General features: G+C 43.0%; 1 protein-coding gene, 1 non-coding gene and 1 pseudogene across 2 annotated transcripts; 1 reads left to right on the top strand and 2 right to left on the bottom strand.

Moving 5' to 3' along the window:
- Nucleotides 1-41,591: 41,591 nt before the first annotated feature.
- On the top strand, nucleotides 41,592-78,539 carry LOC123481196 (annotated as a pseudogene).
- On the bottom strand, nucleotides 62,739-62,813 carry trnac-gca. The gene has a single exon. It is a non-coding gene; the product is annotated as a tRNA-Cys (tRNA).
- Nucleotides 78,540-82,561: 4,022 nt separating the features above from the next.
- Nucleotides 82,562-106,279, bottom strand: LOC121547240 (angiotensin-converting enzyme). Its single transcript, XM_041858407.2, has 25 exons — nucleotides 105,886-106,279; nucleotides 101,166-101,333; nucleotides 100,854-100,941; nucleotides 99,387-99,530; nucleotides 99,011-99,202; nucleotides 98,558-98,655; nucleotides 96,614-96,783; nucleotides 96,272-96,495; nucleotides 95,853-95,997; nucleotides 95,614-95,712; nucleotides 94,817-94,939; nucleotides 94,315-94,526; nucleotides 93,236-93,372; nucleotides 92,385-92,543; nucleotides 92,106-92,193; nucleotides 91,363-91,506; nucleotides 90,971-91,162; nucleotides 90,561-90,658; nucleotides 90,277-90,449; nucleotides 89,834-90,057; nucleotides 89,388-89,532; nucleotides 89,187-89,285; nucleotides 88,740-88,862; nucleotides 88,347-88,531; nucleotides 82,562-83,107 (listed from the first exon to the last, which is right to left on the bottom strand). The coding sequence occupies exons 1-25, from the start codon at nucleotides 106,111-106,113 to the stop codon at nucleotides 82,887-82,889; spliced, it is 3,879 nt and encodes a 1,292-aa protein (XP_041714341.1). The 5' UTR covers nucleotides 106,114-106,279; the 3' UTR covers nucleotides 82,562-82,886.
- Between the last annotated feature and the right edge of the window lie 37,900 nt (nucleotides 106,280-144,179).

The following is a 144,179-nucleotide window of genomic DNA, read 5'->3' as shown; positions in this document are numbered from 1 at the left end:
CGGATAGTGCTGCGGCTGACCCCATTAAATAGCTGCCGCCACACTACTCCCACCTCATGTCCTTTTCGAGGTGCCGTAGATCACCGACAAGAGGATTGGAGTGATCCAATAGCTCACATAACATACGTAACCTTTTTTATGTAGCACTATATTGGATCACTCTGATTTGGTATCACAATACCAGATTAATCGTGAACTAGGCATGGCCAGACAAGAGCAAAATCCCGTAGGTCTGAGCTCAGTGCAGTCATAGTTGCTGTGTTCCTCCATCCCCCTCCAGGGAAGTGGAGCCAACACCCAACACGGCCGTCCCGACCTGGTTGGCGGCAGCAACATTGACTCGATAGTACCTAGCAAAAGTGCTAGACAACGCCCGAGGCAACTGGCCGAGGTGCACATTTCATCAAGGAGAACTCCTCGGAGCAGGGCCCACGATGTAGCTACTCCTCTAGTAGAATGCACCACCACAGCAGATGGCAGAGGCCGGCCGGCCAGCTGATATGCTGTAGTAATAGTGTTCACAATCCCATGTGAGAGTCTCTGTTTCGATAGGCTCTCCCCCATAATTCTCTGACCATAACACACAAACAGCTGATCTGACTGTCTTAGTCCGTGTAACGTTAGTGTCTAGTGCCCTCACCTGGCACAGCACACTTGGGGAAAAATCCAGCCCACTCGCAGCCATGGGAGGTGCGCATGCGGACAAATGTAAGGGCCGGTTCACATGTCTATCAGACAGGATCTTCGTCAAGAAAGAGGGGTTATTCCGGAGGATAACACTCCCCTTGTCTGCACCTATTCGGAAACATTCAGCGCTCACTGAAAGAGCATGAAGTTCACTAACCCTCTTAGTAGTGGTAATAGCCAACAGGAATGCCACCTTCATGGATAGGTGCTTCAATGACGCTAACCCCAGGAGCTCCAAGGGTGGCCTAGCAAGCGCTGACAGCACCACGTCAGGGTACCAGTTTGGCACCGAATGGGCCTTCGCTGGACGCAGACGTCTAACTCCCTTCATAAACTTGGAGAGCAATGAGTGGCCACCCATGGGTCACTCCGGGCCATCGTCATGGCATGCCGAAATTGTGGCCAAATACACTCTCAAAGTAGATGCTGCTCGGCCCGCATCAAGCAGTGATTGTAAAAAGTGTAAAACCGTTTGTACATCACACGACTCAGGGGCAACATTATGACCCTCACACCAAGTACAGTATATGCCCCACCAAATTTGATATGACACGTTGGTGGAGGAAGCCCTGGTGTTCTGCAATGTGTTCACCACATTGTCCTGAATGCCTAGACTTGCACATTTCCGCCTCTCACGGGCCAAGCCCAAAGCTGGAGGGGGCGTGGGTCCGGATGCCACAGCGTCTCCCAAGCCTGAGAGAGCAGGTCAGGTCTCAGCGGAAGCTGCCATGGGGTCCCAGAGAGGAGGGACAACAGGAGGCTGAACCATGGTCATCTCGGCCAGTATGGGGCTATGAGGAGCAGCCGGTGGCCCTTCAAACTGACCCTGTCTAGCGTAGCTGTGATCAGGGGAAATGGTGGGAATGCACAAAGTTTTGTTGCCGGCCAATCGTGAGCGAGGGCGTCCAAACCCAGAGGGCCTGGAGGGTCCGACATCAAGAACCAGCTGGGACAATGAGTGTTCTCCTGAGATGCAAACAGGTCCACCTGCATTCTCCCAAACCTTTCCCACAGCTGTAACACCACCTGAGGGTGTAGACTCCAGTCCCCCTCCAGTGGGCCATTTCTTGAAAGCATGTCCGCTGCCTAGTTCAAGACCCCATGGATGTGCGCTGCCCGCAGTGACGCTAAGCGGGTCAGAGCCCACAGCAAGAGCTCCTGAGCCATTCCATGGAGGTGTCGTGATCTCAGTCCCCACTGGTGATTGATATACGCCACTACCGTGGTGTTGTCTGATCTGACCAGGACATGCTTCCCCTCCAAGTAGGGCAGGAACTGTTGGACTGCCAGGTGAACCGCCCTGAGCTCCAGCACATTGATGTGCTTGCCACTCCATGGAGGGCTCCAGCGTCTGCTCGCTGTCATGCCTCTGAACACTGCCCCCCAACCCGCTAGCGAGGCATCGATGCACAATAGCTCCCTGCGTGGACTCTGTTCAGTATCACTCCTTCCAACAGCAAGGCGAGTCCTCACACATGCATTTGTCACCAATAGCTGACGATGTCTGTGTCGTCTCTGGTGTAGATGCCACTCCATGGAGCCGGAAACGGTCTAGGTAGGCCTGTATCTTCTCCAAACTCACCTGAGGAAGACGTGCTCTCATAAGAGTTGAGTCGATCAACATCCCCAGGAACACCAGCATCTGTGAGGGAGTCAGGTTGCTCTTCTCCCTGTTTAGGGTGAGGCCCAGGTCTTGAATGTGCTTCAAGATTATCCTTGTGTCTGCTGTAGCTTGCTCTCTTGATTGAGCACACACCAGCCAGTCATCCATGTAGTTCAGCACTAGAATACCCCTGGGACATGATAGGCACTATCATGGCAGCCACCATGTCATCCATCACTGGATAGAGGTCTAGCCCCAAGGACTCTGTTCCATTAGGAGAGTCCACGGCCTGGTCTGGTTGTCGCAATGGAAGCGCCCTCCCATCTTGCTCCAGTATTCGCGGAGAGCCAAGGCGAACTTGGGGCAGATGGGGATAAGGAGCTGCTCAGATGGTGCTTCTTCCAGCTTGATATCAAGGGCGGTAGCCACTCTGGCTAAAAGCTGCTGTGTTGCTTCTGTCACCACCTTGGGTGCCTCCGTAGCAGTGCTCCCAGCTACAGATGGCACTGCGGACTGGGTCGGTCCCTGACGTGCTCGGAACACTCCAACTCGTCTCCAGCATGGAGGGAGAGGGCGTCATCGCCGTCATCATCCCCCCGTAAAGCGTCCACTTCTTCCCGCAGGCTTTCCGCCTGACGTTCAAGGCGGATCAACTCCTCAGCCATACCCAATTTGGAAGTGGGTGGCCCCCAAAGTGGCCGAAGCAGTGCTGCCGCGACAACGCATCACCCCAGAGGGGGGAATACGGTCGTCAGATGGGGAGGACTGTACTGTGGCCCTCATCCCCTCCAGGCGTGCTAAGTGCAGGCGTTCTCCAAAGGCAGCGCAGGCCAAACAACTATTGGGTTCTCTAACCACTTTCCGTGTGTGATCTAACCCAAGACAGGTCATGCAGGCAGAGTGTGCATCCCCCGTAGGCAGGGGTACCCTGCATCACTCACAATGAAACACCATAATAGTTATGTAGTTTCTCTGTGAAAGTGAAGCCAACAGTGTGATATTACTACTGTATGTGTCTATAGTATACACTGCGCAATACTGTAATAGTCAGATACTACAGACCTACAGTACCAGCCTTAGTCTCATACACTAAATGAAGGAGAGGAAACGTGAATAGGGTGTGAACTGCCTGATCGTGGGTGGAGGGGCAGAGCACACAAACTCACACACGTTAGCTCAATCTTCGCTTATGCGTGTGGGTCGGCTGTAACTCACGCCACGTTATAGTTTGTTCTACTATACGTGGGGGTGTTGGGAGGATGTAACGAGTGTGCTTAGTCCTGCAGTGGTCTGCTCTCATTACGCTAGCTACTGCATAGCTCATTCACCATGGAACACACAAGAGTCTAGGCAAGATGGATGCGCCCTGTAAGAGATAAGCGTGGTGCACCTAGCGACATGTGACTCAATCTCCGGGGAGAACTGCAAGCCCGCTGGAGCAAAACATACACAGACTCCCGATCTTGCTGGATTTGGCGCGCCCCCGAGCCTGAAGGCTAACTGAAAGGGTTCCGGTGGACAGACAAGACACAGAAAACTAGGACAAACCCTCAGCGCCGCAATACTGGTCGACCAAACCGAGTATTGCCCAGGTTGGTACACTGTCACAAGTAATTAAATACAAGGACAAAACCCAAACAAGATGGCACAAAACAAACTGAGTGGGGGGACAGCAGAGCACCCAGGTGGAGAGGCTAGCTAGCTAGCTGCTCCAAGCTATTGAATAGCTGCGGGTATATTTTTATACACTCTAACGTAGAGATCTTACCAAGCGAATCCTCTCTGCAATGAGCCGAGAAAAGGAATAGGTGCGAGTAGTGCGGCGGCAGCTATTTAAGGGAGTCAGCCGCAGCACTACCCGGTACACGGGACTAATCTAAAATTCTTACTTGGAATGTATCCTGCCGAGCGGAAGGATACCGTATTGGAGTGATCCAATATAGTGCTACATAACATGGCTACCTTGCTCTGAGTCTTATCATTCAACGTCTTCCGGTCGTTAAGATGTGATGACAAATTCCGCCAAAATGTTATAGTTCAGTGGAGATAGCCAACGGAGATGAAGCCTGCATTTGTGGATAATTTCTCCATAACAACGCAAAATGTTAGAGCCAAAATTCTGTAAACAAATGAAATCATTTTCTATCAATAGATGTCGATTTAACTTGTTTGACTGCTATGATTAAGCAATAAGGTACAAGGGGGTATGGTATATGGCCAATATACCACGGCTAAGTTCTTCAGCATGACGCAACACGGAGTGCCTGGATACATTCGTTAGCCGTGGTATATTGGCCATATACCACAAACCCCCAGGGTGCCTTATTGCTATTATAAACTGGTTACCAATGTAATTAGAGCAGTAAAAATACATGTTTTGTCATACCCGTGGTATACGGTCTGATATACCACGGCTGTCAGCCAATCAGCATTCAGGGCTCAAACCATCCAGTTTATAATTGTAAATAAATGTCATTGACATTTTATTTGATTTATCTTATCCAGTGTCCTGTGTGAATTTAAGTATGCTCTCTCTAATTCTCTCGTTCTCTCTTTCTCTCTGAGAACCTGAGCCCTAGGACCATACGTCAGGACTACCGGGCATGATGACACCTTGCTGTCCCCAGTCCGCCTGGCCTTGCTGCTATTCCAGTTTCAACTGTTCTGCCTGCGACTACGAAACCCCCTACCTGTCCCAGACCTGCTGTTTTCAACTCTTTAATGATCGGCTATGAAAAGCCAACTGAGAGACCTGAGCCCTAGGACCATACGTCGGGACTACCGGCCGTGGTGACTCCTTGCTGTCCCCAGTCCGCCTGGCCTTGCTGCTATTCCAGTTTCAACTGTTCTGCCTGCGGTTATGGAACCCTACCTGTCCCAGACCTGCTGTTTTCAACTCTTAATGATCGGCTATGAAAAGCCAACTGAGATTTATTCCTGATTATTATTTGACCATGCTTGTCACTTATGAACATTTTTGAACATCTTGGCATGGTTCTGTTATAATCTCCACCCGGCACAGCCAGAAGAGGACTGGCCACCCCTCATAGCCTGGTTCCTCTCTAGGTTTCTTCCTAGGCTTTCGCCTTTCTAGGGAGTTTTTCCTAGCCACCGTGCTTCTACACCTGCATTACTAGCTGTTTGGGGTTTTAGGCTGGGTTTCTGTACAGCACTTCGAGATATTAGCTGATGTAAGAAGGGCTATATAAAATAAAATTGATTGAAATTGATTGAATGGCATATACATTAATAGGCTACTTGATGGCCAACAGAGGCAAATTTATCATTCTCCACATTTTATGTCAGTTGCATTGAGGACTTTTCCCCATAAAAAGAACCACGCTGGCAGCCCCCGAGACCCAAGAAATGAGCATGCATAAAACACTTGATGGATGTAGGATTTTCTAAGGCCTAGAATTGAGGCCTTTCTCAGTCATGAACGACGAAGCTAGGCCCATCTTGGTTCTCATTGGCAAAGACTGAACTCAAGTTAGGGGTTTTATGTCAGACTATCCTATGCCACGATTCCCAACCCCATAGGATGTAAATAAACCATTTTTAAGCTGATATAACTTGTATCATGTTTATAGGGCTGTGAACCCCATAGCCGAATGGCTTCAGACTGAGCATTTCTCACCATTTATTTACGGAGAGCACCATTTATTTCTGTTTTACAACAGGTAGTGTCCATTTATATACAGTAGTGTGCCGAATAATTACTGCTTTCTTCAGTGGAAATAGAGAATATGTATAAAAATGCCAAATATACCAAAAGCTAAATCAAGCAGAGATTTACGACTATTTAACCATGTTAATCATTACTGAAACATTCAAATTACAAACATTTAACCAGTTAAAGATAATGAATACATGACAACTAGATACAAATATTTTTTGGGCCCCGTGTAGCTCAGTTGGTAGAGCATGGCACTTGCAACGCCAGGGTTGTGGGTTCGTTTCCCACGGGGGGCCAGTATGAAAAATGTATGCACTCACTAACTGTAAGTTGCTCTGGATAAGAGCATCTGCTAAATGACTAAAATGTAAATGTAATAAAAAATAATTCATACAAAAGTCAAGAGTTGGCTATAATATGAGTACAAACAAAGTGAGTGTGTGTACATGTGTGTAAGTGTGTGTGTGCGTCTGTGTGTATTATGGTGTGTATTATAATTTCCCATCATAAAAATGTATCCTCATTCCCCAATCAAATACCTTAATCGATACGACAAAACATATGTATTTTTTCTCCAATCTGGCAACCCTCATAAAATGTTGCTTTGTATAAAATGCATTATGAAAGAAATGGTGTAATGTACATGAAAAAGTGGAGCCTTGTATTAAATGTGTTATGAAGAAAATCGTGTGTAGTCTACTGTTGCCTACATGAAAAAAGGGCCTTTCTGACTACAAGTGCACCAGTATCTATAAGTATTAACTGAAAACAAGCATAGAAAACAGCATTGGCATTAATAAAACAATTTTACTCTAGTGCGTGCAGACAGTATCATCAGTGGAGGAGGAGAGAGAGTGTGGAGTGACACACACAGTGTTTGACTTTATTTTAGCTGCCGGTGATGGGCAGGACTCGCAGAATGTATGTGTGTAAGTGAATTTGATCAAGCTATGTAGCCTATTGATTCCTTCTTAATGAATAAATACAACTAGAATGTTTTGTTGTTTCTCTGTAATATTAGCCACCTAGCAATTTTATTAAATTGACTTTAGCTAGCCAGCTACAGTATAGGTTCCCAATCTCCCAACCTCATAACTAGCTACCAAGCCATTTCAGGCTATCAAGGAAGTTAAAGTATATAGCTTGTCTAACTATCTTAGCAGGCATAGCTGCTGGCAGGTTTGCTAGACTTTAGAAAATACAAAAATTATGATACTAAATACCAGTGTGGCAGATGTACTAATCTCCTAAGAATCAATGTGCATCGTTAATTAAAATGACAATTGAGCAGGTAAAGAGGCATGCTTAAAGGCGCTGCATAGTCAATCCGGAATCTGCATTGGCCGTACAGCATTTATGGTGATACAGCCTCTGCAGAAGTCAGGGCATTCATACTTCTTGCGCTTTGCAGAGCAGAGCTGTTGAGCAGAGCTGTTGTTAAGGAAGTTGTCAAGGAACTTAGTTTGTGTTTATACAGGGCCTCCTGCACCCACCTACCGTCAACCAATCATGTCAATGTTGAGCTATACGGAGCTATATGGAGCCCTCCGCATTGTTAAAAAAATGTGGGATGCGAATGGCGCTGCGGTACAAAGCTCAATTTGGACTCTGCTAGCCTCCGGAGGCTCCGCAATTGCATCAATCCCTCTGTATGGAGCCTCTGTAATGTTCCTCCGGTACTTCATGTCCCCTTTAAAATAATGGGTGCATGACGCCCCTGCAGACACGCACGCACGCACGCACGCACGCACGCACGCACGCACGCACGCACGCACGCACGCACGCACACGCACACACACACACACACACACACACACACACACACACACACACACACACACACACACACACACACACACACACACACACACACACACACACAGGTGTAGCAGTGGTAAGGTGTTGTGACTGCTGTTGGGACTCTGTTGTTGGGACAGCTTTATGTAGGCCCTAACAGTTTGTGGGCACCGTTTGTCACCGTTATAGTGCAATCAATCGCGCCGGAGGGGATGGCTGCTGTTTTATGGACTCTAAACCAACCGTGCTATTTTGTGTGTTTTTTCGCATTGTTTGTAACTTATTTTGTATATAATGTTGCTGCTACCGTCTCTTATGACCGAAAAAGAGCTTATTGACATCAGAACAGCGATTACTCACCTTGAACTGGACTAATCATTTTTCTTTAATGAGTCGGACGAGAGGGATTTGCTCCAGACACCCGACAGGGCCCTCATCCCCGTCATTCGCATGAGAAAGGACTGAAGATATCGCGGAAGGAGATCGGGGTGCCTGGTAAGGAGCCGGCGACGAGTGGCTAATCTGCCTTTGCCATTGATACTATTGGCCAACTTACAATCGCTTGATAATAAAGTGGACGAACTACAAGCACGTATATCCTACCAACGGGACATTAAAAACTGTAATATCTTATGTTTCACAGAGTCGTGGCTGAACGAAGACATGAATAACATACAGCAGGTGGGTTATACACTGTATTGGCAGGATAGAAGAGCAGCCTCTGGTAAGACAAGGGGTGGCGTTCTATGTATATTTTTAAACAACAGCTGGTGCACGATATCTAAGGAAGTCTCTAGGTTTTGCTCGCCTGAGTATCTCATGATAAGCTGTAGACCACACTATCTACCAAGAGAGTTTTCATCTATATTCTTTGTTGCTGTCTATTTACCACCACAAACCGATGCTGGCACTAAGACCACACTCAATGAACTGTATACGGCCATAAGCAAACAGGAAAATGCTCATCCAGAGACAGCGCTCCTAGTGGCTGGGGACTTTAATGCAGGGAAACTTAAATCTGTTTTACCTAATTTCTACCAGCATGTTAAATGTGCAACCAGATGGTCCTATAGAGAGGAGGTCAATAACCTGGCAGTGTGGTGCCAGGACAACAACCTCTCCCTCAACGTCAGCAAGACAAAGTAACTGATCGTGGACTACAGGAAAGGGAGGGCCGAGCACGGCCCCATCCACATCGACGAGGCTGTAGTGGAGTGGGTCGAGAGCTTCAACTTCCTCGGTGTCCACAACACTAAGGAATTAACATGGTCCACACACACCAACACAGTTGTGAAGAAGGCATGGCAACCCCTCTTCCTGAAAATATTTGGCAAGGGCCCTCAGATCCTCAAAAAGTTATGCAGCTGCACTATTGAGAGCATCTTGACTGGCTTCATCACCGCTTGGTATGGCAACTGCTTGGCATCCGACCGCAAGGCGCTACAGAGGGTAGTGCGTACGGCCCAGTACATCACTGGGGCCGATCTTCCTGTCATCCAGGACCTCTATACCAGGCAGTGTCAGGGGAAGGCCCTAAACATTTTCAAAGACTCCAGCCACCCAAGTCACAGACTGTTCTCTCTGCTACTGCACGGCAAGCAGTACTGATGCACCAAGTCTGGAACCAACAGGACCCTGAACAGCTTCTACCCCCAAGCCATAAGACTACTAAATAGTTAACCAAATAGCTACCCTGACTATCTGCATTGACCCTCTTTGCAGTAACTCTTTTTACTCATCACATGCGCTGCTGCTACACTGTAAAATCAGTGTTTACCTAAAAGAAATTAAGCTAAGAAAGCTGAAGTGTGAAGTACTACCTTCATATGAGTAATGCAAATGCCGTTTTTTGAGTAAGGTATACTTTTCACGTAAATAAACGTAGTTATTTGGATTCTGAAGCATTCTATCTTCCTCTGTGTTGGCTTTAGCCTTGAGCTCAGAGAGAGCAGAGAGTGTTTGTGTCACGATCGTCATAATAAGCGGACCAAGGCGCAGCGTGATAAGCGTACATTCTTTTAATGAGTACACACACGAACAAAACAATAAACGATACGTGAAGTCCTAGGGTTAAACACAAACCTTACGGATCAAGATCCGCCTCGGAGGCGGATCCGGCTCCAGGCGCGACCACCACTCTCTCTCTCGCCCTCGTGGTCTGGCCCTGCTGGCCGGAGCTGGACTGAACACCGGTGGAGCGGATTGCTCTGGCTCCGGCGTGGAGCAGCTGACCGGTGCCGGACCAGGCACAGGTGGAACAGGCACGGACCGTGCCGGACTGACGACGCCGCACCACTGGCTTGGTGGGGGAGCGGGAACGGGCCGGACCGGGCTGACGACGCGCACCACTGGCTTGGTGCGGGGAGCAGGAACGGGCCGGACCGGGCTGACGACGCGCACCACTGGCTTGGTGCGGGGAGCGGGAACGGGCCTGACCGTACTGGGAACACACACCACTGGCCTTGTGCGGAAATCAGGAACGGGCCGGACCGGACTGGTAACACACCCCAGTACCTCTCGCCGTGCCTCTACACTACCCTTCTCCCTCGTGACCAGTGGCCCCCGTAACCTGGCGGCCTCCTCTGCTAACCTGCCGAACCGCTCTATCGCGGCCTCCCGCTGCCTCGCCGTCCACGGTGTGAGCCCCCCCCCTAAAAATGTATTGGGCTTGTCTCTCCCCCGTGCTCAAGGCCTCCATCCCTCTTGCCAGACTCGCACTCATCTCCTCCCAAGTCCATCCTCTCTCCTCGTCACGCTGCTTGATCCAGTCGAGGTGGGATCTTCTGTCACGATCGTCATAATAAGCGGACCAAGGCGCAGCGTGATAAGCGTACATTCTTTTAATGAGTACACACACGAACAAAACAATAAACGATACGTGAAGTCCTAGGGTTAAACACAAACCTTACGGATCAAGATCCCACAATACAAAAGTGCCAACAGGCTGCCTAAGTATGGTTCCCAATCAGAGACAACGAGAATCAGCTGCCTCTGATTGGGAACCACCCTGGCCAACATAGAAAACAACGATCTAGAACAGAAACCTAGAAAACTAAACATAGAAACTAACACCCTGGCTCAACATTAAAGAGTCCCCAGAGCCAGGGCGTGACAGTTTCAGATACGAGACACGTTTATGTAGTTGTTTGGCCCAAGACAGCAGTGCCCCCCGCCCTCTCTCCCTTCTCCCTTCCTCTCTCACTGTAAAACCCAATGTGCTGTCATTACTCAAAACTTTTGAGGAAACCTGTTGCACTAATTATACTGTATCTGAGTACAGTTACATAATGTGATTTTGTAGTCATTACCCAAACCGATATAGTCACTGTGACACTGTAGGGGTTCCAGATTTGAGTTTTATCAGCTTGACATTTTTTTATTAAAGCCCCGACTAAGCCACGCCTCCAATATAATTTCACAGTGTGCCTTGCCTTTTCGAGTTAATTGTAGAGTTACCACCCATGACTGCATTTGTTAGTGACAGACATGGTTGTTGAATTAATTCATTTTCAGTCCTGTGGCCTTAACCAAGTGAGTTCCTAGGCGAATGTTATCACTTTAATTAAACTCTTTATGACTAGGGCAGTGGCAGTCACGAAATTTCGTCAGCCAGTGATTGTCAAGCAAATAACTGTCGGTCTCGTGGTAATTGACCGTTAATTAACATAAACACATTTAGCATCTCCTGGCTTCCACACATAGCCTACAAGCCACTGATGCAGACCTTTGGAACCTACATTTTAAAAAGTTGAATAGAATAAATCCATTATTTATTTTAGACAGGTCTAAAGAAACATGAAGAAAATGTAGTCCATTTCAGAATAACAAAATAGCATACTCTGAGTTGTCCTTATGTTAGGTCCTGATCTGGCTATGCCATATGGCTGTGGGCCATATGGCTGTGTGGCATTATTTTATATTATTTTATGAAGAATACAATTGAACAAAGCTGAATAAAATAGAAAGGATATTTTCTCCAAACGATTTGAGGGAGTGCGCACGTGGCTATTCTGTGTTGAGCGGATAACAAAGAAATAGGTACTCCTATATGCTTAATTTAGAGTTATTCATGTAACTTTAGTTGTTCTACATAAGTTGGGCTATATGGTTTGATTTTTAATACATTGTGAGGCTGCATGATGCGACTCTAATGAGGATTTGAAAAAAGTCCCTTGAAAGGCATGAGCTCTGCTTTGTTTTTTGCGCAGGCTGTCCACACTTCGTCAGTCTCTCATTCACAATTTGAGAAGCACTTGAAAGGCATTGTTTCTTGCCTTAAGCTGGGCATCATTCACAAGTGATAATATATAATTCACAAGTGATAGGCTAATATTGTCACCCATCAGCCAATTCTTGATTTAATATTTTCTTTACATATACTAAATATTAGATGTGTGAAATTCGTTTTGATAAATAGCGAATGGAGGACGCTTTTCCTGTGGTTCATTTTCATGCCAGCCAGGTAGGCCATACTTCTGTTGTAAAGATAAGCAATGTGCTTAATATTTGCTTCATATTAGGAAAGTTGAGAAATAAATACAGTAGGCCTAGCCTATAGAAAGCTGATGGGATTCACCTCTTTTTAATAGAGGCCATCACTCTGTTTTGTCGCGCAATTACATAGCCTATAGAAATGTTGTGCAACCTGAGCTCATGGGCTCTCATGAAGTGTTTGATTAGATTTTTGATTACATTTGCATTGATGTCAGAGTGATTAGAGTACTGAGTACCAGGCAGTTAGCAAGTTTGGTAGGCTACTAATGACCTTCAGCAGCATCAGAGCTTGGAGATGCCTAATTACCGTGACTAAACAGTCACGTGGAATTTGACTGCCTTCATGACTCGTGACCGCCGGTGTGGCGGTAATAGGTCACCGCAACAGCCCTATTTTGACAATACATTACATCTCTCAAAAGGCCTTCTTTTTAGGCCTAGCTTTACCCTAATACAGTTAGCCTGATACCCATGGTTTCCAGGTCACATCAGGCCTGCAAGTAGGGTTGCAACATTTCTGTAACTTTCTTAAAATTCCCAGATTTTCAAAAAATCTTTGTTGAAGGATTTCCAAGAACAAGGGAAATGTACCAGAATTTTGCAAACCTACCTGCAAGTCACATAATGCTGGCTTGCAAAGTGATGTGTAATTCCTATAGTGGTATCCAGCCAGAGTTACAATATCCAACAGTTGAAATTTGTATTCATAATGACCTCCAGGGTTAGAAATAGTGGAAGCAGACTACCTAAGCCATTTAAACTGGAACAACCATTTCAGTAACGGGTACAAAATTGCATGATTAAAAGATTGGAAAATCATTAGAAAAATGTATGTTATTTATCTTTATGTAGCATAAGATTAATCAGTCAATCACTAAATGTACATGCAAAAACACAGATATAATTTTTTTCCTCCAGAAAATCTACCTGCAGTAGAGCATGCTGGGAAAAAAGTTAATTTGTTATCACAACTTTTAAAAAATAGAGTTGGTGTGACTTCTTGTTTAGTTTTGAGTCAGTACCACAATGGCATTACTCTACAAGCTTGGCACACCTGTATTTGGGGAGTTTCTCCCATTATTCTCTGCAGATCCTTAAAGCTCTTTCAGGTTGGATGGGGAGAGTCGCTGCACAGCTATTTTCAGGTCTCTCCAAGGATGTTCGATCGGGTTCAAGACCGGGCTCTGGCTAGGCCATTCAAGGACATTCAGAGACTTGTCCCGAAGCCACTCCTGCATTGTCTTGGCTGTGTGCTTAGGGTCATTGTCCTGTTGCAAGGTGAACCTTCGCCCCAGTCTGAGGTCCTGAGCGTTATGGAGCAGGTTTTTCTATCAAGGATCTCTTTGTACTTTGTTCCATTCATCTTTCCCCCGATCCTGACTAGTCTCCCAGTCCCTGCCGCTGAAAAAAATCCCCACAGCATGATGCTGCCACCATCATGCGTCACCGTAGGGATGGTGCCAGGTTTCCTCCAGACGTGACGCTTGGTATTCAGGCCAAAGAGTTCAATCTTGGTTTCATCAGACCAGAGAATCTTGTTTCTCATGGTCTGAGAGTCCTTTAGGTGCCTTTTGGCAAACTCCAAGCGGGTTGTCATGTGCCTTTTACTGAGGAGTGGCTTCCGTCTGGCCACTCTACCATAAAGGCCTGATTGGTGGAGTGCTGCAGAGATGATTGTCCTTCTGGAAGGCTCTCCCATCTCCACAGAGGAACTCTGACCAAGGCCCTTCTCCCCCGATTGCTCAGTTTGGCCGGGCGGCCAGCTCTAGGGAGAGTCTTGGTGGTACCAAACTTCTTCCATTTAAGAATGATGGAGGCCACTGTGTTCTTGGGGACCTTCAATGCTGCAGACATTTTTTGGTACCCTTCCCCAGATCTGTGCCTGGAAACAATCCTGTCTCGGAGCTCTACGGACAATTCCTTCGATCTCATGGCTTGGTTTTTGCTCTGACATGCACTGTCAACTGTGGGACCTTATATAGACAGGTGTGTGTGCCTTTCCAAATCATGTCCAATCAATTGAATTTATCACAGGTGGACTCCAATCAAGTTGTAGAAATATCTCAAGGATGATCAATGGAAAAAGGATGCACCTGAGCTCAATTTCGAGTCTCCTAGCAAGTGGTCTGAATTTCTGTTTTTTATTTAATACATTAGAAATACGTTTTTTTTTTAAACTGTTTTCGCTTTGTCATTATGTTTGTAGATTGATGAGCAAAAAAAATATTTCATCAATTTTTGAATAAGGCTGTAATGTAACAAAATATGGAAAAAGTCAAGGGGTCTGAATACTTTCCGAATGCACTGTACATACAGTGCCTTCAGGAAGTATTCACAACAGTTTACGTTTTCCACATTTTGTTGTATTACAGCCTGAATTTAAAATGTATTCAGTTGAGATGTTGTGTCACTGATCTACACATAATACCCCATAATGTCAAAGTGGAATTTTGTTCTTTGTTATGGCAAGCCTAAATAAGTTCAGGAGTAAAAATGTGCTTAGCAAATTGCACAATAAGTTGCATGGACTCATTCCATGTTCAATAATAGTGGTTAACATGATTTTTGAATAACTACCCCATCTCTATACCCCACACATACAATTATCTGTAAGGTCACTTAATCGAGTAGTGAATTTCAAGCACAGATTCAACCACAAAGACCTGGGAGGTTATGCAATGCCTCGCAAAGAGGGTAGATGGGTAAAATAAAAAAAATCTGATGCTAAATATCCCTTTCAGCATGTTGAAGATATTATTTAGGCTTTAGATGGTCTATCAATACACCCAGTCACTACAAAGATACAGGGGTCCTTCCTAAGTCAGTTGCCGGAGAGGAAGGAAACCGCTCAGGGATTTCACCCAATGGTGATTTTAAAACAGTTACAGAGTTTAATGGTTGTGATATGAGAAAACTGAGGATGGATCAACAACATTGTTGTTACTCCACAATACTAACGTAAATGACAGAGTGAAAAAAAGGAAGCCTGTAGAGAATACAAATATTCAAAAACATGCATCCTGTTTGCAATAAGGCACTAAAGTCATACTGCAAAGAATGTTGCAAAGAAATTAACTTTTTGTCCTGAATACAAAGCGTTATGTTTGGTGATAATCCAACACAACACATCACTGAGTACCACTCTTCATATTTTCAAGCATGGTGGTGGCTGCATCATATTATGGATATGCTTGTCATCAGGGAGTTTTTTTAAGGATAAAAATAAACGCAATATAGCTATAAGCACAGGCAAAATCCTAGAGGAAATCCTGGTTCAGTCTGCTTTCCAACAGACACTGGGAGATTAATTCACCTTTCAGCAGGACAATAACCTAAATAACAAGGCCAAATCTACACTGGAGTTGCTTACCAAGACGACATTGAATGATCCTGAGTGGCCTAGTTACAGTTTGGACTTAATTAAATTGGCTTGAAAATCTATGGCAAGACTTGACAATGGCTGTCTAGCAATAATCAACAATCAACTTGACAGAGCTTGAAGACTTTTAAAAAGAATAATGGGCAAATATTGTACAATCCAGCCAGGTGTGCAAAGCTCTTAGAGACTTACCCCAAAAGACTCACAGCTGTAATCATCAACAAAGGTGCTTCTACAAAGTATTGACTCAGGGGTGTAAATGCTTATGCAAATAATATATTTTTGTATTTTATGTTCAATAAATTAGCAAAAATGTTTAAACACATGTTTTAACTTTTTCATTATGGGGTATTGTGTGTAGATGGGTGCGGAAAAAACATATATTTCATCCATTTTGAATTCAGGCTCTAACACAACAAAATGTAGAATAAGTCAAGGGGTATGAATACTTTCTGAAGGCACTGTGTCTACCTCAATTATCTTGTACCCCTGCACATCAACTCGGTACTGGTACCCCGTATAATTAGCCAAGTTATCGTTACTCATTGTGTATTTATTCTCAGACTTATAATTGTTTCTATATTTTTCTCTCTGCATTGTTTGGAAGGGCCCAACAATGTAAGCATTTCACTGTTAGTCTACACCTGTAGTTTACGAAGCATGTGACAAATACAATTTAATTTGAAAGTGACAGTAGACAGGATCAGTAAACAGGTGGGGTTAGGACCTTGAGGGGCTTGGAGTGCTTGTGGCACCACTCTCACAAAACTATGATCATTGATCATGGAGCACAAGCTAGTGAGGCAAGCTAGTGAGGATAGGTCATGTTGCTTGTCTATTTTTATGTAGTTATCTCAAATTCCTTCCCCAATGTCCTTTTAAGAGATCAACTCAGGTCTCACACGGACATCTGTCTTGAAGTGAGTCAGAGAGGTAAAGCGTTGTCGCCTTTGTTTGCATTATCGCGTGGATCTGTTCAACATCACTGCTGCACGAGATGCTGTCATGATAACGCAGCATCAGGTTGTTGACACTTTATACACAGGCATGTTGTGCACTCACCTTTGGGTTAAATAGTATTTATTGGATCTTGTGAGATAACTTGAGAACAAGTAGAGAGATCACTATAAATTAAGCTATGTCTGTTTTGTTCTAAAATACATTTTAGACAGACGTCAAAGTAATGAATACATGTGACAATGTTTTAACCATGTTATAAATGACATCTTGAAGTAATAGAATGTGCCACTGTCAACCAAATGGCATGTCCATTTATGGACCTACAGCACAATATATATGAGAGATCAACAATATCAGCACATCTTAATAATAGCATATCTAACCTATCCAGTGGTGAAAGTAGAATTCATTTCTTCCCCATATGCATGTACCAAATATTTTTATGGGCCTAATCATAGAATTACATATAGAATCCCTATTAATTCAATAAGATCTCTGTGGGCCTCCTTGTAAATATTTGTCATTTAACTTTTTTAATGTATTACCTTTTATTGTGGCACAACCACAACCAGTCATGATGTTTTTTTATTTTATTGTCAAACATTCACCTCAAAGGACTCCTTTACTAGGCTACCCATGCACCTGCATCCACTCCAACATATTTCCAGCCTCCAAACAGTGATGAATGGAAAAAGACATCTGTTACACAAAACACCAAAAAGTGTAATGACATTTGGCAATTGTCATTTGGCAAAATGTCAGTGTTCTAGTAGAACCACATCGCATTTTGGAGTGTCGGCTATACCACCTGTTTTCAAGTCCATTCGCAAATGTTTCAATCCTCTGACATGCAGTAATGACACAAAGTGGTGTAATAGCCTACAGTTGTCTTTACATGTTGTTGTAATTATTGTGATAGGCTCATGTTTTATCGGTACAGCATACCCCCACTATTTATTTTGCCGGGAAGCCTTACCAGACCATACCATCTTACTTTCACCATTAACATATCTAACAACAAAAGGAAGAGACAACAAAATTATATTACCATGTAATAAATCTAGTTCAACATCTAATTACCAAATAGGATGCTACATCTTAAATAATTATCAATAGCATCTTTAAGGATATGTCCAGAGCTTGGTATGTTTGAAAGTTAACCAAATGCAACTGGGGGAGTCAAGTAGGCTATTGTGTGTCTGTGAGTGTGTTTGTGCCTGCGTGCGTGCGAGCGAAAGAGAGTCCCTGATGTGAATATACACAACTAATCGCATACAATGCATTGCCATTACCAAAGTGTTGTGTAGTAGGAACAATTTCTATCAAGCCATCAAGTCAATAATTCCATCCACTGACCACTGTATGTTTCCAACCTACCGGAAAGAACTGGTGAAAGTGTTCAGGCGAAAGGTTTAAATTCCTTATAGGCCTCTTGTTCAAATGGGTGTGGAGGAGGAGAGGAGTAGAGGTGAAGAAGGAAGGGAGGGAGAAGAGAGGCAGACATCCACACCTAGGCAGTGGCAGTTACGTCCACACGAGGAGGGGGGATAGACGTTTCTCAATGGAGTGCGTATTTTGAACCATAGCCTGTACAGTGTGGGAGAAATCTTTTTCACTCCCGCGTCGGTCTTGGAGCTACGGGAAGGCATAATTGCACGCAAGGAATAAACATGACCCTATATCTCCGCGGGGCCTTGGCTGTGTTTTATGTAATGGATTTAATATAGACATACGGTTTCCAGTTATCAAAGACGGGAAAACCATGGGCAGTTTATTTGGATTCTCTGTTGCACTGCACAAACAGACGAAAGGGTCCAATAAATACCTGTGAATACCTCCTATGTTCTATCTTCTTCAGGCGCCATAAATAGTGGTGTTCCACTTACGGCTGTTAATTCCATTTGGGTAGGTAGGCTATCGTTTGGATAGAAATGAAGTTAAATGGAAAGGAGCTACTTCCATCTGTTCTTGCTCTTTGAAACATTTATCTTCCATTCATGCGCAAGCCTTTAATGTTTCAGAAAGATTCCAAGTGATTTGAAACTTAATTCGTTTGTCATGTAAAGGTTGTTTAGGTAACTTTTTGCAGTGCCAAGAACGAACACCTGACCAAAATAAATGGGCATCGGCGCAGCGTTTAATGTTCTTCTGGCTGCAACCTCATAATTCAGTGCAACTTCAACATGTCAGACACCTGGCTGTGTGCACTCAGGAACCAGGACTCCTATACCTTCAATCAATAGATTCTTACTTTGTCAATTGCACAAAATGCTTATTTTTCATTATTGCCAATGGTCATGCTCTTAATATGTCCGAATGAAATATAAACACCACATATAACATAGGCTTCGGTGTCCATAGTCTACTAGGTTGCCCTTGCTTGCGTGTACGCAATTCATGACATATGGTGCTCCAATATCGTTACTCCTTTTTGTAAGGATAAAGTGTGGCCTACCTGTATTTAGAAAACAAAATGTGGAATTGAGCCCTATTTTGGCAAATCCCAGAGAAGAATCCTACATTTAGTGTAGGTCTACATTACTATCACTAACATTATGGAACACATTATTTTCACGTTTCCTCATCTTTCTTTCATTTTAGTTTTATTACTCTCTGTTTAGTAGATGTGAGCGAAAGAAACGGGTTGGTGCCTGTGGTTAAAAGCAGAACGTTCTGCTCTACGAATCCAACCTGCTCTCAGAGCATTTCATATTATTCATTACATAAATCCGAGACAATTCATTTAGTATGATACAGTATGTTACATTTCTTATGATATGTTACGAATTACAATTCGTATGATATGTTACAAATTTGCAAAACATACAATATGTTAAGAATTTTTCAAAAAGTATGATATGTTACAAATTTCAATTTGTTGTGACTAATGCTAATGTTAGCTAGCTTGCTAACGTTAGCTAGGCTAGGGGTTAGGGTTAGGGTTAAGGTTATTTTAAGGAGTTAAGGTTAGGGTTAGGCTTAGGAGAAGGGTTAGCTAAGAGGGTTAAGGTTAGGGTTAGGGGAAGGGTTAGCTAACATGCTAAGTAGTTGCAAAGAAGCTAAAAAGTAGAAAGTAGTTGAAAAGTACTTTGTCGAAGCACTTTAGGGAGTGATTACAGCATCGATTCTTCTTGGGTATGACACTATAAACTTGGCACACCTGTATTTGGGGAGTTTCTCCCATTCTTCTCTGCAGATCTTCTCAAGCTCTGTCAGGTTGGATGGGGAGCGTTGCTGCACAGCTATTTTCAGGTCTCTCCAGAGATGTTAGATTGGGTTCAAGTCCAGGCTCTAGCTGGGCCACTCAAGGACATTTAGAGACTTGTCCCAAAGCCACTCCTGCGTTGTCTTGGCTGTGTGCTTAGGTTCATTGTCCTGTTGGAAGGTAAACCTTCGCCCCAGTCTGACGTCCTGAGTGCTCTGGAGCAGGTTTTCATCAAGAATCTCTCTGTACTTTGCTCCGTTCATCTTTCCCTTGATCCTGACTAGTCTCCCAGTCCCTGCCGCTGAAAAACATCCCCACAGCATGATGCTGCCACCACCATGCTTCACCGTAGGGATGGGCCAGGTTTCCTCCAGACGTGACGCTTGGCATTCAGGCCAAGGAGTTCAATCTTGCTTTCATCAGACCAGAGTCCTTCAACTCCAAACGGGCTGTCATGTGCCTTTTACTGTGGAGTGGCTTCCGTCTGGCCACTACCATAAAGGCCTGATTGGTGGAGTGCTGCAGAGATGGTTGTCCTTCTGGAAGATACTCCCATCTCCACAGAGGAACTCTAGAGCTCTGTCAGAGTGACCATCTTGGTCACCTCCCTGACCAAGGCCCTTCTCCCCCGATTGCTCAGTTTGGCCGGGCGGCCAGCTCTAGTAAGTGTCTTGGTGGTTCCAAACATCTTCCATTTAAGAATGATGGAGGCCGCTGTATTCTTGGGGACCTTCAACGCTGCAGACATTTTTGGTACCCTTTCCCAGATCTGTGCCTCGACACAACCCTGTCTCTGAGCTAATCTGACAATTCCTTCAACCTCATGGCTTGGTCTTTGCTCTGACATGCACTGTCAACTGTGGGACCTTATATAGACAGGTGTGTGCCTTTCCAAATCATGTCCAATTAATTTAATTTACCACAGGTGGACTCCAATCAAGTTGTAGAAACATCTAAAGGATGATCAATGGAAACAAGATGCACCTGAGCTCAATTTCGAGTCTCCTAGCAAAGGGGCTGAATACTTATGTAAATAAGGTATTTCTGTTTTTTATTTGTAATACATTTGCAAACATTTCTAAAAACCTGTTTTCACTTTGTCATTATGGAGTATTGTGTGTAGATTGCTGAGGATTTCTTTCTTTCTTTAATCCATTTTAGAAAAAGGCTGTAATGTAACAAAATCGGGAAAAAGTCAAGGGGTCTGAATACTTTCCGAAGGCACTGTTAATAAACCTATGTCTGGATTTGATTAGAGCTTTGATAGAAAATTCAAGCCTGATACAACATGAGCCTGATTAAAGACATTTAATGAGCCCAAGCCCAAAAAAGCCCAAATGATTGTGCCGTTATCCAATACATAGGCTATATGATATATAGACTACTGCACATTATTCACAACAGAAAAACATAAAAGCACATACTCTCTTGGGTAAATAAATTAAACAAGCTTAAGTAGGCTAATCATTTTGAGTGTGAACTGTATTACTGTACTGTATTGTATTATACTGTATTAAATGGACTGGAATTACGCACCTCGTTCAAACCATGATAAAGCAGGGAGAAAACATGTGATTCTGGTGTAGCACATGAGGCCTGCAAAGTTACAAGTATAGGCTAGCGAATTTGATTTATATTTTTTCATAATATTTCCCCTAATGTTATTAGCTTATCTCCTCTTTCTCTTGCTAGTGTTGCTTCATTCCTTCCTCGCTTCAACAGTTAAATGAAATACGTTTCATTGTCCTTATCTTCATCATTCTAATGACATGCTTGAATAATATAGGACTAGAATGAGATGCAGAAGACGTTCAGTTCTCTTCACAAGAATTGAATGGTTATGGGTCTGAATAAAGAACTGCTATAGCCTATAGCCAACGTGCGTTTGCTATTCTTCCAAACTACCCATGAGTTCTATTGGCTGCTGTATTTAACATTCAGCAAACAAGAGCTTGCGTCCCTCTTCGAATAGTCTATTAGTATAAGAAATGCTAAAAAAACATTATGTCCAGCAAGCTGATGGGACTCCAAGAGCTAAGGAGCCTTTTTTACCGAGAAAGGCCAGCAGAGGACAGGTGCGTGCATGCATATTGCGCAAGAGACAGAGGCCATAAATTAGAAGCTTATTATACATAATCTATCATTCATTAGCTAAATATAAGGCTAGTACTACATTGAATTCATTAGCTGAAAGAGGCAGGCTAGAGCATCTATATACATTATAGGCTTATATATCAATCTTGACCAGGATTACATATTTTGGATGCAATTTGAATGGAATTGATGGAGAAAGACAGAAAGACTGCGAGAGTGTGCTCGCTCGTGCACTGATTTAAATCAACTATATAGGAGTGTTTTAAAACTCTGCAGCTGCAATTAAAAAAAGAATCTTTACAATTAAAAAATAAGGTGACCCCCAAAAGCCAGATGGAAATGTGTAAATTAGACACACATTCGGTCTTTGTATTACTGTAGCATAGGCTATGCTGTAGCAAATGTAGGTCTAACTGTCACAATAAAAAAAGTTACCATGATGAGATGATAGGTCTACATACTGAGATGGGCTGTCTGTCCCCACCTTGAGTATTGATGATTCATCATGCAGTGAGCAGAGCGAAGGCTGTAGAGAATCCAGATTTAGACATCACATATAATTTAACAGTTCCATTTCACATCATGCTGTTCATATAAATAATGTATTATAATTTACCGATTTCCCGCAGTTGGAAAAGGGAGTGGTTTTGGGCAGTAAATCTCGGTAACCGGGTTCCCGCCATTCAACCCTAACCCCGACCAACCATAACCTTCTGATATAATGCAATTGTGTTGGTTGTCCGGAGCCTATGCCTGCCCAGACCATAACACCACCACCACCATGTGGCACACTGTTCACAACGTTGACATCAGCAAACCTAGCCCACACGTCTGCCATCTGATTCAGAAAACTTTAATGTCCTCAGAGAGGCAATTCATTTTGCAGCAGTCATAAATCTGCCTGGTACAGTTGAAACCTGTATTCATCCGTGATATAGAAATTAAAATATATACAGGTTAAAAGTAATGACTAAATGTTCCACCCTTAAATATAGTTGTGAAATGTTCTTGTTTTAAGTATGATTAGTACTTTCTTAATAGTGACTAATTATTATACTCAGAAACTGTGTGAAATGTGTTAGAATCTACTACCTGGTAATGTGTGAGTGTAGGACCAGTAAAGATTATGACATTGTGTTACTATTTAGCAATGTGAGTAGGAGTTAGACCGGACGGCGAAGAAAAAGGAGAACTGTTAAACATGGTGCAGAATATTGTGAGAACGGTGATAACTGAGGAATGCAGGGAGTAGACTATGATAAGAAAATGTATGTGTGTATATGTGTGTGTATGTGTGTATATGTGTGTGTATGTATGTATGTGTGTGTGTGTGTGAACTGATGGTTAGGAGAGCAGTTTTAAAGTGGAAAACTACAGCCCGCCTACAGAGGGGTGGGATGTTTGTATGACGTGTGCATATAAAAATATTGTACGACCATTTTGTGGCAGAATTGAATAAAGATCTCTGACTATTGCAACTGGGAGCTCTGTCCGTTTCTTGATCCAAAAGCCTTACAACCTTTTGGGAGATACACAGAGACACTGAAATAGTTAGTTAATAAATTATCTTAACAATCCGTGAAGAGCAAACTTCTCCAGCGTGCCAGTGGACATCGAAGTTGAGCATTTGCCTACTGAAGTCGGTTATGACGCCGAACTGCAGTCAGGTCAAGACCCTGGTGAGGGACGAGCATGCAGATGAGCTCCCCTGAGACTGTTTCTGACAGTTTTTACAGAAATTATTCTGTTGTGCAAACTCACAGTTTCAACAGCTGTCCAGGTGGCTGGTCTCAGACGATCCCGCAGGTGAAGAAGCCGGATGTGGAGGTCCTGGGCTGGCATACTTTCACGTGGTCTGTGGTTGTGAGGCCGTTTGGACGTACTGCCAAATGCTCTAAAATGACGTTGGAGGCGGCTTATGGTAGAGAAATTAACATTTGTGCAGTCAGCATGCCAATTGTGTGGTCCCACAAATCTTGAGACATCTGTGGCATTGTGTTGTGTGACAAAACTGCACATTTTAGAGTGGCATTTTATTGTCCCCAGCACAAGGTCCACCTGTTTAATGATCATGCTGTTGAATCAGCTTCTTGATATGCCACATCTGTCAGGTAAATTGATTATTTTGGCAAAGGATAAATGCTCACTAACAGGGATGTAAGCTAACATGTGCACAACATTTGAGAGAAATATGCTTTTTGTACGTTTGGAACATTTCTGGGATCTTTTATTTCAGCTCATGAAACATGGGAAACATTCAGTGTAGTTGCAAGGTAGCTAAAAAAGTAGTAAGTAGTTGCAAAGTTGCTAATTAGCTAAAGTTGTCTGTGATGAGATTCAAACACGCAACCTTTGGGTTGCTAGACATTCGTGTTATAGGCTAGGGGTTAAGGTTAGAGTTAGAAGTTAAGTTAAATGGTTAAGGTTAAATGGTTAAGGTTAGGGTCAGGAGAAGGGAAAGCTAACATGCTAAGTAGTTGCAAAGCAGCTAAAAAGTAGTAAGTAGTTGCAAATTAACTAAAATGCTAAAGTTGTCCGTGATGAGATTCGAACACGCAACCTTTGGGTTGCTAGAGGCTTGTGTTATAGGCTAAGGGTTAAGGTTAGGGTTAGGAGTTAGGTTAAATGGTTAAGGTTAGGGGAAGGGAAGCTAATATGTGCACAACATTTTTAGAGAAAGAAGGTTTTTGTATGTATGGAACATTTCCGGGATCTTTTATTTCAGCTCATGAAACATCGGACCAACACTTTACATGTTGTGTTTATATTTTGCTCAGTGTAGTTGCAAAGTAGCAAGTAGTTGCAAAGTTGCTAATGACCTCAAATGCTAAAGTTGTCTGTGATGAGATTCGAACACGCAACCTTTGGGTTGCTAGACATTCATGTTGTAGGCTAGGGATTAAGGTTAGGGTTAAAGGTTAGGAGTTAGGTTAAATGGTTAAGGTTATAGTTAGGGAAGGGTAAGCTAACATGCTAAGTAGTTGCAAAGTAGCAAAAAAAGTAGTAAGTAGTTGCAAAGTTGCAAATTCACTAAAATACTAAAGTTGTCCGGGATTGAGATTCGAACAAGCAACCTTTGGGTTGCTAGACGCTTCTGCTAGCCGTTCATGTTATACTTCCAACCATCCAACCACCCCTTCTTTGGTTTTTGCCTTAAGTAACCTTCTGTCTTATGTAACCATACCAAACATAACATGATACTAATTTGGGTGTCCCAGATTTCTATGTTACGTCTAGTCTATGAGACCAGGCTGCGGTGTCCCATTATGAATGGCCTTATATGGATGATGTTGTCTCTCACAGTCCCTTCACAGAACACAGTTCATATATTTGTTTGTCTTTCATTGGCTGTCATGACAATGCACACCCCTTCATTCTACACAATGGTCATTACAAGACTAAGATGTTTCTAACAATATCTTATCACATTCAGGAACATGACGCTGATTCTTGTACCCTGATCTGAACAAGAGATTATAAACGATAAACAACTGCATAGCTGTTGATGTTGAATAAGAGCAGGACTTACATGCTTGTTCCTTATTGAGTGGGCTGTGTTTTACATAGCTGCAGGTGAAACAGGTGGCCAGTTTAGCTGTAGTACTGCCTGCAGCATGTCTGTGTGGTGAGTGCACTAAAGGTACTAAAAGGCATTGGATGCCGAAGAAAATGTATCCCCAAGGGTTGAACTTATTATGGCTAATGGGTTGGAAAAGCAACCATTGTTTTGCAGTGGAATACCATACCATTTCTCTCAAACACACAACATGTGCTCCTTTGCCTGTGTGCTCTTAAAGATGCACTTTGGGATCTTAGGCACAACAAATTCGTAACGTATTGCACAAATTAGATTCGTAACATATCATCCGAATTTCTAAATTCGTATGTTATCATACAAATTGCAAAATGCGTAGCATATGACATGAAATGGATGACGTAGTACACAATTGGATGAGGTAGTAAAATAAAAACGGGACCACTTTTTGGCTCATTAGCACCACTTTCCAAACTACTGGCTGAAATTATCCAAAAGTTTGAGCATGCATCTTTAAGTATGCTTTAAATGCATTGGACTTCCTTTTCATTCATTTACTGTAATTCTGAACTCTTTGCCTATTTTAATTGGTGGTTGCTTGCTTCTGTAGAAAAGCTTAACTTGTTCTCTCTAACAGCTATCCATTTGAAGCTCTGATAGATCTCCCTCCAAACAGCAAACAGTGTTGTCCTCAGACCTGGCACCAGGATAAAGTGACTAAGGCGGCATTTTAAATCAGTGAGGGGGCACAAATTTAGTGGGTTCTTGCATTGGAATATATATATATCACGCTATATCACAATAAACATAAAGTTGAAATGCCGAGACTCCCAGACCATTGATTGAGTGCTTTTGAAGTGACAGGTTGGCGCGAAATCTGTAGCCCATCTCCGCTGTACTGTATCAGCACAATGAACAGCGCCCTACACACTAAAGCAAAGCCATTTTGGTAATGAATATAGGATAAAAGATAGGGTAATTCACCTATTACAAACAGCCTATGTGAATGCAGCGGTACATTACATTTACATTTACATTTTAGTCATTTAGCTGACGCTCTTATCCAGAGCGAAGCTAATTAAACTCTGTAGTGGTGGGGCATGAGGCAGAGTTGAGTGAGGCAGCTTCAACGCCTAACCACCGCAGTAGCTTTCCATAGCCCCACTACACACACTGTGACGAGCTCTGTCCATTCTGCTGACACAGCGCAGCGGGAGATTTGCTATTTTTAAATAGGCACATAAAACTGAAGGAGCACATGTTTCAACTGGAGATGGCTTGCCTCCTCGTGGAGCCGGGCCCGGGCTAGGGTTATCCATCATGGCAGTGGCAGATTAGCTGGTTCGAGCTAGGTAATAGGCTAAGGCTAAAAACACTAATGCTTTTCACAGCTTGCTAAGAAGCTAACTAAACGCTGTAGTGGTGGGGCGTGAGGCTGAGTTAGATGAAGCAGCTTCAACTGTAAACTTGACCCCGCCCTTATAAATCCAAATCAAATATTATGGAGGCGTGTCACGTTATTCACTTATCCTACCACAGATGAGAAGTGTTTTTTTCCCGCTTTTTATGGAAACCCAAAGGAGTCATACCTAACCACCCCAGTGGCTTTCCATAGCCCCCCTACACACACCACGACGCACTCTGTCCATTGTGCTGGCACGGCACAGCGGAGATACAGATTTTGTGCCAACCTTTCACTCAATCATTTGAACTTTTTTGCTATTTTTATATAGGCACAAGTTTCAACTGAGGGCCCCCTCGTGGAACCAGGCCCGGTAGTCCTTAAAGTATGTGTGCTCTTTGAAGATCACAAGACTACCTCAGTTGTAGTTTGGACTTCCTCTTGCCAATTAAACTGGCCATATCATTCTGCAGCATCCACGAGAAGTGTATTTCTTTTGATTTTTGTTTTGTGCTTGTAATTGCTAGTAATTGCTTGCATGAGCTAAGCAGGGAAGAGAATTGTAAACCAAGCCCTGCACTTCCTGTGAGGTAACCATGTAAGTGCAGAGTTGGGAACTGATTAATCATCCCCTCTAAGTGGTGGATTGATGTGTTAAACTGAGAGTTTGTTCTTGGTCAGTAAGTGCGATGGATAGTTGTGTCCAGCTGACACTTGATCGATGCACCATCTTTGCTCTGTCCCCTGAGGGATGGTGTCACCGTCCAGAAGCTGAAACATTAGAAGGAGACCACATGGCCATGGTAATGAGGCTGAAGACCTGTGGGCCCCTGTTTGGAGCTGAAGAGCTGTAACAGATTTATCAATGCCCATGGAGCCAAAATGTCATCATCGGTTTCACCTTTATCGGCATTGTTTATTCTCGTAACTCCTTAACTTCAAAACAGCCCATCCTACTGAAGTCATTAAAGATTTATAACAATATATAAATTAATTAAATAATGTTGTGTAATTGTGTTAAATGAAATATCAATCTTTATTCTATGCCATACTGGCAAATTATGTAAACCAGCATGCTTTTATAAGATACTATACAGTATTTACTGTTGGATAAGTTAATTTGGCAGGTCTTTGGGCCTGATTTAATATGTTTTCGACAATTCTGAAAAGACGTGAAGAATGTGCTGTCAGGGAGAATCTAAATGTAAGTTAGAGGGGTTTTGCCCTGTCTGTTCCATATCTGTGTTGTCTGGGTTTTACGGTACACTCTTAGAAAAAAAAAGGTGCTATCTAGAACCTAAAGGGTTTTTTCGGTTGTCCCCATAGGAGAACCCTTTAAAGAACCCTTTTTGGTTCCAGGTAGAACCCTTTTGAGTTCCATATAGAACCCTTTACCCAGACGTTTTTTTTTTGTTCTCTATGGGAGGAGGGAGCAATGCTGTCAGCTGTTCTCTGATTGGTTCCTTTCAGGCCTCTGAACCTGTGTTATGCCTGGAATGTTTTACCCTTCCCTACGCACTCGACCTGCCCGGTTGCAGGTTGGGACAGGACTTAAATTAGGAGTTTGGGGGAATTCAGCAACTCTGTGATAGGTGATTTGAAGGAGTCAGGTGCAGGAGGGTAAATCACAGAATACAGAGTTTATTCCGTAGTACAGAGTTACGCTGGATAGCGTCAACCAGTCCAGTGCGCAAAACAGGTGCACTGGAACAAACAGGCACGCAGGGAAAATATACCCGGCAAATACAAAATACACGTAGCTCAACCGAGCTACTCTCTCCTCACATTAAACAATCACCCACAAGGACAAGGGGGCAGAGGGAACATTTATACACATACTAATGAGGGGATATGAACCAGATGTGTGTGATAGACAAGACAAAACACATGGAATAATGAGATGAGATGTGGCAGTGGCTAGAAGGCCGGTGACGACGAACGCCGAAGCCTGCCCGAACAAGGAGAGGAGGCAGCTTCGGAGGAAGTCGTGACAAACTCTTGGATGCGTCTTCTGTCTTGTTCAACCTTAAGCAGTAGACAGACAAGCTGGTCCGTCACATATATTAAGTTAATGAACCACAGCACTCCGAAATAGGCCAATCAATCAGAATTCCTCACGTCTCCAAGGCTTTTAATCAGAGTGGAGAGGTGCAGCTTAGCCAGATCATCTCTTACTGAGAGTCTGCCTGGACTACTTTTTTCCTTCCAATTAATTTCTCCACTGCCTGAGAACTTTAAAATACGGACTAACAAAAGAATTAGGGCAGAAAAATGTCCTGCCACATAAATGAAGTATGAATAACTAATAAGGTGTCCATGATGCATCATAACATGATGGCCAAATGAGAAGGATGGGTTTGTTGGACTTGGCTGGGCTGGGCTGGGCTCCAAAATTCCTTGTCTCAGCTTTCTGGTTGTAGTCTTTGTCTTCAAGTAGGCCTTTCAAAGCAAAAGCATCATGCCACAGTAACAAGACTGGCTGATAAGAGACCTGTGCTGTCATGTGTCCATTAGACCCACATACATGACCAAAAGGCTCCTGAACAGCTTCTACCCCCAAGTCGTTAGACTGCGGAACAGTTAATCAAATGTCTTCCTGGACTATTTGCATTGACACCATTTTTTTGCTCTGACTCTCTTGCACTGGCTCTATGCACACTCACCAGACACACACTACATATGCTCACACACACAAAACACACACACATGCATATTGACACCAAATACACACACACATACAGTGAGGGAAAAAAGTATTTGATCCCCTGCTGATTTTGTACGTTTGACCACTGACAAAGAAATGATCAGTCTATAAATTTAATGGTAGGTTTATTTGAACAGTGAGAGACAGAATAACAACAAAAAATCCAGAAAAACGCATGTCAAAAATGTTATAAATTGATTTGCATTTTAATGAGGGAAATAAGTATTTGACCCCTCTGCAAAACATGACTTAGTACTTGGTGGCAAAACCCTTGTTGGCAATCACAGATGTCAGACGTTTCTTGTAGTTGGCCACCAGGTTTGCACACATCTCAGGAGGGATTTTGTCCGACTCCTCTTTTCAGATCTTCTCCAAGTCATTAAGGTTTCGAGGCTGACGTTTGGCAACTCAAACCTTCAGCTCCCCTCCACAGATTTTCTATGGGATTAAGGTCTGGAGACTGGCTAGACCACTCCAGGACCTTAATGTGCTTCTTCTTGAGCCACTCCTTTGTTGCCTTGGCCGTGTGTTTTGGGTCATTGTCATGCTGGAATACCCATCCACGACCCATTTTCAATGCCCTGGCTGAGGGAAGGAGGTTCTCACCCAAGATTTGACGGTACATGGCCCCGTCCATCGTCCCTTTGATGCAGTGAAGTTGTCCTGTCCCCCTTAGCAGAAAACACCCCCAAAGCATAATGTTTCCACCTCGTGTTTGACGGTGGGGATGCTGTTCTTGGGGTCATAGGCAGCATTCCTCCTTCTCCAAACACGGCGAGTTGAGTTGATGCCAAAGAGCTCCATTTTGGTCTCATCTGACCACAACACTTTCACCCAGTTCTCCTCTGAATCATTCAGATGTTCATTGGCAAACTTCAGACGTGCCTGTATATGTGCTTTCTTGAGCAGGGGGACCTTGCGGGCGCTGCAGGATTTCAGTCCTTCACGGTGTAGTGTGTTACCAATTGTTTTCTTGGTGACTATGGTCCCAGCTGCCTTGAGATCATTGACAAGATCCTCCCGTGTAGTTCTGGGCTGATTCCTCACCATTCTCATGATCATTGCAACTCCACGAGGTGAGATCTTGCATGGAGCCCTAGGCCGAGGGAGATTGACAGTTCTTTTGTATTTCTTCCATTTGCGAATAATCGCACCAACTGTTGTCACCTTCTCACCAAGCTGCTTGGCGATGGTCTTGTAGCCCATTCCAGCCTTGTGTAGGTCTACAATCTTGTCCCTGACATCCTTGGAGAGCTCTTTGGTCTTGGCCATGGTGGAGAGTTTGGAATCTGATTGATTGATTGCTTCTGTGGACAGGTGTCTTTTATACAGGTAACAAGCTGAGATTAGGAGCACTCCCTTTAAGAGTGTGCTCCTAATCTCAGCTTGTTACCTGTATAAAAAATACACCTGGGAGCCAGAAATCTTTCTGATTGAGAGGGGGTCAAATACTTATTTCCCTCATTAAAATGCAAATCAATTTATAACATTTTTGACATGCGTTTTTCTGGATTTATTTGTTGTTATTCTGTCTCTCACTGTTCAAATAAACCTACCATTTAGGTCAAAAGAGTCCATACTAACAAAGGAAATAGAAGGTCTAACAGAAAAGATAGATAGCAATAAAAACTGTAACATAGAGGCTCAGAATAAATTAGAGGAAAAACAAAAAGAAATTAAGAAACGTATTCAAGAAAGATCAAGTGTAATATATTATAAAAAATAAAGCAAACTCGATGGAATATGGGGAAAAATGCACCAAATACTTTTTAATCTTCAACATAGAAATGCTACCAAAAAGAATTTACTGAAACTGGTTACAAATGACGGAGTCACCCATGATTCACCAAATTATATTTTGAAGGAGGAAGCAAAGTACTTTAAGCATATGTTTTCGTTTCAGTCGCCTCCATCTCTTCTAACTGAAGCTAAATGTAGGGATTTTTTTTCTATTGTTAATGTAAAATTAACAGCCATACAGAAAGACTCATGTGAAGGTGAAATTGCAGAGGAGGAACTTCTGGATGCAATTAAAGTCTTTAAGTATGGGAAAACTCCAGGGGTTGGATGTCATACCAGTCAAGGTATACTAAACCTTTTTTGATATACTCAGAGGACCGTTATTAGCATGTTTTAACCACTCCTATGTAAATGGTAGATTATCAGACTGTCACGGATGCCGGGCCGAGGCTGCTCCTCCCTCCTTGCTCGGCAGGCTTCGGCGTTCGTCGTCCCCCGGAGTACTAGCTACTGCCGATCGACGTTTCGGTGTGTGTCTTGTGTTGTCTAGTTTGTACACCTGTTTCTTATTTTGTATTGATTATGTAACATATAAGTTCCCTTGTTTTATGTTTGCCTTTGTGTGTTATTGTCCTTTTGTCCTGTCGTATGTTTGGCATTGCTAGCTCGTTATTTTATGCACTCCGCGTGTTACTCCTCTAGTGTTGGAGACTTTTGTTTTTGTGCGTATTACTGGAAGTATAGTAGTCATTCCTGATCCTCTGTGTCCTGCGCCTGACTTCACTGCCGCATACACATCACCCCAGTCTGACACAGACACTCAAGAAGAAGGTCTAATTTCATTATTACTGAAACAGGATACAAATGAGAAATTTAAAGATCCAGTCCATTTAAAAATTGGAGGCCCCTTACACTTCAGTGTTGTGATGCAAAAATTATAGCAAAATGTATAGCTCATAGAATTAAAAAGGTATTGTCGGACATTATTCATTCTAATCAGACAGGTTATTTGCATGGATGATACATTGGAGATAATATAAGGCAAGTACTGGAAACAATAGAACACTATGAAAAATCTGGGAAACCAGGCCTGCTATTCATAGCAACCTTTGAAAAAGGCATTTGATAAAGTACGACTGGAGTTTATATATAAATGCCTGGAGCATTTCAATTTTGGAGAATCTCTTATAAAATTGGTTAAAATCATGTGTAGTAACCCTAGTTGTAAAATAGTAAATAATGGCTATTTCTCAGAAAGTTTTAAACTGTCAAGAGGAGTAAAACAAGGTTGTCCACTATCGGCATATCTATTTATTATTGCCATCGAAATGTTAGCTATTAAAATCAGATCCAACAATAATATCAAGGGATTAGAAATCCAGGGCTTAAAAACAAAGGTGTCATTGTACGCTGATGATTCATGTTTTCTTTTAAATCCACAATTTGAATCCATCCACAGCCTCATAGAGGATCTAGATACATTTTCTAACCTCTCTGGATTACAACCAAATTATGATAGATGTACTATATTACGTATTGGATCACTAAGAAATACAATTTGTACATTACCATGTAGTTTACCAATAGAATGGTCTGATGGTGATGTGGATATAATCGGAATACATATCCCAAATGAAATAAATGATCTCACTCCAATACATTTTAATAGAAAGTTAGCAAAAATAGATAAGATCTAGCTACCATGGAAAGGTAAATACCTGTCTATTTGTGGAAAAATCACCCTGATTAACTCTTTAGTATTATCCCAGTTTACCTATTTGCTTATATGGTCTTGCCTACTTCTAGCGAACAGTTTTTGAAATTATATGAGAATTTTGTTTTCCATTTTATTTGGGAACGTAAGCCAAACAAAATTAAACGGGCGTATTTATATAATGAATATGAATTCGGAGGACAGAAATGATTAAATATTAAAGCATTAGACCTATCACTAAAAGCTCCAGTCATACAAAAGTTATACTTAAATCCGAACTGGTTCTCTAGCAAATTAGTAAGATTGTCTCACCCCATGTTCAAGAATGGCCTTTTCCCTTTATTCAGATTACAACCTCTCACTATCAGTTATTTGAAAAGGAAATCATCCCCCAAATATCACTATTACTAAAACAAGCCATAGAAAGTTGGTTGCAATTTCAATTTAATCCTCCAGAAACGACAGAACAAATAATGCAACAAATATTGTGGTTAAACTCAAATATACTAGTTGATAAAAAGCCAGTATTTTTCGAAAAAAATGATTAAAAAATAATCTTCGTAAATGATATCATAGGTAGGACTGGTGGAGTTATCTCGCACATGCAGCTAACAAAAACAAATGGAAATTTCTGCTCTACCCAAAATTACAACCAAATAATTGCAACATTACCGCAAAAATGGAAGAGGAAAGTGGAAGGGGGAAAAAGTAAGGAACTTGTCTGTCGGCCCCGCATTAAAGAACATAATTGGTTAAAGAAAATTGTGATAAATAAAAAAGTATACCCGTTTCATTTAAGGACCAAAGGGTTGACAGCCGTCCCATATAGATTGCAAAATAGTTGGGAAGAGATTTTTGACGTGTTTATGAACTGATACGCAAAACGACGCCGGATTCAAAAAGTATAATTTTTCAATTTAAATTATTATACAAAATTCTTGCTACCAATAGAATGTTATTTATATGGGGGATACAATCTTCCCAGCTCTGCAGATTTTGCTGCGAAGAGACAGAATCATTAGATCATATGTTTTGGTACTGTCCATTTGTGGCTTGTTTTTGGTCACAGGTCCAGGAATGGCTGAAGGATTGCAATATTTACCTGGAGCTAACCCTGCATATAGCACTACTGGGTGATCTAAAAAGTCATAGTCAATCGATCAATAATATAATAATACTTTTAGCAAAAAAGTTTATTTTCAATTTACAATCTGTAGAAACAATGAGAATAGAAAGGTTCAGAACGTTTGTGAAACATCATAGTACAGTTGAAAAATATATATCAAATAGAAATCCAATATGGATAGTGTTAAGAGACAGATGGGAGGTGTTGAATGGAGCTGAAGGATGGGACTAATAACAACTAACAACAACTAATAACAGCAAGATAACTAATGTAGGGCATGCTGTGTCCATAATAAGTATATAGGTTATAGGATGAGAGCTTTTGTGAAGGAGCACAGTTGGAGAGATATGGCATATAGAAGCAAACCGGATGGACATCATGAAAATGATCAGTCTGCTAAATGACTAAATGTAAAAGAATCAGAGAGGTTGAGGGTAGAGGAAGTTCAGGAGTAAAAACAAACAAAATAGAATTATTGTAAAATTAACTGTGTCCATAAAATGTAAAATGTATATAGTATAAGTTGGAAGTAGAGGCCTAAGTGTTGTTGTTCACTAGTTTACTCCAATTAGGGAAGGGGTGGTGGGTTTGGAAAGTAATATATATATTTTTACAAAAAACACAAGAGCATGCACACACAGTCGCGCATGCACACACACACACACACACACACACACACACACACACACACACACACACACACACACACACACACACACACACACACACACAAACACACACACACACTCTCTCTCTCTCTCACACCTCCAGGCTCTTTGGGCGGGGTGCCAGTCCAGCTGGGCCGATGGCTATCATCTATCTCCACCAGACCTGTGTCAGTACTTATCACACCACTATTTAGACTGGGGAGAGATAGCGATGGATGCACGCTGACTGGAGCTATGCTCTTTTGTAGACCTGCCTCATTGGCACTGTGTTGAGCCTGGACTCACCTTGTCTTTAAAGTATTTTGCAACCATTCAGATGAACATGAGTAATGACACCATCAATTCAAACAATTTTTGTGGTTGTAGTTGGATCTTCTCCAATAGAGGGATGTCTTCTCCCAGGTATCTCCCCGGCCGTAAGAAGTTTGATTTGAGGTTGAGGAGGGAGAGTCGGTAGGGGTTGGGCACTGAAGGAGATTATATGGCCCCTTTCCCACATGGTGTAGGGTTTCCCAAACTTGGTTCTGCCCGAATCAATAGCAGTTCCCATTCCCAGTAACCATGACATTGTGGCAATAATTAGGAAAGCCAGAGTGCCAAAGGTTGTGCCTAATGTATTTCATACAAAATGTTTTCGCAAGACTCTTTTTGTTGAAGATGTAAGAAATATATATTGTTCTGATGTGTATGAGAAAGTGAATCCAGATGCAGCACTAGAAGTATTTGTTAAATGATTCATGCCAATTGTAGATAAGCATGCACCTGTTAAGAAATTTACTGTATGAACTGTTAGAGCCCTCTGGATTGTTGATGAATTGAAAAATTGTATGGTTCAAAGAAATGATGCAAAAGAGGTGGCGAACATGTCAGGCTGCTCAGCTGATTGGTTGACATACTGTAAATTGAGACATTTTGTGACTAAACTTAACAAAAAGAAGAAGAAATTATATTACCAAAACAAGATAAATGGAAAAATGACTTTGGAGTACCTTAAATGATATCATGGGCAGAAAACCCAATTCATCCCCATTGTTCATTGAAGTTGATTGGACATTTATAACAAAACCTTTCGATGTTGCCTATAATTTCAATGACTATTTCACTAGTAAAGTGGGAAACCTCAGAAGTGAAATGACAACATTGAACAGTGAACTATCATTTTTGTGTATAAAATATCTAATAATGAAAGAGAAGGATTGCTGTTTTGAATTTGGTCAAGTTAGTGTGGGAGAGGTGGAAAAACTATTGTTAGACAACCTTGATGGGAAACTAGTGAGAATGGTAGAAGACTGTATTGCCACACCTATTTGCTATATCTTTAACCAAAGCCTAAAGGAGTGTGTGTTCTACTAAGCTAACATATGAATTGTTTAAGATGGTCATACCGAGGATCATTTAGCAATTTGATTTGGAATTTTAGGACCCCTTTAGATATCAAGTGCCCGAAAGAAAGAAATAGCAAATCTGCAGCTGGCTCAAAACAGAGCAGCACACCTTGCCCTTTACTGCATATACAGAACTAACATCAACGACATGTATGCCAGTCTTTCCTGGTTGAGGGTTGACGAGAGATGAACTGCTTCTCTTCTAATTTTTATGAGAATTATTACTGTAATGAAAATTCCAGATTGTCTGCATAATGAAATAACATTCAGCTCAGACACCCATACATACCCCACAAGACATGCCACCAGGGGTCTCTTCATAGTCCCCAAGTCCAAAATGAATTAACGCCAAAGCACAGTATTATACAGAGCCATGATCGTATGGAACTCCCTTCCATCCCCAATTACTCAAGCAAACAGCAAAATTACCTTTAAAAAATATATTAAACAACATCTCATGGAACAGTGGGGAATGTGAGGGGACACACACATATACACACTCTAACACAGCACATTTTTATTTTTATTTATTATTATTAGATATTTTTTAGTTGTATTGTTTGTATATCGTTGTATTTTAAATTTGTGTGACTGTCCTTGTCTATCAGTGTACAAGTGTTTTTTGTTACTTGCCATGTTTTGTGTTTTTTGTGGACCCAGGAAGAATAGCCACTGCCTCTGCAAAAGCTAATGGCGATCCAAATAAACAAATAAACATACATTTCTGGAAGACAGATACCTGTTTACCAAAAAGACTGTTTACCCATAAAAAAAGACACCATCCACCATGCTTGTAGTGTCACTTTCTCCTTTGTCTAACTTTGTGATACAATGCAGTTCTCTCCACTCTATTGTTCTCTCCCTCTCCTCTCCTCTCCCCTCCCTCTCTCTCTCTCTCTCTCTCTCTCTCTCTCTCTCTCTCTCTCTCTCTCTCTCTCTCTCTCTCTCTCTCAATTCAATTCAATTCAATTTAAGGGCTTTATTGGCATGGGAAACGTGTGTTAACATTGCCAAAGCAAGTGAAGTAGATAGTAAACAAAAGTGAAATAAACAATAAATATTAACAGTAAACATTACACTCAGAAGTTTCAAAAGAGTAAAGACATTTCAAATGTCATATTATGTATATATACAGTGTTGTAACAATGTGCAAATAGTTAAAGTACAAATGGGAAAATAAATAAACATAAATATGGGTCTCTCTCTCTCTCTCTCTCTCTCTCTCTCTCTCTCACACACCATTTAAATTTGTGACTCAGAGACTCTTTGTTATTGATGTAACTTCGTTTTTGTCTCCCCCCTCTTGCCCATTCATTGTACTGTGGTAAGTGCAGGGACGGCCTGTTCAATAGGGCGATATGGGCGACGCACTGCCAAACGGGAAAAGGAAGGGATTTTTTTTCTAATCAATTATATCACGGCAACAGTAGTTATCAGTGTTGTAATCTATACGTCTGATCTGCCACAGTGCCACACTGCCACTAAATGTCGAATCAGGCTAAAGTCGTGCTTCAAATGGCTCCACCCCCTTTTGGGGCGATTTCAGTCAGATTGAAAATCGCCCAGAACTTCTGTCATAGACTCCCATGTAAAATCTATTTTTTTCAAATTTCAGAGCCTTCAATACAATCTCAATGGGTGTCTGTGGGCTTGCACTTACGCGCTTTCGTCACATGAACGTAACTAAGAAAAGAGAGGGTAGCAGCGTCAATCAATTCACTACTACTATCAACATGGCTAGGCTTCAGTGCAACTCGATTGTGTCTTTGAAAGAATTTCCTTTTTGTCGGCGAACAAATGAAGATAAATTGGCAACGAAACAATTAGGACCTCCCAGACCAAATTTAATAATTCAACAGGTTTCTACTAAAGGGGGAAGTCCTACACCGAGGATTTTCCAAAAAATGGTACGAACGAAAAAATAACATTGCCACTCAACTGGATGAGGGATACAGGCTAGCTGTCCGCCGCCACAACGATGAGGTTAGTGTTGATAATCACAAGTTTACTGGAGAACTGAGACCAAGTAGAGACTTTGGACAGGGTGGATATGGTTATATTGGCGATATTGTCAATACAGTATATCGTAAAGTATCACTATGTAACTCGATTTCTTTCACCCCAATCCCTCAAATTAACGGTAAATAACTGAATTGTTTGCCCCACATTTAGCTAAGATGATTAGCTAGCCAGCTAAAATGTTTTATTTAGTTAGCAGTCGCATCTACAATAGTTTACTGTCAATAACATGTCTCCAAAAATGACGTGGTGTCTCCAATTGTGTTGACATTTTACAATTGCGATGCGCATCCATGAGTATCCACTTTCTGTAGCTCAGCTGGTAGAGCACGGCGCTTGTAACGCCAAGGTAGTGGGTTCGATCCCCGGGACCACCCATACACAAAAATGTATGCACGCATGACTGTAAGTCGCTTTGGATAAAAGCGTCTGCTAAATGGCATATTATTATTATTATTATTATTATTCCAGCCTTGTGTAGGTCTCCAATTTTGTCCCTGACATCCTTGGAGAGCTCTTTGGTCTTGGCCATGGTGGAGAGTTTGGAATCTGATTGATTGATTGCTTCTGTGGACAGGTGTCTTTTATACAGGTAACAAGCTGAGATTAGGAGCACTCCCTGAGATCAGTCAATAAATGATTCTGGTATTGACTTATATGCTGCCCCTGTCTTCATGTTGTTGCTGGACATATCTTTTAAAAATGTGTGTAGGTCACCTAAATCATCAGAAAATTGCCCCTCCTGAGAATTTTTTCAGGAGCCGCCACTGGGTAAGTGTGTTAGTGATAGGATAAAGACAGGAAGTTGGGCCTTCGAGGGGAGGGGAGTCCTAGCTAGACAGGGGAGCGGTATAGTCCTTTGACCATACAGACATACAGACATACGAACAGCAGGCCATATTATGTATTCTTCACATCAAGCAGTGGCGGCTCCTGAAAAAAATTCTCAGGAGGGGCAATTTTTCTGATGATTTAGGTGACCTACACACATTTTTAAAAAGATATGTCCAGCAACAACATGAAGACAGGGGCAGCATATAAGTCAATACCAGAATCATTTATTGACTGATCTCAGGGGAGTGCTCCTAATCTCAGCTTGTTACCTGTATAAAAGACACCTGTCCACAGAAGCAATCAATCAATCAGATTCCAAACTCTCCACCATGGCCAAGACCAAAGAGCTCTCCAAGGATGTCAGGGACAAAATTGGAGACCTACACAAGGCTGGAAAATAATAATAATAATAATAATATGCCATTTAGCAGACGCTTTTATCCAAAGCGACTTACAGTCATGCGTGCATACATTTTTGTGTATGGGTGGTCCCGGGATCGAACCCACTACCTTGGCGTTACAAGCGCCGTGCTCTACCAGCTGAGCTACAGAAAGTGGATACTCATGGATGCGCGTCGCAATTGTAAAATGTCAACACAATTGGAGACACCACGTCATTTTGGAGACATGTTATTGACAGTAAACTATTGTAGATGCGACTGCTAACTAAATAAAACATTTTAGCTGGCTAGCTAATCATCTTAGCTAAATGTGGGGCAAACAATTCAGTTATTTACCGTTAATTTGAGGGATTGGGGTGAAAGAAATCGAGTTACATAGTGATACTTTACGATATACTGTATTGACAATATCGCAACATAACCATATCCACCCTGTCCAAAGTCTCTACTTGGTCTCAGTTCTCCAGTAAACTTGTGATTATCAACACTAACCTCATCGTTGTGGCGGCGGACAGCTAGCCTGTATCCTCATCCAGTTGAGTGGCAATGTTATTTTTCGTTCGTACCATTTTTTGGAAAATCCTCGGGTGTAGGACTTCCCCTTTAGTAGAAACCTGTTGAATTATTAAATTTGGTCTGGGAGGTCCTAATTGTTTCGTTGCCAATTTATCTTCATTTGTTCGCCGACAAAAAGGAAATTCTTTCAAAGACACAATCGAAGTTGCACTGAAGCCTAGCCATGTTGATAGTAGTAGTGAATTGATTGACGCTGCTACCCTCTCTTTTCTTAGTTACGTTCATGTGACGAAAGCGTGTAAGTGCAAGCCCACAGACACCCATTGAGATTGTATTGAAGGCTCTGAAATTTGAAAAAAATAGATTTTACATGGGAGTCTATGACAGAAGTTCTGGGCGATTTTCAATCTGACTGAAATCGCCCCAAAAGGGGGTGGAGCCATTTGAAGCTACGACTTTAGCCTGATTCGACATTTAGTGGCAGTGTGGCACTGTGGCAGATCAGACGTATAGATTACAACACTGATAACTACTGTTGCCGTGATATAATTGATTAGAAAAAAATCCCTTCCTTTTCCCGTTTGGCAGTGCGTCGCCCATATCGCCCCTATTGAACAGGCCGTCCCTGACATCAAGTAATCTATACTTTAAGTTGATTGGAGAATCATGTATTGTTAGATATAAGAAGAATAAACCTTCTTGTTGCACCATATCCCTGGATCTCATTGAATGTTTTTGCCATTTGGGAACTTTGAATGTGGACTGTATGCGTCCCGAAACAACCCCGCTTCAGGCTTGGGCAGTGGCTATGGTCAATTGGTAAGGAAGCCACTACAATGCCCCCTCCACCTCGCATAAGCTACAGTATGCACCACACACACACACATACACACACATGTGCACACACAAATCCCCCCCATACCCACAATTTCACCTTTCCACCCTCTACAAACACACACACAAGACACCCCTCTGTTGCTACAACATCGGCATCTCCTCTCCTTCCCTTAAGACCTAGTCATGTGTCCTACTACTGCCTTGATTTCCACGTATCCGTCAGTGGTCCCGGTCCTCCAACCGTCTGTGGAATCTCAGATAAAGACTAGCTACTGAGTGATCACCAGTCAAGTTCTCTCTGCATCCCTACGGAGCCTACTGGGAGCACTTGTCATAAGCCCCAGTAAGAGGCACGGTGTGGGGAACAATCTGCAGACCTTGGTCACATTGGCCCTTACTGGTTGTCATCACCCAGGCAAGGGAATTGATTAATGGCTGATAATGCACATCAGGATAAAGGAGGGATAATTGTCTCCTTTCTGTTTCAGATGAGGCAGTGATTGCTGTTGTAGCTAGAGTATGTCAGAGCCATGCACTTGGGAGAGGGGATGCCAGTCGTACTTACTGTAATGGTTGGGAATAGGACACCCTTGCAACAGTAATATGAGATATTATTCTTAGTGACGACAGGTTGCCTCTGTCTTTACATCTCTTTCAGGGCCATGTTTATTGTATAGTCCTATACGGGCTGAATTACCTTTGTCCACTTAGTAGTGGGATACTTCTGTTCCTTCACTGTATGACATGGGCCAGGAGTTTTTCCCTCCTCAGGTCACATGATAAAAAAGAATTAGGGCCAGGAGTTTTTCGTGACCATGAAACCTGACCAGTAAAAAACCCTTGGCCTTTATATGACATAGTATAGTGTTTTGTGTAGACTTCTGTTAGTGGTCACTTTTATAATGTACTGTGACAAATAACATTTGATTGATTGATTAAACACTGAGGCCTGTGTAGGAGTGGTGGTGCCAGGCACTTTTGAAACTCTCTTTGCCTTCAATGAGTATTCAACCCCTTTGTTATGGCAAGCCTAAATACGTTCAGGAGTAAAAGTTTGCTTAACCAGTCACATAATAAGTTGCATGGACTGATGATTTTTGAATGACTTCCTTATCTCTGTACCCCACACATCTTATCTGTAAGGTCCCTTAGTCAAGGTTTGAATTTGAAACACAGATTCAATCACAAAGACCTGGGAGGTTTTTCCAATGCCTTGCAAAAAAGAGCACCTATTGGTAGATTGGTAAAAAAAAAAAAAAAACAGACATTGAATATCCCTTTGATCATGGTGAAGTTATTAATTACAATTTGGATGGTGTATCAATATACCCAGTCACTACAAAGATACAAGCGCCCTTCCTAACTCAGTTGCCGGAGAGGAAGGAAACCGCTCAGGGATTTCACCGTAAGGCCAATGGTGACTTTAAAACAGTTACAGAGTTGAATGGCTGTGATAGGATAAAACTGAGGATGGATCAACAACATTGTAGTTACTCCACAATACTAACCTAAATGACAGAGTGAAAAGAAGAAAGCCTGTACATAATATAAATATTCTAAAACATATATCCTGTTTGCAATAAGTCACTGAAGTAATACTGCAAAAGATGTGGCAAAGAAATTCACTTTACATCCTGAATACAAAGCATTATGTTTGGGGCAAATCCAACACAACACATCACTGAGTACCACTCTTCATATTTTCAATTTTTTTAGGATACAAAGAGATGGAATAGAGCTAAGCACAGGCAAAATCCTAGAGGAAAACCTTGTTCAGTCTGCTTTCCAACAGACATTGGGAGAGAAAATCACCTTTCAACAGGACAATAACCTAAAACAAGGCCATATATACAATGGAGTTGCTTACCAAGACAAAATTGAATGTTCTTGAGTGGTCTAGTTAAAGTTTTGACTGAAATCGGCTTTGAAAATCAATTGCAAGACTTGAAAATGGCAAGACTTGAAAATGGCTGTCTAGCAATGATCAACAACCATCTTGACAGAATAATTTTTTAAAGAATGATGTGCCAATGTACAATCCAGGTGTGCAAAGCTCTTCGAGACTTATCCAGAAAGACTCAGCTGTAATCGCTGCCAAAGGTGATTCTAACAGGTATTCACAGGGGTGTGAATACTTAGACATCTGGTTTGGGCTTCACTATTATTCTAGAATGTAGAAAATAGTAAAAATAAAGAAAAACCCTTGAATGAGTAGGTGTTCTAAAACTTTTGACCGGTAGTGTATATATATATATATATATAGGCCGTCATTGTAAATAATAATTTGTTCTTAACTGACTTGCCTAGTTAAATAAAGGTAAAACAAATTAAATAATAAATTTTAAATTCAGGTTGTTAATGCAACAAAATGTGGAATAAGTCAAGGGGTATGAATACTTTCTGAAGGTGCTGTATCAGCGAGGTATGAGACCTGAGATTTACATGGATGTGAGACTTGAATTTTAACTGCTCTACAGCACCACTTGTTCTCGCACCACCTGGTTTCAGGGAATGTTAGGTCCTCAAGACACCAAAAACACTTGACTCTCTGTATTCCTGTTGGTGTCAGCGAGCTGGGCCAATAACATTACGCAATGTCACAGTCATACTGTTATGTCGCGTGGGTTTCATAACCACGTCTTCATAACAATTCAATAATGAGGAGATGGGAGAAGGAAATTAGTTCAGCCATTTATCTGAACGTGCTCATCTCAACACACACTTTACCCATGATGCTCTGCCTATACAACCCTAATACATAACACATACGGTAAACACTTTGTGAAGTCCTATGCTAATTTTAATCATTTTCAGTACAGGTCAACAATAGAGTAGTACATTTTGACCATTGAGCTGTGACTATTCACAACAGATCATAGTCCCCTCAATTCTTTATTTCTTAACTGACAACATTGATTCATTGCTAGCATCATATCTAAACGCTAAGCTACGTGTGGCAAGGTGGGCGCCAAAGGAGTTCAAAGAGAAAGAGATAGTTGCAGCCTCAAAGCTTCTTCTGTAAACTCTAACATCATGGCTTAAAAGTTTGTGTGAAACTGTATTGTTCTCTTTTTCTTTGTTACCTAGGCAACATTCATGTAACATGGAGAGACCCTGATCCAGGAAACTCGTGGGACTTGAATGTCAAAGACTTTGGGTAACTGAACAGATGATATAGCTACATGTGGTATGGCTCTATCGTTGACCTGGCTTGCAGAGCCATTTCTGGATGAACAGGGTAGAGGGCACAGTAGATAGACTAGGACTGTGTCTTGTGCTTTTTCATTTCTAAGGACTCGCAAACATAACCGCTCACCCATTCATAAAGATAAACATCTCTTTGAACTTATGAATTGAACGAGAACAAGAGGAACTCCAGATGCTATCTAGATAGCAGTGCTCTGTTTAGCATAGTGGCATGGCAACTGGCAACTGTATCACAGGAAGTTACCTTAGTGTTGAAAGATTAAAGGCCACTGATTAGGCCTACATACCATAAATGGAACTGTAACGTTTTTACAACATTGTTTTAATGTTGTTTTAACACCACAGGTTACTCCGTCTATGAGGACAGGAAGTTGCTTAGTCAAAACGACTTCTCGTGGGTAGTAACAGGGTCTCCCAGAGATGAATCCAAGGGCTCGGTGACACTGGCCAAGAAGGATGACACAGACCTAACAACCGAGTTCATCACCCCAGGAGAACAAGTGGGCTCGCACTGCGACCAGCCTAGCTGTCACCGACCTCAACAATGACGAGTACGTCAACACCGACCATAGGAAATTCCCAGCTTTAGTGGGTTCTCTCTGTGCCAAATGCCAATAGCTTGATTATCTAGCAGTCAGAAACCAAACAATAGCAACGCAAAGGCAAAAGAATAGCAAATGCTAATCTTTTGAGAAAAGTATTGAGAACATTTTATTATTCTTTTAATATGTGATTTATTGAGTTTAAATTATATCACCCTGTAAAATAAAATGGTACCAACAGCCCATCAGCAGTATTACCTCAGCTGTAGTTTTTACTTCTACTATTACACGCTCTACCTGACTTATGCAGATAATGTATACAGTGGCTGAATTGAAAAGAGACGGTCCTTGTCGTTTCACCACCTCAGAAAGGGTATCTGTCAATACATCATGGCTGAGGCATGTGTGCTCTCTCTTCTCAAAACACATGAGCATTTGTCTTCATTACCTGTTAGTATGTCAGAGATAAAGATTATACTGAATAACACATTGTCAAGAACATACTTTGGCAACACATGAGACAAGCCAAAAGATATAAAGCATTATGATGCCATGTCATAGGCTAAGCAGATATGTTGACCTCTCTGAAAGCCAATAATAATAAAAAAATAAGGAGGTATAATGGTTGGTAAACCATTCACTGATACCAGCATTGTGATCCAGGTATGCTACAATGATACAATATCTGTGTATCTTGTGTGTTAATATTTGTGTGTGCACTTTTTTATTTTAACCATCCTAGATGGAATGACCTGATCGTAGGTGCCCCGTTCTACTTTGACCGTAAGGAGAATGAGGGAAGAGCAGTGTATGTCTTCATGAACGAGAACGGATCTTTCCAGAAGACTCCTAGCATGGTACTGAAGGGTCCTGCGGCATCTGGTTTTGGATTCGCAGTTTCAGCCATTGGAGACGTCAACCAAGATGGATTCCAAGGTAGGACTAACATACCATGGTAACGTTTTGGGCATTGTTCAAATTCCTTCCTCCCTTACTTGAAGGAGTCACTCATTTGATATGATTGGACAGGTGACTGCAAGGGCTCCACCACATGGCTTTCACCTGTCTAGTAAAATATAATCAGTGATTTCTTCAAAGGGAGAAGGAAAGATGCACTTTTAAAGAATTAGAACAGTGCTGAACTGTACCCGCAAGGAGGACTGGAATCAGATCTACTTTGGTCAAAGAGAATCATGGTTAACCTCCTATCAGAATCCATTGTACAATGTCACCAATATGATAGAGGCAAATAGAATTGGTGTCATCAGATAGGTCATAAATGGCTCTCCAGTCCATTAGAACATTTCTGCTGTTATGCTGCTGCCACCTAGAGGCCAAATACAGCCAGCACAAGGGCTTACATCCAGGATGACACTATGCACTACTTACTTTGTATTATATGCATCAAATATGAAGATTATTAATTGTTTGAGCAAACTTAATTGGTCATTTCCTAAATGTATGGTCATGTATTTCCAATGCTTCTATTTCCTCTATAGACTTTGCAGTAGGAGCCCCATTTCATGAGTCTGGGAAGGTCTACATCTTTATGGGAAGCAAGAAGGGAATCTCTGAGGAGCCCAGTCAGGTACAGTAATATTACCCATTAGGGAATTAGACTGGTTTGATTCATTTTATACACTGAACTAAAATATAAATGCGACATGCAACAATTTCTACGTTTTTACTGAGTTACAGTTCACAAAAGGCAATCAGTCAACTGAAATAAATAAATTAGGACCTAATCTATTAATTTCACATGACTGGGAATACAGATGTTGGTCACAGATACCTTAAAAAAAAAAGGTAGTGGTGTGGATCAGAAAACCAGTCAGTATCTGGTGTGACCACCATTAGCCTCATGCAGCGCAACACATCTCCTTTGCATAGAGTTGACCAGGCTGTTGATTGTGGCCTGTGGATTGTTCTCCCACTACTCTTCAATGGCTGTGCGAAGTTGTTTGATATTGGCCGGAACTGGAACACACTATCGTACACGTCGATCCAGAGCATCCCAAACATGCTCAATGGGTGACATGTCTGGTGAGTATGCAGGCCATGGAAGGACTGGGACATATCCAGCTTCCAGGAATTGTGTACAGATCCTTGCGACATGGGGCTGTGTATTATCATGCTGAAACAGTAGGTGATGGCGGCGGATGAATGGCATGACAATGGGCCTCAGGATCTCATCACGGTATCTCTGTGCATTCAAATTCCCATAGATAAAATGCAATTGTGTTCGTTGTCTGTAGCTTATGCCTGCCCATTCCATAACCCCCACCGCCACCATGGGGAACTCTGTTCACAAAGTTGACATCAGCAAACCGCTCGCCCACACAACACCATACACGCTGTCTGCCATCTGCCCAGTACAGTTGAAACCGGGATTCATCTGTGAAGACCCATCAGCTGTCCGGGTGACTGGTCCCAGACGATCTCGCAGGTGAAGAAGCCGGATGTGGAGGTCATTGTCGGGGTTGTGAGGCCGGTTGGACGTACTGCCAAATTCTCTAAAAAGACGTTGGAGGCGGCTTATGGTAGAGAAATGAACATTCAATTCTCTGGCAACAGCTCTGGTGGACATTCCTGCAGTCAGTATGCCAATTGCACGCTCCCTCAAAACTTGAGACATCTGTGGTATTGTGTTGTGTGACAAAACTGCACATTTTAGATTGGCCTTTTATTGCCCCCAGCACAAGGTGTAATGATCATTCTGTTTAATCAGCTTCTTGATATGCCACACCTGTCAGGTGGATGGACTATCTTGGCAAACGAGAAATGCTCACTAACAGGGATGTAAACAAATGTGTGCACAACATTTGAGAGAAATAATCTTCTTGTGAGTCTGGAAAATGTCTGGGATCTTTTATTTCAGCTCATGAAACATGGGACCAACACTTTACATGTTGCGTTTATATTTGTGTTCAGTATAGATCATAGTTCATTAATATTCCCCAGTAATGCACAATACATTATCTGCTATGAATACAAAAGGACAGGGAGAACTGAGGCAAATGCAGGGAAATGGGGGAAAGATTTGAGGAGATTTTCAATTGGTTTTGCTTGACTCCTCGCATCCTCTCCTCAGTCCTCCCTCCTTTTGGAAAAGGTCAAAGGTAATCAAGGCAAGAGGGGGGAGGAGAGGGAAACGTGGATACAAATGCACTTCTATGAGACTCTCCTTCTCCACTTCAGTATCCTCCACTAAAGGAAGCAATCGAGAAGAGGAGGAAACTCCTCCGCTCACCTATTAACTAATTGATACTCTCCTACATATGGCGACCACTTATCAGTTTCCAGGTCACGGAGGAGAGGAGAACGGAGGAGTTGAGGAGAGGACAGACTATATCCCAGTTGAGAATCTTTAACTGTATTGTGATTTATGTAGCTAGCAATGTGTCCGTGTTGCCCTCTATAGGTGATTGAGGGGAAGTCAGTGGGTAGTAGTTGGGTTCCAGACCTTTGGTTATTCCATCAGCGGAGGTATGTACATGGATGAGAACAGTTACCCTGACCTCCTAGTTGAATCTCTGGATGACCGCATCGCTCTGCTCGGGTAAGTAGTGAACAATAAATATGTATTGAATTTAATAAACTAAAACTGCCATAATAAATTTGGATATATTTATCCATTTTGATCTTGTTTCTGTCTCACTTTAATCTGTCCCTCCAACATGTCTGCTCTTGATAGTAATATATTTAAATTATTCTTTGTGTAATCTTTTAACATTGTTCATTTTCCAGGGCTCGTCCAGTTATCCATCTCTCTAAGAACATCACTGTGCAGCCAAAGATTGTGGACCCTAACGTTTGTCCCCCTGGAAACAAACCCTGGTGAGAAAGGTTCCGCTCAGATCACACTGTATAAAGTCAATTAATGTCAACTGTTCTTTGGTAACAGTTCATTTTAAGGGGTCCTTATTACAGTGTAATTACACTAACAAGTAGTGCAGTTAATTGTAATAACTCATAGTTACACTGTAATAACAACATGTAACTGGTTGTAATTGCAGTCTGTAAGGTGTAACAACAAAAGCTTACAAAAGGACAAGTTTCCACAAAATTCACCAATTTCGTGTTTTGTTTCTTCTCAGCTGCATCCGATTCAGTAACAACTGTCACAAGGTTGTAATCTCTTTTGTACAGATATGCTGGGTGTCCGAGATTATAAAGGTTGGAGGCTCAATAGGGTCTAATTACCTACCTGTGAATGCGCACTCTTCAAAATATCCACTCAATGTTGTTGCTAGCACTTGCCCCCAAAAAGTGTACCATCTGGGTTAACTTGGATACATTTACAAAAACTGTTATAGGTCAACTTCACTGACTGGGGTCTACCTTGTGCTTGAGTTGCCACGACGTGGTTGTGTATGTACTTTTGTTTTTGTAGTTAACCAAAATATAACATTTTGCATTCCATTATAATACATGTTTTTACATTACCCATTATGACAACCTGAACCTCCTTGCCATCCAAGTAGTTAAAAGTGAAGTGTATGGTGAGGAGTACTTATTTGTAATTAATGTGTACTTATACAGTACATTACCCATCCTGACAACCCGGCCTCATTTTAAAGACGTCCTCCAGCAAAGTTTTTACTTCTACTGTTGAAAAGTGATATCCCAAGTATAAATACAGTAAAGTACACATACTAAAGGGTATAAAAAGGGGCCTAGCCCGAACCATGAGAAACAGCCCCAGACCATTATTCCTCCTCCACCAAACTTTACAGTTGGCACTATGCTTTGGGGCAGGTAGCGTTCTCCTAGCATCCGGCAAACCCAGATTTGTCTGTCGTACTGCCAGATGGTGAAGTATGATTCATCACTCCAGAGAATGTGTTTCCACTGCTCCAGAGTCCAATGGCGGCGAGCTTTACACCACTCCAGCCGACGCTTGGCATTGCGCATGGTGATCTTAGGCTTGTCTGCGGCTGCTCGGCCATGGAAACCCATTTCATGAAGCTCCCGACGAACAGTTATTGTGCTGACGTTCAGAGGCAGTTTGGAACTCGGTAGTGAGTGTTGCAACCGAGGACAGACAATTTTTAAACGCTATGCGCTTCAGCACTCAGCGGTCCTGTTCTGTGAGCTTGTGTGGCCTACCACTTCGCGGCTGAGCCGTTGTTGCTCCTAGATGTTTCCATTTCACAATAACAGCACTTCCAGTTGACTGGGGAAACTCTAGCAGGGCAGAAATTTGACCAACTGACTTGGAAAGGTGGCATCCTATGATGGTGCCACGTTGAAAGTCACTGAGCTCTTCAGAAAGGCCATTCTACTACCAATGTTTGTCTATGGAGATTGCATGGCTGTGTGCTCGATTTTATACACCTGTCAGCAACGGGTGTGACTGAAATAGCCAAATACACTAATTTGAAGGGTTGTCCACATACATTTGTATATATAGTGTATATAGTACATTTCCCATCCTAACAGCATGGCCCTCATTTTAAAGCTTCTGGAAGCGCCATCCATGTGGGAGGGTAAACACACTAGTACACCACAGAGTACATGTACTATCTGCCTAAGTACAATGTAATTAATAGGTGGTACACAGGATTTAGATATTTAAAGTGAAGTGTAACTTTATAGGTGCCTATGAGCAATTACCATATAATTACTTACTACTCATTACCAAGTGAAATAAATAAGTGCACCAATGGATCCCATCCAAAACTAAGAATGTTCTTCAACCGTGAAACCCTTGCAAGGTTACATGATGGAATAATAGTTGGTCTTATTGTGACAGGCTGGCCGATACCGTGTCATCGAAAAGGCTTAAAAGAGGAACTACAAAATAAATAGTTATAGAAGTACTTCATGTACAGTATTTAAAAAAACCTACAGACTTACAAAGTAAACGCACATGGCTGGTGGCTAAAACAAATGGCTCTTCCACACATTCAGGAAACACACCTTTTCAAGAAAACACAGGCCCTGATTACAGATTGCAGGCACCTTTGCCGATTGGCCACTCCCACCAATTAGGCATTATAATGAGCAATGCAATACAACAGGAAATGCTTGGAGATGATAGAAAGCGCAGGTTATGGATTAAATGAATTGATACAGAAAATAAATAATATTGCATCCCAATAATCCAGTTAAAACATTTCAATAAATACTTTGAATCCATATACAATGAGTATAGGAACACTATTGAGTCTCCTTTACACCATTTTAAGTGCATTTATTAACCATTATTCAACCTAGCTTAATAGGCTCACAATTTGGCAAGTACTGAATGACTATCTCACAATTGTAACCATAACTGTTTATTAATGTGTCTAAAAATGTTTAATTAATGCTCAATAATGTAACTGAACCATTGTTAAGCTTGTCAAGATACTGTTGCTATCCAGGTCAAATACACCGTTAAATGATTTAACAATTTAAACTATTTTTTATGTGAACCCCACGTTTTTTCCATAGTGCTCATAAGCTTCCATGAATTTGAAACGAAAGCTTGACCTGGGCCTGGGGATCAGACTCCAGAGCCCTTTGTTGCATAGTGGTGTCATTGAGGTGGTCGGTTTTCAACACTTATCAGTTGGTTTGTGCAGGCTGAAGCATGGTGCTTTCGGATGCTATCAGAAACTTGTAACAAGCATGGTAACAAGCATTTTCAGTTACACCTCTGTAATTACAGACTGCAATTACCACCAGTTACAGTATAACTATGAATTATTACAATTTAAATACAATACTTGCTACAGTGTAATTACATACTGTATGTAATTACACTGTAATAAGGACCCCTTAAAATGAATTGTTACCGTCTCTTCTTTATGTCTTCTACAGTGTGACCGTGACAGTGTGTTTCTCCTACACACTCAGCAATGGAAACAAAGATTTCAAGAAAAACATAAGTGAGTGCTATTCCCTTTCTAATACATCCTCATACAGTATATACACCTGGCCTGTACTTATTCCTGACTGTACATCTAACTACTTTTGTCTTTCTTCCCTGTGTAGCGGTGAAGTACACAATGGAAGCTGACATGGATCGCTCGGCACCCTCGAGTTCACTTCCTGGACAATAAGCATGACACCTACACAGGCTTCCTCACAATGCCATCTCCCAAGACTGTCAGGTGCTGGAGCTCAGAGTAGAGGTAAAATACTGTACACACACACGCATATGACTGATCACACAGGACAGGCACACACACTCATCTGTATCATCTTCTCCAGGATTATGTGAGGGACATGCTGGAGCCGGTGGTTTTCTCCCTCAATGTGTCCCTGGATGAACAGAAACCCAAAGTCAGGAAGGCCCTGCAGAACCTGGACTCCTACCCTGTATTGACCCACAAACAGAAAGTCACTGCAAGGAAAAAGGTATGTTACTGATTTATGAATAACCTGATTCCAGTGAGTATGTAGTGATGAGTATGTTTTCAAACTCTTTCTTCCCCTTTTTTGCAGATGAACTTCCAGAAGGAGTGTGGCTCAGACAACAAGTGCACTAGTAACCTGCAGCTAACAGCTAAGTTTGCTAACGAGAGACTGAAGCCTTACTCCAGGTATGTGGAAAACACAGAGGAAGATACAGTTGAAGTCGGAAGTTTACATACACCTTAGCCAAATACATTTAAACTCAGTTTTTCACAATTCCTGACATTTAATCCTAGTAAAATGCCCTTTCTTAGGTCAGTTAGGATCACCACTTTATTTTAAGAATGTGAAATGTCAGAATAGTAGTAGAGAAAATGATTTATTTCAGCTTTTATTTCTTTCATCACATTCCCAGTGGTTTAGAAGTTTACATACACTCAATTAGTATTTGGTAGCATTGCCTTTACATTTTTTAACTTGGGTCAAATGTTTCGGGCAGCCTTCCACAAGCTTCCCACAATAAATTGGGTGAATTTTTGGCCCATTCCTCCTGACAGAGCTGGTGTAACTGAGTCAGGTTTGTAGGCCTCCTTGCTCGCGCACACATTTTCAGTTCTGCCCACAAATGTTCTATAGGATTGAGGTCAGGGCTTTGTGATGGCCACTCCAATACCTTGACTTTGTTGTCCTTAAGCCATTTTGCCACAACTTTGGAAGTATGCTTGGGGTCATTGTCCATTTGGAAGACCCATTTGCGACCAAGCTTTAACTTCCTGACTGATGTCTTGAGATGTTGCTTCAATATATCCACATAATTTTCCTTCCTCATGATGCCATCTATTTTGTGAAGTGCACCAGACCCTCCTGCAGCAAAGCACCCCCACAGCATGATGCTGCCACCCCTGTGCTTTATGGTTGGGATGGTGTTCTTCAGCTTGCAAGTTCCCCCTTTTTCCTCCAAACATAACGATGGTCATTATGGCCAAACAGTTCAATTTTTGTTTCATCATACCAGAGGACATTTCTCCAAAAAAGTACAATCTTTGTCCCCATGTGCAGTTGCAAACCGTAGTCTGGCTTTTTTATGGCGGTTTTGGAGCAGTGGCTTCTTCCTTGCTGAGCGGCCTTTCAGGTTATTTCGATATAGGACTCATTTTACTGTGGATATAGATATTTTTGTACCTGTTTCCTCCAGCATCGTCACAAGGTCCTTTGCTGTTGTTCTGGGAATGATTTACACTTTTCGCACCAAAGCACGTTCATCTCTAGGAGACAGAACGCATCTCCTTCCTGAGCGGTATGACAGCTGCATGGTCCCATGGTGTTTATACTTGCGTACTGTTGTTTGTACAGATGAACATGGTACCTTCAGGTGTTTGGAAATTGCTCCCATGGATGAACCAGACTTGTGGAGGTCTACAATTTTTTTTCTGAGGTCTTGGCTGATTTCTTTTGATTTTCCCATGATGTCAAGCAAAGAGGCACTGAGTTTGAAGGTAGGCCTTGAAATACATCCACAGGTACACCTCCAATTGACTCAAATGATGTCAATTAGCCTATCAGAAGCTTCTAAAGCCATGGAATTTTCCAAGCTGTTTAAAGGCACAGTCAACTTAGTGTATGTAAACTTCTGACCCACTGGAATTGTGATACAGTGAATTCTAAGTGAAATAATCTGTCTGTAAACAATTGTTGGAAAAATTACTTGTGTCATGCACAAAGTAGATGTCCTAACCGACTTGCCAAAACTATAGTTTGTTAACAAGAAATTTGTGGAGTGGTTGAAAAATGAGTTTTAATGACTCCAACCTAAGTGTATGTAAACTTCCGACTTCAAATGTATGTAATTCATGTGGTATCGGGCAGACGGTCAGTCTGAATACATTGAAAATCAATGTTACTCTAAGAACTATACGTTGTAATCTATTGTGTATTTAACTTGAATTGATGCATGGTTGATGCATGGTGATTATTGAGAATATTAATGAAATCTGTGAAACGTGTGATGTCATGGGGCCAAGCTCCTATGATGTCGTCTAAAATAGAAGGTGGGTTGGAACGGGCACTTTGCCAGTGTCACGGTTTCGGCCGAGGCTGCCTCTCTCCCTTGTTCGGGCAGGCTTCGGCGTTCGTCGTCTCCGGAATTCTAGCTGCCACCGTTGTATGTTTCATGTTCGTTTGCTTTTGTCTGTTTGTTTTCACACCTGTTTCTAGTTTGGGCACAATTAGTGTCCTATAAGTTTCTCGTTGTGTTTGTCTAGTGTTGTGTGTAATTGATTTTCGTCAGTCGTGTGTTTCGCTCGGTTGAGCTTCTCTCCACTGTGCTGGAGTATTTTCGCACCTGTTTGTGCGCTGTTACTATTTCGCTTCGTGCGTATTTTCGCCTTCGGGCCAGTTGTCCTTTGCCTTGGTTTTGGCTTTAATACAAGTCTTTGGATTATCGTTCTGAGTCCTGCGTTTGATTCCACCACTACACCTACAGCACGCCCTGACAGAATTACACACCAACCATGGAATCAGCAGGAGCCGAAGCAGGACAGACGAGACTGGAGGCCCAGGTTCGGGAACAACAGGACCAAATCCTGCAGATGGGGACCGCCCTGCAGGAGGTGATCACCACCCTCCGAGGCTGGGGTACGCCTCCACCGCCTCCCTCCCTGCCAGCACCATCGGCCAGTCCGCCCATTCCAGCGCGGAACCTCGAGGAGTCCGACTCTCTCTCCCGAGGGCCTACGACGGAACCGGCGGCTGGGTGTCAGGGATTCCTCCTCCAGGTGGAGCTATACCTGGCCACCGTGCACCCGGCACCTTCAGGGCATGAGAGCGTGTCCGCCTGATCTCCTGCCTGGCCGGGAAGGCGTTGGAGTGGGCCAACGCGGAGTGGAGGAAGATCGACGCCACGACTATTACCTACGACGAGTTCTCCCGCCGCTTCAGGGCGGTGTTTGACCATCCCCCGGAGGGGAAAGCGGCGGGGGAGCGTCTGGTCTTCCTCCGGCAGGGGAGGAGGAGTGCCCAGGAATTCGCGCTCGAATTCCGTACTCTAGCGGCAGATGCAGGGTGGAATGATCGGGCCCTCGTCGATCTATACAGATGTAGCCTCACGAGAGGACGTCCGTCGGGAGCTGGCTTGTAGGGACACCAGCCTCTCTTTCGACCAGCTGGTCGACATGTCCATCAGGCTGGATAACCTACTGGCTACCCCGCCGGACGTCCTGCGGAGGGTCCGTCCATTTCACCCTCCAGCGCCTCCGAGACGTGTCCCATGGAGCTCGGGGCGCTGGGCGCTAAAGAGAGGAGGAGTCGGCAGGCTAGGGGGTCCATCCACTGCACCAACTGTGGTCGGGAGGACACACCGCGGCTAGGTGCTGGGGATGGCCTCCTAGGGGAGATGACGACAGGTTCCGCACTGGGGATTCCCTCCAGGTGAGTAGGCGCCCCACTCACCCAGAGCTCACTGTTGCCCATTTTTGTATGCCTGTGCTTTTTCCACAGGTAGCACCTCATTCCCAGCATAAGGCGCTGGTAGATTCAGGCGCGGCTGGGAATTTTATTGATAAGAAGTTTTGTTTAGCGTTAGGGATTCCCCTTATTCCTGTTGATGTTCCTTTCCCCGTTCATGCCCTAGATAGCCGTCCGTTGGGTACGGGCTTAATCAGGGGAGGTCACGGCGCCACTTAGGATGTGTGCGCAGGGGGTCATCAGGAGATGATTCAGCTGTTCCTGATTGACTCTCCTGCGTATCCGGTGGTGCTGGGCATGCCCTGGTTGAGTACCCATAACCCAGCTATTTCCGTGGCAGGAGAGGGCTCTGATGGAGTGGTCTGCTCAGTGTGTGGGTAGATGTTTGGGCGTTTCCGTAGGGGCTACCTCGGTGGAGAGTCCAAACCAGGTGCCCGCATTGCACGTTCCTCCTGAGTATGGGGATTTGGCTATTGCGTTTAGTAAGGCGAGGGCGACGCAGTTGCCACCCCATAGGCAGGGAGATTGTGCGATAGACCTCCAGGCAGGAACTGCGCTCCCACGGAGCCATGTGTATCCTCTGTCTTAGGAGGAGAAGAAAGCTATGGAGATTTACATAGACGAAGTCTCTGAGACAAGGATACATACGGCCTTCCACTTCCCCTGCGTCCTCGAGTTTCTTTTTGTGAAGAAAAAGGATGGTGGGTTGCGCCCGTGCATCGATTACCGTGGTCTCAATCAGATTACGGTGAAGTACAGTTATCCACTCCCGCTGATTGCGACCATGACTGAGTCGTTGCATGGGGCGCGTTTCTTCACGAAATTAGATCTCAGGAGCGCGTACAACTTGGTGCGCATCAGGAGGGTGATGAATGGAAGACAGCCTTTAGTACCACCTCGGGCCATTACGAGTATCTGGTCATGCCATACGGGTTGATGAACGCTCCGTCAGTTTTCCAATCATTCGTGGATGAGATCTTCAGGGACATGCAGGGGCAGGGGGTGGTTGTGTACATTGATGACATTCTCGTGTACTCGCCTACCCGTGTCGAGCATGTGGCCCTGGTGCGTAGAGTGTTGCGGAGGCTGGTGGAGCACGACCTGTATGTGAAGGCAGAGAAGTGTCTGTTTTTCCAGGAGTCGGTCTCCTTTTTTGGGTTATCAGTTGTCTCGCGTCAGGGGTGAAGATGGAGGTAGACCGGGTGTCGGCCGTGCGTAATTGGCAAACACCAACCACTGTGAAAGAGGTGCAGCAGTTTTTGGGGTTTGCAAATTACTACAGGAGGTTTATCCGGGGGTTTTGGACAGGTGGCAGCTCCCATCACGTCTCTGTTGAAGGGGGGTCCGGTGCGTCTGCAGTGGTCGGCCCGAGGCGGACAGGGCGTTTGGGAGGCTGAAGGACCTGTTTACCTCGGCCCCGGTGCTGGCACATCCGGATCCCTCTTTGCCGTTCCAGGTAGAGGTGGACGCGTCAGAGGCCGGTTTAGGAGCCGTGCTTTCACAACGGTCTGGCGCGCCACCCAAACTCCGCCCCTGTGCTTTTTATTCTAAGAAGCCTCAGTCCGGCGGAGCGGAACTATGACGTAGGGGACAGGGAGCTGTTAGCCGTGGTACAGGCTCTAAAGGTGTGGAGGCACTGGCTTGAGGGGGCTCAACACCCTTTCCTCATTTTGACGGACCACCGTAACCTGGAGTACATCCGGGGCGGCGAGGAGGCTGAACCCTCGCCAGGCAAGATGGAGTATGTTCTTGACCAGGTTTACTTTTAAAATCACGTACATCCCTGGGTCACAGAATGGCAAGGCAGATGCGCTGTCTCGGCGGTATGACACGGAGGAGAGGTCCGTGGAGCCCACTCCCATACTGCCTGAGTCGTGTCTGGTGGCACCGGTAGTGTGGGGAGGTCGATACTGAACTCGAGCGGGCGTTACGCGCACCGACCCTAGTCCACCACAGTGCCCGGAGGGTCGGAAGTACGTTCCGCTCGAGGTTCGGGATCGATTGATCTATTGGGCTCACACGTCACCCTCCTCTGGACATCCGGGTATCGGCCGGACAGTGCACTGTCTTAGTGCCAAGTACTGGTGGCCCACGTTGGCAAGGGATGTGAGGGTTTATGTTTCCTCCTGCTCGGTGTGCGCCCAGTGTAAGGCGCCTAGACATCTGCCTAGGGGTAAGTTGCTGCCCCTGCCCGTTCCACAACGACCATGGTCCCACCTCTCTGTGGACTTTATAACAGACCTTCCCCTCTCCCAAGGGAATACTACTATCCTGGTCGTTGTGGACCGGTTCTCTAAGGCCTGTCGTTTGCTCCCCATGCCGGGTCTTCCTACTGCCCTACAAACTGCCGAGGCACTGTTCACCCATGTGTTCCGGCACTCACGGGGTACCCGAGGACATTGTGGCTGATCGGGGTCCCCAATTCACCTCCAGAGTCTGGAGAGCGTTTATGGAGCGGTTGGGGGTCTCGGTGAGCCTCACCTCGGGGTACCACCCGGAGAGTAATGGGCAGGTGGAATCGCGTAAACCAGGATGTGGGTAGGTTTCTCAGAACATACTGCCAGGACCGGCCGGAGGAGTGGTCAAGGTACGTTCCCTGGGCCGAGATGGCCCAGAATTCCCTACGCCATTCCTCCACTAACCTAACTCCATTTCAATGTGTGTTGGGTTACCAGCCGGTTCTGGCACCCTGGCAGCAGAGCCAGATCGAGGCTCCTGCGGTGGATGAGTGGGCGCGCTCGGAGGAAACGTGGAACGCTGCACACGTCCACCTGCAGCGGGCCCTCCGACGTCAGAAGGCGAGCGCTGATCTCCACCGCAGTGAGGGACCGGTGTACGCACCTGGTGATCGAAGTCTGGCTCTCTACCAGAAACCTGCCCCTCCGCCTGCCCTGTCGGAAACTGGGTCGGCGGTTTGTAGGGGCATTTAAAGTCCTGAGAAGGTTGAACGAGGTATGTTATAGATTACAGCTACCTGTGGAGTATAAGTGTATTAACCCCTCGTTCCATGTGTCCCTTCTCAGGCCGGTGGTAGCGGGCCCACTCCAAGAAAATGAGATCTTGGAGACTCCTCCGCCCCGTTGGACATCGAGGGGCACCGCGCTCCGTGAGGTCCATCTTGGATTCGAGACGTCGGATGGGGGTCTCCAGTATCTAGTGGAGTGGGAGGGGTACGTCCGGAGGAGCGGTGCTGGGTGCCGAGGAGAGACATTTTGGACCCGGTGCCTCCTGACGGAATTCCATCGGGGCATCCGACGCGCCTGCTCCGCGTCCTCCTGGTCGCCCGAGGCCGGAGTCGGCGCACGTCTGGAGCCGCGGGCCAGAGGGGGGTACTGTCACGGTTTCGCCGAGGCTGCCTCTCTCCCTTGTTCGGGCAGGCTTCGGCGTTCGTCGTCTCCGGAATTCTAGCTGCCACCGTTGTATGTTTCATGTTCGTTTGCTTTTGTCTGTTTGTTTTCACACCTGTTTCTAGTTTGGGCGTAATTAGTGTCCTATAAGTTTCTCGTTGTGTTTGTCTAGTGTGTGTGTAATTGATTTTCGTCAGTCGTGTGTTTCGCTCGGTTGAGCTTTCTCCACTGTGCTGGAGTATTTTCGCACCTGTTTGTGCGCTGTTACTATTTCGCCTTCGTGCGTATTTTCGCCTTCGGGCCAGTTGTCCTTTTGCCTTGGTTTTGGCTTTAATACAAGTCTTTGGATTATCGTTCTGAGTCCTGCGTTTGATTCCACCACTACACCTACAGCACGCCCTGACAGCCAGTACCTCTCTCTCCCATTCAGCCATGTAAATGTTCGCATATGCAGGTGTACATTTCTTAGCCATAGCTGTTCCCTCCACCTGTAAGTAGTGCTCTACCATTAAACATGACGTCATTGCTCGTCAGGCTGATCTCTAATAGTTGTAATATGTCGTTGTCCGGTCTATCCTATCTGGAAACCTATTGAAAAGTGTTCTAACTGCCTCTATCCCTACTACTGTGTTGATATTGGTGTATAAGCTATCTATATCAATGGTGAATATATATATATATATACAGTGGGGGGAAAAAAGTATTTAGTCAGCCACCAATTGTGCAAGTTCTCCACTTAAAAAGATGAGAGAGGCCTGTAATTTTCATCATAGGTACATGTCAACTATGACAGACAAATTGAGATTTTTTTTCCAGAAAATCACATTGTAGGATTTTAATGAATTTATTTGCAAATTATGGTGGAAAATAAGTATTTGGTCACCTACAAACAAGCAATATTTCTGGCTCTCACAGACCTGTATCTTCTTCTTTAAGAGGCTCCTCTGTCCTCCACTCATTACCTGTATTAATGGCACCTGTTTGAACTTGTTATCAGTATAAAAGACACCTGTCCACAACCTCAAACAGTCACACTCCAAACTCCACTATGGCCAAGACCAAAGAGCTGTCAAAGGACACCAGAAACAAAATTGTAGACCTGCACCAGGCTGGGAAGACTGAATCTGCAATAGGTAAGCAGCTTGGTTTGAAGAAATCAACTGTGGGAGCAATTATTAGGAAATGGAAGACATACAAGACCACTGATAATCTCCCTCGATCTGGGGGCACCACGCAAGATCTCACCCCGTGGGGTCAAAATGATCACAAGAACGGTGAGCAAAAATCCCAGAACCACACGGGGGGACCTAGTGAATGACCTGCAGAGAGCTGGGACCAAAGTAACAAAGCCTACCATCAGTAACACACTACGCCGCCAGGGACTCAAATCCTGCAGTGCCAGACGTGTCCCCCTGCTTAAGCCAGTACATGTCCAGGCCCGTCTGAAGTTTGCTAGAGTGCATTTGGATGATCCAGAAGAGGATTGGGAGAATGTCATATGGTCAAAATAGAACTTTTTGGTAAAAACTCGTCGTGTTTGGAGGACAAAGAATGCTGAGTTGCATCCAAAGAACACCATACCTACTGTGAAGCATGGGGGTGGAAACGTCATGCTTTGGGGGCTGTTTTTTCTGCAAAGGGACCAGGACGACTGATCCGTGTAAAGGAAAGAATGAATGGGGCCATGTATCGTGAGATTTTGAGTGAAAACCTCCTTCCATCAAGCAAGGGCATTGAAGATGAAACGTGGCTGGGTCTTTCGGCATGACAATGATCCCAAACACACCGCCCGGGCAACGAAGGAGTGGCTTCGTAAGAAGCATTTCAATGTCCTGGAGTGGCTCTAGCCAGTCTCCAGATCTCAACCCTATAGAAAATCTTTGGAGGGAGTTGAAAGTCCGTGTTGCCCAGCGACAGCCCCAAAACATCACTGCTCTAGAGGAGATCTGCATGGAGGAATGGGCCAAAATACCAGCAACAGTGTGTGAAAACCTTGTGAAGACTTACAGAAAAAAGTTTGACCTGTGTCATTGCCAACAAAGGGTATATAACAAAGTATTGAGAAACTTTTGTTATTGACCAAATACTTATTTTCCACCATAATTTGCAAATAAATTCATTAAAAATCCTACAATGTGATTTTCTGGATTTTTTTCCTCATTTTGTCTGTCATGGTTGACGTGTACCTATGATGAAAATTACAGGCCCTCTCATCTTTTTTAAGTGGGAGAACTTGCACAATTGGTGGCTGACTAAATACTTTTTTTCCCCACTGTATATATATATATATATACACACAGTATCTCACAAAAGTGAGTACACCCCTCACATTTTTGTAAATATTTGAGTAAATCTTTTCATGTGACATCACTGAAGAAATGACACTTTGCTACAATGTAAAGTAGTGAGTGTACAGCTTGTATAACAGTGTACATTTGCTGTCCCTCAAAATAACACAACACACAGCCATTAATGTCTAAATCGCTGGCAACAAAAGTGAGTACACCCCTAAGTGAAAATGTCCAAATTGGGCCCAAAGTGTCAATATTTTGTGTGGCCACCATCATTTTCCAGCACTGCCTTAACCCTCTTGGGCATGGAGTTCACCAGAGCTTCACAGGTTGCCACTGGAGTCCTCTTCCACTCCTCCAAGACGACATCACGGAGCTGGTGGATGTTAGAGACCTTGCACTCCTTGATCAAACCACAACTCTATCAAATCATGTAGGTCCCCACCAAAAATGGGTTTGGACCCCAGTGCTTCAGATTCACACGTTCTCCCTCTGGTGCAAAATTCTGTCCATGGTCCCTTATACATTAACGGTGCTGCTCTGTTTGTGCGCAGTCAGGGGAACCACCAATTGCTACAGTACAGAAGTAATGTGAAGAAGGTGATGCTACTAGTGGAGGTAGCTAACCTGCCTGGCCCTGGGAAGGTAGCTGAGGACGCCCACCAAGCCATGCTCAACATCTTTATCCCTCCACTCTCAGAAACTCTGGCGTGCGCTCCCAGGTAAATCCACCAGAGGGTGATAAAGGGTTAGGTAAAGTCTGACTATTAACAGGTCCATTGCCTTTAATTGCTCTGTCAACTATGTTCTGTACATACAGGTAATAGTGTCATAATGCCAACTGACATTTACTCCTGAGGTGTTGAACTGTTGCACCTCTATAATCACTGTGGTTATTACTACACCCTGCTGGTCATCTATGATAGTTTGAACGTCTTGAAGAACGATAATAATAATAATAATAATATGCCATTTAGCAGACGCTTTTATCCAAAGCGACTTACAGTCATGCGTGCATATGTTTTATTTTTTGTGTATGGGTGGTCCCGGGATCGAACCCACTACCTTGGCGGTTAAAGCGCCGTGCTCTACCAGCTGAGCTGCAGAGGACCACGATCTGGCCTAAATGGCCATGTACTTTTTAATCTCCACCTCGGACAGCCAGAAGAGGACTGACCACCCCTCGGAGCCTCTCTATGTTTCTGCCTTTCTAGGGAGTTTGTCCTAGCCACTGTGGCTTCTGCATCTGCATTGCTTGCTCTTTGGGGTTTTAGGCTGGGTATCGGAATAGCACTTTGTGACAACTGCTGATGTAAAAGTGCTTTATAAAATACATTTGATTGATTATGTGTATTTATTTGTAGGATCCTGACATGGAATGTAGTGCTGAGAAGACTGTTATGTGTGAGCTGGGGAATCCACTGAGGAGCAATGAGATGGTAAGGCCATACTGTTTTTACCCATAGAGATTATACAGTATATCACATCATTGGTTTTACATTATAGTCATTTAGCAGACGCTCTTATCCAGAGCGACTTACAGGAGCAATTAGGGTTAAGTGCCTTGCTCAAGGGCACATCGACAGATTTTTCACCTAGTCGGCTCAGGATCAGCGACCTTCGGTTACTGGCACAACACTCTTAACCACTAAGCTACCTGCCACCCCAAAGTTGTATTTTTTAGTGATCCAATTGACCTTTTAGTCATTTAGCAGACGCTCTTATCCAGAGCGACTTACAATTAGGTGAGTACATACATTTTTCATACTGGCCCCCCGTGGGAATCAAACCCACAACCCTTGCGTTGCAGGCACCATGCTCTACCAACTGAGCTACAGGAGGGCCAAACCCTATTTTAATGTATATTTGTGATAGTTAAAATCTCACGACCCTCCCATGGTTTGCAGGTCTCTCTGCAGCTCATCTTTGAAACATCAGGAATCAACCTGAACACCAGGGAGATTGAGTCTCAGTTACTGTTGTCTACATAAGTAACAGGAGATATTTTATACAGTCGCTCTACATCATTATATCATTATCTCATTTAGAACAGTCAGTCTTTATGTCCAAGGGGGGAATATGAATATAATTGGGTAAATAAACTAGCCAAATAAACACTTATGTTGGTGTTGTTTCCCAAGGTCAAGTAAGCAGAATGACCTGTACCCTGTGCTTGTGGTCCTGCTGATAGAGAACTCCATCCAGACTTCCATTTCCATGTAAGTGTAACTTCAGACACATACTCCATGTTGTCGTGATGCAATGCTAAGAGCCTGCATAATACTCTAACTTCCATTGTCATCCTCCTCCTTCTTCTTCTTCCTCCCCCTCTCTAAACAGAGAGAAGCCCCTGGTCCAGACCTACTTCAGCAGAGAGGTGACGGGAGGGTCAGCTATGAACACCACCAGTGATGTGGGCAGTCTGGTGGAATACACCTTCAACGTGAGACACCAACACTTAGCTAATGTCAGCCATGTTGTGGGCTAGTGAGTGATGTTTCCCGTTAACTCTGACCTGTAATTGTAGGCTGAACAGTTTTGTGAAGTAATATGTGCTGGAAATATTTTGCCAGTTGTCTGAAGTCCTGTGGGTGAGCTAGATGTAGCTAGGTGTTGGCACAAAAAAATAAATAATATGTGGTTAATATTACTATAAACACCACACTGCTTCTTCTTGTGATGTTGTGGGGGAAGAGACCCCAAATAAAATGGATCACATTACAGAACATTTAGATATAAATTATTTATGTAGAACAGACATGCTTTGTTGTCACAGAATGAGGAATCCCGTCAGCTCTGTATACATTGTCATTTTTATATCTATATCCATTCTGTTGCCATGTGTCTTTCCTGTGGTGACTGTGATAACACCATTCTACCAGGTGTCAGTGGAGGGAGAGCCTCTGGGTGCGCTGGGGACCCTGGTCATGGAGTTTGAGTGGCCCTTCGAGGTGACCAATGGGAAGTGGCTTCTCTACCTGACTGAGATTGTCACCAAAGGGAGCATCAGCGGGTTCGCCTGGGCATGTTGTTCATAGAAATGCCATGAATTGAACTGACATGATTCCTTAGAATCAGAGAGGCATGTTTGTTATACATAATACATTTCTATCTGAACGTTGCCCAACGTTATGTCCGTCCTCCCTGCTGAACAGCGCACTAGAACCAAAGATTATGGATATAATAACAAGATATCTAGCGATTTTTTTTTTGCCATATTAGCATTGACATGAAATTAGTAAAAACACCTCAAAACAAGACATGGTATCAATAACAAGATGAAACGAACTGAAACGAGACACACATGGCAGTTTCTTGTCATTCTTGCTAGCAATCTGGCCATCCAGAAACACAACAACACGCTGAATTCTGCCCCATGGAAACGCACATGCCATTTTCGTGACGTTTGTAAGTAACCCATCTATAGAAATGCATTTATTAATATCTACATTCATTTTGACACATTTATAGAAATGCATTTATTATTGTCTACATTCATTTTAGACACATTTTATTTATTACAGACACCTTAATGCAAACTTTTAAATTATATTATGTGAGCTAAACATTAAAAAAAACACACAAAAAAACATTTTCCTTAAAGTATAATTTGTTTAGATTACTAATGTTACTGTCCCCACTACAACAAAAAATATTTAAATAGATGTAATTTTTGTCCTTGAAACATTTATGGAGGACTGCTTCTACTGGGGAGTGCCAATATGGCAGGCCGGTGGCTTCAAAAGCCTCTCAATGGCCAATACATAGCATAAGCTATCATTTACATTTTCGTTATTTAGCAGACGCTCTTATCAGAGCGACTTACAAATAGAGCGACTTGCAATCATGCATACATTATTGTTTTTTTGTGTATGGGTGGTCCTGGGGGATCGAACACACTACCTTGGGTTACAAGCGCCATGCTCTACCAGCTGAGCTACAGAGGACCACTATCCAGGGTTTAAATACATCATCGTAAAAGACAGCGTGCTGACTTTTTAATTAAACTTTCCAAATTGCACAAACATACATTGCATTCGGAAAGTACTCAGACCCCTTCACTTTTTCCACATTTTGTTACGTTACAGCCTTTTTCTAAAATTGATTAAATTATTTTCCCCTCATCAATCTACACACAATACCCCATAATGACAAAGCGAAACAGGTTTTTAAATTTTTTTGCAAATGTATAAAAAATAAAAAACGGAAATACCTTATTTACATAAGCATTCAAACCAGTTGAGTTCAGGTGAATCCTGTTTCCATTGATCATCCTTGAGATGTTGCTACAACTTGATTGGAGTCCACCTGTGGTAAATTCTATTGATTGGACATGATTTGGAAAGGCACACACCTGTCTATGTAAGGTCCCACAGTTGACAATGCATGTCAGAGCAAAATCTGACAGAGCTCTAGAGTTCCTCTGTGGTGATGGGAGAAGCTTCCAAAAGGACAACCATCTCTGCAGCACTCCACCAATCAGGCCTTTATTGTAGAGTGGCCACACCTCAGTAAAAGGCACATGACAGCCTGCTTGGAGTTTGCCAAAAGGCACCTAAAGGACTCTCAGACCATGAGAAACAACATTCTCTGGTGTGATGAAACCAAGATTGAACTCTTTGGCCTGAATGCCAAGCGTCATGTCTGGAGGAAACCAGGCACAGCTCATCATCTGGCCAAATACCATCCCTATGGTGAAACATGGTGGTGGCAGCATCATGCTGTGGGGATGTTCTTTAGCGGCAGGGAGACTAGTCAGGATCAAGGAAAGATGAACAGAGCAAAGTACAGAGAGATCCTTGATGAAAACCTGCTCCAGAGCGCTCAGGACCTCAGACTGAGTCGAAGGTTCACCTTCCAACAGGACAATGACCCTAAGCACACAGCCAGGACAACGCAGGAGTGGCTTCAGGACAAGTCTTTGAATGTCCTTGAGTGGCCCAGCCAGAGCCCGGACTTGAACCCGATCTACATCTCTGGAGAGACCTGAAAATAGCTGTGCAGCGATGCTCCCCATCCAACCTGACAGAGCTTGGAGAGGATCTGTAGAGAAGAATGTGAGAAACTCCTCAAATACATGTGTCCAAGCTTGTAAGCCATACCCAAGAAGACTTGAGGCTGTAAAAGGTCTGTATACTTATATAAACCAAATTTGACATCAATATAATATTAACATTATTTCAAATAATAAAATCACTGAAACTCCACCCAGAAAGTGGAAATATGATCACAGTAAAATAAAATGTGTTCAGTAGTTTCAATACGCCATCCCATCTGATTTGGGCTTAGTGGGACTATCATTTGTTTTTCAACAGGACAATGACCCAACACACCTCCAGGCTGTGTAAGGGCTATTTTGACCAAGAAGGAGAGTGATGGAGTGCTGCATCAGATGACCTGGCCTCCATCAATCCCCACCTCAACCAAATTGGAGATGGTTTGGGATGAGTCGGACCGCAGAGTGAAGGAAAAGCAGCCAACAAGTGCTCAGCATATGTGGGAACTCCTTCAAGACTGTTGGAAAAGCATTCCAGGTGAAGCTAGTTGAGAGAATGCCAAGAGTGTGCAAAGCTGTCATCAAGGCAAAGGGTGGCTATTTGGAAGAATCTCAAGTATAAAAATATATTTTCATTTGTTTAACACTTTTTTGGTTACTACATGATTCCATATGTGTTATTTCATAGTTGTGATAGATCTTCACTATTTTCTACAATGTAGAAAATAGTAAAATAAAGAAAAACCCTTGAATGAGTAGGTGTTTCTAAACTTTTGACCGGTAGTGTAGATGGCTGTTGTTTGCAGGATAAGGAGTGTAACAATAAAAATGTAGGCAAGTTATTTCCAAATAATTATTCCAGAACAGTTAAAAAGGAATTAAATCTGTAAAATTGTTGATGTAGCTGTAACCAAGAAAATAAGAAGACATTTATGTCTTTCCCTATACCACCCAAGGCCAAATAGAACCATTTTAAAAATTCTAAATTATATTTATCCATCAAATGAATTAAGATTGAGATTGAAAATAGCTGTGCATTCGGAAAGTATTCAGACCCCTGGACTTTTTCCACATTTTGTTATGTTACAGCCTTATTCTAAAATTGATGACAAATTTTTTCCCACTGATCAATCTACACACAATACCCCATAATGACAATGAAAAAACAGGTTTTGAGATTTTTTAGCAAATGTATAAAAATAAAAAAACAGATCACATTTACATAAGTATTTACTCAGTACTTTGTTGAAGCACCTTTGGCAGCGATTACAGCCTCGAGTCTTCTTCGGTATGACGCTACAAGCTTGGCACACCTGTATTTGGGGAGTTTCTCCCATTCTTCTCTGCAGATTCTCTCAAGCTCTGTCAGGTTGGATAGGGAGCGTCGCTGCACAGCTATTTTCAGGTCTCTAGAGATGTTAGATCAGGTTCAAGTCCGGGCACTGGCTGGGTCACTCAAGGACAATCAGAGGCTTTTTCCCAAGCCACCCAGCGTTGTCTTGGCTGTGTGCTTAGGGTCATTGTCCTGTTGGAAGGTGAACCTTCGCCCCAGTCTGAGGTCCTGAGCGCTCTGGAGCAGGTTTTCATCAAGGATCTCTCTGTAGTTTGCTCCGTTAATCTTTCCCTCAATCCTGACTAGTCTCCCAGTCCCTGCCTCTGAAAAACATCCCCACAGCATGATGCTGCCACCACCATGCTTCACCGTAGGGATGGTACCAGGTTTACTCCAGATGTGACACTTTGCGTTCAGGCCAAAGAGTTCAAAATTGGTTTCATCAGACCAGAGAATCTTGTTTCTCATGGTCTGAGAGTCCTTTAGGTGCCTTTTGGCAAACTCCAAGTGGGATGTCATGTGCCTTTTACTGAGGAGTGGCATCCATTTGGCTAATCTACCATAAAGGCCTGATTGGTGGAGTGCTGCAGAGATGGTTGTCCTTCTGGAAGTTTCTTCCATCTCCACAGAGGAAGTCTGAAGCTCTGTCAGAGTGACCATCGGATTCTTGGTCACCTCCCTGACCAAGGCCCTTCTACCCCGATTGCTCAGTTTGGCTTGGCGGGGTAACTCTAGGAAGAGTTTTGGTGGTTCCAAACTTCTTCCATTTAAGAATGATGGAGGCCACTGTGTTCTTGGGGACCTACAATGCTGCAGACATTTTTATGTACCCTTCCCCAGATCTGTGCCTCGACACAATCCTGCTCTCGGAGTTCTACGAACAATTCCTACGACCTCATGGCTTGGTTTTTGCTCTGATGTGCACTGTCAACTGTGGGACCTTATATAGACAGGTGTGCCTTTCCAAATCATGTCCAATCAGTTGAATTTACTACAGGTGGACTCAATCAAGTTGTAGCAACATCTCAAGGATGATCAATGGAAACAGGATGCACATGATCTCAATTTCGAGTCTCATAGCAAAGGTTCTAAATACTTTTATAAAATATAAATATTTTTATACATTTGCAAAAATTTCAAATAAATTGTTTTCGCTTTGTCATTATGGGGTATTGTATTTAGATTGGTGAGGATTGAATCAATTTTAGAATAAGGCTGTAACGTAACAAAATGTGGAAAAAGGGAAGGGGGTCTGAATACTTTCCAAATGCACTGTAGAGTGTAATGTCTGTACATTTTGTAGGAAAGGCATGCTGACTGCTCATGTATCACAGTTATGATGAGTTTCTCTGGTATCAGATAATTCAATATGCAAAAGATATTTAACACTTAGATGGAGAGTTGATACATGTATTTAATATACGGTACTGGATTCAACATAACAAGCTGCATGCGAGTTGTCCCTTACCATTTGAATGACATACATAGAAACATGTAAACACACCTTCATGACCCATAATCACTGTGATGAATTTAAAGACATCTAAGCTGAAAGTGCAAAATTTGTCCAGATAGTTTGCCAGGGGGTAGTGTGTTTATTTATCTTCTTGACTGGTGGCACATCCATTGCTAACTTGCTGACCCTATAATGAAGACTAAGACAGTGATTGTGCAAGTAATTCTGTAGCTAGCAAGGATTATTGGCTTCAAACATTCACCATAGGTTTTTCACACAGCCAGAACTACCCAGTGTTAGCTAGTTAGATATAACCTGACACAGCAAAAAAATACAAAACTACAAATGTACATGTAAAGCTAACTAGCTACTAGCCAGGAGAAAGCTTATAGTTGCTCACGTTCGTTAACATATCAAAGTTAAGTCACATTCATACACTTTTTACTTAAATGTACTTTGTTGTTGCAAACAACAATTTCAGTGACTTGCAAAAGTATTAATCTCCCTTGGCGTTTTTCCTATCTTGTTGCATTACAACCTGTAATTTAAATGGATTTTTATTTGGATTTCATGTAATGGACATACACAAAATAGTCCAAATTGGTGAAGTGAAATGAAAAAAATTACTTGTTTCAAAAAAAAAAATACGGAAAAGTGGTGCTTGCATATGTATTCACCCCCTTTGCTATGAAGCCCCTAAATAAGATCTGGTGCAACCAATTACCTTCAGAAGTCACATAATTAGTTAAATAAAGTCCACCTGTGTGCAATCTAAGTGTCACGTGATCTGTCACATGATCTCAGTATAGATACACCTGATCTGAAAGGCCCCAGAGTCTGCAACACCACTAAGCAAGGGGCTCCACCAAGCAAGTGCACGATGAAGACCAAGGAGCTCTCCAAATAGGTCAGGGACAAAGGTGTGGAGAAGTACAGATCAGGGTTGGGTTATAAAAAATATCCGAAACTTTGAACATCCCACGGAGCACCATTAAATCCATTATTAAAAAATTGAAAGAATATGGCACCACAACAAACCTGCCAAGAGAGGGCCGCCACCAAAACTCACGGACCAAGCAAGGAGGCAAACAAAGAGACTAAAGATAACCCTGAAGGAGCTGCAAAGCTCCACAGTGGAGATTGTAGTATCTGTCATAGGACCACTTTAAGCCGTACACTCCACAGAGCTGGGCTTTACGGAAGAGTGGGCAGAAAAAAGCCATTGCTTAAAGAAAAAATAAGCAAACATGTTTGGTGTTCGCCAAAAGGCATGTGGGAGACTCCCCAAACATATGGAAGAAGGTAATCTGGTCAGATGAGACTAAAATTGAGCTTTTGGCCATCAAGGAAAACGCTATGTCTGTTGCAAACCCAACACCTCTCATCACCCCGCGAACACCATCCCCACAGTGAAGCATGGTGGTGGCAGCATCATGCTGTGGGGATGTTTTTCATCGGCAGGGACTGGGAAACTGGTCAGAATTGAAGGAATGATGGATGGCGCTAAATACAGGGAAATTCTTGAGGGAAACCTGTTTCAGTCTTCCAGAGATTTGAGACTGGGACAGAGGTTCACCTTCCAGCAGGACAATGACCCTAAGCATACTGCTAAAGCAACACTCAAGTGGTTTAAGGGGAAACATTTAAATGTCTTGGAATGGCCTAGTCAAAGCCCAGACCTCAATCCAATTGAGAATCTGTGGTATGACTTAAAGATTGCTGTACACCAGCGGAACCCATCCAACTTGAAGGAGCTGGAGCAGTTTTGCCTTGAAGAATGGGCAAAAAATCCCAGTGGCTAGATGTGCCAAGCTTATAGAGACATACCCCAAGAGACTTGCAGCTGTAGTTGCTGCAAAAGGTGGCTCTCCAAAGTATTGACTTCTGGGGGTGAATAGTTATGTACGCTCAAGTTTCAGTTTTTCTGTCTTATTTCTTGTTTTTTTCACACAAAAAAGAAGGATCTTCAAAGTGGTAGACATGCTGTGTAAATCAAATGATACAAACCTCCCCAAAATCCATTGTAATTCCAGGTTGTAAGGCAACAAAATAGGAAAAATGCCAAGGGGGGTGAATACTTTCCCTGGTGCGGTGAGTAATGATGGTAGTGCTGCACAGAGCTTTCCTTCTCACTCACACACTGCCACGCTGCTTGTAACAACCAAGAGTGAGAACAAAGCTGTCAGTGGGGGCGGGGGAAGGGACACACGTTCCAGCAGCGGAGGTATTTAAAAAAAAAAAAGGTCCTTCAACTAATCTGGTGACTTGTTTGTCAAAATAACAGTCTCGCAATGTTTTTATTTTATTTCATTTTTTAATGGGGGGGTTGGGGCATTTTAACTGCTTCTAACATAATCTCTGTTTACACCCACAGTTAATCACCAATATTTGGAATAAGGAACACTATTTGGAACGAAACACCCAATGAAACCAGACTTGGTCAAATAGGCTAAATATTAATTATGTCTGCACAAAGATAGACTGAAAAGGTCAATGATATTTTGGGAAGTTAGTAGGAGTTCTCTTTATTTTCATACCAGTAATTATGTGATGCAATGTGGTTCTTTGTCTGTCTCCTCCCCTTCTTGTCTCTCCCCCTGCTTCCCTACCTCCTCTCCTTTTTGTCTCTTCCTCTACTCCCTTTTTCTCTCTCTTTCTCCTCCTCTCTTCCGCTCCTGTCTGTCTCTCTCTCTCCAGTTGTCAGAGAACAGGAGCAAGCGTCCCAAAAGAGGGCTGGAGGGTGAACACCTACATATCATCGAGCCTCAGGCAGCCATTACTTTGCTACCTCATCATAAAGAAACCTATCTACTGGTGAGGACAGGCCATTTGAATAATTAACCATTAGTCCATGATCTATTAATTCAGATATTAAGAGATTAATTCTGAACATAACATCATATCTAGACAGATGTATGGTCAATTAGAGGTTGTAGACACAACGTTGGTGAGCTTTCACTTCAATTATGGAGCGGCTAGAGTGTCTGGTCCTAATTCTTGACTTGTCTGTGTTGTGAAGGAATGTTCAAAATGGACGGCCCGCTGTGTGATTTTCACTTGTCCCTTGATCAACATGTCTACCTCTGCCAAGATCATTGTGAGGTCACGGGTATGGGAACAGCACTATGCTAGAGGTCAGAGGTCAGAGGTTAAAGCAGGACTACAACAATGCTTTGAGGATCAAGGTTAGAGGTCAGGCACAATGAAACTGGTGACGGACAACCCCACCATCAAGATGGAAAGTGAGACCAGAGAGGTTAGTGTCTTGATGATAATGGTTGATGATGATGATGATATGTAGACAAATGGTATGGATTATATGGATATTGCTCATGCTATTCTTCTCCACGCCCCTCTCTCTCTCTCTCTCTCTCTCTCTCTGACTCCCTCTCTCTCTCTCTCTCTCTCTCTCTCTCTCTCTCTCTCTCTCTCTCTCTCTCTCTCTCTCTCTCTCTCTCTCTCTATATCTCTATCTCACTCACTCACTCACTCACTCACTCAATCACTCAATCACTCACTCACTCCATCCTCTTCTCTTTCATTTCCAATCCTTCAGTTCGTAGTAGACATTGACCCAGTCCTTGGAGAGGAGACGCCTTACGAAGTTTCGCTTTGGATCCGCGGTAGCAAGGATCCTACTGTTAGGAGTCATCAGCATCATTCTATGGAAGGTGAGAACCCTAAGGACTACTTTTAGATCAATACCTACTGTATAGACTGGTTGGTTGTTTAGAAACAAAACTGACGCGTGGCAACTATGGGGCAAAACAGACAGGGTTGGCTTAGAATGTTGACAGCATGGAAGTTATATTGAAAACATAAATACATTTGCACAATGAGCACTTGTTGTCTCTCAAATACATCGTTACAGTTGTTGGTTACATAGCTAGCACATTTTTGCCATATTAGCATTGACATGAAAAAGACAAGATGAAACTAGCTGAAACGAGCCACTTAGGATTCCCAACATGGCAGTTTCTTGTCATTGTTGCTAGCCATCTGGCCATCCAGAATCACAACAACTCACGGACTTCTGCCCCATTAAGGCGTGCACATTGTTTTCGTGATGTTATTTACATTTACATTTTAGTCATTTAGCAGACGCTCTTATCCAGAGCGACTTACAGGAGCAATTAGGGTTAAGTGCCTTGCTCAAGGGCACATTTACGTCATTTAGCAGACGCTCTTATCCAGAGCGACTACAAATTGGTGCATTCACCCTATAGCCAGTGGGATAACCACTTTACAATTATACTTTTTTTTTTTTTTGGGGGTAGAAGGATTACTTATCCTATCCCAGGTGTTCCTTAAAGAGGTGGGGTTTCAAATTTCTCCGGAAGGTGGTGAGTGACTCCGCTGTCCTGGCGTTGTGAGGGAGCTTGTTCCACCATTGGGGTGCCAGAGCAGCGAACAGCTTTGACTGGGCTGAGCGGGAACCATGCTTCCGCAGAGGAAGGGGAGCCAGCAGGCCAGAGGTGGATGAACGCAATGCCCTCGCCTGGGTGTAGGGACTGATCAGAGCCTGAAGGTACGGAGGTGCCGTTCCCCTCACTGCTCCATAGGCAAGCACCATGGTCTTGTAACGGATGCGAGCTTCAACTGGAAGCCAGTGGAGTGTGCGGAGGAGGGGTGACGTGAGAGAACTTGGGAAGGTTGAACACCAGACGGGCTGCGGCATTCTGGATGAGTTGTAGGGGGTTTAATGGCACAGGCAGGGAGCCCAGCCAACAGCGAGTTGCAGTAATCCAGACGGGAGATGACAAGTGCCTGGATTAGGACCTGTGCCGCTTCCTGTGTAAGGCAGGGTCGTACTCTCCGAATGTTGTAGAGCATGAACCTGCAGGATCGGGTCACCGCCTTGATGTTGGCAGAGAACGACAGGGTGTTGTCCAGGGTCACGCCAAGGCTCTTCGCGACTCTGGGGAGGAGGACACAACGGAGTTGTCAACCGTGATGGCGAGATCATGGAACGGGCAGTCCTTCCCCGGGAGGAAGAGCAGCTCCGTCTTGCCAGGGTTCAGCTTGAGGTGGTGATCCGTCATCCATACTGATATGTCGGCCAGACATGCAGAGATGCGATTCGCCACCTGGTTATCAGAAGGGGGGAAAGGAGAAGATTAGTTGTGTATCGTCAGCGTAGCAATGATAGGAGAGGCCATGTGAGGATATGACAGAGCCAAGTGACTTGGTGTATAGGGAGAAAAGGAGAGGGCCTAGAACTGAGCCCTGGGGGACACCAGTGGTGAGAGCACGTGGTGCGGAGACAGCTTCTCGCCACGCCACTTGGTAGGAGCGACCGGTCAGGTAGGACGAACCAGGAGTGAGCCGCGCCGGGAGATGCCCAGCTCGGAGAGGGTGGAGAGGAGGATCTGATGGTTCACTGTATCAAAGGCAGCAGACAGGTCTAGAAGGACAAGAGCAGAGGAGAGAGAGTTAGCTTTAGCAGTGCGGAGAGCCTCCGTGACACAGAGAAGAGCAGTCTCAGTTGAATGACCAGTCCTGAAACCTGACTGGTTTGGATCAAGAAGGTCATTCTGAGAGAGATAGCAAGAGAGTTGGCTAAAGACGGCATGCTCAATAGTTTTGGAAAGAAAAGAAAGAAGGGATACTGGTCTGTAGTTGTTGACATCAGTGGGATCGAGTGTTGGTTTTTTGAGAAGGGGTGCAACTCTCGCTTCTCTTGAAGACGGAAGGGACATGGCCAGCGGTCAAGGATGAGTTGATCAGCGAGGTGAGGTAGGGGAGAAGGTCACCGGAGATGGTCTGGAGAAGAGAGGAGGGGATGGGGTCAAGCGGGCAGGTTGTTGGGCGGCCTGCAGTCACTAGTCGCAAGATTTTATCTGGAGAGAGAGGGAGAAAGAAGTCAAAGCATAGGGTAGGGCAGTGTGAGCAGGACCAGCAGTGTCATTAGACTTAACAAACGAGGATCGGATGTCGTCAACCTTCTTTTTCAAAGTGGTTGACAAAGTCATCCACAGAGAGGGAGGGGGGAGTATTCAGCAGTGAGGAGAATGTGGCAAAGAGCTTCCTAGGGTTAGAGGCAGATGCTTGGAATTTAGAGTGGTAGAAAGTGGCCTTAGCAGCAGAAACAGATGAAGAAAATGTAGAGAGGAGGGAGGGAAAAGATGCCAGGTCGGCAGGGAGTTTAGTTTTCTTCCATTTCCGCTCAGCTGCCCGGAGCTCTGTTCTGTGAGCTCGCAATGAGTCATCAAGCCACAGAGCTGGAGGGGAGGACCGAGCCGGCCGGGAGGATAGGGGACACAGGGAGTCAAAGGATGCAGAAAGGGAGGAGAGGGAGGGTTGAGGAGGCAGAATCAGGAGATTGGAGGGAGAAGGATTGAGCAGAGGGAAGAGATGATAGGATGGAAGAGGAGAGAGTAGTGGGAGAGAGAGAGCGAAGGTTGCGGCGGCCGCTACCATCTGTGTAGGGGCAGAGTGAGTAGTGTTGGAGGAGAGCGAGAGAGAAAAAGGATACAAAGTAGTGGTCGGAGACATGGAGGGGAGTTGCAGTGAGATTAGTAGATGAACAACATCTAGTAAAGATGATGTCAAGCGTATTGCCTGCCTTGTGAGTGGGGGGGATGGTGAGAGGGTGAGGTCAAAAGAGGAGAGGAGTGGAAAGAAGGAGGCAGAGAGAAATGAGTCAAATGTAGACGTGGGGAGGTTGAAATCCCCCAAGACTGTGAAGGGTGAGCCATCCTCAGGAAAGGAATTTATCAAGGCGCAAGCTCATTGATGAACTCTCCAAGGGAACCTGGAGGGCGATAGATGACAAGGATATTAAGCTTAAATGGGCTAGTGACTGTGACAGCGTGGAATTCAAATGAGGAGATAGACAGATGGGTTAGGGGGAAAATTGAGAATGACCACTTGGGAGAGATGAGGATTCCTGTGCCACCACCCCTCTGACCAGATGCTCGGGGTATGCGAGAACACATGGTCAGACGAGGAGAGAGCAGTAGGAGTAGCAGTGTTTTCAGTGGTAATCCATGTTTCCGTCAGTGCCAGGAAGTCGAGGGACTGGAGGGTGGCATAGGGCTGGGATGAAGTCAGCCTTGTTGGCGGCAGAACGGCAGTTCCAGAGGCTGCCTGAGACCTGAACTCCAGGTGTGTGGTGCGTGCAGGGACCACCAGGTTAGAGAGGCAGCAGCCACGCGGTGTGAGGCGCTTTGTGTAGCCTGTGCGGAGAGGAGAGAACAGGGATAGGCAGAGGCATAGTTGACAGGCTGCAGCAGATGGCTACAATAATGCAGAGGAGATCGGGATGAAATGAACTAAACATCAGGGAAAGGAGAGAGCAGGCCTCCCTCACCAAAAAAAAAATATATGTATAACTCTCCCAACTTCCACCTCAGAAACTATAATTGTTTCACTGAACCACCCGAGTAAAACTCTCCCAACTTCCACTTTAGAAATTAGAATTGTTGTAGACTACAGCAGACTGTTATCAGTAGCTGTAATTAAGTACAGCAGCTACCAACCACCTAACGTTAATGCCTCGGAAGAGGTTAGAAAAACAGCTGAATGGTAGCAGCTAGCTGGCTCAATCACAGGTACTCTTAAGCATGAAATAACATTGGAAACAATTAACCATAGTTGCAAAAAAGTTACCAGTAGCTACCCGCTAGCTAGCTAGCTTTGTTGGTCCAAGTAGTGGGTAGGCTAGCCTCGTGCTTCGGCCGGAGTCCGCCGAATACAGTCCTTACCTACAAAATTACCTACAATAACCTTCAATAACTACCTGAGTAAGCTACCTATAATACCAAACTACAATACCTACCTACAATCTAAATACATGGTTTAAGCTTAACTCAACACCATATAAGAAGCCAAGCTTACCTTTCATAACGCAGCAACGATTAAACGTTGGGTAGCTAGCACAAAGATATTGTATTTAGCTACCACAGCCTGGCTGGCTAGCAATGGCTACTGTGTTGACTTTGTTTGAAAAACGGCGTCGCTGCGAACGAATGTAGCTGGCTAAAAGGATATTGTTTTTAGTTGCAACCGTTGCTAATAGCAACTCGCCAGCTAATCCAGGAGGTGAGTTAGCTAGCTAGCCGTGCATACATCGGCACCGCCGAATACAAAAGTAACCTACAATAACTACACAACAGCTACCCACAACAGCCCACGATGCCTACCTATACTACTTAATAATATACAGCCCACGATGCCTACCTATAGTACCTAACTACAATCTAAATACATAGTTTAAGCCTTACTCGACAAAGCCCAAGCTATGTATAAAGCCAAACTGGCAGACTGCAATCAGTAGCCGAAATTAAGTACAGCAGCTACCAACCACCTAACGTTAATGATAATGAGGTTAGAAAAACAGCTGAAGGTGGCAGCTAGCTGGCTCAATTACAGGTACTCTTAAGCGTGAAATAACATTGGAAACAGCTAACCACAGTTGCTAAAAGTTACCGGTAGCTACCCGCTAGCTAGCTAGCTTTGTTGGTCCAAGTAGTGGGTAGGCTAGCCTCGTGCTTCGCCGGAGTCCGCCGAATACAGTCCTTACCTACAATAATTACCTACAATAACCTTCAATAACTACCTGAGTAAACTACCTATAATACCTAACTACAATACCTACCTACAATCTAAATACATGGTTTAAGCTTTACTCAACACCATATAAGAAGCCAAGCTTACCTCCTGCTAGAGAAAACACAACCTCTCCCGTCAGCACTGCCTTAGCTGCATGTTATCAGCTAACCCATCTATACTCATCCTGTATTTGTATTATTTTTGGTTATCATGTTTGAATGTATAACTGTTATGATATGTCTCTTGCACACTGCTTGCATGCAATAGTATCCCGTCTACCCCAATGCACCAGGGGGAAAAATTATTCTATGTAGCCTACATGTGTGAGTGCCTTTTCATATCGACTGTGTTTTTATCAAATATGTTGTTGTACTGTACCTATCAGTGATACTCCATTAAACTCAATTGCGCTAGTTGGCTAGTTTTAGTATGATACTGCTATCAAATAGCCTACAGTATGTATGTGCTGCCCCATTAAAGTCAATAGCACTAGCTTGCTAGCCGTTAGCTTCTCCATGTAGCTCCAGTGAACTGTATCTCATGGTCCCCCAGTGTGGCTTCTTCAGGAGGGCCAGCAGGGGGGAGATGTACGAGGCCAAGGCCCAGAAGGCTGAGATGAAGATCCAGCCCTCAGAGACGAAGAAGCTGACTGAGGACTACTGAGACAGGAAAGGCCTCCACTGAGGGACCATCCTATACTCCACAAGGGCTCCTGGGTAATGCAGTCCTTCGGCCTCCGCCACTGGCAGCCGGGGCACACTAGACGTAACGCCTTGTAGATTGTGGGATGTAGTTGGTTATAGGCAATTAATGTGTAGAAGGGAATTTGGATTTCTTCCATACTAATTTTTCTTCACTGTCAATTCTAATTAGCTTTTGTGTCGCCCTTCTTTTTCAGGCTGATAGATTGTACTTTAACTACATTTGTATTTCTTCTACTAACCTAAATGGTCTAATTCTGTCTAATTCCTGAGTTTAGCCTCCAGATTTTTCAATTGTTACATATAAAAATCAACACTATTTGAATATGGCTTTCCCTAATGTGTTGTCTGTCTTCCCAACAACTTGGCTTCTTCAAACTGGCCATCTACTACCAGATTATGCCAAAGTACTATGGAGTGAAAATCCGTAAGGAGGAGCGCTACCAGTTCAACATTGGCTTCCGGCCGGAGGATGCAGGCAAGAAGTACTGGATCACCAACTGGACAGAGATGCAACGTTACTTCTACTGAAACCCTTACCTTTGTGTTTTACATTGTAGGTGGGGTGTGCTAAAAAATCCCAGTTTGGTTGTAAATTGATTTATTTTCCTACCACTTCATATGTAAGTACTGAAAAGAAACAGACCTTTCATGTATCTTTTTTGTTCCACATGATCTATTTGCATGTTCCTGAGGAAAGTTGTCCTTTTTTTCTAATCAGGTGAATTAGTCTGTAGAGAATCTGTAAAAAATCTTAGTGATTATAAATGTACTTGTCCTTGTTTGTTTTACAATGTCACTGATTGTCAGTGGTTTAGCAATGATGTCACTACAACAGTAGTTTGGGAGATCATTTTAAACTGTGCAGAGCTTTATCGATTACCAGGATGACTTTGTTATAACAGAACAACAACAACAGTGATGGATTCAGTGTTGACACTTACATGTCTGTGGATTGCATGCAGTACCCTTCAGTGCAGGGTCAAGCAGTAAGATATTGGTGCACTGCACACAGGCTAATTTGATCTGCACAGCTTTAGAAAGAGAGTATATTTGCAGGGTTAAAAGTAGAGATTTCCAAGTTAAAGTTTAAAGACCCTGTTATTTGCAGTTGATCTTGGATGGATAGAAAGCACATTACAGGAGTAGCGAAAGAAGTGGTATGAAATGGCAGTGTATAGTTTAGGTGACCCTGCTTGCCCTATCTATCCTCTGTATATCTACTTCTCACTATGACCGCTAAGCACTCCAGAAGGAAGATATAGAATAGCCTAGTAGTTGCTTGTTTTTATGCTCCATCTTTTGAACTAGACTATTTGGTGGTGGGATGGGATGGTTGGAGTGCACTTGAATTCTGAATGGCTGACAGAAGATGAACGCGTCCCTAAATTATTATTTAACTGGACCGTGTGGTTATGACAATAGAGCTTCGTTGCTGTTGTTCTAGTTGTAATCATATAGAGGGAGTCGTAACACTGAACGAAATGTATACTGTAGGTCTGTGGCCTGCCATGAGATTACTGTACGTGACAGCAATATCGGCAGGCTACAGACAGGCTACAGAGCGTGATTGATGGGATTTGATGTTTTCATTTCTTCGTAGTAAGTAGTAAGCCCTAGGACTCGATTCAATCTTTATCGCTGAAGCGTTACAGATTGCGCGATAGGTCATTTTCAATTGAACATATGCAGCGTTTACTGTGAATGCAGTCTCCGCTAACGCGGGAACGTTGCCTTTAAATTTCAATCACACTGTAGCGCTGAACTTCCGCGATACGGATTGAATAGAGCCCTAGTGTGCAAATGACCGACTGTTTGAATGACTGCATTTCTCCTGAATCATTTACATTGTCTCATTTTACTTGTGTGTTTTCTTTCGGCGTTCGTTACTACGCTTCATATTTCCAAGTGAAGATGTTTGGAATGTTTGGAAGGCAGCAGAGCATTTCTCATTGTGGTCAACCTGCAGAACTAATGCCCACAGAGCAGTTCTCAGTCAACAGAGTAGACTTACAGTCATGTGCGCATACATTTTTACATATGGGTGGTCCCGGGGATCGAACCAACTAGCCTGGCGTTACAAGCGCCATGCTCTACCAATTGAGCTACAGAGGACCACACAATTGTGGCTGAATGGAAGAAAGTCCCTGCATCAATGTTCCAACATGTAGTGGAAAGCCTTCCCAGAAGAGTGGAGGCTGTTATAGCAGCAAAGGGGGAGACCAACTCCATATTCATGCCCATGATTTTGGAATGAGATGTTCGACGGTCATGTAATGTATCTTGAGGCAAAGATTTGACAGTGTAGCCCACAATTAGCAAAATAGAACTCAATTGACTGAACATTACATTTATTTAAATGTCTATACCCTGTTTAGCCTATAGGCCTACTGAATTGAATTTTAATGCAGTCATCTCTGTTCATTTGAAGCATGTTTTTAACCTTCACTTGTTTGTAACAATTGCAAAGACATTGCAACTTTATAATTGTAGTCAGCTTCGTTCCGAAGTTATTGGCTGTCACAGAGATAAACAGCTTGATTCTATGTTTAGCGGAGATCTTCTGTGTATAAAGTGATGCGGAAGGGCAAAAAAGCATCTAACGACGCACTTTGAAAGCATATCTATTCAATCAGTTCTATACAATCAGATCCGCCTTAGCCGACATCTGCATAGCGGTTGTTTTTGTAGTGTCGAGGTGGAACTGTGTTAGAGCTGTCAAATCCACAAGCGGCTCCGGGCATTATACCTAAATAGGACATTGTAATTGGCTGCACAGAGTGTCATTAAGAGAAATCCCATGCCTTGTTTACAAGTTCGAACACTGGAATGTAAGATGTAATCTACACCTCGATTAGGCTGATAGAAATCCTAATTATTTTGTTGAATGATTTTTAATTTGAGCATCATTATTGAGAGAATACAAAGAGTGTGCAAAGCTGTCTTCAAGGCAAAAATGTCTTCAATATTATTCGACAATGTAGAAAATAGTAAAAATAAAGAAAAACCTTGGAATGAGTAGGTGTGTCCAAACCTTTGACTGGTACTGTATATCCACTCCATTGTGTCCTCCTCCCAGAGTGCAAAGAACCTTGGCGTGACCCTGGACAACACCCTGTCGTTCTCCGCTAACATCAAAGCGGTGACCCGATCCTGCAGGTTCATGCTCTACAACATTCGTAGAGTACGACCCTACCTTACACAGAAAGCGGCACAGGTCCTAATCCAGGCACTTGTCATCTCCCGTCTGGATTACTGCAACTCGCTGTTGGCTGGGCTCCCTGCCTGTGCCATTAAACCCCTACAACTTATCCAGAACGCTGCAGCCCGTCTGGTGTTCAACCTTCCCAAGTTCTCTCATGTCACGCCGCTCCTCCGCACACTTCACTGGCTTCCAGTTGAGGCTCGCATCTACTACAAGACCATGGTGCTTGCCTACGGAGCTGTGAGGGGAACGGCACCTCCTTACCTTCAGGCTCTGATCAGACCCTACACCCAAACGAGGGCACTACGTTCATCCACCTCTGGCCTGCTAGCCCCCCTACCTCTACGGAAGCACAGTTCCCACTCAGCCCAGTCAAAGCTATTCGCTGCTCTGGCACCCCAATGGTAGAACAAGCTCCCCCACGACGCCAGGACAGCGGAGTCACTGTCCACCTTCCAGCGAAACTTGAAACCCTACCTCTTTAAGGAATACCTGGACTAGTATAAAGTAATCCTTCTTCCCCCACCCTCCATAAAAAAAGGTGGTTGTCTCACTGGCTATCATAAGTAGAGTGCACCAATTTGTCGCTCTGGATAAGAGCGTCTGCTAAATGATGTAAATGTAAATGTAAATATAGCCTGCACTTTCTCGTTCTGAACTTCTAACGCAAGTGGGCCTGGTGTGGCTTCATGACAATGATCAAGGTTCCAAAGCAGTTATACCTCCAACACCTCCAAAACATCAGCTATGCGGGTTTCGGCTATCGCCGGTTAACGCTTGATCTGATTGAATCTAAGACTTAGCAGTTCTACAAGTGGTCTGAGGCAGTCGGTAAATAATGAGCGTTTTCAAGTGCAACTTTACTAAAGATGGTTTTGGGAAACAGCTTGGAGATTTAACGATGCACCCACGAAGGTTCTAACGATGAACTTGATCTTAAAATGCTTTTGGGAAACCGGGCCCAGAACCCTATGAGCCCTGGTCAAAAGCAGTGCAATGAATAGGGAATAGGGTGCCATTTGGTATGCATCCAGAACGTTGTGTAACCACTCCAGTAGGCGTCACCTGAGACACCAGAGGTATTCTGGTAAGAGATTCTTTATCCAGTCATCTGTGGTCGTTGCTACAGAGGTTCCATTGACTCACACAGTGGCTGGGGAGGAAGGGGGATGTATAGTGCACAAACTCCTCTCTGTATGGTGGACATTTTATATCGTGCTGTTTCGATGTACTATAAAAATAAATAACCCCTTATTTGATTTAATATATTACTTGTTATTACCTGCATGATTGACTACATTAATATGTTATTAATTGTTTTTATCCATCGTATCTTGCCACACAGAACCTCATTGACCAATGAATTTATTCTAGAAAGGCAAAGTATTCACTGATCAAATCAAATATTCCAAAAACAATGTATACACAATTAAAGACGTTAAAAGCAATTAGTTGAAACATCTGTTCCCCAGGCTCAGCATTTAAAATATTACAAATAAATTACAAAACTGTAACAAATTTATACAATAAATATACAAGACATCAAATTTAGGGGAGAAGCATACCAAAATAATAAATGAACCAATCAGGATGCACGGTACAAACAAACACTCATGATGACACTGCTATTGCCAGGTGAAGGGGATCTTCCTATACGGCTCGTAAGTGCGGACTCACTTCAGCTCCAGCTCAGATGAGGACAGATTTCTCCGTTTAGATTTTTTGTACATGTAGCCGAGGAGGATGGTGGCCACTAGGAGCACCAGACCCAGGACTAGTAGGACCCACTGGCCTGCTGCAGCTCCAGCACCGTCCAGACTCATCCCTAGGAAGTCCACTTTACCCTCGTCTGGGCCTGGGGTTGGGGCTGGAGGGGACGTTTCTGAGCCGTCACCTGGGAACACACACAGAGGTGAGTGATGCAAATCAAGTTGTGGCATCACACACCCATCAATAGCCTTTGCTAGAAAATACTCACTCTGATCCTACATTACTTTTCAAGATTGCTAGTGTCAAAACTCAGAACAACTTATTTAATGCATCATTAGAAAGGAAATAGTATATTTTTCTTATCCTTTCCTCCATTTAAACGTTGTACAGTCAGTGGGTCTGAGAACATACTGTTGGTCTCTCACTTCTGTGCTCCTTCTCTTTTCTAACCCCATTCCATTTTCCCCTCTATCATGTTCTCTTCCTCAGTATTTTCCACATCCCAGTCTATTGCTCTCCATTGTTCTCTCCACCTATAGGATTTCTCTCATTGGAGTCCTGTCTCCCATCTCTATCTAATCTCGAACTCCTCCTTTCAGCAGGAACTCATCAGTACATGAAAGATTGGAGGGATTGATTTCATTGCTAGGAGCCTCAAAAACCACTCAAATCAACGCTTAAGCGCTGACAACAGTTGTCTCTCTGCAGAGGCATTGGTTTCAAGTTTACATTGGAATTTTTGTGCCTCAAATGTGTTGGAAAAAAAACATTCATTTGAGGAAATGTGTATTTCCGTCTTATCATACAGATATAGGATCTTAATTTGATCACTCTTTTGTAGACTTGTAGTGTTTTCGAGGTTTAAAAAGGCTTCTAAAGTTTGTAATTTCTACTTTAAAATGTCAGACTTGATTTGCCCCAACAAAAAATTTATCAACCCCTACAAAAAATGAATATTAATTATAATCCAATTCACATTTCCTGTTGCTGCAGGATTATTTTCCTTCTGAAGCAAAAAGGCTCTAATTAAGATCCTACATCTGTAATGGCAATATTGAGCTTTATTTATTAACCTTTATTTAACTAGGCAAGTCAGTTAAGAACAAATTTTTACACCGGCCAAACCCAGGCCAATTGTGCGCCGCCCTATGGGACTCCCAATCACGGCCGGTTGTGATACAGCCTGGAATCGAACCAGGGGGTCTGTAGTCACGCCTCAAGCACTGAGATGCAGTGCCTTAGACCACTGCGCCACTCGGGAGCTAGATTCTAAAATATCTGCACTATCCGACACCCACATAGCATTCCTAGATGCCATTCCAGACTCCCTCCACCTACCCAAGGATTTAGGAATACAGAAATCAGTTAACCACCTAACCGATGACGTCAACGGAACTTTGCGTAATACCCTAGATGCAGTCGCACCGCTAAAAACTAAAAACAGTTATCACAAGAAACTAGCTCCCTGGTATACAGAAAATTCCAGAGCCCTCAAACAAGCTTCCAGAAAATGTGAACGTAAATAGCGCTCCACCAAATTGGAAGTCTTCCGAATAGCTTGGAAAGACAGTACCGTGCAATATTGAAAAGCCATCACCGCTGCTCGAGCAGCCTACTTTTCCAACCTGATTGAGGAGAATAAAGCAATCAACATTCATTTTTCATACTGTCGCAAAGCTAACTAAAAAAGCAGCATTCCCCAAGTGAGGATGGCCTTCACTTCAGCAGTGATGAATTCATGAACTTCTTCAACGAAAAGATCAGGATAATTAGAAAACAAATTACAGCCTCCTCTTTCAATATGCGTTTTTCTCCAAAACTCAGTTGTCCTACTGGACCCTATTTGAACTGCGCTACTGAAAGAGCTACTTCCTGTGCTTGGCCCTCCTATGTTGAACATAATAAACGGCTCCCTATCCTCCGGATGTGTACCAAACTCACTAAAAGTGGCAGTAATAAAGCCTCTCCTGAAAAAGCAAAACCTTGACCTGGGAAATGTTAAAAACTATCAGCCTATATCGAATCTCCCATTCCTCTAAAACGTTTTTGACAAAGCTGTTTCTCAGCAACTCACTGCCTTCCTCAAGACAAATAATGCCTATGAAACGCTCCAGTCTGGTTTTAGACCCCCATCATAGTACTGAGACTGCACTCGTGAAGGTGGAAAATTACATCTTAATGGTGTCAGACCAAGGCTCTGAGTCTGTTCTTGTGCTCCTAGACCTTAGTGTCGCTTTTTACACTAACGATCAACACATTATTTTAGATTGGAAACCCAAATTGGTCTACGCGGACAAGTTCTTGCCTGGTTTAGATCTTATCTGTCGGAAAGATACACTACATGACCAGAAGTATGTGGACACCTACTTATCGAACATCTCATTCCAAATTCATGGGCATTAATATGGAGTTGGTCCCCTCTTGCTGCTATAACAGCCTCCACTCTCCTGGGAAGGCTTTCCACTAGACGTTGGAACATTGCTGCGGGGACTTGCTTCCATTCAGCCACAAGAGCATTAGTGAGGTAGGGCACTGATTAGGGCGATTAGGCCTGGCTCGCAGTCAGCGGTGGTTGAGGTCAGGGCTTTGTGCAGGCCAGTGAAATTCTTCCACACCGATCTCGACAAACCATTTATGTATGGACCTCGCTTTGTGCACGGGGGCATTGTCTTGCTGAAACAGGAAAGGGCCTTCCCCAAACTGTTGCCACAAAGTTGGAAGCACAGAATCGTCTAGAATGACATTGTATGCTGTAGTGTTAAGATTTCTCTTCAGTGGGGGCCTAGCCCGAACCATGAAAAACAGCCACAGACCATTATTCCTCCTTTACCAAACTTTGCACTATGCATTCGGGCAGGTAGCATTCTCCTGGGATCCACCAAACCAAGATTAGTCTGTCGGACTGCCAGATGGTGAAGCGTGATTCATCACTCCAGAGAACGCATTTTCACTGCTCCAGAGTCCAGTGGATGGTTTGTCCTCTCACAAATCAATGGTAAGTTTCGGTGTTCCACAAGGTTCCGTTTTAGGACCACTATTGTTTTCACTATATGTGCTACCTCTTGGTGATGTCATTCGGAAACACAATGTCAACTTTCAATGCTATGCAGACGACACACAGCTATACATTTCGATGAAACATGGTGAAGCCCCAAAATTGCCTACCCTGGAAGCCTGAGTTTCAGACATAAGGAAGAGGATGGCAGCAAAATATATATACTTTTAAACTCTGACAAAACAGACACAGACCTAGTTCTAGGTCCAAAGAAACAAAGAGACAAACATATCAAAAATATTTCAAGAGCAGCTTTTTTTCATCTTTGTAACATTGCAAAAATCTGAAACTTTTTGTCTAAAAATGATGCAGAAAAGCTCATCCATGCTTTTGTCACTTCAAGATTAGCCTACTGCAATGCTCTACTCTCCGGCTACCCGGATAAGGCACTAAATAAAACTTCAGCTAGTGCTAAATACAGCTGTTAGAATCTTGACTAGAACCCCAAAATTCAATCATATTACTCCAGTGCTAGCCTGGAGTACACTAGCTTCCTGTTAAGGCTAGGGCTGATTTTTTTGTTTTACTGCTAACCTACAAAGCATTACATGGACTTGCTTCTATTTATCTCTCCGATTTGGTCCTGCCGTACATACCTACACGTACACTACGGTCACAAGACGTAGGTCTCCTTATTATTCCTAGAATTTCTAAGCTGGAGGCAGGGCTTTCTCTTATAGAGCTACATTTTTATTAAATTGTCTGCCGATCAATATGAGAGACGCAGACTCGGTCTCAACTTTTAAGTCTTTACTGAAGACTCATCTCTTCAGTAGGTCATATGATTGAATGTAGTCCGTCCCAGGCGTGCAAAGGTGAACGGCAAGGCAGTGATGTGACAAACCCCTCTTGCTGTCTCTGCCTGGCCGGCTGCCTTCTCTCCACTGGGATTCTCTGTTTCTGACCCTATTACGGAGGCTAAATCACTGGCTTGCTAGTGCTCTCCCATGCCGTCCCTAGGAGGAGTGCATCACGCCTTGCCAGGCTTTTTTCGCTATACTCGACTTGAATGGGTTGAGTCACTGACGTTATCTTCCTGTCCGGTCTTGCGCCCCCTTGGGCTCGTGGGGTGGGGGAGATCTTCGTGGGCTATACTCCGCCTTGTCTCAGGGTAGTAAGATGGTGGTCTGTTGATATCCCTCTGGTGGTGTGGGGGCTGTGCTTTGGCAAATTGTGGTTATATCCTGCCTGGTTGGCCCTGTCTGGGGGTGTCAGACGGGACCACGGTGTCCCCCGACCCCCCCTGTATCTATGCTGCAATAGTCTTTGTGCCAGGGGGCTAGGGTCAGTCTGGTGTATTTCTCCTATCTGGTGTCCTGTGTGATCTTAAGTATGCTCCCTCTAATTCTCCCATTTCTCTCTCTCCCCTCCCGGAGGACCTGAGCCCTAGGACCATGCTTCAGGAATACCTGGCCTGACGACTCCTGGCTGTCCCCGTCCCCAGTCCATCTGGTCGTGCTGCTGATCCAGTTTCTGCTGTTCTGCCTGCGGCTATGGAATCCTGACCTGTTTACCGGAGCTGCTACCTTATCCTGGACCTCTCTCTCTCTCTCTCTCTCTCTCTCTCTCTCTCTCTCTCTCTCTCTCTCTCTCTCTCTCTCTCTCTCTCTCTCTCTCTCTCTCTCTCTCTCTCTCTCTCTCTCTATGAAAAGCAAACTGACATTTACTCCTGAGGTGCTGACCTGTTGATCCCTCTATAACCACTCTAATTATTATTTGACCCTGCTAGTCATCTATGAACGTTTAAACATCTTGAAGAACGATCTAGCCTTAACGGCCATGTACTCTTATAATTGCCACCGGCACAGCCAAAAGAGGACTGGCCACCCCTCAGAGCCTGGTCCTCTCTAGGTTTCTTCCTAGGTTCCTGCCTTTCTAGGGAATTTTATCAGAGCCACCGTTCTTCTACATCTTTTAGGCTGGGTTTCTGTATAAGCACTTTGTGACATCTGCTGATGTAAATACATTTGATTGATTGATAGCGGTTGTTTGGCTGTTTCCGAGGTGGAACTGTATTAGAGCTGTCAAATCCACAAGCATAATCTACACCTCGATTAGGCTGATAGAAATCCTAATTATTTCGTTAAATGAGTTTCAATTTGAGCTTCATTATATTTATATAGACTACACTTTCTCATTCTGTACTTCTAATGCGAGTGGGACGGGTGTGGCTTTGTGCAAATGATCACAAGAGCATCGGCTCACCGATTTGACAGCTCCAACGCAGTTCCACCTCAGACAGGCCAAAACATCAGTTATGCGGGTGTCTGAATCCTGACTCGTAATTTTGTAATGAAGTGCATTTGCCCTCAATGAATGAAGTTGAATTGTAGTTGAAGATAGCGTTTATAGCCGGTATCAGACTTACTTGGTGGTTTCCAGTCGTATTCAGGCCAGCCTCTGACCTCGCCGTTCTTGTTGTTCTCTGCCTCCAGCCAGTCAGTGAGAGGTTTGAAGTACTCTACCAGTGGCTTGGCAGACATGATGGGCTTTCCAGTGATCATGGCCATTGCTTCAGGCCAGGGTTTACTGAAACCCACTTTCATCACGTCACTGCAAAACACAAGGAATGGATAAAACAGTCCAAGGGTCGATCAGAAAGGCTGTCTATTTTACTATAGTTTCAGACAACAATTCTACATACCTGAACGACAACTTCCAAACAACTTTACATGCAAACAACATTATCTATCACATTAAAATATTGACAGTGCTGTCACGGTGATATAATGCTACTTGTTTGTGGGTGTACAGTACTGACCCTAGAAGTTTCCCTGCCTCTTTGGAGCGGTAGATATCACATTCGTGGAGAGGGCCTACATGCCCGGCAGCCGTACACAGAGCCTGATGGAACTGGAACTGGATGATGAAGCTCACAAAGTACCTGATTGGAAGACACACAGTCACATGAAGTTCCCACTGCATCTCACATACAAAACAACCTTTTTATATGAATGAACGTCTTCCATATGGGTAGATACAGTATGAATGTAATTTAATGCAATGTAGGCCTACTTGTGTTTTATGAGCAAGAAAGAGAAGTGATCAAATTGAAGTTATGTAGCTTTACGTTGAATGTTTGGCCCACTATTGTTTTCAGCATGTACATTGTACCACTGATTTCATCTCCTTTTCCTTTACCTACCCTAAGATATCTACCCTAGTTGAACAGTAATAAATGTGGCAGACACCATGGCAGACACCGTACCTGACATAGGGCACATTAGCCGGGATGTGGAACTTTGCACCTGGGTCAAAGTCCTGCTCAGTGCGGGCCACAGGTGGACACAAGCCCTGGTACTTCATTCTGGAAGGGACAGACACAGTACAAAGAAAGGATTCCGTCTTTCTTTTAGATAGATGAGAAAATGGAGGATGGAGGTTATTCACTAAAAGTAATAGTCTTTACCTCATGTTCCACCATTCCTTGTTGTACTCTTCCTCAGAGATGCGTCCGTCAAACACTTTCCACCTCCACTGGTCCATCAGGTAGCCAAAGGGCAGGAAGGCAATTTTGTCCAGGGCGATGCTCATGAGGTAATTGATCGTACTCTCTATGGAAATGAACAGACACATTCACGTTTAGAGTGGCATAGCACATTCACAGTGCAATCACAGCATATAGCTAGTTAATTTATGTTCGCCACACAGATTGCTTTAAAATATTATATTTTATTGATGCTCTGTCTGCAGCTATGCTGTCATCACATAACCCATTTTTTTCTGGTTGGAAGAAGGTCTTGGTAATGAATTGAAAATTTATCTTGCAAAAAATGCTTTTTCTTAATTTTTCTCATATTTATGACAGTGAAAAAAGCAGGGCAGAGTCAAAACTATTCATTAGTAAGAGCTCACCTGCGTTGTCCTCCACGACATCCAGTAAACCGATCTCCTTTAGATGCTTGGGAGTGGCGACGGACAGGGCCAGCACATCACCGATGGCCTCGTGAAAACCTGGATTGGCGCCTTCACGGAAGGAGATGGGCTGGTCCTTGTACTGCAGGAAGTACTGCACATGACCCATCTCATGGTGCACGGTGATGAGGTCATCCATGGTTATCACGGTGCACTGTTTGATCCTGGAAATTAAGCATATTAATTCATAATTTTAATGGCCAAAAAGGGCAGTCATCTTTGTTTTTCATGGATAACACAAACACGTTTTCATGGGGAACACAAACACATCTTGAAAGTGGAAAGGGTTGGAATACAACAACAAGAGTTCCAAAGCTCTTGACAAAGTTTCTGGCATTGTAATGTACTAAGAAAGCTACAGATTCTACATCCCTCCAAAGTACCTGAAGTCTTTGCGGTTGTAGAAGTCCCAGGCGGAGGCATGGCACACCACATTGCGTCCATCCTTGGGTTTCTCCAGCATGGACTTGGCCCAGAACTCTGGAGGCATGGGCAGCAGCCCCAGAGAAGTGAAGAAGTTGTCTGACTCTTGGAACATCCTGGTGGCATTCCAGCCCTGTGGAGAAAAGTTGGGAAAACCCAATAAGGTTTTCCTTGTCAGGTCACATGGAAACTCAATAATATCCAACCGTTAAACAGAAAAACTGGTAGTAGGCAAATGTGTTACCTTGGCTATCATGGCTGGTGTGGCATCTACTTGTGTGGCATCGGGGTAGGGAATGGCCAAGTCCATGATGCCAGACCAGGTCTGCGCCCACATGTTACCTGATAGGACAAGAGAAACATGGCTGTGCTGTTTTATCCATAACTAAACAAATGTTAAAGGGATTAGCTATCTTCCAGCCTTGCACCCCTGACAGAGCTAAAAACAGTGGGATTTAGATTCAGAGCCAGCGCAATCCATAGCCTGGTGGACCTGTCACAATCAATGTCATGCTAAAAGCAAATGGAATCCAGATGATTCCCTTAGGAACATCCACAAAACAACAGCATAATATCAATGTGCAATGGTCATACATAAAAATAGTTTTGGCCTAAGTGCTGGAATCCATGCTGGATTCTGACTCTGCGTCTCACCAAGAAGATGGGCAGGGATGGGCCCTCTGACGTTGATGTGTTTGCCCCCATACTTTTTGTAGAGAGACCTGCGCACGTAGGCATGTACGTTGAGATAGAGGGGCTCCAACTCCTTCCACAGACGCTCCAGGTCCTCTTCGAATGTGGGGGTCTCGTACAGGGAGCGCCAGAACGCCCCATTGTCAGAGTGTCCTATGGACAGACAGCATTAGAGTGAGGAAGAATTCAGTGCCAGAATAGAACATAAGTAGATTGCGGAGGCCGACAAGGCTGCCCCCTGCTGCTTATTTTTTTCACGTTAGTACTCGAACCCTGCCTGAACCAATTAGAAAACCTTCCAACTGCCAACCTCTGTAGAAATATCTTTGGGTCTGTTATTTTGAAGACCTTACCATTAAGAGTGGCAGCTTTGTTGGCCAGTTGAACATATCTCTTGAAGTCCTGTCGCAGTTCTCTGCCAGAGGCGTTTCTCCAGCCCTGCCAGGCAAACAACAGCTCATTGTAGTCTCTGGACTCAGCCATGATCTGCTGGAGGTCTGATGCAAGACACAAACCAGAGAAGGAGTCAAGACCAGAACTCTCGAGACCCAAATCAAGATCAGACCCCTGGAGACCCAGACAAAAATCCAACCGCTTGAGACCCAGAACAAGTGTAGAAAGACCATGACGAGATCAAGACCAAGAAATGTGAAAAAACAAGACCCAGACCAACCATTTAAAAAAGTGTGTGTATCTTTAAAAAAACGATAGTCTTGTCTGAGAACAAGACCCGACCCAGATATTGGGTGCCAAGACCAGGACCAAGACCCAGTGTATTGAGACCCAGACCAAGACTGCAAGATCAAGACTCCATTTCTGAGACAAACCTCTTTGAAGTTTCATATTTGTCTGGTTTTGCTGTAGTACTCCCCTGGGAAAGTGGAATTCCTTATGAGTTAGTTGTCGCCTCTTTTGTCAAATCTTCTCTTTGATAATATTTTTGTATATATATATATTGGATGTAAAACAAATATCACATGGACTAATAATACAAACCAGTTAGTAAAATGGACAATAGATGGACCTTTTAATTAGGTAAGTGTTTTAGGACCCTGAACCAAGCATGTGATTGGGCAAGTGTATTGTGGAATCTTACCTGGGTCTAGTGGATGGCAGGTCCCATTGGCTCTGCACACCTTAGCCACACTGTACTTGGTCTCCATGTTGGCCAGCAGGTTGTTGTACTAAGAAAAAAGCAATGACCAACAACATGCGACATTAAGATTTTTTATAGTCCTACCTGTTAAATAGCTGTGGAATAATTTAATTAACAATTGAGGTCAACGTACTGTGTGATTTTGCCCTTGATTTTGTTGGTGAACAGGGGATCATTTTGAAGGTATTGGGTCAATAAAAGCACTCAACCCATTCTTACCTCTTTCAGTTCCTCGTTGGAAAGTCCTGCTCTTTCGATGTCACTGAGTTTCTTCAGGATACGCTTCACAGAACCATCCTGAAAGTCTGTGGTGTCATACTTGCGCGCCTCCTTTCCGTAGGTCAGCGTGTGGACAGACATGTCCAAGTTCTTTTGCAGCTGGAGACAGAATACACTCACTCGTCACAACTGTCCATTGATTTGTCCAAGTGCAAGAAATGGGCCAGAAAAGCTACAGGATGTGCAGTAGAATCACGTGTGTTAGTGCTGGGCTGGAACAAAAGCCTGCTCATCCTGTAGCTCCTCCAAACCCTGGTTCATGAATACTGAGAGTAGTTTTTGAGTTGTGGGTTAGTTGTGTGAATGCCTATTGCCTATGTGTACAGTATGAGTGAGCAGTGGTGGAAAAAGTACCCAATTGTCATACTTGAGTAAAAGTAAAGATACCTTAATAGTCACCCAGTAAAATACTACTTGAGTAAAAGTCTAAAAGTATTTGGTTTTAAATATACTTAAGTATCAAAAGTAAATGTAATTGCTAAAACATACTTAAGTATCAAAAGTAAAAGTATAAATCATTTTAAATTCCTTATATTAAGAAAACCATATGGCGCTATTCTTGTTTTTTATTTATTTAGGGATACCCAGGGTCACACTCCATCACTCATACATAATTTACAAACGAAGCATTTGTGTTTAGTGAGTCCGCCAGATCAGGGGCAGTAGGGATGATCAGGGATGTTCTCTTGAATGTAGTGAAGTAAAAGTAAAAGTTGACAAAAAGATAAATAGTACAGTAAAGTACAGATACACCAAAAACCTACTATTCAGACACCAGACCCAACTCTTACCATATTCTGCTTGTTCTCCTCATTGATGTCAGTGTTGTAGGCCCACGATGCTTCAGTGTAGGCATTCCAGACCACCTCCGCAGTGCTGTTGTACTCTTCCAGGAACTTCTTCGCCTGCACCTCATCTGCAATCTTGTCTGGGTAGAGAGAGAAAGGTACAGGTAAGGCAGAATAGCTCTCATAGCTTAAGCTGCATGGCTATGTGACAGTGGCTTGATTTTAACTTAAATTCTGCGAGTTAACTTGAATCTTCCAGTGACATCCATGCATGATTTAAGAGAGAAGTGAATTTGTTTGAAGAATCTTTTTATTGATTTTCAGCATGACGTTTCAATGTACATTGTAACAATGAGAGTTCTAAATGTAATGTCCAAACAATGGAAAAAATACCCACCACCAAAAACTAAAATGATTATCATTATCAACTTCATTGGTAAGAAAGATTACAACAATCACAATAATAATTGCACTGCCTACAATCTCATCCAAATTTAAGTGGAAACAAAAATAGATTCATCACCAACAATGAAGTGTTCATATTAGAATTATAGATAGATGGTATAGATAGATTGTAACACAGTTCTTAGTCAGAAAAGGAAAATGTAATAAAAAATAAGAAACAAAATTATTACACAAATAAATAAAATAGTATAAATAAATAGCTAAACATTTTTTTTCTCCAAACATAACAAAAGGTTATAGATTAGGACAGGTGACCAGATTTTCCTTAATTTGTCCTACAATCTTATAAACTGAATTTGATATTTTACTGTGTGTATATACATACTGTATATATATGTTTTTGTTTTTACTGACAAATAAAATGAATCAGTCAATCAATCAAGTGGGGAATTTTTTTTATCCATCTGCCAAAAGTAGGAGGGGCGGACTTCTTTCAATGCAAAATGTTGAAAAGCTAATTATAGTGTACTTGTCATCAGTTATATCATCAATAACCATATAAATCACATTGAAAGATGATCCTCCACCAAATTTAAAGGTTGACTCTTGGAATTCTCCATGTTTATTTTATTGAAAAATCCTCCTCCTCCTTTGGTTAAACCCGTTTACTGGCTTACCAATATCCTCGGGGTAGCCCTCTGGTATGGGTGGAACCCAGTTAAAGTCGGGCCAGCCCATGGTCTCATTCGTCGCTGCATTCTGTTCCTCTAGCCATGTGATGATGGGACTGAAGTATTCCATCAGGGCGCTGGCGTCCATCTTGTTTGTTCCGACGGCTTCCTGGAGCACCTGTGTCCAGGGCTTGGATTCTCCGGATTTAAGGACTGTTCTGTCAAAGTCAACAGAGGCCACATAGGGAAATGTGTTAGGCCTAATTTACTAATGTAGCTTTGCATGGTTTAGCAAGTCTAGGGACAATGTTTTATGATTGATTCAGGTAAGGGGAAACTACCACACAGTTTAAATTACTGTCTAAGATCTGAAAAAATATCAACTTATTTCTTAGGGTCATTTGAGATTCAATATATTTTGTGTCTCATCTCTTAAGTTGATCAGGTAACACCATAGTTTATATGGCTGTAATGAATGTTCTAAGAGAGGCAATAACAGAACACGTACTCTAAAATCTTTCCCGCCTCCTTGGACTGGTAGATGTCACATGTGTGCAGGGGTCCACTCTGATTGGCTGCCTGACACAGCTTCTTGTGGAACTGGAACTGCAGAATGAAGCTCACAAAGTATCTGCAGGAGACCAAACAACATCTTTAATCAATCATCCCAGCAAACCAAAATTGATTCTGTGAAAGTTCACAGAACATTCGTCAGCCGTGTTGATGATTATACTATGTTTGCATAAAACATTCGCCTGATGTTGCAAGAACACATTTTGTCTGTTCTTTAAAGGTTCCCGAAATGTTTCATTAGATTGTGGGAATAGTCTGGTGGAAACATTGTGGGGACATCACAAAAGATGAACTGTCCAGATGATTATACAATATTTATTTTGGGGTGCAAAAAACATTCACCTGTTCTTTAAAAGTTCAAATTTTAGTGAATGTTAGGAGAACATTCCAAGGATATTTCATTTAAAACATTACATTTATTTTGTTTAAAAAAATGTTGTTATCAAAAACATTATTTCAATGTTTTTGGGAGGCTATCATCCTAATGTTAGATAAAACCCTAACTAAAACTTAATGTGCATCTTAGCCAATGTTCTGGGAATATTCCCGGTTTGCTGAGATGTTTGAGGATTGATGGCGTTTGAGGATCAATTTTGTATTAATTTATGCGTATTGGTAATATTTATATCTTTATTCCTGAAGTGTATGTACAGAATAAGGGCCGATAATAATATGCCTGTTTGTGGATATGAGGAAAAAAAGTGAGTGAGATGGTTTGAAAGAGAATCCTACCTGATGTATGGGGTGTTTCCTGGAATGTGGTATTTTGCTCCAGCATCCATGTGCTCCTCTGTGCGTTTGGTGGGAGGACAGATACCCTGGTATTTTGTCCTTGAAAGTGAACAAGGGAAGACAAAATTACAATGTAAAAAAAAGTATATCTCCCATTATATAAAATGCACTATTATCTTGGATATAAACAATTTCCCTCCACAAACTTTCATCATGTTAAATATTTTCTTGCCACTCACCTGAGGTGCCACCAGTCTGCGTTGTAGCGCTCTGGGGTGGTGCGCCCACTAAACACACTCCACCTCCACTGGTCAATGAGATAGCCAAAGGGAAGGAAGGCCATCTTCTCCAGAGCCATCTTCAGCAGGTAGTTGATGTCACTCTCTACAATGAACAAGCAAATTAAATAACACAAAAAGAATAACCACCACAATAACTAAGAAACTAAGTAACTTGCTAAGTAAGCAAGCAAGTAAATAGGTAACTAACTAAATAACTACTTACTAACTTAGTTACTTACGTACTCATTTACTTTCTTACTTGACTTAGTTACTTAGTTAGTTACTTACTTACTTGGCAACACTGTACCTACTTACTTACTAACCACCAAAAATGTAATTGTTTTATAACAGGGTGCCAAATATATATTTTTGCGTACCATGGTCATTGGTTGCATTAGGCAATAGGCCGATGCTGGCCAGATGCTTAGGTGTGGACACAGAGAGGGACATGACGTCACCAATGGCCTCATGGAAACCTGGGTTAGCACCGCGGCGGAAGCTATAAGGCAGTTCCTTGTACTGCAGGTAGTATTCAACATGGCCCATCTCGTGGTGCACTGTGAAAAGCTGCTGCATGTTGACTGTAGTGCACTGTTTGATCCTGAATGTGAGGAAACATCACATATGAAGACATTTCAACTTCATAGCATGGGGTAATTGAAGCCTCTCTTCTCTCCACTCCAGAGTTAATTTCCATAACCCCATTTCCACTTGCTCACCTGAAGTCCTTTCTATTGTAGAAGTCCCAGGCAGATGCGTGGCACACCACCTCCCGATTTTCTGGCTTCTCCAACATAGACTTGTCCCAGAACTCTTGGGGCATTTTGATGAGGCCCAAGGACGTGAAGAACTCCTCAGCCACCCGGAACATCTGAGTAGCATTCCAGTTCTAGGAGGAGGAAAATCATTGCATTTCAGGTATACACAGTACATTCGGAAAGTATTCTGACCCCTTCACTTTTTCCACATTTTGTTACGTTACAGCCTTATTCTAAATTTGATTAAATTGTTTTTTCCCCTCATCAATCTACACACAATACCCCATAATGACAAAGCAAAAATAGGTTTTTAGAAATTTTTGCAAATTTATAAAGAATAAAAATGGAAATATGAAATTTACATAATTATTCAGACCCTTTACTCAGTACTTTGTTGAAGCGCCTTTGGCAGCGATTACAGCCTTGAGTCTTCTTGGGTATTACGCTACAAGTTTGGCACACCTATATTTGGGGAGTTTCTCCCAATATTCTCTGCAGATCCTCTCAAGCTCTGTGAGGTTGGATGGGGAGCGTCGCTGCATAGCTATTTTCAGGTCTCTCCAGAGATGTTCGATCGGGTTCAAGTCCGGGCTCTAGCTGGGCCACTCAAGGACATTCAGAGACTTGTCCCGAAGCCACTCCTGCGTTGTCTTGGCTGTGTGCTTAGGGTCGTAGTCCTGTTTCATCACCCCAGACTAAGGTCCTGAGCACTCTGGAGCAGGTTTTCATCAAGGATCTCTCTGTACTTTGCTCCGTTCATCTTTCCCTCGATCCTGACTAGTCTCCCAGTCCCTGCCACTGAAAAACATCCCCACAGCATGATGCTGCCACCACCATGCTTCAACATAAGGACGGTGTCAGGTTTCCTCCAGACGTGACGCTTGGCATTCAGGCCTAAGTGTTGCTTTCATCAGACCAGAGAATCTTGTTTCTCATGGTCTGAGAGTCCTTTAGGTGCCTTTTGGCAAACTCCAAGTGGGCTGTTATGTGCCTTTTACTGAGGAGTGGCTTCCATCTGGCCACTCTACCATAAAGGCCTGATTGATGGAGTGCTGCAGAGATGGTTGTCCTTCTGTAAGGTTCTCCCATCTCCACCGAGGAACTCTGGAGCTCTGTCAGAGTGACCATCGGGTTCTTGGTCACCTTCCTGACCAAGGCCCTTCTCCCCCAATTGCTCAGTTTGGCCCGGGCGGCCAGCTCTAGGAAGAGTCTTGGTGGTTCCAAACGTATTCCTTTTAAGAATGATAGAGGCCACTGTGTTCTTGGGGACCTTCAATGCTGCAGACATTTTTTGGTACCTTTCCCCAAATCTGTGCCTCGACACAATCCTGTCTCTGAGCTCTACGGACAATTCCTTCAACCTCATGGCTTGGTTTTTGCTCTGACATGCACTGTCAACTGTGGGACCTTATATAGACAGGTGTGTACCTTTCCAAATCATGTCCAATCAATTGAATTTACCGCAGGTGGACTCCAATCAAGTTGTAGAAACATCTTAAGGATGATCAATGGAAACAGGATGCACCTGAGCTCAATATCGAGTCCCATAGGAAAGGGTCTGAATACTTATGGAAATAAAGTACTTCTGTTTTTTATTTATAATAAATTTGCCAAACTTTCTAAAAGCCTATTTTCATTTAGGAAAAAGTGAAACGGTCTGAACACTTTCTGAATGCACTGTATGGCCAAGCTAATGTTAACAGACTTTCAATGGACTAACTTTGACTTGGTACAAATGATTTCAACTAGTCTAGAGAAAAGTTGTAGTTTTATTTTTTTTGTAGTTTTTTAACAAACACAGAGAGAGTTTTAGATATAATTTTCGATATATTGCCATTTCTTAACTTTAAAATATTTCCAACCCAAACTGAGCTAATAACTAATTCTCCAATTTCACCAGCTTACTTGGGCCATCATTTCATCTGTCACGTCCACATTGGGTTTGCTGGGGAAGGGGATCATCATGCCATAGATGTTGTTCCAGGTTTGCGCCCACATGTTTCCTGAATAAATTAAGCACAGGCACTTAGCATTAGCCAGAGTCTTAATAAATCTACTGGCTGAGCCTCCTTATTCACAAACTCTGTGAGCAATGGGCTATAGCTAGCATTTGGGGTTTCCTGACTACGTGACTTGACCAGGAAACTGCGGGGCCTGTTCTAACCTACATTATGTGTCTGATAGTAACGTCTATAAGTAGGGCCCAGGTCAGGGCCAAGTGGTCAGGAAAAACTCAGGGCCCTAGCTAATGCTAAGCTTTGATGGAGTGAGATATAGTTGACAAAATGGCTGATAAATCAGTGACTGAACATTTCGCATTGGCTATAAGTTAAAACAGACATTTAAAGGTAAACTCACCTAGCAGGTGAGCAGGGATTGGTCCTTTAAGATTGATGTATTTTGGGCCGTAGTGGTTGTAGAGCTTGCGGCGTACAAAGGCGTGAAGATTCTGGTAGAGCGGCTGCACCTGTTTGTAAATAGCCTCCAGGTCATTCTCGAAAGTCTGTGACTCGTACCACGAACGCCAGTATGCTCCTGTGTCTTCAAAACCTAAAGAGGACACAACCATATGTTTATCAACAATGACATTTCACCTCTTGTCCACCTCTCCTCTGTCTCTCTCACTACAACTATGGACCTCACTTACAATGCCTCTGAAATATGCTAGAAATAGTGACACACAATTGTGGGCTTTTACCATATACCATATGTAAGGTCAACGTGATATTCTTACCATCAGCTTTATAGGCCTTGTTGCTAAGCTCCACAAACTTTGGATACTCTGCCTTGAGTGGCACACCCGATGCATTGTGCCAACCCTCCCAAGCATACAGCAGTCTCTTGTAGCTCCGTGAGTTGGCCATGATCTCTGTCAGCTCTGTGGAGGCAAAGTCAAAGAGACCCTCAGTTACAGAATACAGAAATGCCCTACACAGGGGACTTCTGGATTTCCAAACGGCGCCAACAGAAAGAGAACAATGGTAGTTTTAACTTTTCTTAAACAATGAGGCCTAGAAGTGTAGATGACTTCATGCTCTCCTCTCAGTGGGAGAGGTGCATATCAGATACATTTGCTAAGAGATTAGTCTTGAGTTATGATGATGCGACGGAGGCAGATAGTGACCTAAAAACAACATATATATTTTACAGGCTGGGTATAGGAAGTGAAGGTGAGAAAATAGGGAAGTTGAAGGCTACTGAACAAAGTGAGTTTGGTGATCCAACGGCTGGCGTTGTTTTGTGATGGGCAACACCGGTCAGATACTTTCGAGTGTCCCTGAACCACCCAATGTTTACTTTAGTAGATTGTAAAATTAGGAATCATCTGTGGGAAGTGGACTCTGGATTTTGGAGTGTAAACACATTAACAGAAACCATTTCCATGATCTAGATTGAAATGTAGACTGAATTTGCATTATATACATCTGATTTTGTACTGTAACACACAGTATATATGACACTAGGGCAGGGTTTCGCAAACACAGTCCTGGGGTCCCCCCTGGGTGCACGCTTTGGTTTTTGCCCTAGCACTACACAGCTGATTCAAATAATCAAAGCTTGATGATGAGTTGGTTATTTGAATCAGCTGTGTAGTGCTAAGGCAAAAACCAAAACATGCACCGGGGGGCAGGACCGTACACAGCTGATTGTACACAGTGTACACAGTGTAGCAGGCCTGTAAGCGCATTTTGTTTTTGTTGATGTTTGATTTCCATCCATTACACTGCATAACATTGGGAAATGACTTGCAGTAAGTGCAAAAGTGATTGTTTGAGCGTATTACTGAATTTTGCGTGGAATGCCTTCACATAAACGTCTCACACATCTCTAATGTGTTTTGGCAATCATGATAGTTCACATTAGTTTTTGGGCGGGCACAGCTCACAAATCACAGGCCAGGTTTTAATCCAACACTTACGTAATTGGGAATGACTGATGAAGTCAGCGTGCTCTGCACTGTAGTCTGGTTACCATTAGTAGGCCATTTTAATGTTCCTAAAGAGCTTAAATTGAACCACTTCCTCCAGAGACCTCTTCAAAGTAATTGCCCTCATCCTTTTCCTAACTTGATACAATTATTTTGTTTTTTGTATTTTTTGGAAAGGTATACCCCTTTCCTTTGTTATTCCTTGTTAAGTTCCCTTATTGTTCCCTTATTTTTTTACAATAAGCATAATATTGTAATTGTAACTGTAATTACCTGGCTCAAGAGACCAGCATTCATCTGGCTTTGGACACACTTTGGCAGTAGAGTATATTTCAGACATCTTGCTTAGTATGACGTTGTACTGGGGAAATAAGGAGATTGTGAAAAGACAAAATTACTCTGTGACTCCATTCAGACCTTGCTGATGCCGTCCTACAACAGAACTAAACATATTATGTCTTATAACATCTACTACAGACATGTTGACATTTCAGGATCACATTGATGCACAGCATCTAATTCTGAGTCTGACTCAAAGCTTGTGATAACGCTCCTCTGATAAGATGTAGACAAAATGAGACTGACCTCGTTTCTTTCTCCTGCAGGTAAGTTAGCCGCTCCCAGGATGTTGATCTTCTTGATACGCCTCTGCAGAGTAACATTAAAGGTGGCCACCAGAATATCAGAGAAGGTTTCTTTGGCTTTCTTCCCCCAGGCTTCTGTGAAGGCCTGCTTTAACCCATCAGATTCTACCTGTAACCACAGACAGGTGATGGGGTTACTATAGTGTAGCTGCCCAACGGCCCTCACATCACAGCATCCTGTATCTTGAGCACATTTACATTTACATTTACGTCATTTAGCAGACGCTCGTATCCAGAGCGACTTACAAATTGGTGCATTCACCTTATAGCCAGTGGGATAAGCACTTTACAATATGTTTTTTATTTTATTTTTTGCGGGGGGGGGGGGGTGAGTGACTCCGCTGTCCTGGCGTCGTGAGGGAGCTTGTTCCACCATTGGGGTGCCAGAGCAGCGAACAGTTTTGACTGGGCTGAGCGGGAACTGTGCTTCCGCAGAGGTAGGGGGGCCAGCAGGCCAGAGGTGGATGAACACAATGCCCTCGTTTGGGTGTAGGGACTGATCAGAGCCTGAAGGTAAGGAGGTGCCGTTCCCCTCACAGCTCCGTAGGCAAGCACCATGGTCTTGTAGCAGATGCGAGCTTCAACCGGAAGCCAGTGGAGTGTGCGGAGGAGCGTGGTGACGTGAGAGAACTTGGGAAGGTTGAACACCAGTAGTCACAGTCCAAGGTGGAAGTAGAACACACAGGTACCATTGACATCCAATCATTTGGGTAATTGATGATACTGTATATTTTGTTCAGAAAACTATGAATAGCCATTACAAAACTACTTCCCAGAAACAAGGAATCCACTAACTGTACAGTCACCATTTCTATATCATGGCCACTCACACAATAATTTTCCTACTGTATTTGTCTTATTCCCTACTTCTGGTCTAGTGTTGTAAGACTGATTGCATTGCACTAATCACAAGCAAAAGCCCACAGCATATTGAATATTCATGGGGATCATGACAGTTAGCTGTGGGCCAGAAGGCCCTCTTCGTGGCAACAGTCAGAGCTCAGGGGTTGAGTGGGAGTACAAAGCTAGAGAACCCTGGCCGCCGGATCAAAAAGTGCCTTGTGCATATTATTAAGGAGTGGATACGACTACTGAACTAGGAAAGGGGCAGCATCGCTCACAGTTCAAGGACACAGACATTATATTGTTCTCTTGCTCTTACTACGTAGGCAGTACATAAACTCATAATATGAGACGTGAGACCTGTCCTTGACATTATCCTGGAAGGCCACCATAGAGTAGAATAGAGTCAATGCAACATTGTGCTGTGCTGTATGACAATGCTGATACATGAGGGATGCTGGAAGGCAAGGCCGCTCAGAGCATCACACACATAACACATAACATGCTATCCTGACCATTATGAGACTGACTGAAGCGCAATACAGATACATCAAAGGGTTGAGAGGCTCTAGCCAAACCGCCTCAGGTCACCCTAGTGACTGCTTCTGACAGTTTACGTGTTTTACCAATACTATTACAAACAGATTAGATAGTGTTGTTTTGTTATCAGTTAAGAGTGTTTTTACAATAGAGTGAACGCCTCACCAGCGACACAGGGTGTATGACACACAGCCAATGAGGGAGAATGATAACCCCAAGATGACACAGAGTCACACACTAATGTGTGCTACAATGTGGCCCTAGTGTCAATATGCCCCAAGCTACAGTAGTTTTGGGTTTCTGTATACTAGTATCATGTTTGGGGAAAACACAAAGCCACTCCTTTTCTTCCTGGGTGTTTGTTCCTAGACTGGGTGGACTGGCCCTAGTAAACGGTCCCTTTGTGTACTTTTGTGCACTCTCCATACATTGTTATTTGAACCCATTTGGGTACTGTTGTTTTTGTCGCGCTATTAAAAAGTCATCACTCATTGAAAACCTACTAGTTCCCCAGCTGCCTTTCTTGCTTTATGATTTCCTACAGGGAATTTTTGGTGCACTCTGTCTACCTCCACTGTGTTAGGGGTTGAAGATGCTCCAACAGGACCGCCAGTCCAGTAGCTATGTTATTTGTTACTGTCAGGTCACTGAGAACACTGGGGCTGTCTGTCACAGCCCAGGACATAGACATCCTGTCAGGGCTGACAAGACAGTAATAATAATAATAAGCCATTTAGCAGATGCTTTTATCCAAAGAAACTTACAGTCATGTGTGCATACATTTTTACGTATGGGTGGTCCCGGGGATCGAACTCACTACCCTGGCGTTACAAGCGCCATGCTCTACCAATTGAGCTACAGAGGACCAGTAGCTTCTGTTACGTGATGTTTTCATTGAGGTCCAGCTTATCTGCTGTGTCTCTGCCACCACTGATTAACAGTGGGCTGGACGGAAAACTGGACACAGTGTTGAGGCATTAACTCTGACCTCTCTCCCAATCTCTCCCTCTCTTAACCTCGGTTTTGCTGACACACACTCAATTATATCATCAGATTGAACTCTTCTCTCTTTTTCTATTGGACAATAAAGATAAGGTGAAAAGCTGTTGACTGCCCCCTCTTTCTCAAGGCTGTTGAATGTGTTCACTCACTTATGAAAGCTTGACTGTAATTTAGAGGCCCTGACTGTATAGTATAGTGTCATTACACAAAGGGCCCAAGGTTCACTCTTGTTAAGCTTCTCATCAAGAGAAAGTTAATTTGTAAAAAGGGGAATTAGGAGGGAAAGATCTCCTTTAACGTGTTAGTCAAATGTTCCCATCCAATTACAACGTCGGAATTCTGAAAAACTAGGAATCGCAGTCAATTTCAAATGGTACTCTCAGTATTTGGCTAAATAAAGTACTGTGCATCTTCGCTTCATATTATTTCAGTTTTTCTGAGGAGAACGAATGCTTTATTCAACTGTGCTCTATGAAAGTTAAGTGAAAGAAGACGCTTTGAAAGCAGCACACCATGGATTTGGACCTGCTTTGACAGCCCTGGGTGCACACGTTTCATGTACTTTTTGGATAGTTGATATTCCGTCCACATTTCAAAGTAACTGATGGTTGCCCACAACCAGCGGTGTTCTTTGAGCATTTACATTTTTAGAGCCTAATTGATATTAACCCTCCGGACTGATCTGACTGCTGTTTGATCCTTTGCTCTGCTCGGCCTGGGCTCATTTGGACTGAGATTAAATAACTTATTCTGAGACTGCAAGGTTATCATAGGTGTGTGTGTGTGTGTGTGTGTGTGTGTGTGTGTGTGTGTGCGTCTGCGTACACATAGAGGTGCAGGGGGAATACATCTAGCCTAATTCAAATGCTTTACCATAGTAAAGTTTAACAGAACATTTTCGCCTCAGATTCTGCATATCAGTCTAATCCACTACGACAAAGGTCATTTCTGAGACAAGGACTGAGACAAAGATTAACTCAGTGACGTGGGAATCCCAGGCCAAGGCGAAGTTGAATGGGATGTTGGTGTTAACTTTACAGTACATCCCCACCAGTCAATAGGCCTTTCTCTCGTGAGATGAGGGGACATGCTAATTCAGTGTCAGGGCCTGTGGGGAGGAGACTCGGAGAGAGACCAGGCAGGCTACCCTCTGTCTGCCAGATCTTATTGAACACCAAAGCCCCTGATTCCCTTTGATCCAATCTTTGATGTGTGAGGAATAATAGCGTCCATAACTGGCGGAGACGGTCGATGCCTGGTGCGTGTGTGTGCGTTCATGTGTGTGTGTGTGTGTGTGTGTGTGTGTGCACGTGCATGCGTGCTTGTGCGTGTGTGTATGTGTGTGTTTGTTTCTCTCTCAGAGCAACAGATTACTGCCTCACACCTCTGCAGTTTCATTGATCCTTCCAACTCCCTGGATTGCTCTACTTTTCCATTTTTTCACAGTCTCTAGCTAACACTTTTCCCCAGCCCATTCGGTTATGCAAATGTACTCCTGCTAGCATATGGTGAGACGGGAGGAGCAGTAAAAGAGAAGCAGGCGGCACTAGCATGCAAATGCCTCATTACTCCACTCTGAAAAGTCCCATTTAAACCGCACTACGGTGTCTTTCATTGTTTATACTAGGAAGTCCATGTTATAAAATGTAAAATGCATTAACCTCTGAAATTGCATTTTCCTCGTATACCAGTACAATGCTTGGAAAATAATCGGACATTTGAACTTATAGGCATCTAACAAAATAACAACCCCCATTCTACCCTCTCCACACACACCCCACACCCCGCTGGCTTCATTCAAGACTCGGAGACGCTCAAACCACATGTGTGTGGGTTCTTTTGATGATTTCACAAAACATACAAGCTGAGTTGGCAGAAATGGGAGGAACTGAGCATATCATTTTGGATGAGGATGAATAGGGTTGGTTGTAAAGCCATGCGGGGCTCAACCCAACAAACATCCCTCTATGGGTGCTGTTGTCATACAAGGAACCAGTCTATCCCTGGCAAACATAACTGAGGAAGACTTTACAGTACCCACCTCCTTATTCATGCATTCATAAAGCCTTTATAACAGCTATGCAACATTCACAAAGCCTTTATGAATGCATACATAAGGACGGCTACAGTAAAGTGTTACCTACAACTCTATCTGGTCCATTGTGGTTCCAATTGGACTGAAGAGGCTAACAACTAACTCATTCAACAACTGTCAACCTTTCATTCAAACACCTCTGTGTGCTGTGTGCAGAGTGGGGAAGGGGGGGGAGTCCTACCTTTTTGTTGGAGTTGTGGGCCGTAATGTTTGTCTGGTATGTCCAGCTGGCCTCTTGGTTTTGGTAGGTGACAAGCTCGGCGGAGATATTGTAGGCATTGACAAAGCTTTCAGCCCCGACCTCTGTGGCAGGGTAGTTCCCTGGCACCCACTCGGGTGGCAGGACAAATTGACAGAGTCCCAAAAGTGGCAGTAGCAGAACCACCACTGCCCAAAGCATTCTGGCCATTCTGGCCCTAGAGCAGTCTCTCCAACCAGAGGATAGTAAGGTCAAGAAAACAAAGAGGAGAAGATGCCTAAAAATATACTTGTTGCAGTGAGAGGAGAGTAGAGTAACACCTTCCCTGGATTTTTCTCATCCAAGTCTCCCTCCTGCTTCTCTTCTCCTACTGCCTCTGTCTGTTCCTCGAATGCTGAGCCGCCACAGCCAGCTCCTTTTAAGTAGCTAGCAGTCTAACCCAGCCCACACTTTTCTGCAGCCTTCCCCTTTCCACTTTACAGCACTGCCTGCCTACACACTTACGAACAGTATCTCTTTCTCTTTTTTACCTCTCCCTTTCCACCCCCCCTCTTTTCTTCTCTCCCTCCACCCCCCCTTACCTATTTCTCTCTCTTTGTTTATTCAAGTCTTCCGATTGGAATCGCAAGCACTCGCTCTTTTGCCCAAAGCCTGCAGAGGGAGAGAGGGAAGAGAGAGGGGGAAGATAGAGAGGGATAGTAACAAGTCGCAAAATGTTACTCTCAATTGTTTTCATGATAAGCTGGTTTTGCTGCTCTTTGACAGTGACTAGTTATGGATCACACAATCTACTGTCTCAATCTGAGATGAAATGTTACATGTATTGAGAGCCAAAACAGAATTTGGAAGAAAAGCTTGTCATTTCCATTTTATTCAAGGTTTAATACTGGCTTTTTTGTTTCCCCCATCAAAGACTGTAGATAGAACAATGGCCAGCGATTAAATTGAATGTGTTTTTTTATGTTCTTGAAAAAACCTACTATAATGAGTGAAAACAGATAGAAACTGTGTAGAAATTACAATAGTAATCCTGCTAACAATCACTAAAACGATAAGTGAGATCATCAGGGAGTATTGAAAACACTACAGGTATGAGTGCTTGGAGGAGTGAACAAGGCGCTAACAATAGTCCAAACTGCACAATGGCTCAGTACTGTATTAGAGGAGGGTACTGTAAAAGCACATTCTCACAGTGAAGTTAAAACAGCTACTCTACAGTACAACAAAGCTGAGACAGCACAGCAGTCAGGTCCTCAACAAAAAGAGAGTATGAGGGAGGAGGAGAGTGTGAAAAGGCAGGGGATTTTCATTCCGCCTTTATCACCATATTCTGGATAGTTGTCTGTCATCCAAACTGTAGTACAGCAAGCTAAACTCTATGTCACTTGCTGTTGCACGGCAACTGACAATGAGGGGGGAGGGGGCTGGCCAACATAAGAGAACCTAGTTCAGCTTCTCTGGTATGGGGGAAAATCAGAGGGAGAAAGAACACATTATTACACAATCAGAATAAAACTGGGGTAGGCCTATTCATAGGAAAAATTGCCTAGATCTGGAGGCTGCAAGTGCCCAACATGTGGGAATATTGAAAATGTGCTGGCGTATAGGGACTTGGCATAATCATTGAGTAAGCGAACCAAATCCGTCGATTTGCCCCTAATCTCTATGTAAGCTATGTCATCCCAATGAAATTTTCCGTAGAAGACCATTTCCAGAGAATAGTGTTTTGACTGTGTGACATGGTCTCTTCTGTACAGATGACCAATGTAATGGGTATGCAGAGGTGGTGTGAATCATACAGTTATGACTATACTACTGTTCCCTGAAGGAGGGAAACGAGGTGCAACACAGCTATGGGGAGTTTGTACGCTAGTGCCCTCTACTGAAGAACATTAGAAGGTCGATGAACACCATGCCTCACTGGAAACCCCACCTTCCACAGGTGACAAACCCGAGGCATGGATTCATTCCTTCAATTTGGTATCACTCTTCACGGAGCCCAGAAGTGGGCGGCGCGGGTCGATTAGATGTTGTACCTTGTTTCCCTCTTTAAGGGAACAATAGTTATAGTCATCCCAACAAACCGGGAACATTCCCAGAACATTAGCTAAGATTCCCATTAAATTCTAGTTAGGGTTTTATCTAACATTAGGATGATAACATTCCAAAAACATTCAAATAATGTTTTTGATAACAAAATCTTCATAGTTTATTTTGTTTTATTTTTATCCTTGGAATGTTCTCCTAACATTCACTAAAATGTTGTGCACAACATCTGTAACAACCACCACAGAACATTCCCCAAAAGTTCTCATTAGGCATCCAGGTAATGTAATAACACAATGTACCAGTAATGTTTTCTCAGCAAACGAAAATTGGTTCTGTGAAAGTTCCCATAACATTTGCTAGGTTGCGGCAAATGTCCTCATAACACAAAAACTATCCAGTCATGCTGATGATTATACAATGTTTGTATAAAACATTCCCCTAACACATTTTGTCTGTTCTTTAAAAGTTTCCAAAATGTTTCTTTAGGTTGTGGGAACAGTCTGGTGGGAACATTGTTGGCACATCACAAAAGATATGTTCCCAAAACACAAAACAATGTCCACTTGTGCGCATGATTATACAAGGTTTCTTTTTGGGTGCAAAAAACATTCACCTGATGTTACAAGAATGTTCCCAGAACACATTTCGTCTGTTCTTTAAAGGTTCCCAGAATGTTTTGTTAGGTTGTGGGAACAGTCTGGTGGGAACATTGTGGGGATATGACAAAAGATATGTTCCCAAAACAAACAGAAAATGTCCAGTTGTGCGAATGATTATGCAATGTTTCTTTTAGGGTGCAAAGAACATTCACCTGATGTTACTAGAACGTTCACAGAACACATTTAGTCTGTCCTTTAAAGATTCCAGGGAATGTTTCTTTAGGTTGTTGGAACATTGTGGGCATATGACAAGCGATACAGTAGGTTCCCAAAACACAAAATATGCTCAGTTGTAATGACATTCATACAATGTTAAAGTTAGGTTGCACAGGACATTCCCTCAATGTTGCAAAACATATTATTGTGATATTCACGAAGGTTGCACAGAACAATCCCACAATGTTGCATAATGTTTCACAATTTCCAAAATGTTTAAATGACCTTCAATTCAGGTTTGGTTTGTGTTGCAGTCTTCCCCATTATCTTCTAGTTAATTTAAGCTTGTCAGAGAGAAGCCCATTGAAAACACTAATTGATGTTCAGTGCAGCACTAGCCTTCTCGTTTTGGTCAATTAAATGGAGAGCAAAATGATTTGCAAACATTCTAAATGAGTGTGATTTCAGACAATACAAATATTGTTGTTTGCCTGTGAACAGGTGCTATGCTGTGGAAACCTGTAACAGCAAACAAATACAGTTTTTTTGCCTATCCGATAACCTTTAAAAACATAGGGCCAGATTTAATCAAATCCAAAAAACATAACACATAGCAGCATCCAAATAAAGGCTTAGATAACCAGTACGACAGTGCATCCTTAGAAATATATTATTTGCTTGGTCACTCACACCAAATCTTTATAAAATGTCATCCAGTTACACTCATTAAAACAAGTTGGAATGGATTCTGGAGTAATTCTGAAGTAACTTCAATGGAATGAGTAATAACTGGCACCATCCTGCCCTTAAACTTCCCTCTGCTATCCATCAACATCTGACGGAGGAGAAGAAAGTCACTTCTCTAAACAGTGTTGTAATTATTCAGGCCCTAGCTCACTATGCAACACTTTTCAACAAATCGTCTCTGACAAAACTCAGGGTCAAATTAACATAATCTCCACACCCCCGAACAGAACTCTGCTGTAGTCTCAGCCATCATCCCCACTATAAAGAAGGATATTAAACAGACAGTTACAGTTGACATTTGACTGTGGATGACTTACACTCATATTTCAATAGCACAGATACTTACTAGTCAGTTTTTATGACGTTCATAGTATATTTGTTTTAGGTTTAACATAATATTATATTGATGTTCATGCAATATACATTTGACCTTGTCTTGGAGATTCTCAGAACATTTCAAGAACATTTAGAAAATGTTATATTTAAGTTTTACCCAATATTCTCAGCACACAAATTTGCAAGTATAAGAAAGCATTGTGTTTCTCTCCAGATTTAATGTAAATTTGCATTTGAGGACTGTATTGTAGGCCTACTACAAGGTGATATAGAGACAAGTGGCATTTTAATTTCATAGGACATTTGAACAGCATTTAATCATACAAACGCAGCTCAAAACATATACAGTATAGATTAAATGGTTGTAAAGATGGGGAGAGGTCTTTCTGTAATAAAGAGATGCTCTGCTTTTTTGACACCACACTGCAAGTCCTGCAGGCTCTAGTTTTATCTTATCTTGATTATTGTCCAGTCCAGTGTATGTGAGCAGGGCGAGGAGCAGAGCGAGATTCCCAAAGTCTGGAGCATCGGCCTTCTGTCACGAATGTCTGTGGAATGCGGTAGGCCAGAGTCAAGCGCAGGACACAGAATGAAATGAAGATCCACTTTACTGAATAGTAAAGAAATACAAGCAAAACCTCCAAACACAGGGAGGAGCAAACGCGCTCACAAATGACACTCGTACAAGCAACAAACACGCACACCACACAGTGGACGTGAACAGGTTAAATAGGGAAGACCAAATAACATAATAGGGAACAGGTGCGCAACAACAGACAACAATCAGATGAACATAGAAACATAAAACATAGAGCGGCAGCAGCTAGTACTCCGGTGACGACGAACGCCGAAGCCTGCCCGAGCCAGAAGGAAGGGCAGTCTCGGCAGAATCCGTGACGGCTCCAGCCGTGCGTCGACACCGGCCTCGGGGACGGCCAGGAGGACGCGGCGCGGGGCGAGTGGGATTATTTTGATGGAATTCTCTCAACAAGGAGGGATCAAGGATATCCCTCCTAGGAACCCAGCACCGCTCCTCCGGACCGTACCCCTCCCACTCCACGAGATACTGCAGGCCCCCCACCCTACGCCTCGAATCCAGGATGGAACGGACCGAGTACGCCGGTACCCCCTCGATGTCCAGTGGGGGCGGAGGAACCTCCCGTATCTCAGACTCCTGGAGTGGACCAGCTACCACCGGCCTGAGGAGAGACACATGGAACGAGGGGTTAATACGATAATTAATAGGAAGCTGTAACCTATAACATACCTCGTTCAATCTCCTCAGGACTTTAAATGGGCCCACAAACCGCCTACCCAACTTCAGGCAGGGCAGGCGAAGGGGCAGGTTTCAGGTCGAGAGCCAGACCCGGTCCCCCGGTGCATACACCGGGGCTTCACTGCGGTAGCGGTCGGCGCTCGCCTTCTGTCGCCTGATGGCCCGCTGCAGGCGTTCATGTGCAGCGTCCCAGGTCTCCTGCGAGCGCCGAACCCACTCGTCCACCGCAGGTACCTCGATCTGGCTCTGATGCCACGGTGCCAGGGCCGGCAGATAACCTAACACACACTGGAAAGGAGTGAGGTCAGTTGAGGAGTGGTGGTTGGAGTTTATAGCCATCTCTGCCCAGGGTAGGAAAACCGACCACTCCCCTCGCCGGTCCTGGCAATACGACCTCAGAAACCTACCCACCTCCTGATTGATTCTCTCCACCTGCCCGTTACTCTCGGGGTGAAAACCTGAGGTAAGGCTAACCGAGATCCCCAACTGTTCCATGAACGCCCTCCAAACCCTTGAGGTGAATTGGGGACCCCGATCAGACACTATATCCTCAGGCACCCCGTAGTGCTGGAAGACGTGTGTAAATAGGGCCTCAGCAGTTTGTAGGGCCGTAGGGAGTCCGGGCAGAGGAAGGAGGCGACAGGACTTAGAAAACCGATCCACAACGACGAGGATGGTTGTGTTCCCTCTTGAGGGAGGAAGATCAGTCATAAAATCCACCGATAGGTGGGACCACGGTCGTTGTGGAACGGGTAGGGGTTGTAATTTCCCTCTGGGCAGGTGTCTAGGAGCCTTACACTGGGCGCACACCGAGCAGGAGGAAACATAAACCCTCACGTCCTTGGCTAAGGTGGGCCACCAGTACTTCCCAATAAGACAGTTCACTGTCCGACCGATGCCAGGGTGACCAGAGGAGGGTGACGTGTGAGCCCAATAGATCAAACGATCGCGGACCTCCAGCGGTACATACTTATGACCCTCTGGACACTGGGGAGGAGAGGGTTCATTACGTAACGCCCGCTCGATGTCCGCGTCAACCTCCCACACCACCGGTGCCACCAGACACGACGCTGGAAGTATGGGAGTGGGCTCCACGGAACTCTCCTCTGTGTCATACAGTCGGGACAGAGCATCTGCCTTAGCATTCTGGGAGCCTGGCCTGTAAGAAAGGGTGAAAACAAAACGGGTTAGAAACATAGACCACCTTGCCTGGCGAGGATTTAACCTCTTCGCCGCTCGGATGTACTCCAGATTGCGGTGGTCAGTCAAAATGAGAAAAGGGTGTTTAGCCCCCTCAAGCCAATGTCTCCACGCTTTCAGGGATTTGACCACCTCCAACAACTCCCGGTCCCCCACATCATAGTTGCGCTCCGCCGGGCTGAGCTTCTTCGAAAAGAAAGCACAGGGGCGGAGCTTGGGTGGCGTGCCCGAGCGGTGAGAAAGTACAGCGCCTATCCCAGCCTCGGATGCGTCCACCTCAACCGTGAAGGCCAAGGAGGGATCCGGATGAGCCAGCACTGGAGCCGAGGTAAACAGGTCCTTCAGGCGACTAAAAGCCCTGTCCGCCTCAGCTGACCACCGCAGACGCACCGGTCCCCCCTTCAGCAACGAGGTAATGGGAGCCGCTACCTGACCAAAGCCCCGGATAAACCTCCGGTAGTAGTTGGCAAACCCCAAGAATCGCTGCACCTCCTTCACTGTGGTTGGAGTCGCCCAATTACACACGGCCGAAATGCGGTCACTCTCCATCCTCACCCCAGACGCAGACATGTGGTACCCTAGGAAGGAGATGGACTCCTGCACCAGGGACACATGCTCGGCCCTTGTAGTGGAGTATATAAGGATGTCATCAATATACACCACTACCCCTTGTCCGTGCAGGTCCCTGAAAATCTCATCCACAAATGATTGGAAGACTGATGGAGCATTCATTAACCCGTATGGCATGACAAGATACTCATAATGTCCCGAGGTGGTACTAAATGCCGTCTTCCACTCAACACCCTCCCGGATACGCACTAGGTTGTACGCGCTCCTGAGATCCAATTTTGTGAAGTAGCATGCCCTGTGCAATGATTCCGTCATACTAGCTATCAGGGGTAATGGATAGCTGTACTTGATGGTAATCTGATTTAAGCCACGGTAATCAATGCACGGGCGTAAACCACCATCCTTCTTCGCAAAAAAGAAACTCAAGGAGACAGGTGAAGTGGATGGCCGAATGTATCCCTGTCTCTGAGATTCGGCGACATATGTCTCCATAGCCGCCCTCTCCTCCTGAGACAAAGGATACACGTGACTCCGGGGAAGTGCAGCTCCTACCTGGAGATTTATCACGCAATCCCCCGGACGATGGGGTGGTAATTTAGTCGCCCTCTTTTTACTGAAGGTGATAGCCAAATCGGCATACTCGGCAGGAATGTGCATAGTGGAAACCTGGTTGGGACTTTCCACTGTAGTTGCCCCCAAGGAAACTCCTACACACCTCCCTGAACACTGACCGGACCATCCCTTAAGAGCCCTCTGTTGCCATGAAATCGTGGGGTCATGAATGGTTAACCAGGGAAGTCCCAACACCACAGGATACGCAGGAGAATCAATCAGATAGAGGCTAATCCTCTCCTCATGACCCCCCTGCATCCTCATCAGAAGTGGGGTGGTGACCTCCCTGATTATGCCTGACCCTAACGGGCGACTATCTAATGCGTGCACAGGGAAAGGTTTATCAATAGACACAGTAGGAATCCCTAAACTACGAGCATACTGGCGATCAATAAAATTCCCAGCCGCGCCTGAATCTATTAGCGCCTTATGCTGGGAATGGGGGGAAAATTCTGGAAAAATAATATCAATACACAAATTAGCAACAGGAGGCTCTGGGTGAGTCGGGTGCCTACTCATCTGAGACGGTCGACCAGTGCCCTGCCTGCTGCCTCGACCTCGTATCCCGAGGGCGCCGGGTGAATGGTGGCCAGGTAGAGCTCAACCTGGAGGAGAAATCCCTGGCACCCGGCAGGTGTTCCATCATATGCCCTCGGGAGCGAGAGCCGAATCCCACTGGACCCAGGTGGCGAAGTGGTGACCAGGGTTGTAGGTAGTTGAGTGGTTGGAGATGGTGACGGGATACCACCTCTCTCCCATCGTTCCATTTTCTGGAACACTCGTTCCATGGTGACCCCGAGAGTCTGAATCATTAACTCCTGACGTTGGACTCGTTCCTCCATTGTCTTGGTTACTCCGGCTGTTCCTGCTGACTCCATAGGGGTGCGTGTTTCTGTCACGAATGTCTGTGGAATGAGGTAGGCCAGAGTCAAGCGCAGGACACAGAATGAAATGAAAATCCACTTTACTGAATAGTAAAGAAATACAAGCAAAACCTCCAAACACAGGGAGGAGCAAACCCGCTCACAAATGACACTCGTACAAGCAACAAACACGCACACCACACAGTGGACGTGAACAGGTTAAATAGGGAAGACCAAATAACATAATAGGGAACAGGTGCGCAACAACAGACAACAATCAAATGAACATAGAAACATAAAACATAGAGCGGCAGCAGCTAGTACTCCGGTGACGACGAACGCCGAAGCCTGCCCGAGCCAGAAGGAAGGGCAGTCTCAGCAGAATCCGTGACACCTTCTCGCCCGCTCCAATTTCTCTCCAGTAGTGCTCACTTCCTGAGCTCAAGGCATGCCGCCCCAGCATGCATTTGTAGTCTACTTGTGTGCTGCTACAGCCCTTTGCTTTATCTACTGTCATGGAGTTCGCTACATATTTTCATAAAGAAACTGATAAAACCCACAGTTGCAAAATCAAGGTGACTTACAAAGATGAGGACCAAGAGCAAGAGAGGGAGTGCGGTGATGTAGTGTTCACAACTAAGGAAATCATTGTGGAATCTGAAAAGACACGCATCCCGAAAGCATGATAGTGTACTTACTGCACATGCTAAAAGAAAGAAAGGAGGTGGGTAGATAACTAAGTGTCATTGTAGCAAAGTATTTATTAACTAAAAATCAGATCTCTTAAACGTTTCATTCATTTTTGTTCTATTATCTATACAATAGGCCATAATTGATTTTGGCCCAATAGGCCTGGCACATTCCCACATTCAAGGAGCTTTCCGTTTTGATTGGGTTATTTTGCCTAAAAAACTTTAGGCCTACCTATAGAAAAAGAAATAAAAAACCTGCCCAGCCTGGCAAGAGTAGCCAAAAGGGTGTTTAGCATCCCCAGTGGCTCTGCAAGTGTGGAGAGGATATTTTCCGCTGCTGGCCTGCTCTCCAGGCACCATCGCATGAGCCTGAAGCCACTTGTGTTTCTAAAAATGAATTCAAAGGCACTAATAAGTTATTTTTCGTTTAATTTGTATTTAGTTCTAGACTATAATGATTTACTACAACGAAATGTTGTGTAAATGCTGAGTGATTTATGTCCCTACCAGTATTTTGTCACACTTGCAAATGCTTCACAATGTATTGTGGTCCTCTGTAGCTCAATTGGTAGAGCATGGCGCTTGTAACGCCAGGGTAGTGGGTTCGATCCCCGGGACCACCCATACATAAAAATGTATGCACACATGACTGCAAGTTACTTTGGATAAAAGCGTCTGCTAAATGGCATTATATTATTATTTCTTTGTAGGCTGTAGCCTTGAAATAATTGAAATAATATAGACTAAATAATTCATTTGCGTTCCTTCTTAGACTCACTGTCTGGCTCCTGACCTATTTAATTGTTTATATGCTGTTTAATATGAATGAAAGGATGTGCACTTCTTAGATTCACCTTTTCATGTTTATTCAAATACTTTTCATTCAAGTCATATGGTTTGGTTTCAATGCTTCAAAACCAAATGGTAGGTCCAGGTAGTCACAAAAATAGATGGGTGTTGGTTAAATTGTGATATTAATGAATGAAGCGAATTTGGAGCGGCAGTTTTCTTTCCTGAGAGCGCGGGGCGGTTTTTAGCGGAGCGGTTGGAAAGGATGTGGAGCGCCGGAGCGCGCAATGCTCCATTTCCAACCGCTCAACTCCACTCACATACTCTGGTCCAGTCATATGGTCAAGTGCTGTAAAGAAAGATCTAGTTAAGCTGCAGCTGGCCCAGAACAGAGCAGCACGTTTTGCTCTTCATTGTAATCAGAGAGCTAATATTAATACTCTGCATGCCAGTCTCTCTTGGCTGAGAGTTGAGGAAAGACTGACTTCGTCACTTCTTGTTTTTATAAGAAACATTAATGTGTTGGAAATTCCAAATTGTTTGCATAGTCAACTTACACACAGCACTGACACACACTTACCCCACCAGACATGCCACCAGGGGTCTCTTCACAGTCCCCAGGTCCAGAACAAATTCAAGGAATTGTACAGTATTATACAGAGCCATGAGTGCATGGAACTCACTTTCATCTTATATAGGGCAAGTGAACAGCAGTGGTGTAATGTACTTAAGTAAACATATTTTTAAGTACTACTTAAGTAGTCTTTTGGGGCATCTGTACTATTTATACTCTACTACATTCCTAAAGAAAATAATGTACTTTTTACTCCATACATTTTCCCTGACACCTAAAAGTACTCGTTACATTTAGAATGCTCAAGCAGGACAGAATTATGGCACCTATCAATATAAAACTTTGTCATCCCTACTGCCTCTGATCTGGCGGACTCACAAAACACAAATACTGCGTTTGTAAATTATGTCTGAGTGTTGGAGTGTACCCCTGTCTGTCCGTAGTTAAAATTAATACAAAAATCGTGCCGTCTGGTTTGCTTAATATAAGGAATTTGATGTATAGCATTTACTTTTACTTTGTACTTTTACTCAAGTATGACAATTGAGTACTTTTTCAACACTGTACTTAAGTACATTTAAAACCAGATACTTCTATGTAAATTGTAAAGTATTTTGTCTTTAATGTATTTTTGGTTATGTGTCGGACCCCAGTAAGACTAGCTATCGCAATTGGCGTCGGCTAATGGGGATCCTAATAAATCAAATGCGACCATATTTTTTAGACTTCATATGTTGACAATCTGCTCACTATTACATATATGAACAGCAGTTAATCATACAAACAGAACTATATATTTTTTTATTGACAATCTGCACATGTGGGGTTTGAACTGACAATGTTTGGTTCCCAAGTCAGGTCTTTTATCCACTGCGCCAAGGATATCACTCAGCCAAGGATATCGTTGCATCTCATGCTTGCTGGGTTGCCACCTCTGAGCCCTACTAGCTGAATCCACCACATTGTCTGTAGACACAGCCCTGCTCGACAATCTTTTAGTAGTTTTTGTCTTGTAAATCCTGGAATCCTTACTGTCCGTTAAGACAAGGCTTCCATTGGCAGTTTTCTGAAGCTGGAAACCATGTCTGCTGTGAAAATAAAGGGGAAAGTTTGTATTTAATAAAAATGAATGATATACATTTTAATCACAGTGAGCAGACTGGATTAATAGATAAAAATTCAACAAAATTAAGTGTATAAACTCTAGCTACCTAACGTATGTTGTCATCTCTAGCTACTTGCTAAAGCAAATTTTTACCACAAACCCACACACAGACACACCAGCGTAAGCAAGTGCAAGAGGTTTGCTGAACTGCTAGCTATAAAATCACACTTTTTTAGATAGCTAGCTACGGTAATAAGAAAATATTAACTCCAGTTTAGTACGGAAATAGTGGGGTTAACATTAGACTATTTGATGTTTAGAGTCATCGGACATTAAGCTAGCTACTTCGATAATGTGTGTCAGTGTCAAAACACCAGTTTACTAACGTTAGATAGCGTTACTGTAGCTACACTGTAAATCTTGTTAACCATGCTAACATATCACTGTAGCCTAATACACTGATCTTACCTGCTAGATATTCCGATCGATGATGATTATCAATGAAAACAGCAGACATCAAAGCATTGTAGCTTCTTCTGAAAAGAAAGATAACTTGCGAAAATTACCTGAGGAAATATATTTTTCCATTGTCCTCTTCTAGCGTTTAAAGGTCCTGCCATAGCTCTATCCTCATTGGTCAATTCTTGGTTACTTCTTGGTTGCACTGGAGTCTTGGATTGGTTGGCGACTGGAATTCTTGGTTACTTCTTGGTTGCAGATAGCGATATGATTGTTTGTCACAACCAGAAATGTCCTTGACTCACCGTTGTCAGGGGGCGCCACCAGGGAAGCTCTTTTACATCTTATTTTTTCAGTATATAGCCATGGCAGTATGGTCAATCAGGAATTCCATGCTTCCTTTTAAGCTTAAGGGGACCATATCAAGCATCTGAAAGTGGGAATTATATCTGGTGTGTTTCTTTAAGTTAAACAGTCAATTTTTACACAATGTTTTATTTTTTACAGTTTGTCTAAATTGACTGAATTTATAAATCTGGACGAAATAAAGACATCTTCTCGTTTAGTAGATTATATCTGAGCCTCAATTGCACTTTTTTAAAGGAAACATGGTTAAACAATATGGCAAAAAAGGCTAAAAAGGAATCATGGAATTCCTGAATGACCATACTACCATGGCTACAGTGAAAGTATTCACACCCCTTGACTTTTTCCACATTTTGTTGTGTTACAGCCTGAATTTAAAATGGATTAAAATAAAAATAAATTGTCACTGGCCAACACACAATTCCCCATAATGTCAAATTGGAAAGATTTTAATAAATTAATAAAAAATGAAATGCTGAAATGTATTGAGTCAATTATTATTCAACCCCTTTGCAATGCCAAGCCTAAATAAGTTCAGGAATAAAGATGTGCTTAACAAGTCATATAATAAAGTTGCATGGACTCACTTTGTGTGCAATAATAGTGTTTAACCTCTACGGGATCGGTGTCCCGTATACGCGACGGTTGAGCTAACGTGCGCTAATGTGATTAGCATGACTGTTGTAAGTAACAGCAAACTTTCCAGGACATAGACATATCTTATATGGGCAGAAAGCTTAAATTCTTGTTAATCTAACTGCACTGTCCAATTTACAGCAGCTATTACAGTGAAGAAATACCATGCTATTGTTTGAGGAGAGTGCACAACAACAAAAAACGTATCACGGCAACTGGTTTGATACCTCTGAAGGTAAATAATCTACTGACGTTCAGTAATCTTGGTCTGATTTGTCATCTTAAGGGTCCCAGAGATAAAATGTAGCATAGTTTTGAGTGATAAAATCCATTTTTATATTCAAATGTAGGAACTGGGTTCTACAGTTTGAACCCCTGCCTAGACATCTAGATGTGTGAAAGTTAGTGTATAAGCTACTGATCCATCATGTATGACATTCCTGGGAGTGTTTAAACTTACATTTTATATTACCATAGCATTTTTGTATGTTCTCTATAGTTATGTACTTGAAAATGTATCAATTGACCAATTCGGCACATTAGGGCAGACTTGATAGAAAATAGTCCAGTATTGCAATGCTTCACTGGATCAATCTGAAACTTTGCAAATACACTGCTACCATCTAGCGGCCAAAATCTAAATTGCGCCTAAACTGCAATATGATATTGCGGCCTTTCTCTTGCATTTCAAAGACGATGGAACAAACAAAAAATAGAAAAAGCATGTTTTTTTGTTTGTATTATCTTTTACCAGATCTAATGTGTTATATTCTCCTACATTCATTTCACATTTCCACAAACTTCAAAGTGTTTCCTTTCAAATGGTATGAAGAATATGCATATCCTTGCTTCAGTTCCTGAGCTACAGGCAGTTCGATTTGGGTATGTCATTTTAGGCAAAAATTGAAAAATAGGGTCCGATCCTTAAGAGGTTAACATGATTTTTGAATGACTACCTCATTTCTGTACCCCACACATACAATTATCTGTAAGGTCCCTCAGTTGAGCAGTGAATATCAAACACAGATTCAACCACAAAGACAAGGGAGTTTTTCCAATGCCTTGCAAAGAAGAGCACCTATTGGTAGATACAAAAAAAGCAGACACTGAATATCCCTTTGAGTATGTTGAAGTTATTAATTACACTTTGGATGGTGTATCAATACACCCAGTCACTACATAGATACAGGCGTCCTTCCTAACACAGAGGAATTTCACCATGAGGCCAATAGTGACTTTAAAATTGTTACAGAGTTTAAAGAATACAGTGAATGAGTGGCAGAGTTACAGTTTTGACAAAAATCTACTTGAAAATCTATGGCAAGTCCTGAAAATGGTTGTCTAGCAATGATCAAGAACCAATTTGACAGAGCTTGAAAAATGTTGAGGGGAAAAAATGTTGCAAATGTTGCACAATGTGGAAAGCTTTTAGAGACTTACCGAGAAAGACTCACAGCTGTAAACGCTGCCAAATGTGCTTCTACATAGTATTGACTCAGGGGTGTGAATACTTACTGTATGTGAATGAGATATTTCTGTATTTAATTTTCAATAAATTAGCTACAATTTCAGAAAACATGTTTTCACTTTGTCATTATGGGGTATTGTGTGTAGATGGGTGAGAAAATATATATATTTAATCCATTTCGAATTCAAGAACTGCAACGCTGCTGGGTTTTTCACGCTCAACAGTTTACTCTGTGTATCAAGAATGGTCCACCACCAAATTACATCCAGCCAACTTGACACAACTGTGGGAAGCATTGGAGTCAACATTGGCCAGCATCCATGTGTAAAACTTTCAACACCTTGTAGAGTCCATGCCCCAACGAATTGAGGCTGCTTGATATACTCAGTGTATATCACCTTCAAATGTGAATTGACGTTAAATCTGGAGAGAAACATTATGGGGATGTATTCCAATGTGCTTTAAGGAGCTACAAATTTGCATGCTGAGAATGTTGTGGTAATATTAGGTAAAACTTAAATATAAAATGTTCAAAATTTTCTTGAAATGTTCTGAGGACCTCCAAGACAAGGTAAAATGTATATTGTGTGAACATCAATGCAATATTATGTTAAAGCTATAAGAAATATGCATTGAATGTCATAAAAACAGAGTTATTTGGAAATTGTGGAACATTGTGCAGTATTGTGGGATTGTTCTGTGCAACCTATGTGAACGTCACAAGAATATTCTTGCAACATTCCAGACAACTCCCATAGGTTAATTGAATGTTCTGGGAATCTTTCAAGAACATAGACCAGGTGCTCTGTCAACATTCTTACAACATTATAGGAATGTCCTGCGCAACCTAAGTTAAACATTGTATCAATGTCATCACTGAGCATATTCTGTGTTTTGGGAATCTCTTGTAATGTACCCACACTGTTCCCACAACCTAATAAAATGTTCTAGGGGACCTTTAAAGAACTCAGAAATGCTGTTCTGTCAACATTCTTGGAACATCAGAGGAATGTTTTGTGCACCCTGACACAACATTATCTGAATGTCAGCACAACTGGACAGTTTTTGTGTTTTGGGAACGTATATTTTGTGATGTCCCCACAATGTTCCCACCAAACTGTTCCCACAACCCAATAAAACAGTCTGGGAACCTTTAAAAACAGATGAAATGTGTTCTGGGAATGTTCTTGTAACATCAGGTGCATGTGTTTTGCACCTTAAAATAAACATTGTAGAATCATCTGGACAGTTCATCTTTTGTGATGTCCCCACAATGTTCACACCAGACTGTTCCCACAACCTAATGAAACATTCTGGGAACCTTTAAAAAAAAGATTTAATGTGTTCTAGGAATGTTCTTGAAACATCAGGAAAATGTTTTATACAAACATTCAATAATCAACAACATGAATGGACAGTTTTTGTGTTATGAGAACGAATGTTCTGGGAACTTTCACAGAACCAATTTTGGTTTGCTGGGATAACTGTACGTTCCCTTTCAGTAAGTCAACTCTGTACAACATAGCTATAGGAACATGAAATCAGTCCCCAAGCCGACTCCAGTGGACACCAAATGAATTGGCCCAATTGCAGACCACCCAGAATTCCAACCCAACTGTAAAACCTGCGGTACCTGGATATTGTGAAACCGGAGCGCTGCCTAATGACCCTCTCCTGCCCCAGCTGTAAGCTCACTGTTGGCTACACTGGACGCAGTGATGATGCCCAACTCTCTGCAGCACAAATATTTCCTACAGGCAACCCTTTAAACAACGCCCAAGACGCCGTCTGACCCCTGGTGGAGTGGGCGGGTACACCGTCAGGTAATTCCTGCCTTTTGCTGTCATATGCCTGAGAAATAGCCTCCACAGTGGGAGAGATGCTGCTTAGAAAGTGCTATACCACAAGCCGGATTGGCAAAACAGACAAAAAGCTGGTCACACAAACGGACACCCCTGGTCCGCTCAATGACATGTGTAACGGTCGTACCAGACACTGGGCATTTAACCTCTGCTTCTCAGAAGCAAACAGAGGAGGCGAAAAGGGAAAAAGCTCAAAAGCTAGAGACCTGTAGGACATAGTTATGACCTTAGATGCAACGGCCGCATTAGTAAGCAGCGTCACCTTAGAGTCGCCAAGGGCGAACGTCATACAGCTGGGTCCCCCCTCGATAGCAGATCCACACACGTGTTGAGGCTTCCAGGGAGGTACGTCACCTTGAAAGTGTGAAATGCTCCACAGCAGTAGGGAGCGAGCCAAGGATAAGAGGGGGTGAGGCCACACCCCTCCTTGTCTGTTGATGAATGCCACCACTGTCCCATTGTCGGTCCTCACCAGCACATGCTGGCCTTTCAATAATGGGCGAAAATACGTGAGCAATATGTACACCACCAACAGCTCCAGGTAATTGATGAGCAGCGTGCTCTGCGACACTGTTCACAACCCCGGGATTGAGCTTCCCTCGCACAGTGCACCCCACCCTCAAGGGGATGCATCGGTCATGATCACCTTGGGGGATATAACTTGACCAATGGGGGTACCAGCGACAACAGCTGTGGGTCCCTCCACCGAGCCAGAGCCCGTAGGCATGAGGGGACACCCGGAGTGACCGGTTTAGGTTGTGCGATGTGTCCAAGCAAGTGTCTATCACCCACTGCCGGAAAGGTCGCATTCCAAAAAATATATATACAGTACCAGTCAAAAGTTTGGACACACCTACTCCTTCCAGGGTTTTTCTTTATTTTTTACTACTTTCTACATTGTAGAATAATAGTGAAGACATCAAAACTATGAAATAACACATACCGAATAATGTAGTAATCAAAAAAAGTGTTAAACAAAACGAAATATATTTTATATTTGAGATTCTTCAAAGTAGCCACCCTTTGCCTTGATGACAGCTTTGCACAGCTCAAATAAGCAAAGAGAAACGACAGTCCATCATTACTTTAAGACATGGAAATTGCTGCAAAGAAACCACTACTAAAGGACACCAATAAGAAGAAGAGACTTCAGTCAATCCAAAACTTTGAAAGTTTCTTCAAGTGCAGTCACAAAAACCATCAAGCGCTATGATGAAACTGGCTCTCATGAGGACCGCCACAGGAAAGGAAGACCCAGAGTTCATTAGAGTTAACTGCACCTCAGATTGCAGCACAAATAAATGTTTCACAGAGTTCAAGTAACAGACACATCTCAGCATCAACTGTTCAGAGGAGACTGCGTGAATCAGGCGTTCATGGTCGAATTGCTGCAAAGAAACCACTACTAAAGGACACCAATAAGAAGAAGAGACTTGCTTGGGCCAAGAAACACGAGCAATGGACATTAGACCAGCGGAAATCTGTCCTTTGGTCTGATGAATCCAAATTTGAGATTTTTGGTTCCAACCACCGTGTCTTTGTGAGACGCTGAGTAGGTTAACGGATGATCTCTGCATGTGTGGTTCCCACCATGAAGCATGGAGGACGAGGTGTGATGGTGTGGGGGTGCTTTGCTGGTGACACTGTCTGTGATTTATTTAGAATTCAAGGCACACTTAACCAGCATGGCTACCACAGCATTCTGCAATGATACGCCATCCCATCTGGTTTGCGCTTAGTGGGACTATCATTTGACAATGACCCAAAACACACCTCCAGGCTGTGTAAGGGCTATTTGACCAAGATGGAGAGTGATGGAGTGCTGCATCAGATGACCTGGCCTCCACAATCACCCGACCTCAACCCAATTGAGATTGTTTGGGATGAGTTGGACCGCAGAGTGAAGGAAAAGCAGCCAACAAGTGCTCAGCATATGTGGGAACTCCTTCAAGACTGTTGGAAAAGCATTCCTCATGAAGCTGGTTGAGAGAATGCCAAGAGTGCGCAAAGCTGTCATTAAGGCAAAGGGTGGCTACTTTGAAGAATCTAAAATATAAATTATAAAAAACAAAAGGTAAAATAAGAGATTAAGGTTCTCAAAACTAGTTGAAGTTACAGCGGAGGAGTTGTAGTGTTTGAGAGATAAGCAGCATGTTATCATGCACATCTTTGAGCGGGTGCAGATGGACTCAGCTTGGAACAGGCTATGTTGTATCCGTTGTTATGTTGGAAATAAACCATCTTCGTGATGTTAATGCTTTATACTGTCGAGTTTCTCTTTACAAGAACTAAAAAGAACCAGCTTCCTTTAGCCGGAGATGCAACATACACCAACGTCACTGTTAACATAATCCAGGGTGACACTACACATGCACGCCATTGGTCGACGCATACAGCGAGTCTCCCCTGAAGTACAATCTGAAAGGGCGGAACGCCACCTTGTGGACTGGGAGAATTTTGTGATTTTTTTTTGATTGATTCATTTCCACCACTCTTGACAGTCAAGTGTCTGACTGTGGGGAAGGGACTCATTTTATTCAGCTCACATGGAGGACACAACACTCTTGACGCCTGTGAACACTGTGAAACTTGGGGTAGAAACAATGTGTTTAAGTGCCGACGTTTGCCTGAAGCCCGGTCCACTCTGGGTGCAGGTGCTTCGGCTACCAGTGTCGTAGCCCGATTGGCTTTGCCTCTTGGGGGTACTGTTGTCACAGCGAACATCTAGGGAGGGGACCATGCCACCTCCCCTCTCATTGTGCTAGATGAGCGGGGGCTGCTGCCTCCCCTGCTCCGCAGAGGGACCAGCTTTCACTTCACCCTTGGGAGTAAAACAGTGCTTGTGCCAAGCAGACTGGCTCTGCTCTTGTGGAACAGGACAAGCAGGAGCAGAGTTGGTGGCGGACTCAGATGCCGGGGCAGCCAGCTTCGTCATCGGGCCTCTGTCTGCAGACCCTCTAGAAGATGATGCCGCCACAGCAGCAAAGGTCCTCAGAGGAAGGAAGACGCGCAGCGCCGCTTCCTGCTTCTTTTTCTCCTCAAAACGAAATTGCATAGACTCCAGGGCCTAGCCAAACAACACCGTAGGAGAAATCGGCTCATCCAAGTACAACTGCCTGTCTCTCTATGGCACCTGCGACAAAGTCAACTAAAGGTTGCAACGACACATGCGCAAGACGAAATCGGCCGTGGCACAAATCTCATCTATGAGCGCTGCATGGGGCTCCCCAGCAGCCAGAACCGTGGCCAGGTCCACCAACAGCTCAGTCTGGTAAACCTGCAGAACTGTGACCATGTTCACCTTGTCAAGCTACGCCCCTGAAAAACGACAGATTTTATTCGGGAGCGTCGGGTAGGGGTTAGCCATCCCTTTGTTAGCCAACAGGGCTAGGTCGTCAGCTAGCTTCCCATCTATAGGAGGCATGTGGACAAGCCCCGCCCCCTCCATCCACTCAACATCCATGAAGTGGGAATACCCATGCAACATCAGCTTGGCTGAATGCGGCTGGGCCAAAGTCTGGAAAAAAAGGCAAGCGGTGTTTGACTGCAGTTAGCACGTGGCAGGTATTTCAGGCTACACGTCGAGAGAGAGAGAGATTGTATGCAGCCGGTGACAGCTGGTCATCGTACTTACATCCATTTAGAGAGGCTAAACAGACAGAGGAATAACTAACAAATTGGTAAGGAACTTCACGAAACTAGTTACCAAACTTTAACACACAACGTCTAGAGGGATGAGCACGCCATCCTTAAGTGGGACAATTAAGTTGATATGTTTGCATTCTAATGTTTGTTTTTTAAGATAAACGTGAATTGTTCTGCTCAGCTCGAGGTGAAGAGCGGAATAATTGGTGCTCATTGGCATTGTCAGGCTTGTTTCTAATGTTCTTCAGTAGAAGGCCCTAGCACGTGAACTCCCCATAGCTGTACCTAGTTGACCGACTGAAAGGGAACCTACTTGACATGCACTGTACAGGTATAGATGTTACCACTGAACTAGAAGGTTTTGAGACTAAAAGTTTCATTTTTTCAGATGAAATGTTTTATTACGAAGGACCATTTTGCTGATTTTGAATTTTAATTGTCATTTGCGCTATAAAGCGGATCTTCAGTGATACGGATTGAATCCAGGCCTAAGTATGTTTTGTTGAGTTCATTTACAAACATTATATGTTTCACCTAATAAATCTGAATATCCTGGAAGAACTGTCTGGCTGACTGTGACTAAGACTGTTAGTAACTTGTCATTGTCAAACAAGTAATTTACTTAAAGGTATAATATGCAGAAATCGCTCTGCCATTTCCTGGTTGCTAAAATTCTAATAGTTCGCCTAATTTCAGTTTATGTGACAAAACAAACAGTCATTGTGTAGATAATCATTGTACCATCTAAACCGCTTTGAAATATATTTTCCATAACCAAAAATATTGTATTTTCAGCAGTTTGAAGCTGTTGTACAAAACCGAAAGTAAAAGACGCAAAACAAAACTTAAGAACGGAAAGTATAGAAATAGTGCACATAGAACAGATCTACCCCTTCTTAGACTTGCTTTCAATAAGAATGACAGATCTATAACTTACATTTCTATGTGAATTTGATCGGGTCGCCCAAAATGTTACATATTGCAGCTTTAAATAAACTATAGAAACTGTTAAACTATGACAGGTTCTAATTGTGTTTTAGTTACCTTGACAAACCGTCTCGAACCTCCACTCCATTGAGAATTGCAAGGTAATTCATTATGCAGAACATGCAACCCCTGGAGATAGTGAATGTTTGAACAAGTAATGGTACTGAAGTGTGGGAGACTCCTCAGGTGATTGGATGACTCACCCCCAGTAAACAGACTGGATGGAGGGGGATTCCCAATAAGAAGCTTTAATTAACTCATTCACCTGGCAACTATAGACAACTGTTGTCAATTCCTGTTTTACTAAAGCTTCAAAAACATTGTTTATGCCACACAATGTATAAAAGTACAAAGATTAGCTTCACATAATACAATATACACTACATGCTTTGAGAAAGTAATTTTATTTTTAGATGTATCATTTTCACAAACATAACAAATACCATAACAATTGGATAATACTACTAGGAAAAATCATTTTGAAACTTGGAGAGAACCTACGTTTTCTTATTTTCCCAATAAAAACTTGCCAAAAGGAAGATTTCAACAACCTAAATTACTTCACTAATCAAGAACAGAATCACTTTCTTTCAGTGCTGTTAAGTCAAACCTGCTCACATAAGCAGTTTTCAATTGCTTAAACGTGTAGGCTACAGTAGGAGAGTGAATGAGGTCAGTAGGGAATGAAAGCATTGAAACGATTGTTCCCATATTGCGCCTCGAGCAATGAATGATTACCAATGACAGTTAACGTTTCAGATTGAGATCATGTGTCCTTGAATGGGCCAATTTTACACCCAAGCCATGGCATGCCATTGATATGTAAGAATGTACCCACCGGGCACACACTGGTTGATTCAATGTTGTTTCCACATCATTTCAATAAAATTAAGTTGAACCAACGTGGAATAGACGTTGAATTGACGTCTGTGCCCAGTGGGTAGTTACTCCCCTTTCTGCTGCTGTGAGACAAATACTGTAGATCTAGCTTGGGGTAGAACTCCCGACCACAGATCTAGGATCAGATTACCCTACCCTCAAACTTCACCTTAACCATTAGGGGGACAACAATTATCTGAGCCTGTATCAGTAGTTAGGGAAAACTTGTATCTGTAAATCTGCTGTCTCATTATCAAAGTGTACTCTTACAAATTATCTGACGATTTATGGTTCAAGGTGATGTTGTTGTTCAAAGTCTGTGAGAAGCCTGATAACTTCAGCACCTCGGACTACTCTACGTGGCAACTTGATTCTTATCATTCAGCCAAAGTCTTTGGATACAAACGTCCTATTCACCACTTAGCTTTTGCCTCCCCTCTCCATCATGATAACAAGGTATTTTGATGACTGTCTGATTGCACTTGGTTATTGCCATAACCAGAGGTTACTATATCTTTTTACAGGCCTTTGCTCCATGCTTTTTTATTGTAAAGGAACTTTTGTAACATGTTGGTTAATTTGTGACCATAAAGTACAGATGTGATTGATACAATAAGATGAAAAGTAAGATATACAGTACAATTGATTAACATAAAAAAATATCTTAGGAGTTCATTAATGATGATTAATTAATTTATAGTCATAATTAATATGATTCATTTAATTGTGCTACACTTTCAGAAAACCCGTTCTTGACTTAAAGTTGATTCAAAAGCAGACACATTTGTTTAGGTCAATTGATTTGCTTGATTAATCATGTTAGGTAAACGTAGATCTAGGGCAGGGTCAAACATTAGGTTTCTAGTTCAACCTCAAGCAGGTTTTGACTTAACAACCTAAATCAGGGTTACTATAGTTCAATGTCACATGACGACATTAATCTGAAGTTGCTCTTTCTGTCTGGTCAGAGTAGCCGGAGTATCTCAGCTAGGATATCACATCATCACAGATATCTCATCTGCTCTTACTGTCAACTATAGGTGCGTGCGCGCGCAAGCACACACACACACAGTCTCCATACTGCTTCCGAAGTGTTTGGGCTCTTGATGCATCTTTGGGGACTAGCAGAAGGTGACTGGTTACTCATTGATAGAGGATCTTAGTTGACCTCCCTACTCACTGGGCTTTGGCCTTGATGGTTTTCTTCTACATGCGGATGAGACACAAGGTGTGATATAAATGAAGCGCGCCGCATGATGGAGTAGTCAGGTGTGCATGTGCATCGTTCAGAAAACAAGGGCTGAACTGTATAGCATGCATCCACTGATCCACTGTTGATTGATGCCCTTTGTGGGAACCTGTTCATACAGTACAACACATTGTAATACTCTCAGCTCACTGTCACATGAAATTGTGCTTTAAGAATGCCTCTCCAGCCTACCCTAAGTGTAAAACCTCCACATCCCAAGCTGACAAAACAACAAGTTCCATTTGACTAAACAGAGTGGGAAAAGGAAGCCTTGAGGTCTTGAGCGATCAGTGCTGTAAATCTGAGGCTGATAAACCATCAGATATGGATCTATGGTCAATGTTACCTGGGGACAAAAAAGTGTCCTGGGTCTATAGCGTCAGACAGCGAGCTGGCTGTGATGCTAGTGTCTGTCTACTATCGTCTATGCAAGGCAACACCAGTCAACCCTTCCTCCAGACTCCAGTACTATAATTGAATTGAGAAGCTGTAATGGAACTCTGTGAAGTGTGGCTAAGCCCGATATCCCTGAGCATCCAAACGCCACAGATAAAAGAGGCATATAGGATATGGATGGTGTGTGTGTGGGGGCTGGGGAGTTGGTTCACTCATCGACTCTGTTGTGAACTGTGTCTCGTTTGTCTGCACATATAGTGAGGCTATAGCAGGGATTGGAGTAATCAGATATTTTGTAACTGTGTTGATATAATAGTCCCCTACTCTCCTCATCTCCACATTCTGATGATGGGAGAGGGGGGAGAGTCAATCAATTCGCAATCTTTGTTGTTCTGGTGGACTGTGGTTGGCAAATACGAACCATATCACACAATGCCATGATGCACTTACAACAGTGTTTCCCAACCCTGGTCCTCAAGTACCCCCAACAGTACACATTTTTATTGTAACCCTGGACAAGCACACCTGATTCAACTTGTCAGATAATCATCAAGCCCTCAATGAGTTGAATGATGTGTGTTTGTCAACGGCTACAAATAAACTGCATACTGTTGGGGGTACTCGAGGACCAGGGTTGGAAACACTGACTTACTTTGGAATGGTTATAATATAGTAGTATATGATAGAAAATATAAGTGCAACTCACTCCAAAACTGATCCTGTGATCAATTTCTTACCAGAAGTTTCAGGCTTCCCTGCCCTCATCAGAATAACAAAAATGATATATAAACAGTTGTGTTTCCCATCAAATGAGGTCATTTGTATCAAATGGCTAGTTGAACACGTGAGTTCCACACTGTGCCTCTGTTACAACAACAAGCCAATAAAACAGCACTACAGCAGTGCACCATACTGTTAGTGCTGAGGTGGATATTTTTGAAGGGTTTGGTTTCTCCATGGGGGGGGCAAAATGAGTAAATAATATGCTTTCTATCGTGAGAAAGTTTAATCTCTTGAGAATATTTTGTGATGAACATTGTTTGCATTTAAGGTTTAACCTATAATGAGTATACACAGTGTGTAAAATGTTATCCTAGCCTCTTGGCTGCAGAATAAGCACATGCATGGGGATACTGTTATGAAACAGATCCTGGAGAAAAATCATTGGTTGCATTTGATTGGTTATGGCATTACTCAACATAGCAACGTCTGGGTATTATTCAACTTAACTCTGGCCTCGACACAAGCCTAGTGATTTTTGTCAAATCAAATGTGAAACTGCACCTTATTCACAAGCCAAAATATGATCTTTCCATAACACATGGAACTATTGTATGCAATCTTTCGTAACATAACAGCTAGAGAGTGCTTCATAGCAAAGTCATCATAATCATAAAATAGGTCATTAATGGTTACAAAAGGCACATTCTGCACTCAACAAGCTCAGAGAGCTACTGATGTAATGACTTGAGGTCAATGGGAAAACAGTGAGAGGAACACTGAAGAGGGCAACCTCTGCATTCTCTATGCTACACTACCGTTCAAAAGTTTGGGGTCACTTAGAAATGTCCTTGTTTTCCATGAAAACATACATGAAATGACTTTGAATAGGAAATATAGCAAAATGAATAGGAAATGTAGTCATTGACAAGGTTAGAAATAATGATTTTTAATTGAAATAATAATTGTGTCCTTCAAACTTTGCTTTCGTCAAAGAATCCTCCATTTGCAGCAATTACAGCCTTGCAGACCTTTGACATTCTAGTTGTCAATTTGTTGAGGTAATCTGAAGAGATTTCACCCCATGCTTTCTGAAGCACCTCCCACAAGTTGGATTGGCTTGATGGGCACTTCTTACGTACCATACGGTCAAGCTGCTCCCACAACAGCTCAATAGGGTTGAGATCCGGTGACTGTGCTGGCCACTCCATTATAGACAGAATACCAGCTGACTGCTTCTTCCCTAAATAGTTATTGCATAGTTTGGAGCTGTGCTTTGGGTCATTGTCCTGTTGTAGGAGGAAATTGGCTCCAATCAAGCGCCGTCCACAGGGTATGGGATGGCATTGCAAAATGAAATAATAGCCTTCCTTCTTCAAGATCCCTTTTACCCTGTACAAATCTCCCACTTTACCACCACCAAAACACCCCCAGACCATCACATTGCCTCCACCATGCTTGACAGATGGCATCAAGCACTACTCCAGCATCTTTTCATTTGGTCTGCGTCTCACAAATGTTCTTCTTTGTGATCCGAACACCTCAAACTTCGATTTCTTCCAATCTTCCTCTGCCCAGTGTATGTGTTCTTTTGCCCATCTTAATCTTTTATTTTTTTTGCCAGTCTGAGATATGACTTTTTCTTTGCAACTCTGCCTAGAAGGTCAGCATCCCGGAGTCACATCTTCACTGTTTACGCTGAGACTGGTGTTTTGCATGTACTATTTAATGAAGCTGCCAGTTGAGGACCTGTGAGGCATCTGTTTCTCAAACTAGACACTCTAATGTATTTGTCCTCTTGCTCAGTTGTGCACCGGGGCCTCCCACTCCTCTTTCTATTCTGGTTAGAGCCAGTTTGCGCTGTTCTGTGAAGGGAGTAGTACACAGCGTTGTACGAGATCTTCAGTTTCTTGGCAAATTCTCGCATGGAATAGCCTTAATTTCTCAGAACAAGAATAGACTGACGAGTTTCAGAAGAAAGTTATTTGTTTCTGGCCATTTTGAGCCTGTAATCAAACCCACAATTGCTGATGCTCCAGATACTCAACTAGTCTCAAGAAGGCCAGTTTTATTGCTTCTTTAATCAGCACAACAGTTTTCAGCTGTGCTAATATAATTGCAAAAGGGTTTTCTAATGATCAATTAGCCTTTAAAAATGATAAACTTGGATTAGCAAACACAACGTGCCATTGGAACACAGGATGATAGTTGCTGATAATGGGCCTCTGTACGCCTATGTAGATATTCCATTAAAATCAGCCGTTTCCAGCTACAATAGCCATTTACAACATTAACAATGTCTACACTGTATTTCTGATCAATTTGATGTTATTTTAATGGACAAAAAAATTGCTTTTCTTTCGAAAACAAGGACATTTCTAAGTCTGAACGGTAGTGTACATCATTGTGGTGTGACACTCTGGCTCCATGGACTTTGATATTTGAGCCAGGGTTGTTCATTGTCATTGGTTTGGGTGTATTTCATTTGGTGGTGTTGGGGATGGGTGAGTTTCATTTTGTTTGTGTCTAGTGGTGATTGGTCTATGACTCCCAATCGGAGGTAACGAGTGTCAGCTGTCGGCTCGTTATCTCTGATTGGGAGCCATATATATTCTGTGTGTTTTCTCCTTTGTTTTGTGGGTTATTGTTCCAGTGTTGTATGTTCTGTCGGTGTCACAGAGGACTTCACATATCGTCATTTGTTGTTTTTTCGTGGTTGCTTTAATTAATTAAAGTCATCATGTTCACTCCACGCGCTGCGTATTGGTCCGCTCCTTCAGACGATCGTGACATGTGGTCTCTCTATAGTACATGAGTGCGGTCTCTATGGGGCATGATGAGTGTGGACTGTCCCCGGCATAACAACAAGGGCTTGGTATTAAAATGATTAATCATTCATCACAATATGAATGATTATAAATGTATAATTTCAATGTATGAGTTATTATAGATGTAGCTAGTGTTATCGTATTGTAAAAAGCTACTCTCTCTGTGGGTATCCATTACAAGGTTTATTAAATGAAGCAGAACAACAAACACTAGCTATGAAATAAGAGACATTAGTCAATGTCAGACTAGAGGGAACGCTTAGTGCTGCACAAAAACAGTCTATTAGGAAGAAACAGAGGAGTATTCTTATACAATCAAATGAATCCTCAGGGAGATACTGCACAGTATGCAGCAAAGTATACTTTTCCTGCTTAATGTTGAATAAGGAAAGGACTCCTACACTTGTGTTTTTCTTTGTATCTACCTCTCAATAGATTGTCAGAGAGGAACAAAAGTATATGAAATGTATTATCTTTGTATGCGACACAATTGTAATTATCTTTGAACAAATATAGGAGACTTCATTATTATTGTGCACAGTTTTCCTCAGCTACAATAAGGTTCAATGAGCTAAACAATTCCAGTTGAATCTGTAGTCCATTCCATTGCCCCCAGATGTACTGTCCATGATCGAATACACATTCAAGCACCATTTGTTTGGCAGAAAATACACTTAAATCAATAATGTTTGTGATGGCATGATAGTCTGAAATAAATCCTTAATGATCAAATACTTGAAAAATAACATGTCTATTCCAAAATGAAAAACCATTACAGGTGATCTTTGACCTCTAACTGCTCTGGATTCTGAATGGCCTCAATAGCCTGTGTGGAACATGGCAGTATAATCTAAGTAGCAGAAGCACGCACAAGAATAAATCAAATGTGCATAGCAGTAGTCCTTATCAGAGGTTAACAGGACACAAAGATCATGATTACTAGGTAATATGAGCCATTAAATGTGATTAACCACGGCTGGTGACAGAATTTCACAATCATATAACAATTTCCTGTCATAAAACAAAAGGTAGAACAGCTAAGGGCAAGTCAAGGTTACCTTCAAACACAAGATCATGTTAGATACTGTAGCTACCCCTATACAATATCTGACAGCGAAAGTACTCTATAGATAGCCTGACTGAAGCAAGTTTGACTGATTTATATATGAACGTTTATTTTGATGGAATATAAATTGATCCAGGCACAAATGACAGCCGATCATTTTATTTTCATATTCAATTAAGCTATACATTTACATTTTAGTCATTTAGCAGACGCTCTTATCCAGAGCGACTTACAGTTAAGTGAGTGCATACATTTTCATACTGGCCCCCCGTGGGAATCGAACCCACAACCCTGGCGTTGCAAACGCCATGCTCTACCAACTGAGTTACATCCCTGCCGGCCATTCCCTCCCCTACCCTGGACGACGCTGGCTAATTGTGTGCCGCCCCATGGGTCTCCCGGTCGCGGCCGGCTACGACAGAGTCTGGACTTAATAACACAAGGGCACTAAGAAGCTGTATTTTCTTTGCGTCTAGGGGGTTTGTTTTATTTTCTCTTTGCTTTTTAAATTGAGGCTAATAACTTCAAGGGAGAGATAATCCCTTCCCCTAAGTATAGGAGAATGTGTATTACATTAGGTTGTGGGTAACGACTCCCTTGTATAATGATACTTTGCTGACCAAGACTTATAATTGTATTATGAGTGCTGCAATGTATTTTTATTAGTTTTGTGAGGCTACAAAATAGATTTTTCTTATATGAAAGGCCTTGGAGGGGGATTCATATTATTATTATTATTTATTTATTTATTTATTTCATATGGGGATAGCTACCCCCTTCCCTTTGGATAAGATATATTTTGTTATGTATGTTGACGTCCAGCACTAATGAATATAGTATGGAGTGTTTCTGTTTATTGCTGTCACATTCTGTGTGGATTATGAGTGGACGTGCACATCTAGGGTCGCCTGGGGTTCAGTGCGGGGGAAGACTGCATTTGGGATATTGCACAAAGTTTAATAAGGGCACCCAGACGCTGTTTGTGCCTCCTCCTGCGCTGTCCCCCCACTGAGTCAAGGAGAGTATGCCCCACAAGGCATGGTTAGATCTATGACAGTCTTTTGGCCAGTTAAACTGACACTTTTTCTTTTTCTTTGTCAATTATTAGACAAAAGAAGAATGCAAAAAGAAATATGCGTTTTTAAGGTATCTTGTTGTCCAGGACTTATAATTGTATTATGAGAGTGTTATCATGTATTTATTTTATTCGTTTTTTGTGTAGGAGTTGCCAAGTGCAACATGGACTCACGCTCTGAGCAACTCTAGGGGTCCAAGCTCCACTAGGGAGACAGGTTGGGATAGGGATTAGGGACTTTTTGGGGGTAATTGTATTTTGTTAATATATATTTTTTGTTTTTGGGGGGGTGTTGGAGGACAACTGGAAAATGACTTAATAGTTAGTATGGATCAGTGCCGATTTTAGCATGTCAATCTTGGTGGGGCAAACCCCCAAAACAATTTTTAGATGCATGCAAGCAAAGCCACTACACTACACAACACAACACTAAACAATACATTAATTGCACAATAACGATGACAAACGGTGACCACAAACTGTTAGGGCCTACATAAAGCTGTCCCAACAGCAGAGCTTACTTTTCAGCACCATGGAGTGAATCCTTACCACTGCTAAATAATTAATTCAGGCTCATTTACTGCCTTTAAAAAAAACATAGCTGATATGGCTGACTTGTTTAAACAAATGTGGTTTCTACTGACAATTGAGATGTACAAACTATGGCATAAGGGAACAATGAGCGGATAAGAGGCAATCCGTAATTTCGATTAAGACATTAATGAGTGAGCTAAAACGGACATATAACTATTTGTTCAGCATTTTTTAAATGTACAGCGACAGAATTCAGAACATGAGCCGTTCTTACAGTATTCTCCCTGTACACCAAGTCAGAACCGTATGATAAATAAAGGGGGCATATAACCAGACAATGAAAGCTCTTACAATATTCAATGATGACATTTCTCTAAAACATGCTATAGCCTACATGTGCACCACCAAGTCAGAATAGTAGGCTAAATTATGAGGGGGAAAGGGACCAAATTATTAGGGTGAGGCACATGGGCTACTAACAGCTTACTACACAACATACACTTAGTATTACTATCTTAGCTACAGTATACATATCTCCCTGGCATATTACATCATTTATGCAGCAGCATACAATACATTTTTGGACTCACTTGAACAGGAAGGTGGTGCAGCGTCCTTCTTGTGGGCAAAATTTGTCATCCAACTTTGTCATTAAAGTCTGGCATTCTCTGGATTTATGGTACTTTCAAGACAACTGGGAACTCGAAAAAAAAACAAGGTCGAATCATGACGTCAGTGATCTTCAGGTCGGAGCGCTAGAAAGAGGCCTGAGTTCCCGACTTGGAATTCCGAGTCAGATGACTGTTCAAAAGGTATTTTCCCAGTCGGAGTTCCCAGTTGTCTTGAACTCACTGAAGTCTGAGATTTTCCAGTTCCGAGTTTCCAGTTGTTTTGAATGCGGCAGAAGTCATGCTGCATTGACAGCATGGCCAATGTATTCAACCTTTTCTGGCCCATGGTGTTGTATGTGAATGTTTATCCTTTTAAGCTTGGAAAAGAGACCCTTAAACCCAGACTTGGACCACGCTTGCAGTTAGCCACTGATTCATTCCAAACCACTCTCCCCCACTTGCCCTGAATGACGGGTCGCCACTGGTATGGATAAGTATATACAAATGATGGTAAGGACAGTGATAAGTATCTTAAAATGTAACCCATTATGGTAATCTGTGAATTAAGTATAGCTAGCTATAATTCCAATGGTTTGGCTGATAATAAGAAAAGAAGAGCAGGTTAAAGGAGAAGGATTACCATATTTATTGTCTTCAGGAAACTCACTTAATATCTTCTGATGAAGTCGTCTGGGAAAAAGAATGGGATGGTCAAATCTATTTCAGTCATGGGTTAAGAAATTCAAAAGGTGTTATGATCCTACTCAAAAATAATTTGAATCTTGAGGTACAATCAGTGAAAACAGATCCTCAAGGAAGATGGATCGCCTTGAATATATTACTGGATAACAAAGAGTTATGGCTCACAAATCTATATGGACCAAATAAAGACGATCCAAACTTTTTTTGAAAATATTTACAATAATGTAATTAGTCACCAAAATGTTAATAACTATAATAATGGTATGGGACTACAACACAGTATTAAGTACATCAATAGACCGTAAAGGCAATCATACTGCTAATTATCACCCTTTGGCGCTCAAAGAGATTATGACATATTATGGACATGTTGGAACTGGTCGATATATGGAGGCTTTAAAACCTGGTGTAAGATATACTTGGAAGAGGCTAAATTAAACTAGTCGGATTGATTACTTTCTGGTATCCTTTTCTATGGTGCCAAAAGTTTAAAAAGTATGGACTGAGGATCGAATGCAATCAGACCATCAGCTTATAGCCCTCCATGTAACTATGACAGACTTTCCACGAGGACAGGGATATTGGAAATGTAATCAGTGTTTATTGACGGATAGTACATTTTCAACTAAAACGAAGGAGTTTATAAAATATTTTTCTTGCATAATAAAGGTTCAGCGGAACCACTTATAGTATGGGATGCCTTTAATTAAGTGAGTTTTTAGAGGCCATTCAATTCAATTCTCATCCCAAAAACGGATTCGGACGAGAGAGAAAAGACTTACAGCAGAAATAGAAGAACTTACATTGCACATTAACGGTGTTGACAAATGTTCTACAGAAGTACTGAATAGTTTAGACACAAAACAAAATACAGTACCAGTCAAAAGTTGGTACACACCTACTCATTCAAGGGTTTCTTTATTTTTACTATTGTAGCTCAGTTGGTAGAGCATGACGCTTGCAATGCCAGGGTTGTGGGTTCGATTCCCACGGGGGGGCAGTATGAAATATGTATGCACTCACTAACTGTAAGTCGCTCTGGATAAGAGTGTGACTAAAATGTAAAATGTAGAATAATAGTGAAGACATCAAAACTATTAAATAACACATATGGAATCATATGGTGTGTCCAAACCTTTGACTGGTACTGTATGTGTTTATTCGTTCACAACTAGGATGGGTAACACTTTATTTTAAGGGTCCGCAATAAACAATTTATAAGACATTGATAAATTGTGTGTTCACCATTTACTAATCATTACTCCCACATTTATAAACCATTTCCTAATCATTAGTAAAGTATTTTTGCAGTCCTTAATCTAAAGTGAGTGCAATTTATATTTTATAAATATTTTGAGTGACCAGTGTAATTTCTCATAAAAAGATGGGCATACGGTTTGTAAATGCCTTCTAAATGGTTTATTATGGACCCTTAATTTAAAATACAGTTTTACCCTAGGATGTTGCTGGGCCCAGCACAGGCAGTGTGGTGGTCCCCTGATCTTCTGGTCCCAGTGATACTAGGCTTAGCAGCACAGAGCTCCGCTGGTGCTGCTGCAGTCAAGTGTAGTGGACGTAGGGAGGAAGGAGAGAAAGAGAGAGAGAGAGAGAGAGAGAGAGAGAGAGAGAGAGAGAGAGAGAGAGAGAGAGAGAGAGAGAGAGAGAGAGAGAGAGAGGGAGAGGGAGAGGGAGAGGGAGAGGGAGACGGAGAGAGAGAGCGAGAGAGAGAGAGAGAGAGAGACGTACTGCCAGTTTATTGATATTTTGGCTCTATATTACCATATTTATGTTATAAACCCTTTGGATCGGGGAGGACATGTATAACAGTCAGGCACTTATATTTGCAATATAAGTAGTTAGGCTTTCCTAAGGTATTATATGCCAATGGTCATCTTTAGACATTTATTCAGTTTTCTTTTAACTTTATCGAATAAATGTGTTTATATATTCAAAACTAGGATGTTGCTGGGCCCAGCACAGGCAGTGCGCTCCCCTGGTCTTCTCGTACCAGTGCTGTGGGAAAGGATGCTAGGCTTAGCAGAGACAGCTCATAGGTGAGTGCAGAAGAGTTAGTCTGCCCCATTTTTTAAAATATCTGCAGATTTTCTACCAAAGCATTGCAACAGACCTCACACAAGACTAAAATAGATTCTGTAATTAGAAAAGGCTCTTTGTTTACCATGAAAATAATTACAAATGTAGCATCACTAAAGCACTATGTTACACAATGTCATTCAAAAGAGCACATTCATTGTTTTGACCTACCCAACTTCTCCTGGCAACAGAGAGATCTCTTAAAATAATGATATAATGGGGCCTCCCGAGTGGCGCAGCTGTCTAAGGCACTGCATCGCAGTGCTAGAGGCGTCACTACAGACCCGTGTCACAACCGGCCGTGATCGGGAGTCCCATAGGGTGGCGCACAATTGGCCCAGCGTCGTCCGGGTTAGGGGAGGGTTTGGCCAGGGGGGCTTTACTTGACTCATTGCGCTCTAGCGACTCCTATGGGTGGGCCGGGCGCCTGCAGGCTGACTTCGGTCATCAGTTGAACAGTGTTTCCTCCGACACATTGGTGCAGCTGGCTTCCGGGTTAAGCGGGCGGGTGTTAAGAAGCGCGGTTTGGCGGGTCATCTTTCGGAGGACGCATGACTCGACCTTCACCTCCCGAGCGCGTCAAAATTGGGGAGAAAAAAGGGGTAAAATAAAAAATAATGATATAATAATATAGTAGACCTGTAAAAAGTTTTTGATGCTGCTTGTTAAAAGCTGTCATCCATTCTAGATCAAACAATGATGAGGTGATAGACAACGTAAGGCCAGATGTCACATGAAAATTAGATTTTTAAGGCCATTTTGAAGGGGTCAAAGGTCAAATCTGGTGAAAATTGACAATGGAAATAGTAATAGATTTAGGTAAAATATCCTCAAATTCTTAACAAAAACTGAGTGCATTATCAAGCATCAACACTTAGACTATGGAATGAATGTTTTTGAAAAACATTAGAAAAACACAATTTTATTGAGTAAATGTATTTATTTGTTTCTTTTCATTTTGATAAGTGATGAAAATGCAATGAATTATAGGTTAATTGTTGATGTAAAAATCAAATTTTACCAATATTAAGGTTGTGTCATTAGATTTGGGGTGGGGTGGGGTTGTCAGAAATTATTGGAGGAAAAATGGGGTCCCCAGAAATTCTGGCAAAAGAAATGGGGAAGTTAGTTTGAATACCACTGATGTAGACCCTCTCAGGAAACTGTGGGAGACCCCACTGAACCAGGATAACTTTACCTCAAAATAATCTGACTTACTGGGCCAAAGATATTGAAACTATAATGCCATTTCTAAGGGGTAAATGTACAAGTAGCTAAATAGGATAGTCACAGATTCTGACCAAATGTAAAGAGCATATCAATACAAACTGACTATCTAATCATGTATACATACTTAAACTATGGAATAAACATATTTATAGTGACTTTTGGCATAATTATTATGCTTTAAGCTATGCATATAAGTACACAAGAAAAGCATTTTGTACGTTTGCCCACTGACAAAGAAATGATCAGTCTATAATTTTAATGGTAGGTTTATTTGAACAGTGAGAGACAGAATAACAACAAAAAAATCCAGAAAAACGCATGTCAAAAATGTTATAAATTGATTTGCATTTTAATGAGGGAAATAAGTATTTGACCCCTCTGCAAAACATGACTTAGTACTTGGTGGCAAAACCCTTGTTGGCAATCACAGAGGTCAGACGTTTCTTGTAGTTGGCCACCAGGTTTGCACACATCTCAGAAGGGATTTTGTCCCACTCCTCTTTGCAGATCTTCTCCAAGTCATTAAGGTTTCGAGGCTGACGTTTGGCAACTAGAGCCTTCAGCTCCCTCCACATATTTTCTATGGGATTAAGGTCTGGAGACTGGCTAGGCCACTCCAGGACCTTAATGTGCTTCTTCTTGAGCCACTCCTTTGTTGCCTTGGCCGTGTGTTTTGGGTCATTGTCATGCAGGAATACCCATCCATGACCCATTTTCAATGCCCTGGCTGAGGGAAGGAGGTTCTCACACAAGATTTGACGGTACATGGCCCCGTCCATCGTCCCTTTGATGCGGTGAAGTTGTCCTGTCCCCTTAGCAGAAAAACACCCCCAAAGCATAAAGTTTCCACCTCCATGTTTGACGGTGGGGATGGTGGTCTTGGGGTCATAGGCAGCATTCCTCCTCCTCCAAACATGGCGAGTTGAGTTGATGCCAAATAACTCCATTTTGGTCTCATCTGACCTCAACACTTTCACCCAGTTCTCCTCTGAATCATTCAGATGTTCATTGGCAAACTTCAGACGGGCATGTACTGTATATGTGCTTTCTTGAGCAGGGAGACCTTGCGGGCACTGCAGGATTTCAGTCCTTCACGGCGTAGTGTGTTACCAAATGTTTTCTTGGTGACTATGGTCCCAGCTGCCTTGAGATAATTGACAAGATCCTCCCGTGTAGTTCTGGGCTGATTCCTCACCATTCTCATGATCATTGCAACCACGAGGTGAGATCTTGCATGGAGCCCCAGGCAGAGGGAGATTTACAGTTATTTTGTGTTTCTTCTATTTGCGAGTAATCGCACCAACTGTTGTCACCTTCTCACCAAGCTGCTTGGCGATGGTCTTGTAGCCCATTCCAGCCTTGTGTAGGTCTACAATCGTGTCCCTGACATCCTTGGAGAGCTCTTTGGTCTTGGCCATGGTGGAGAGTTTGGAATCTGATTGATTGATTGCTTCTGTGGACAGGTGTTTTTAATACAGGTAACAAGCTGAGATTAGGAGCACTCCCTTTAAGAGTGTGCTCCTAATCTCAGCTCGTTACCTGTATAAAAGACACCTGGGAGCCAGACATTTTTCTGATTGAGAGGGGGTCAAATACTTATTTCCCTCATTAAAATGCTAATCAATTTATAACATTTTTGACATGTGTTTTTCTGGATTTTTTGTTTGTTATTCTGTCTCTCACTGTTCAAATAAACCTACCATTAAAATTATAGACTGATAATTTCTTTGTCAGTGGGCAAACGTACAAAATCAGCAGGGGATCAAATACTTTTTTCCCTCACTGTAGTTGGTTGTAATTTTGGATAGAGCACACATTTCTATATATTTTTGTTAGCTGCATGTGTGACATAACGCCACCAGTCCTATTTATTATATAATTTACAAAGATTATACAGTTTTTAAATCAATTAGTATATTTGAGTTTAACCATAATATTTGTTGTTGTATTTGTTCTGTCTTTTCTGGTGGATTAAACTGAAATTGTAACCAACTTTCTATGGCTTGTTTTAAAAATAGCAATATTTTGGAGATTACTTCATTTTCAAATAACCGAAAGTGAGAGGTTGTAATCAGAATAAAGGGAAAAAGGCCATTCTAGAACACAGGGTGAGCCATTCTTACTAATCTGCTAGAGAACCAATTTGGATTTAAGTATAGGTTCCAATTTGTAAGTCGCTCTGGATAAGAGCGTCTGCTAAATGACGTAAATGTAAATGTTTTGTATGACTGCAGCCTTTATTGAGAGCTTCAATATTTTATAATTTCTGCCCTCCAAATTCATATTCATTAAATAAATAGGCTGTTTAATCTTGTCTGGCTTGCCATTCAAAATAAAATGTTATATTGTTTGTTCATACAGTTTAAAAAACAAGTCGTTAGGTGTAGGCAGGGCCATAAGCAAATAGGTACACGGGGATATGACTAAAGAGTTAATCAGGGTGATTTTTCCACAAACAGACAGGTATTTTCCATTCCATGGTAGCAAGATCTTATCTATTTTTGCTAACTTTATATTAAAATGTATTGCAGTGAGAGCATTTCTGTCTTTCAGGATATGAATACTTAGTACGTCCACTTCACCGTCAGACCATTTTATTGGTAAACTACACGCTAATGTAAAAGTTGTATTTTTTTGTGATCCAATACGTAATATAGTACACATCATTCAGTTGTAATCCAGAGAGGTTAGAAAAAGTATCTAGATCCTCTATAAGGCTGTGGAGGGATCCAAATTGTGGATTTAAAAGAAAACATGAATCATCAGCGTACAATAACACCTAACATTTCAATGGCCATTATAAATAGATATGCCGATAGTGGACAACCTTGTTTTACTCCTCTAGACAGTTGAATACTTTCTGAGAAGTAGCCATTATTTACTATTTTACACCTAGGGTTAATATACTGTAACGATCCCGGCTGTCTGAGTCGGGTCCTGTCTGGTGACTAGTTTTTCCTGTTCGTAATCTCCAGTTTCCCGAGGGTTCGGGAACGCTCCGGGGAGCGCTCTTGTTTTCCGCACCTGCATCCCATCAGCAATCTGCACACCTGGTCCTGATCATCACCCTTCTTAGGCTCTGGCCGAACATCCAGTTCCTGCCGGATCGTTAGCCATGAACAGTAGGTTTTGTCAGAGTATCAGTCCTAGAGCGTCTAGCGTTAGTTTTGTTGTTTTGTACCTTGTTGGTTTTTGGTTTACTTACCTCCGTTTTTGTCCCATCTGCAGTCACTCGTCCGGAACCTTCACCCTACCTCTGCCTGATGGTCGGCGGCTGCCGAGCCATCACTGGACCAACAACTGCACCCTCAACAACTCATCCACGCCGCCCGCTCTGTCCCTGGATTATTCTGCACCCTTTTTGAATCTGTAATAAACCCTCACCTTCGTTCAACTCTCCTTGTCCTGGTCTGCTTCTGGGTTCTGTCTGAGGGAACCGTGACAGAACGATCCAGCCAGTAATGAACCCAGCGGACCTGGACTCTGTTCGCCATGCCATTACCCAGCAGGAGAAGATGTTGGGCCATCATAGCACGGTACTACAGGAGATCGCGTTGTCAGTTCGGAACCTTTCTTCCGGTCTGACGGAGGTCCAGAACCAACGCCAGTGTCCGGTGGAGGACCCACTACAGTTTCACCCATCTCGCCTGCCGCTTCTGAAGTTGTGTCCCTCCGTGAGCCCAAGGTTCCGGCGCCGGATAAATATGAGGGGGAGCTGGGAAGATGCCGTTCCTTCCTTATGCAGTGTGGATTAGTGTTCGATCTACAGCCCTACTCTTATGCCACAGACAAGGCTAGGATAGCCTTTGTGATTGAGTTGCTGCGTGGTCGGCGCTGGAGT

This window comes from Coregonus clupeaformis, chromosome 31, assembly GCF_020615455.1.
Source record: "Coregonus clupeaformis isolate EN_2021a chromosome 31, ASM2061545v1, whole genome shotgun sequence".
NCBI lineage: Eukaryota > Metazoa > Chordata > Actinopteri > Salmoniformes > Salmonidae > Coregonus > Coregonus clupeaformis.
This window is presented reverse-complemented; position numbering and strand designations above follow the sequence as displayed.

Bases quoted from the DNA above. Each gene is read 5' to 3' on its own strand.
- LOC121547240 (XM_041858407.2), bottom strand. From the start codon at position 106,113: ATGGCCAGAATGCTTTGGGCAGTGGTGGTTCTGCTACTGCCACTTTTG. The intron at 100,942-101,165 runs GTCAGTCTCATT...TTATTTCCCCAG, and splicing joins CTGCAGGAGAAAGAAACGAG to TACAACGTCATACTAAGCAA. The intron at 99,203-99,386 runs GTAAGAATATCA...TGTCCTCTTTAG, and splicing joins CAAGGCCTATAAAGCTGATG to GTTTTGAAGACACAGGAGCA.